The sequence below is a fragment of the Arachis stenosperma genome, chromosome 6, assembly GCF_014773155.1.
Source record: "Arachis stenosperma cultivar V10309 chromosome 6, arast.V10309.gnm1.PFL2, whole genome shotgun sequence".
In the NCBI taxonomy this organism is placed as follows: Eukaryota; Viridiplantae; Streptophyta; class Magnoliopsida; order Fabales; family Fabaceae; genus Arachis; species Arachis stenosperma.
The window spans coordinates 16,075,982-16,218,232 of NC_080382.1; the positions used below are offsets into that span (position 1 = coordinate 16,075,982).

Consider the following 142,251-nt stretch of genomic DNA (forward strand, 5'->3'; position numbering starts at 1 on the left):
TGTATTGGTATTCTACTGCTAGTTAAAATTCTTAGGAGAGTAGTGTAGACGTGGATGGGTATGTTGAAGAATCGTATCATGGTAATAAAATAATATAATGTGCCTTTCACTTTATCATTAATGATATCTGGTGCTGAAATTTGTTAGGAATGAGATCAATCACCTCCAAGAGCAATGCATCTTTTTCTACCTACGAAAGTGGCTTTTTTCTGGTTCTCCTGTTTCTTTTCGGAAGTTACTTCTGTCCCACTTCCTAATATGAGTGCCCTTTACATTTTAAATGTTCTTTTAATAATATTTTCCCCCTTTTTCGCTCACATAACATACGAGATAAAACATGAGGATTTAACCATCGTCTAATTATTGCATAGTTAATGGTTGAAGAGGGCATAGGCCGTAGGCATTGCAGCTTGTAAGAATTTTATGCCAAAAAAACATACATAGAGGATGGAATAGTAGTAGACCAAAAAGTACGATGAGACAGATGGAATAGAATATCATGCCCAAGACGAATTTATGGCTACACACACTCATCCATTATCCATCTGCTTCGCACATGCGCTGCCCCTTTCTATTGTTTTTTTTAATAACCAAATGTTTAAGAAAATGAAAAAAGAAGACACGGCAATTTTAAATTGCAATGCCTAGATATTATAGAAAACGAAAAACATAGGTAAATAATATAATAATTATACAAAAGCAAGGCAAATGTGTACATATGAACCTACATAATAAGTTCAAAAAATATATACATTATCTTTAGTATAACTGTCAACTATAGTTGTCAATATCGATTAAATAACTAAGGTCGTATCTCTAACAAAAATATAATTTTATATTCTAAAATATTAAAAATAGATCAATCAAACATATTTTTATTATTTTTAAAATTTGAAAATAATTTTTTTCATAAACCAATTGTATTTTTAAAACGTAAAAAATTTAAAAATATATTTTCACAAATCAACTGATTTTCAATTTTTTTTATTTTGTATGTTGATTTTTTGTTTGGATTTTGAAAAAAAAAAACACTTTTTCTTTTTGAAATTGCCACTAAAGCTCAAATTACCCAACCAAACCCAACCCAATCTAAATTTTTTAATTCATTCAATTTTAAAGCATATAGATCTTCTTCCTATTTTTTTTTCTGTTTTGTGCTCCAATTTACGACCGCAGGTATACTCTTCCATTTAGCCAATTAGTATGTTGAAGCCGTTGCACCTATGTTGCTCTCTCCGAACCTATATTGATATATAATTGTGACTGAGACTTTCGGTTGGGTCTCTTCTGCTGCCTGCGCTTCGAATGAAGCTCCGACGTTGAGGGTGCACAAACATGGAAGCTTCCGCTTCCTCTCCTCTGAATTTGCAATTTTGATGATGACGTATTTTTCGATTCGCAGTCTATTTTCTTTGAAATTCATTCCCTGCACCGAGCCCGCTCTCTTTTCTCTTGTAATCAACCTGCATTTTATACTTCTTCAAAATAAAGTTTGTTATATCAATTTGATTGCATGTCTTGTCTTAATTCAAATTGTTGCTGCCGTTGAAATTGCACTTCCACCGTTTTTGAATTATTGTGTTCCTAACTTTATTATTGATTTTCCTTTTCCAAGAGTTGTTGTCAACGCTGAGCTTCCATGTTGATAATACGCCGCATCTCCAGTGGTGGTTGCATACTCCAGTTCCGATGAAGGCAATCTGATGCTGCCATTTTAGCAATTGTGTGAGCAAGTTGGTTTCCTTCTCTGGGTGTCCAAGTTAGACCATAATTTAGTAATCTTTTTATTAGATCTCTCTGTAATATTGCTTCAATTTCTCCAATGGAAGTATTTGATTTTATGGTTTGGATTAGTTTTAAATTGTCTGATTCAATTAATGTTTTTTCAAAATTCAAATTATCAATAATAATAAGGGCTTGCCTAATAGCTATTATACTTGAATATGTGCTAATTTTTTCCAGAGAAGCCTAACACAAATTTTTTATTATTGTTCCTAATGACCACAGATATTGCTCTTTTTCTATCCTCCTTCCTAAAAGCAGCATCCACATTAGCCTTTAACCAGTCTTCTGGTGGAGTCCTCCATCTGATCAGGTGTGCTGTTCTATTTTTCTCACTCTTTTTTTTCACAAATTGCTGGTCTGTTGTGTTCCAAAATAGATTCTCTATCAGTTTCGCTCTTTTAATTGTCCATTCTGATTGAATATTCTGTTGCTGAAATATTTTCTGATTTCTTGTTTTCCACACCTCTCAAGCTAAAAATCCTATTCTACTTATTCTCATCTCTTGATGATTTCCTCCCTGTTTTTTTATTTTCTCTATATATTCCATCAACGAGTCTCCGAACGATTTTACTAAGTCTACTGTGGGTGTGCATTGACATTCAGTCCCAAATCAGGTGGCTCGCATCCATTCGAAGAGAAGTAAGACATGCTCTGTAGTTTCAGTTTCTGTGTTATACACTTGGCAAATAGGACTAGCTATCAATTTCTTCTTATATAAGTTAGTATTTACGGGCAGGATATCTTGGGCTGCCTTCCATAAGAACATTCTGATTTTTGGGGAGAACTTTCATATTCCAAATCTCATTCCATAGTCCCCTTTTATTAGTGCTTATTGAAGGACCATTTTTAGTTTTTTCCTACGCCTCTAATCTTGCTGCTTGATAACCAGTTTTGATTGTATACGTACCATCTTCTCTCCAAAGCCAATATAGAGTCTCATGCCTTTTTATTGTACTTATTGGTGTTCTCATTATGCTATTTGCTATCTCTTGTGAAAACATTGAGTAAATTTTGGTTTTGTCCCACTCGCCACTTTCATTGAGTAGATCCTTTACTTTCCTGTCGTCTGCTATCCCCAAATTAAGTTCTTTTTTCCTCCCCGCTATCTAATTGTCCTTCCTTATGCTAACATGAGTAGCATCTCCAATACACCACTTTTCCTGTTTTCGGTGCAGCTTCCTACCTTGTAAAATACTCTTCCATACCCACGAAGCATTTCTTGAAGCCTTTGCATCCCAAAAGTTTTCTCTCAGGAAATAGACAGCCTTTAGGATTTGCACCCATGTTGCATTCGGATCTTTTATAATTCTCCAAGCTTGCTTAGCCAAATAAGCTAGGTTTTGAATCTCAACATCTTTATATCCCATCCCCCGTCTCTTTTACTTGCTGTTATAGATTTCCAGCTCTTCCAGTGTATGCCTCGCTCTTTTCCTGATGAAGCCCACCAAAATCTCGCCACTCTTGAGTTCAGCCTTCTACAAAAGCCTTTTGGAAATCTAATCACATACATTGCATAAGACTATATTACTTACACAACTGCTTTTATTAAAGTTTCCTTCCCTGCTTGACTTAATAGATTTTCTTTCCAACCTTCAAGCTTATTTATGACATTCTCCTCGATCCATGCTAAAGCTTTATTTTGGGACCTTCCCAGTTAGCTGGCATCTCCAAATATTTTTCTGGAGTATCCCATGACGCCATACTGAGAATCTCTTCGATGTTCACTCTAGTCTGTAAAGGCACTTGATATCCAAAAGTGATTTCTGATTTGTCTATATTGATTTTCTGACCCGAAGCTTCAGTATATTCATTCAAAACTATAATGATCTTAAAAATCTCCTCCTCCTTTACTTCTGCCAAAATGACACAGTCATTTGCAAAAAGTAGATGAAAGATAGTAGGTGTTGTTCACTACAAGAAAACATGTCTTTTGCTACGCTTTTAAAGCATAGCGAAAAGCTGAAAAAGCGTAGCGATAGCTTTTCGCCACGCTTTTGGAGCTATCGGGATGTTTTTGAAAGGGTTACATCTGCAAGGGTGCTGGTTGCTCTATCGCCATGCTTTTGGTGACCTATCGCCACGCTTTATTTTTTGCCATGTTTTAAAAGATTACCACGCTTTAAAAGCGTGGCCATATGTGCCAGATATGGCTACGCTTTTAAAAGTGTGCCAATATCCATAGGTTCTTATCAAGGGTCTTGGTGAACGGGTTCAAAGCTGGTGGAACCTTCAACCTTTACTTGAGGATCCTCTTCTTCCTCTAGATTTGCACAGTCTTAGGCCACTTCACGAAATGAGTCAAATCCCTCTTTGGTGGCAATGCTCCTCTGATCCCGAACTGCTTAGGATGCTTTTCGAATAATGGGTTCGTAACCTTCTCCTGAAGAAATGCATGAGAATCAAAACAATGAATAATAAAAAGAAAAAAGAATGAAAACTTAAAGTCATAATCATGAATCTGACTGCAGAAAAACAAAAAGAGGAGAAACCTACAGGCTTTTTCGAAGTTAGAACAGGCGTTTTTCCACCTCATTTAGGAGCCTAAGAAATAGAACAGGACAAAGTACATAATGAAGAACCAAGTACACAATGAAAAAAAAGTAATAAAATGCATTTGCGATATCTCTAATTAATGTTCATATATACATCTAGACCTATCCTAGCATTTTCCTCACCCATATATATATTATATAATTTCTGTATACTTAACAAGAAAAGGGTTAAAAAAATTGAGGGCAAGAAAAGTGGGATTATTTTTTCATACCTATAGTGGGATTCTAATTTTGGTATTAAAAAAATATTTCGATTGGAATTACTATATTCCAGTATTTAGTTCATTCTTTGGACTATTTGGAAGTTTTTCCTAAAGTAGAGATAATTGCCATCTATGCTAATAAGCAGCTTAATAATGATTTTCTAAATTGAATCAAGAAATAAGAATTTTATCCTCATATTTTAGAAACGAAGAAAATTACCAGAGCCAGCGGCAGTAATAGCTTGCATATACTTCTTGTGCTGCCAGCAAAAACACTAGTCTTCGTCGTCCTGGGCTTCGTCACAATGTAGCCATCAGATGTTAGGGCTTCGTCGTCCTGGGCTAAGAGACTTACAATGAAGAAAGAAGCGGAGAGAGTGGTATGCAGCGACGGAAGGGGTTAAGGGTTTGCAACGACGGAAGGGAGCGGCGACAAAGGGAGCATCCACGGCGGGTTTGCAACGGCAAGGGAGCGCAGAGAGTCACCGCAGAAGGAGGGTTAGGGGTGCCGGAAGAGGGATTGCCGGCAGAGGCACTGCGAGCGCAGCGACGTTCTTCACGGAGTGTCGTCGGAGTGGTTCTTCGTCGGAGTGTTGTCGTCGCAGTGAGGGCGAGGCACAATGAAGAAGGGTTAGGGCGAGGCACAATGGAGTGTCGTGGTCGCCACTGGGAGCTTTTGAAGGAGGAGTTAGGGCAGGGCGCATTAGCTTTTTCTCTAAGTCCTTGATTCACGAAGAAGGAGCTTTTTTAATTCGAGCTTCTCTAAATTTTTTGGGACCTTTTGGCCACGCTTTTGAAGCGTGCCAAAAGGCTTGTAGGAAACGGCTACGCTTTTCAAACGCCACAATAATAGAACCCTGTTGTCACGTTTTAAAAGCGTGCCGGTTTTTCTCTACGACTATGCTTTTTAAGCGTGGCAAAAAAAACATGGCCAAATCTCGCATCAATTGCAACTCTCATAAAAGCGTGGCCAATGACCCTTTTCGCCATGCTTTTAAAGCATAGCAAAAAAAAGCGTAGCCAAATCTCTATTCAATCGCCACCCTCATAAAAGTGTGGCCATAGACCACTTTTGGCTACGCTTTTAAAGCGTAGCCATAGGCCTTTTTTCTTGTAGTGGTTGGTCCTGAGATCCTGCCTTCTCTTTGTGCCTCACTCATTAGGACTATTAACACCTCTGCTGCCATTATAAACAAATACGGTGATAAGGGATCGCGCTGTCGAAGTTCCCTATATGGCTTGATTTTTCTTGATAGCTCTCCATTAATTTTGAATCTATAGGTAACACATGTAACACATGCCATCATCAACTTCACCCACCTGGCTTGAAACTCGAAGGCTGTGAGAATCTTTTCTAGGAAGTCTCATTCAAGTCTATCGTAAGCCTTATTCATGTCTAGCTTAATTGCTAAATTTTGTGGAACTGTTTCTCCCTGTTCTGTTAAGGCTATAATAAGCCTCTTGTACTGTAATGATATTGTCTTGTATGAATCTACCCCCCACAAATGCACTTTGAGTTGGCGATACAACTTTTTTCATCATTTTTTTCATTCTCTATACTAGAACTTTTGCTAAGATTTTATAGACAAAATTGCAACAGCTAATGGGTCGCAGCTAGGGGTGTAAATTACCGAACCAGACCGAAAATTACCGCAGAACCGAACCGAATTTTACAACAACCGATTAGAAAACCGAAAAATCGGTTTTTTTTTGTTTTTTTCGAAGTAAACCGATCGGTTCGGTTCGGTTTTCGGTTGACTCGGCAGAAACCGAACCGAACCGGACCGAACCGAAAAATGAAGGTTCAATCGTGTGTATTTACCAAGTTACCCTTTAACCTAGGTATAAAAGGGCAACTTCACACACAACCCTAGCCTTCTTCCTCTCTTTTACGCGAATGGCGAATCCGGAGCCCTAGCCTTCTTCCTCTGTTCTTCTCTTCCACGGTTCCACACTTCCACAGTTCCACCTTCGATTCCACCATGCTCGAGAGAAGGAGACCCTGAAGGAGAACCCTAGCTTCTCTTCCTCTCTTCTTGTCTTCAGTCATCGCCGTCGCAGGGTCGCCTCGCAGGGTCGCCGTCGCTGCCTCGCTGGGTCGTCGTCGCCGAGGAGCAATCCATTCACCGAGAAGCAGTCCTGTCACCGAGCAGCAGTCCAGTCGCCAAGCAAGACTCCAGTGGCCATCGCAGTCCAAATCGAGCGCCGAGCAGCACTCCTGTCACCAAGCCATCTCCTGCAGAAAGCAACTCCACAATGTCTTCTTCGGAGGTTAGAAATTCTGAACAATTATTGTTAGAGATTCTGTTTAGTGATATTGTGCTTGATTTAACCTGAACAATTGTTTTTACAAATTCTGTTTGTAGTTATGATTTTGAGAAATTCTGTTTGTGCCTTTGTGGTTATGTTTTTTAGAAATTCTGTAGCTAGAAATTCTGTTTGTATTGGCTGCATCAAGAACTCACAGGATAATGCATCGCTTTATTTTTTTATTTTAATTTTTTTCCTGGATGAAAAATAGAGACATTCATTGAATACATTGCTTGTGAGGTAATATGAAGTTTGATGTTTAATTTTTGAAGTAGATTCTAAACCCATGTGATCTCTGCTTCACCAGCTGTCAAGCTTTAGAATTCAGTTTTAGTGGACTATGCATGAACTGGCTAAAAGTGGCAGTTGATAGTAATTTTAGGGATGAAATCATTGAGATAGGCATTAGACTAGCTTCACTCATTTCCAATTTTGATAGAAGGTCTATTATATATTTTGTTTGGGACAAACTGCATAGAATCTGTTCTATGAACTTCAATTCCAAGAAAATTCTTTGTTACTATGCAATCTGATCTTGGTATCTGTTTTTACTTTTTGTATTTGGCGATAAAGAATTTACTTTTTGCATGACTATGTGGTTGAATAAAGATAGTAGAATCCATTTCTATATTGCAAGAATATTGTGTATTCTATCAAATATATGAACAGAAAAGTAGTAACTTTGAAGCCCTTTTATATATGATTGTTGAAACACTTTGAACACAAATTAAATTGGGTGAAGTGTTACTGGTTCCTTTGGTCTTTTCAACATCCTTACATTGATTAAAATGTAAAAATATTTATGTTAATAATCAAAGAGGTTGTTTACGCTGAAGTTATTTGGCTGTTATTTGATCATTAAAGATAGGAATATAGTTCCTTATGATTTCTCTAAAACTTTCAAAGCTGGTTGTTCTACCCGACTACAGCTTATTTTATTTGTCCATAATTTTCATTGTATTTGCCTTGTTTTTTATCTATTATGGTTTTGAAAGTTGTTTTTTATCTGTCATGGTTTTGAAAGTGAAATTGCATATTATTTCATATTGCTACTTGGAATTGTTGAAAAGGATGTTAAAAATTTGTTCCTATTTCTCTTTGGTGCCATTTTATGAAACATGTTCTTGGCATGCAATCAATGCTTACAGGAATACCTGTCCCATATGATGATTGACCTCATTTACTTCCTTCACCTTTTATTCCTTAAATTTTTAAGATGCTTGTTTTGGTGGACTGTTAGAGCTGTTAATGAATTTAAATTCTGTTGATTATATGGCAGTTGGTGAGTATTAAATGATGCTTGTTTTGGTGGACTGTTTGAGCTGTTAATGATGCTTGTTTTGGTGGACTGTTAGAGCTGTTAATGAATTTAAATTCTGTTATTGAAGAGTTTGAGAAACTTGAATTAGGTATGGAAAAAAGAAATTTGTAGTTCCTTTCATGGTTTATGTTTATAATCTATAATCTATATTGTTTTTCTTTTTTTATTTTTGTAGAAATTGCACCAACCGGAGAAGATGAGGATGAGTCTGGTGTGGATTCAGATTAAGCATGGTGGTTGATTGGCTGTTTGGTTTTTATTTGTTTTAAAGTGACTGTTGTGGTTTAAAGTGTGTTTATTTTTGTTGTTTTGCTAGACATTTATAATTGCCTTTGTTTTATATTTAATTAAGTTGAATTTGTACTGGATTTGGATGTGATATACTCTTGTTATTTTGGTTTATTGAAGGTTTTAAACTTTATTTTATGATATTTTAAATTCTATTTATTAGGTATAAAAAAACCGAAAAAACCGACCGAACCAAACCGCTGTTGGTTCGGTTCGGTTCGGTTCGGTTGTCCAGAAAACAGCCAACCGAATGGTTGATATTAACGTTCAACCGATCAGGTCGGTTCGGTTTGTTTTCGGTCCAAAACCGAACCAAACCGAACCGATTACACCCCTAGTCGCAGCTGATTGAGGTTCTCTGGGTTCTTGATCTTAGGAATTAAGACCACTGTTGTCTCGCTTACTTCTTTAGGTATATACCCACTATTAAAAAATTCCTTCATTATCGCACACATGTCGTTCTTAATGATCTCCCAGTATTTCTAATGAAATAATCCGCTCAACCCATCAGGCCCGGGTGCCTTAAGACCTCCCATGCTAAAAACAACCTTTCTTAACTCCTCCTCTTTTTTTCTCTCCTTTGCTTTTTCCTCTGTAACTTCTTTTAATAGCTCATAATTTGTTTCTTTAATTACCATTCTTGGAATCTTATTGATAATTTTTTTTCAAAATCCTGCCTCTTTGTTGAATTGAAAAGACTCTAAAAATGGTTCTCAATGTATTCTATTATTTTCTATTGTCCATTCAACCATTGTACTATACTATCTTTTAATTTCTCTACACAATTACTGTCTCTTCTCTGAATAGCAATCGCATGAAAGAATGCTGTGTTTTTGTTGGACTAAATACCCATTTTGGTCCCTAAGATTCACGCGATTACCTATTTTGGTCCCTAAAATTCAAAATTACCTATACTGGTCCTTCAGATTTAAGTTTAGGCACCAATGTGGTCCCTCGACTCTTTCCGGTGATGACTAGGCAAACGGAGTGCTCAGATGACACCCTTCCTGCCACGTTAGATGATGGGTAAACGACGTTGTTTATCCTTGGCACCCAAAAAAGTCAGAAATATCGTCGTTTTGTATATAAAGGGAGAAGAAACAATGGAGACCCAAAATAAAGTATTCATCTTTTTCTCTACCTCTACTATTCTTCATTTCTAACTTGTTTGGACAACAAAGGTAAACGATGTCGTTTACTCATCATCTAGCGTGGCAGGGAGGGTGCAATCTCAGCACTTCGTTTGCCTAGTCATCGTCGGAAAGAATTGAGGGACCATATTGGTGCCTAAACTTAAATCTAGAGGACCAATATGGGTAATTTTGAATTTCAGGGACCAAAATGAGTAATCGCGTGAATCTCAAGGACTAAAATGGGGATTTAGTCGTTTTTGTTGCCCCATCTTAGCCACTTTATTCTAGTTCGCTGTCCCTAGTATTTTTTCTCTCGCTTTCATAGTTTTGCTATCTCTTCTTTTAGTTCTAAAATCCTTTTCTGTTGCTCTTCTAAAATTTCTGATGCTTATAATCTTCTAAGTTTTTTTTATTCTTTGAATTTTTCTATCTGCCCTTTTAAAAATTATCTTACTCCATGTCTTGAGTTTTTCTTTACAGTTTTTAATTTTTTTTATAATCTTACTCTAATTATCTCCATTTAATTTTTCCTATTCCAATTTTTTGTAACTACTTTCTCACAATTTTCGTGATCGACCCAATACGATTAAAACTTAAAGCTCTTGCCTGATTTGTTAACTAACACTAGTATTGGATCTTGACTAATGTTATCCATTGCAGGTCACAAGCCCAATAATTGATACACACAACATAGCCGCCGCCCCATTCTTCCCACCGGCCAATTGGGCATTGGCCAACTTGGATAAATTCCTACTCACCATTCTTATGTCACCATATCATTCTTAATCTTAAATTTTTAGACTTAAAAACTAAAATTAATAGAAACCTATTATACTATTCTGTTTCTTTTAACTCTATTTTTAGTTTTCTGTTGGGAAATTTCTATTCTTGCATGTTATGCTGATCACTAGCATGGTTCATCTTATACTTCACTTTTTGATAAAAATATTTAAAATGTCTTTTTTTAAATATGTCTTTTAATAATTAAAATTTAACATATATAATCGATTAAATTATATTATTTTTGTCAAAATTAAGTCAGACAAATTAATTTGACCGAAAAATAGTAAATCAAATTTTGAATTAGTCGAAATTAATATATTTTTTATAAATAATGACTACAATACTCTTATTATAGAAAATAACTACAATATTTTTATTATATATTTTAATTTTGAAAATCTTAAATTCTAGCTCTTTTTTTCTCTGTCATCATAAAGTTAGGATTTAGAGTTTTTAAAATTAATATATATATATATATATATATATATATATAAGAATATTTTAGTCATTTTTTATAATAAGAATATTGTAGTTATTTTTTATAAAAAATAATATTAATTTAAATCGAATTAAAATTTGATTTATTATTGGACAAATTAATTTATCTGATCTAATTTTAACAAAAATATTACAATTTAATCAATTATATATATTAAATTTTAATTATTAAAAAATATCTTAAAAAAAAGATATTTTTAACGTTTTTATTGGAATGACTCCCTTATTATAATTAGTTATTACACGTTATTTATTAACTTGCATTCAAGATCTATATATGTCGTGTGTCCACATAAAAGATACTAACTCTATGATATAATAAAAAGTTGCGTACATCTTTTGTTGGAAAACCTATTACCAATAAGAAATAAAATATATCTATCATTACCATGCTGAAATTAAATATTCATTTTTATTTTTGCCTACGAAATACCTACATTGTCTACCTAACATAATTCTTCGTAATAATCTACAGAATTGCCAAACAATTGATTGTTTCCATTCTTTTCCCCTAATCCTTCAATCCTGCAATACTAATAATTAATAGTTTTGATTTGTAATTTGTTATGGCCCGGCCCAAAATCAACACGGGCCGACCCGACCCGAGCAGTACTCGATCCGGACACGCGCTCCCCAACCGACCCGGACACGCGTCCTGTACAGCTCACACACGGCTGCAGGACAGCGTCCTTGGGAATATGGGCCTGTCCCATGAGGGGCCCACTACTGACATGTATATAAGGGGAAGATTGGCTCTTCCCCCGAGGTACGTCACATTCTCTCACCCCATTATTCTGCCCGCCTGCACATTACTGACTTGAGCGTCGGAGTGTCTTTGCAGGTGGCACCCCCCTCGTCCGTTCACCAGCCCAAGTGCTCGTTAGCTCGGCAGACCCACAATCAGTGCGACCAGGACTAAGACATCCTCATCTATCCACCTTCGCATCTTCTGTTCACCCGACCTGTTCGGAAGCAGACGAACGAACATTGGCGCCATCTGTGGGGACGTCTAAATGGAAGTTGCACTGGGTCCCGGCGACCAAGGCCGAGCTGCCGGAGCAGAGGGGGCAGCCTCCGTCGCCTCGCAAGGGGGGCGGCGAAGGTCCCCCCATCGACGCACGAGGACACGACCATTCGGGGGAACGGGCGGCGATAGCGCCATAATAATGCAAGAGCTACGCCACCGAGTCCAGAACCTGGAGCGGCAGCTTGCCGACCGGGAGCGGGATGGACGCTCTACCGATCCGAGCTATACCCCGTCTCCCGGGAGCGAGGAGGAAGACTCTTACCGAAGCCGCCTGCGGACGGAAGTGGAGAGCTCGCGGGAGGAGTCACCCATAATGAGGAGACGAAATGACACGATCATTTACTCCCGCGGCGGACCGACCCATCGAGCGACAAGAGGTCGCGAAGACGGAAGAACACGACAACCCGTGATAATGGGCGCCACCCCGTTCCGCCGATCTATCCTCGAGGTCCGGTTGCCGAAACACTTCGACAAGCCAACGGACATGAGGTACGACGGAACTCAAGACCCTCTAGAACACCTCACGGCCTTTGAGGCCAGGATGAATCTAGAGGGAGTAGGCGATGAAGTAAGATGCCGCGCCTTCCCGGTGACCCTAGCAGGACCAGCGATCAGATGGTTTAACGGCCTCCCTCAAGGCTCCATCTACAATTTCTCAGACATCAGCCGCGCATTCCTGGCTCAATTTACAACGAGAATAGAAAAGGCCAAGCATCCTATCAACCTTCTCGGGGTAACCCAAAGACAAGGAGAGCCGACCAGGAGGTACTTAGATCGGTTCAACGACGAATGCTTGGAAATCGACGGCTTAACCGACTCGGTGGCCAGTCTCTGCCTGACGAACGGCCTCCTCAACGAGAACTTCTGAAAACATCTTACCACGAAGCCGGTTTGGACGATGCATGAAATCCAAACGGTGGCCAAAGAGTACATTAACGATGAGGAAGTCAGCCGAGTCGTGGCTGCCAATAAGCGGCAGTCCGGTTACGGCCAGGCTCGTCAGTTCGGTGGCAACGAGGAGAGAGCGAAAGAGAAGGCCAGGGAGGAGGCATCAAACAAAGCACCTAGGCCGTTCCCTCGAGTCGGGAAGTTTACTAACTACACTCCACTCGCCCTCCCCATCGTGGAAGTCTATCAACAAATAGCTGAAAAGGGAATTCTTCCGAAGCCCCGACCACTCAAGGACCGCACGGGTGGAAACAAGAACCTTTATTGCGATTACCATAAGGGATATGGCCATCAAACACAGGACTGTTTCGACCTGAAGGATGCATTAGAACAAGCAATAAGAGAAGAAAAGCTGGCAGCGTTCTCCCATCTCATCAGGGAGCCGAGAAGGCGTTATCGTGATCAAGACGAGGAAGGCAAGACACGCTCGGCCAAGCGGCGACAAGAGCCCGAAGACAGAGACCACGGCCTCACTGTAATAAACGTGGTAACGGCAAAGAACACTGCACCAAAGTCCCGATCGGCACACAAGAAAGACGCCAAGGTTCTGGCGATCTCTTCTCCACCGATGCAGAGTACCAAAAAACCTCCGTCCATTTCTTTTGGCCCAGAAGACCAATGGTTTAGCGACGCCCCGGAAAACCCTCCCATGGTCATAACGGCCAGAGTGGGAACCGGCCTCGTCAAACGGATCCTCGTCGACACAGGGGCTGATTCAAACATCATGTTCCGCAACGTGTTCGACGCACTGGGGCTAAAAGACGCCGACCTGACGACTCACCAGCACGGGGTTATCGGGTTAGGCGACCACTTCATCAAACCAGACGGAGTCATTTCCCTACCAATCTCGGTGGGACAGGTGCAAGGCCGAAGGTCGGCGATGGCCGAGTTCGTAATCCTCCGAGATTCCACGGCCTACAACATCATCTTAGGAAGGAAAACAATCAATGATTTTGAAGCTATAATCAATACCAAGCTGCTGGTTATGAAGTTTGTCACCGATGATGGATCCATAGGGACCATAAGAGGAGACCTCGAGACGGCGGTCGCTTGTGACAACGCCAGCCTTTCCCTCAGAAAGAAGTCCAAAGAAGCATCCGGCGTATTCCTAGCCGACCTTGATGCCAGAGTAGAGGACAAGCCGAGGCCGGAACCAGAAGGGGACCTGGAGAAATTTAGCATCGGTGACGAAGGGGAAAAGTTCACATTCGTTAACAAGAACCTCCCACATGAGCTAAAGGAGCCTTTGATTGAAATGATAAGGGCCAACAGGGACTTGTTCGCATGGACACCAGCCGACATGCCGGGCATAGATCCACAAATCATCTCTCATCACCTAGCCGTCAAGCCAGAAGCCCGCCCAGTTGCTCAACGGAGAAGAAAAATGTCGGCGGAAAGGGCAGAGGAGGTAGCCAAGCAAACGGCCGGCCTCCTAGAAGCAGGCTTTATACGAGAAGTGGATTACACGACGTGGCTCTCAAACGTGGTGCTGGTGAAAAAGCACAATGGCAGGTGGAGAATGTGCGTGGACTACTCGGACCTTAACAAAGCATGCCCCAAAGATTGCTTCCCCCTCCCCAATATAGATGCACTCGTCGACGCTGCGGCGGGGTACCGGTATCTGAGTTTCATGGACGCCTACTCCGGTTACAATCAGATACCGATGCACCGACCAGACGAAGACAAAACGGCGTTCATAACGCCAGGAGGAACTTTCTGCTACAAGGTAATGCCGTTTGGCTTGAAAAATGCAGGGGCAACATATCAAAGGCTGATGAACAGGATATTCCACGACCTCATAGGGAAAACGGTCGAAGTTTACGTGGACGACATCCTGGCAAAAACAACGCGACCTGACGACCTCCTAAACGACCTGGCAAGTGTGTTTGCGTCCCTCCGTCAACATGGTATGAGGCTGAACCCCCTCAAGTGCGCCTTCGCCATGGAAGCCGGCAAGTTCCTGGGATTTATGATAACTCAGAGAGGGGTAGAAGCCAACCCGGAGAAATGCCAGGCAATACTTCAGATGAAGAGCCCGGGCTGTGTCAAGGACGTCCAGAGGTTGGCAGGGCGATTGACATCACTTTCCCGGTTTCTCGGGGCCTCGGCGACAAATGCCCTGCCATTCTTCAACCTCATGAAGAAAGGAATGGCGTTTGAGTGGACACCCGCGTGTGAAGAAGCCTTTCAACACTTCAAGGAAATCCTAGCGGCACCTCCCGTTCTCGGGAAGCCAAGGGACGGGGAACCACTGTACCTATACCTCGCTATAACAAGCGAAGCCCTGGCCGCAGTACTAGTGCGGGAGGACGGGAGGACCCAACAACCAGTCTACTTCATAAGCAGGGCCCTACAAGGAGCAGAGTTAAGATATAGCAAGTTGGAAAAGCTAGCCTTAGCACTCCTAACTTCCTCGAGAAGGTTAAAACAGTACTTCCAGAGTCACCAAGTGGTCGTCAGAACGGACCAAGGGATCCGACAAGTTCTCCAAAAACCCGACCTGGCGGGAAGAATGATGACTTGGTCCATCGAACTCTCTCAATATGACATACGGTACGAGCCCCGGCAAGCCATCAAGGCGCAGGCGATGGCGGATTTTTTGGTTGAAGTAACAGGAGACCCAGGCGAAGACATGGGTACACGGTGGAAGCTCCATGTGGACGGAGCCTCCAACCAGACCTTCGGAGGAGCCGGGATCATCCTAGAAAGTCCAAAGGAGGTCGTATACGAACAATCGGTCAGATTCGAGTTTCCCATCTTGAACAACCAAGCAGAATACGAAGCTCTCATAGGAGGCTTGACCCTAGCAACAGAGGTCGGCGTAAAAAGGCTGGAAGTATGCAGCGATTCCCAAGTCGTCACTTCCCAAGTAAACGGCAGCTATCAAGCCAAGGACCCCTTGTTGCAGAAGTACTTGGAAAAGGTCAAAAGCTTGAGCCAAAAGTTCGACGAGGTCACGGTCCAGCATGTACCCAGAGAAAGGAACACACGAGCAGACCTTCTATCAAAATTAGCCAGCACGAAGCCAGGGGAGGGAAACCGGTCTCTCATCCAAGGCATGACGAGGGAACCTGCAATTACACTACACATAACAACCCTAAGTTCTTCATGGCTAGACCCCATCACCAACTACCTAGAGCACGGCCAAGTCCCTGGTGACGAAAAGGATGCGGCGAAGTTAAGGAGAGAAGCGGCCAAATACGCCGTCATCCAAGGACAGCTGTTCAGAAACGGGCTCAGCCAGCCCCTACTGAAGTGCCTACACCCCGACCAAACGGACTACGTCCTCAGGGAAGTCCACGAGGGCTACTGTGGGCACCACATCGGAGGAAAAGCCCTAGCAAGGAAGTTGATCCGAGCTGGGTACTACTGGCCGTCGATGATGGCAGATTCTAAAGAGTTTGTCAAAAAGTGCATAAAGTGCCAACAGAACGCCAACTTTGCCAAGGCACCGGCAAACGAGTTGAGCTTGCTGACGACCTCCCGGCCATTTGCTCAGTGGGGAATCGACCTCTTAGGGCCCTTCCCTGTCGGCCCTGGGCAGGTCAAATATCTCATAGTGGCAATTGATTACTATACCAAATGGATAGAAGCCGAACCATTGGCTAGCATATCCTCAGCCAATTGCAGAAAATTCATGTGGAGGCAGGTGATAACACGGTTCGGGATACCAGAAGTCGTCATCTCGGACAACGGCACACAATTTGCTGACAAAAAGTTCACAGAATTTCTCAACGGCCTAGGTATAAGGCAAAGGTTCTCTTCGGTAGAACACCCTCGGACGAACGGACAAGTGGAGTCCGCCAACAAGGTTATCCTTTCAGGGCTAAAGAAGAGGTTGGACAACAAAAAGGGTGCTTGGGCCGACGAGCTGGCATCGGTCCTCTGGTCTTATCGAACAACCGAGCAATCCTCCACAAAGGAAACCCCTTTCCGACTAACGTACGGGGTGGATGCAGTAATACCCGTGGAGATCGGTGAACCAAGCCCGCGATTGCTTTTGAAAGGAGTAGAGGAAACTGTAGAAAAGGACCTGATAGATGAAGCCCGAGAGAGGGCCCATTTGACGGAAACAGCGCTAAAACAAAGAATAGCTCTGCGATACAACACCAAAGTGCTCAAGAGGGAATTCGAGCCCGACGACCTCGTCCTAAGGCGAAATGATATCGGCCCACCGACCCCCGGAGAGGGCAAGCTAGCGGCAAACTGGGAAGGTCCTTACAGAGTCAAAGAGGTGATGGGAAAAGGGGCCTTTAAGTTAGAAAGGCTCGATGGCAAGGAGGTCCCGAGAACATGGAACGCGGACAACCTTAGAAGATTCTACTCCTAGAGGACGGAGCGACCTGCCGGCTAATCTAGCTAAGTAGTTAATTTGTCATTTGAACTTCATAGTAACTTTCAAGTCTTTTATGTGGATACCGAATAAGATACACTTGTGCAAATTCTCCATTCTATTTTACCTCCGTTTTTCAGATAAATCATCTTGTCGTGACTAGCAACGACACCTAACCCGGGACTGATCACCCCGGGAGGTCATCAACTACCGTTGTAACGAGCAACTACACGAGAGCCCACGGGCCGCCGATATAAACAACTATAAACCAAAAGCGGTTACTAAAAACGATAACAATCGGACAAGTAAGAAAAACTTCATTGCGACAACACGAGCAAGCGACCAAAGAGTCATTATTCAAGCCAAAATTAAAACGGCTAAGATTAAACTGTTCGTAAGCCAAAACGGCTAAAAACAACTGTCTACAAGCCAAAACAAAACGGCTAAACAAAAACGATGAAACAAAGAGTTCATTTCTTCGGAACGTCAACAACCTGGCCATCCTTAATAATCTTAAAAACGCCAATTGCCGACGTGTCGAACTCAGGGGCAACAATTTTAATTTGAGCCTTCAGGGCTTCCTCGGTGCCCAAAATCGCGCCTTTACCCTGTTTGACGACGTCTTTGTACTTGGCCTTCCATGTTGCCAGTTCGGCCTCCACGGCCTGCTTCTCCTTCTCGATCTCGGCCGTACGCTTCTGCGCCTCGCCGACCTGTTTCTCCAGAGCCATCTCACGCTCGACCAGACGTTCAATCGTCGCGTCCGACTCTTTCTGCTTCTTCTCGGCAGCTGTTAACTTTTGTTCGGCGGAGGTAGCTTTCTGCTCAGCGGTGGTGGTTTTCTTCTCGGCGGCATCCAACTTCTCCGAAGTTTGAGTCAACTGCTCCCGGAGAGTTTCCACTTCACTTTTCAATTCATTGTTGGCCTTCCCAGCGGAGTCCAACTTCCGACGGAGAGACTCCATCCCGGATAGCTCAAACTCGGCTTTCCGGGCTATCACGGCGCCCCGCAGAAGAGTTCGGTACATCCACCTCGCCTGCCCGGCAAGGGAAGACTCATGGAAGTACTCCTCAGTGCCAGGAATGAGTTGGGTATCTATAAAGTTACTAGCATCAAAATTCCTCTCCATGACGGTGAGGACCCCCTCGGGACTAGAAGACGCCGTCCTGGGGTAGGGACGACCACCTCCACGTCATCGTCAGGAGCAGACGTCGAACCTCCTCGGCCTACCACTTCGCGAGGGGGAGAGTCATGAACCGTTTTCCCGACCTCGACCTGAGCGGCCTGAGTCGAGGTCCCGGTCCCCCCAACAACGGCCTCCTGCCCTGAAGAAGTTTTGTCCTCTGGGGGAGCTGCGGACGTCTCAGCGGCAGATTGGTCATTTTCCTCTTCATCATCACCGCCGCCGAGGAAAGTCTGAAACAAGTCGGCAAGGCCCGTCACCGACGCAGACATATCCACTGCAGGAAAACAAAGAAGGTCGGTTAGTCGCCACACAATATCAATAAAAGGAAAAAAGACAAACGGCAAAGAGAAAAGCTCCTCACAAATATAATTACGGCCGGACTCCCTGTCACCCATGAGGAGATGGGGATTTACCGGGTTCTTCCCAAAAACTGCGTTTAGCACCTCGGCAATCTGCTTATCTACTGCCGACATGCTTTTATAATTTACCTTAATAAAACTATTGGACCCTGCCCCGAAGCTCCAATAAGTCGGGATGAGCCGTACCCCCTCCAAAGACAACCAAAAGGGGTGACGACCTTTGGCAGGACGGACCTTAAAATACTTGTCCTTAAACCCATGATAGGAATCTTCAAACAAACCGAAGATCTTCCGACCCTGGGCAGCTCGGAAGGACATGAACCCTTTTCTATGTTTTCCCTCCTTGGTAGGGTTTGTAAGGGTGAAGAAAAAGAGAAAAACGTCCACGGACACCGGCAGTTCGAGATATTCACAGACCATCTCGAAACAGCGGATAGAAGCCCAACTGTTCGGATGCAACTGCGACGGTGACACGGAGATTCGGTTTAAGAGTGCCATCTGAAAGGCGGAGAACGGAATGCGGACCCCGACCTGAGTGAACATGGCTTTATAGAACCAAATCCAGTCGGCAACCTGGCGGGGTTGGAAGTTGATTTCGTACAAACGCTCGTGAGGAGCCGGGACGAAGACGTCGTAGTTGGCCTCCTCGTCAGTCCCGCCGCACAAATACCCGGCTTGTCGGAACTCGGTGAGCTCCTCTTCGCCCATTTGGTTGGGTGAATCCCTTATATCAGAGACGACCCAAGCATATTGGTCGTACGCCGCGGGGTTAACGGATGCCCGGGAGACCGTGCGAGCCATACCTACATGGGGGTACCATCCAGTTAGTCTAAGAGATCGGTTGCTCAAGCCGAACACACACACCACCCTCACGACTTCCCGACTAAGGCCAAACAAGACTAGAATGGCTAAAAGAGCGAGAAAAAACCTACCCTGGAATGGTACTTTTCCCCCTAACACGTCTACTCGCAACTAAGAGGCTACACGGTAACTTCAAAGAACCAAACAACAAGCATACAGAAATAATGCATAAAAAGGGGATGATCCAAAAGTTACCTGAATTGACGAGAGGAAGATGAAGTTGAATCTGGGAAAATGCAAGAAACACGAACGGAGGCACCACAGCAGAGCCTTGCAGTAAGGAGGAAGAAGGGAGAATAGGGAGTGCGAAAAAAGTGCATAAAATGCAGAAATATCAAAATCACTCGTTTAAAAACTGCCTCCAGAGCGCGAAACGCCTGGGGGCAAAATGGTCTTTTCAAACGGGGTTTTTACCCCATTATGAGCATTCAATGCTCGGCACAGGAAACGAAGCGAAGAAACGGTTGTTTGAACAACCAAGAGACGCGCGTTGGGGGCACATCCTTTCCACGAGCGGCCGACCAGACGAGATGCGAGACGACACGCCATTGGTAGCTCTCACGACTACCATTGGCGCGTGGGGGCACTGTTATGGCCCGGCCCAAAATCAACACGGGCCGACCCGACCCGAACAGTACCTGACCCGGACACGCGCCCCCCAACCGACCCGGACACGCGTCCTGTACAGCTCACACACGGCTGCAGGACAGCATCCTTGGGAATATGGGCCTGTCCCATGAGGGGCCCACTACTGACATGTATATAAGGGGAAGATTGGCTCTTCCCCCGAGGTACGTCACATTCTCTCACCCCATTATTCTGCCCGCCTGCACATTACTGACTTGAGCGTCGGAGTGTCTTTGCAGGTGGCACCCCCCCTCGTCCGTTCACCAGCCCAAGTGCTCGTTAGCTCGGCAGACCCACAATCAGTGCGACCAGGACTAAGACATCCTCATCTATCCACCTTCGCATCTTCTGTTCACCCGACCTGTTCGGAAGCAGACAAACGAACATAATTAAATACAATGTTACTTATATTATATATATTAGTCAACTATTCATTAGAATAATATAATTTATATAATATGAAGTACTATATATTTATGCTTTTTCATTCTGACTTGTAAATAAACTTTTAATAAAATTAAATTATTAAAAGTTTAATTATTTTATTAGTTTTTATAATTTCGTAAAATTTTAATTAAGTTTTTTACTTTTTTTTTTGCACTAATTTTTTTTAATTGGATTTTTATATTTTTTTATTTGAGTCTCTACATTAATTTTTTTCTATTTGAGTCTCTATAAAATTAAGTCAATTACTGTTAAGAGGAATCTAATTAAAAAAAATTAGTGTAAAAACTCAATTAAAAAAAAATATATAAAGACTTAATTAAAAATTTTGCGAAACTATAAGTACAGACAAAATAATTAAACCATTATTAAACTGCTAATATGTATGAAAAGCAATATGCCAATTGAAAACAAAACTTCTGGCTTTTCTACATGTTTAAAGGCTAGATGATTAATTAGCATTTACTATATATTTAGTGGTTAAACCGTTTACGATTTTGTTTTTTGGACGGAAAAGCTGTGTGTTTGAATGAACGAAAAAAGCATAATTCTTGGTAGCAAGATATATCTATATATATAAGCGATCGATTGGGGAAACATATACTAATTGTTAATTAACAAATACATCAAATTCTTATGTTTTAATTACATATACAAGAGTATTGCTCATAAGCTAATTATATTAAAGAATATACAATAACCAAATAAAGCACTTTCAAATGAGATTTAATTTTTTCAAAAATGTTATAGACAAATACTAAGAGACAATTAGAATTTATAAATAAAAATATTTTTATTATTTATAGATAAAAATATTTATTTGTAAATTAATTTTTTTATTCTAGCAATTTAATATTACACTACTTTATCTCATATTTTTAAGTATTGATAGTTAACTAATAATAAAAGAATAATAAATTTTAATAAGAAAAGTGTTAGGGGCCAACACTTTTGTTAAACTCTGGTCCACACTTAACCATAAAAAAATTAAATGATTTTACACTATTAGATGCAATCTCAGATCATTAAAAATATCATTGATAACTAATTAATGGCTAAAAACCACAAAATCTACTGACACTAGACTTTTTTTTTTTTAATAATTCTCTAATATTATTTTTCAATATTATATATACACACAAATTAAAAATTAATTATTAAATTAATTATTATATATATATAAACTCATTTTTGATGTAAATTTTATATTTTAACACCCATTCTATATGAATAACTAACTTAATAATTCATTTTTTTTGTGTATATCTAACCTTTGTTATAATTGTTTCCTGTTTTTATATCTTTTCTCACAAGTAATAAAATAAATGATGACCAAAAGCAGAAGCCAAGTGCAGGTATAAGAGTACTCTCTCTCTCTCTCTCTCTCTCTCTCTCTCTCTCATATTTCTAAGATGGAAAGCAAGCTTCGAAAGGTTGATAGTAATGAGAATGAGATATGCATAGGTGATTATTCTTCTTCCCTAGCCATGCACAAGGATTCCAAAACAATATCGAAAACAAGGACTAAGAACCCTAAGATACGCATAATTCACATGTTTCCTCCGCAGATAATCAAGACAGAAGCTCAGAATTTCCGGGAACTGGTGCAGAGGATAACCGGGAAACCACCAACAACCACTCATGAAAACTGTTGCAACATTCAGAAGAAGCCACCAACTATATCCGCATCAGAAGAAGAAGTAGTTTGTGGCGGTGGTTACTTGGGAGGCTTCTCTGATTTGGAACAAAGCTTTATTTCTGAGCTTCCAATGCTTCCCTTCGATATATAGGGTTAATTAATTACCTTCATGCATCTTCAACTTCTCATATGTTTTTCTTTTTCTTTTAAGTTTTATTGTTGCAAACATTTCAGTTAGCAATGTCATCATGTTTATGTGTGAGATTGACAAAATTATATCATGTAAAAATAGAGATATGTATAAGATAAGCAAACTTATTTGATGAATGATGACCCAATTCTTATTGTGATTTCACTGTTTGTAAACTTAGCATTTGGTTTGTCTAGTTTCTGGCAGACTAACCAAGAACGTGGAAAGACCAACATTAGATAAATAATATATGAATCTCGGGATGTGTGTGGTTCAAAGATTAAATTTTATTACCAAGTAATCTCATTCCTAGGCATTATATTCCTAGGAATGAGATTACTTGGAATATATGATTTCCATATTTGGTTGTAAAATTTAATCAATTGGAATATTATGTAATAATCCTAGGAATGACTAAATTTTTGTTTGGTTGAGTTTAAATATCTTGGTCATATTATGTAATATGTCAAAATTACCCTTAATCATTCAAATTAAAATATTAATGACTAAAAGTTTAATATTTTTTAAATTTACTAAAATACCCCTAATAACAAATATCTTAGTTAAAATTATTATTAATTCTAAATTTTTTTAAATTTACTAAAATACCCCTAATAACAAATATGTTTAGTTAAAATTATTATTGATTTTAATTTTTTTAAATTTACTAAAATACCTCTAATAACAAATATGTTTAGTTAAATTATTATTGACTCTAAATTTTTTTAAATTTACTAAAATACCCCTAATATCAAATATCTTTAGTTAAATTATTATTGATTCTAAATTTTTTTAAATTTACTAAAATATTCCTAATAACAAATATCTTTAGCTAAATTATTATCTACTCTAAATTTTATCTCTACTAATAAATTTACTATAATACCCTTAATAACAAATGTTTAATTAAAATCAATTTTATCATAATTAAATTAGTGACTATGACAATGTAAAAAGAGCAGTGTTCATCTCAAATGATCCTCAACTAACTGAATGGCGGCATCTCTATTCTCCTAGCATTGTAATTACTTCCAAAGATGCAAAATCTATGATCAATTATATACAAAGCAACAAAATTCCAAAATCCACCATCAATTGTCAACAAACATTTCTTGGAATCAAGCCATCACCAGTTGCTACACATTCTAGTTCAAGAGGAACTTTAACTAGTTTTCCATGGATCTTAAAACCTGATATAATGGCATCAGGAACTAAGGTTTTAGCTACTTATATTCCTCACAAAACAACAGCAACAATTGGCACAAATGTCTTCCTATCAAGTCACTATAATATTCAATAAAAATTCAAAAATAGCAATATTTAAAGCAATTTCTTCAAAAAAGGCAAAAGTTCCCCGGTTGAAGTTGGAACACCATGTCGATCAGACTATTGTCCCTTAGAATGCTAAGGCCAGCCTTCATTCTATCATCACCGCTCAAACCAGGAACATCTCTTAACAGTGCCATTAGCTTCATTCTGCGCTCAGCTCCTTCTTTCTCATGCTTAAAACAAGAAACCATATCAACTAAAACGGCTGTGTGTTCTTGATAAGCACCTTTCATATCTCTCATTGATTCTACTACTATGTCAATCACTTCCTCACTTTTGCTCCCTCTTTTTCTTTTATTTCTTTCTATATATGAAGCACTAGGAGCAGCAGAAGAACTAGGAGCAGCAGAAGCACCGGGAGCAACAGGAACACCAGGAGTTGGAGGCTCCTAAAAATTGAAAGCAACACCAGCAGGAACATCAGAAGATTATTCAATATTGATAGAAATGAAGAACAAGTAGCCTAACTGATTATACATGCTCTACACTTGTATATATAAGCATTATCTCTGCCTTGGCCAGCAAGACTAACAACATTAACTAACTAAATAGAACCTAATAGAATATTAACTACCCTGATTCTAATTCTGTTTGCATAATACATTCAACAATAAGTGAATTTATGTACATGAATTAGAGTCAATTGCTTATGTACCTGAGAATCAGCTTCATATTCCATTTCGGTCTCTTCCAAATTTACTTGGGTGTTTTCATTCACTTGCCGATCACTCAAGGTTGCTTCGCGCTCAGCCTCCATTGTAGCAACTGCTTGAGTTACATTTTCTGCATTGCCTCCTTGAGCCCTATCTCTACCAAATGCTATTCCCAACTCCTCAAAATGTGGAAATGGTTTATTATAGAGGCCATTAGCATTAGGATGGGACTGAAATTAAAAGAAAATAAATAAGCAATTAATATTAAAAAACTTAAGATAAATAAACTTGTATTAAGAAAGTTATTTAGAATTTACACTCTTCCATTCATTGAAAATTTGTCGCTCCACCACAATCATTTTATCTTTGTCGTTCCAACCAAATCCACTCCCAGCTGTGCCCATCATCTCAACTATTGCAAAATATTGTCTTTTTAGCAATTTCACCCTTGATTCAATGTGTGGATTAGCCTAAACATAGCAAAACAATTTAAAATTATTACTATTCAAATTAAATTCAATAAACTGAATTTTAATACAATGACACCACAATTCATCCAAGCATAACTAAATATAGTGAATGTATGGAGCAGTAATAATCATTTAGTTTTTGCATACAGAATCTGAAATAATCATAAAATAGTCTACCATGACTTAAAGTCTTAAACTTTTCTCTTTCCTTCGATTTTTTTTGACAGTTTAATCAAACTCTTCTAACCACTTACTGATAACGAGGTAGAGAATACAGTCTGGCCTGGTTGCTTGGTTCACCATTCAGATTTTCAAGAAGAAAAAAAATTACAACAAGAGAACTGGAAATATACTCTTAATTAAATAACAATGGATTTTTTATTTTATTTATTTTATCTATTTTAATCTGTTCCAAGTAAAAAATATAAAATACTGAAGCACCAACATGATTAGCTCAAATGAAATGTAATTAATTTTCATTAAATAGTTTTAAATTCAAGCCTTGTCTATGAACAAATTTTCTGTTGAAGGACTTAGTTCAATAGTTCCAGTTGAAAATGCCATTTTTTTTGTCATGGTTTTGGGCTGGACTACAACCCAACCCAGAGAACAGATCAATGAGAGCACAGTAGTAAAATATCCCAATATAGAAGCATAAATATTTTGTAAGCTATACAATTATAATACAAATATAGAATTGTAAACAAAGAAAACAAGTATTATGTAAAAAAATTGTACCTTAAGATCACATCCAGGCCAAATATTATGAATAACAAATATTATGTAAGATTCAAAGAAAGAAACATTAACAAATTCAAATCCACTAGTTTTCTCACTTGTATATCTTTAGCTTCCTTGGCTTTCTCACTGGTGTGCTCAATGAGGTTTGGATGTCTAGGAGTAGATGATAGTATATGTAGCAGATCTGTTCAGCAAAAGAGAGGAAATAAATTGAACCTATCTATGAACTAGTAGCAAATTCAAACAGCAAATTCTATATCATCATTTAATTTTAATGAAAGGTAATATCCAATAAATTGAATGCTGCAGACATGCTTTATACAAATTACAGAACTTCAATTCTAATCCAAAACAGCTTGAAGTTTGATTGTAGGATATCAGCAAAAGAGAATCAAAAGCATCATAGTTAAATAGAACACAAGTAAAAGAATGCAAAAGCATAATAGTTAAATTGAGTTGATTAAATTCAAGTTCAGCTAACAAAATTGTAATGAAACAAAATTATCTTTTTTTAGGTCTCAGTGACATAATTGCAAATATCTGGCAGAGTAAAAGAATTGCAAGCAATTTTGGTTCTTGAAAAATAATGAAAAATAGCAAACACATGACTAGGTTATGTGCTCCAAAACTCAATCACCAATTCACCATCTAACCTTCATTTTCTCCCCTTAAATTTCAAACACCACAAACTTAAAAGCACTCACTGTGGAAAACAACTTTTCAACTTGTGACCTTATGCAAACTTAAAAACGATGTTAACTACCTCAGATCAGTGTCATCATCAAATCATCATAAATTTGGTATCAAAAACATCGTAATCATCAACTTACATACCTTATTCAGAGGGTAGCCCCTGTTTCCAGCATCAATAGCAACTAATTTGCTCTTATTTAGTATCCCTTGCAACCAACAGAAGAAAGTGAGAGAGGGCAAGAGAGAGAGAGAGGGCAAGAGAGAGAGAGAGAGAGAGAGAGAGATCGAAAGTGAAAGAGAGACAGAGGGAGAGAGAGAACTGTATGCGAAGCACCGGAGAAACGGTGGCAAAGCTTCCTCGTCGACAGCGAACTCGACACCAAGCAAGAGACTGACGGAGGAGAGAGACCAAACGCAAGCACGCGACGCGGAGGATCCGGCTAGAGGCGCGGCAGCGACGACGGCAAGCATACAGTGGCGGTGAACCGACGTGAGCTGCGATGATGGAACACGAACGCAAACGAAGGATTGAAGTGAATTTTCTTCTAGAATAAGGTGAGGGATGGTCGTGCAAACTCAAATCGGCGGCGAGACGGTGCTAACGCCGGTGGAGCCTCCATGAATTTGGGGAAGAAGCTCGGCTAGGTTTTAGTTTCGATGAAATTGGGGCTCTGCTAGGGTTTGGGTTTCTGATGAAATGAGGAGTAAAAACCTGAGAAGAAGTGTTGGAGTGAAATTGATAAGGGCATTTTGGTCTTTTCACTTTATTATACACATTCCATTCCCATTGGAATGAAAGATAACCAGGGGGGAGATGGGAATGAAATGGATTGGATTTTAATTCCAAGGAATAAAACATACCCGGGAATAATTTTTTATATCTTGAACCAAACATGGGAATAAAATATTCCCATCTCAAAATTCCTGGGAATATATTTGTATTCCCTCCAACCACACACACCCTCGGAGTCAATAGAGTATTTGTACAATGTTTTTAAGATAAAATACTACTAATTTCTCAAATACAATATATTTATATTATCTATAATAACCATCCGAGTACTAAAGATAATAAACATCTGATATCCTACAGAATCGAACATCCCTAAACTCCCATTATACATATTATAGAGATACTACATTGACTCCCTCATTATATAAATGCTAATTTAATTACTTACCTTGCAAAGACTTATTTATAATGACTTTATTACATATCTATCGACAAACAAGTTTTCCTATTGGTTCATTAGTTTTTAGACGTAACACTTGACCACATAGACGTGGAATCAAATGGTTAATTAAGTCAAGCTAAAGATAATTAACTTAGACATACATTTGTTATTCTCCTAAAAAATGTAATGCAAAAAAGCTAATCTGTGTATACAATATATAATAAAGATACGAAGATGTATAATTTTTGCAAAATATTTTTTATTGTTAGAGCTAAATAATGCTAATTATTGATCCTAATTGTACTCCAACATTTATCATATATGGTATAAGAAAATTTGTTATCTTAATTACTTTTATATTATGTAATATTACATATATTTTATAGATTAATAGTATACATAACCAGCTTTTGGGTATTTAATTAGAATGGCAAGTTGTCTACAAAATTCATGAATATTGTCTCTGTTTGTTGGCTAACAATGTATAGAGTCCTAATTTGACAATTATCAGACTATAGTAATTTAGATATTTCCATTGTTGTAGTAACACATATAATAATATATTAAAACTAACGTGTTAAATTAAATAAAGCACACATGATTGAGGGGCGGCTATGAGAAACCTATCCATTTGGCTGTGTGGGAAGTAATAAGTATGTTGACTTGAAGAAGTTACCCTCATTCATTCACATACTTTATTAGCAAATTGAAGTACTAATTTAATTATTTAAGTCTATATCTTAAAGAATTTAATAACATAACTAACGATCTAGTAATTAGTTCATTAGTTCGTCTAAACAAGTATAAAGGGATATTATAAAAAAAATAGTAATAATATTAGAGTAAAGTATTATTTTTGTCCTCAACATTTGAGATAAGTCCCAAAGTTGTTTCTAATATTTTAATTATCCTATTTAAGTCCCAAACATTTCAAAATTGACTTAATATTGTCCTGCCGTTAGAGATCCGTTAACAGAATTGACGATAAGACAAAATTGAGACGATTTTAAAATGTTAGAAACTTAAATAGGACAAAACGTCAGGGACAAAAACGATATATAAAAATAAATTTTAATTTAATTTTATCTTTCAATAATATTAATTTTTTACTATACATAGTATTTGATTATTTTTTAATTACATCTAAATAAATTACACTTAATCACATTACTTTCATTTTAAATAAATTTATTTTTTTATAATTTTAAAGAATTTTGATACATTAGAGACAAAAGATATAATTTATATTTTATATATATATATATATATATATATATATATATATATATATATATATATCTACAAATTTATATACTAATCATTTTACAAACATTGATAACTAAAAATCTTTAAGAGTAAAATTATAAAAAATTAATTTATTTAAAATGAAAGTAATATGATTAAGTGTAATTTATTTAGTTGTGATTAAAAAATAATTGAATACTATGTATAGTAAAAAATTGATATTATTGAAGGATAAAATTAAAATTTATCTCTATGTATTATTTTTGTCCCCAACATTTTTGTCATATTTAAGTTCCTAACGTTTTAAAATCATCTCAATTTTATCCCGCCGTCAATTCTGTTAACGGATCCCTAACGGCAGAAGAACATTGAGTTAGTTTTGAAACGTTAGGAACTTAAATTGGATGACGTTAAGGACAACTTTGAGACTTACCCCAAACGTTATTACGTTAGAGACAAAAACGATACTTTACTCGTAATAGTACTATAACCCGTCTAAAGAAGTGTAGGGATTAGGAAGATAAACGTTAGGAATTTAAATTGGTTGACGTTAAGGACAACTTTGAGACTTAACCGTCTAAAGAAGTGTAGGGACTAGGAAGATAGCATGAAAAAAAAAATAATAATAATTACTACCATAACGATGATAACATCAAATTGGAGAAAAATAATAATAATAATTATTGCCATAATGATGATAACATCAAATTGGAGATGCGGGGGATCGAACCCCGTGCCTCTCGCATGCAAAGCGAGCGCTCTACCATTTGAGCTACATCCCCTTTGAAAGTCCAACCAGAATCAATAATAAATAACGAATGTAGCGATCGGTGTTTATATTAAGTTCCACTTCTCCCTGGTTCCTTCAGAGTAGTGCCGGCAGCTGAGTCGATTCGAATTTGAGAGTGCGCGAACTCTTTTCCCGCCATTGCCATGGGAATGGACTCTGAGAAGAACAGCCTCTGCAGATTGCAATGCTCCTATGCCTCCTTGGTTCACTTCTCTTCTCTCTTCTCTTTGTTCTCTTTTTCTTCAGTACTCGAGTTTCTCTGAGCTTAATTTGAATTTGGATTTGGGTTTAAGGATGAAGCGTTCGAAATTGGGAAGGAGACTTACAGGGGGCAGCAATACAGCCAGATATACTTCGCTCGGCTTCACTTGATGCGCACTCTCTTGTATTCCCTCGTCTCCCAATGGAAACCCCAAACCCCTGGTTCGTAACCCTTGCTTCCAATTTAGGGTTTTTGTTTGTGTGTGTGTGTGTTTTTTTTTTTTTTTATTTTTTTTATTTGGTTTAGGTCTCATTTAGTTCATGCTTTGTTTGGTGCAGTGTGCACTGTGTTGGGATTGGAACAGGGAAAAGAGTGTGTCATTGTTGGAACCCTCTATAAACACATGAAGCTCAAACCTTGCATACTTGATGAGTATTCTAAGGAGGTAGGGGGATTTTTACTTTTAACTTCTTGTCTTAGGGGAAAAAATTGTATTTTTTTATTTGATTTTTGTGTGAATTTTATACTTTCTGTGTATGCAAATTGACAATGATGTGCTTCAATGGCAATTTATATACAGAGATCTGCGGTTCCACTTGTTAGGCCTCATAACTTCATGCACGACGATGATTATCTAGTGTTGGAGGATGAAAGCGGGAGAGTTAAGCTTGGCGGGGATCTCATATCGCCTTCTGTGTTTGTAACAGGTATGTAATTATAAACAGATTATCTTAATCGGGTATGGTAGGATGGTGATTCAACTTCTGAAACACTAGCACATTCGTTGTTATGCTATTGGCTTTGTTTCATTTTTTCTATGCTTTGAGATCGAAGCTAAATTTTTGGCTACTTATGATATCCGTTTTTTTAGTAATGCGACTTGCCTGCCATACAAATTATTCTTTTTGGCAGATGATGATATTGTACTGACATCATCTGTTACAGGAATTGTGGTTGCCTTACATGGAAAGGAAACGGGGGCAGGTGATTTTTCGGTTTTGGAAGTCCTAGAAGCTGGCCTACCACCACAGATAGAATTCCCTCTTAAATCAAGTATTACTTCTCTATCTTTTACATGTACGGTGGTGCTAATCTAGTGAAGCACATGCCTAGAATATGTGTCTCTGTTTATGTGCATGTGTTTTTCTTTTTCAATTATTATTATTCTGGATCTTACCCTCATATGGTAGGCTTTAATTTTGCATTAAGACTGATGAATTGGATCTACATGGACTAGCATCCCACTCCTGTGAGAATTGCTGTTTGAGTTGCCTTTTTGTTTGTTTTTCCAGCATAGATGCTTTTCACTTATCAATCATAGTCACAACCATAGATGCCTTTCTACTTCAATTCTCTTAACATGGTCTGCTTTCTTTTGGTGCAAGATTTAACATTTGCTGCAAGTTTAAGAAACTGACTTCTCAACTTGCCTATTGCATTATTAAACCTTAACAAGTCATCTGTTGTCATAATGATAATTTGCTGCTTGCTTATGCTTCCCATTCTTGCTTTTGTTAAGATGCTGATGATCAATAACAGCCTTGCCATTCTTTACACTTACTGTGCATCTTTAGTGCTCATTTCTTCAATTTTGATTATTAACTATTTGAAATTTCATTCTATTTTGGATTCAACAGGGGAAGACAAATACATTGTTCTTGTGTCTGGATTAAATGTGGGGAGCAGTGATTCTAATCCTCTTCAGCTTCAGCTTTTCATTGATCATATTACAGGGCATTTAGGAGATGAAAAGGTTTACCTGATTCTTCTCCCAGAACTCTCATGCTGATAATCATGCAACATTCAAAGTTTTAACTTGTCAAAATGACAATTGAACAGGAGCAAAGTATTGCATCTCAAATTGTTCATGTTGTCATTGCTGGAAATTCTATTGGCATACCACGTGGACTTGTTAATGGACAGGTATTGTTGTTATAGCAGAATCGTTCCCTACTTCTGTGCATTTACCACTAGGGAAAAGAATATTACAGTTACAAACATTTGTAGTACAATTGTACAATGTTTGCTGTTTAACACTTTAATGGTTATAAAATTTATAATAATAAAGACTCATAACTCTGATATCTCAACTGTTGTTAACATTTTCATGAATCCGTTTGTTTTCTACTTTTGGTTTCCTGTGATGATGTCTTCTTCCTTTCCAAGTTCAAACATTAAACACAATATAAGTCAAAACATCTCATGCTTTATTTTCCCCCTTTATTTTTTTTTCCTGTTGGTGTTGACATATGGGTGCTGTAGACTGCTCCAGAATTTATTGAGGTATTTTCTTTAATATTTGCAGAATTTGGCTTCAAAGGATCTCTCAAGGATTGCTGAACCAATAAAGGAACTGGATATTTTATTGAATCAGGTTTCATTTTTATTATTTTGATTCTTATATCGTAGTTATTGTTATCCCAAATGAAAATTGCTTAAGTTTTACTTATGTTTGTTTAGATTGCAGCTGGTTTGCCTTTGGATATCATGCCAGGACCCAACGACCCTGCTAATTTCTCATTACCACAGCAGGTTTTCATGTTTTCTTTCAAGATAAATATGCTTTATGTTTATATAATATGTTAGGTGTTGTTTGGCTGTATTACTAAGAGTTTTACTTTCAGCCATTGCATAGATGCCTTTTTCCTGGTTCGGCAGCTTATAACACCTTTAGATCTTGTACAAATCCTCATTCTTTTGAGATTGATAATATCAGGTGAGTAGGCTATAAAATCACAAACCTATTACTGTCTTTGACTCTGAATCTACTATCTACAATACATTCAACATGATGTGGCATTTCTTTTAGGTTTCTTGGCACTTCAGGTCAGAATGTAGATGATCTTGAGAAGTATTCTGATGCAAAAGATAAACTTGAATTCATGGAAAGGACACTAAGGTGGAGGCATTTAGCACCTACAGCACCTAATACTCTAGGTATGCATAATGTGTACTTCAATGCAACTGTAATATAAACATTTATGGAAGGTTGAACCTTTGGCAATCATATTTCACATGCTATTTCTGAAGAAAACTAGAGTTAAAAATTCCAAATGAAGTTAACATTTTGATGTGTATTGCTGTCTTCCAGGATGCTATCCTTATACTGATAGTGATCCCTTCTTCATTGAGAGCTGTCCTCATGTGTACTTTGTTGGCAATCAGGATAAATATGAATCTCGTGTCATAAAGGGTATTTTTATTCTAGATCTATGGTGCAGAAATAAATGTTCTATGATTTGCTTTTACTATATCTTGCCCCTTTCTGACACTCATTAGCTTTCATGTTGATTGCAGGATCTGAAGGGCAGTTTGTGAGACTCATAAGCGTCCCGAAATTCAGTGAATCTGGCGTTGCAGTTGTGGTGAGCTCAGTTTTTACACTACTCTTAAAGATGGATTTTTCATACTTATGTTGCTTCCATAAGCACATTAATAACTTGTCTTTTGTGCTTGAGAAGACATTTGCTGTCTTGACAATGTAATAGTTAAAGTAACCTTTGACATGATGTCAAATTGATAATGAACTGGAAATGTGGTTCTTAGAAATAACATATGTTATCTTTCCACATGCTTTTCTCCCTTTTATTATTTAATGAAGCAATTTTAAAGTTCCATCATAAAAGAAGCACATGAAATGAATTTTATTTTGTTCCTCTAATATAGATACGTAAAGGTTTTATGTAAAGAATATAAAAAAAGGTTATGTTGAAATCTTCCTCATTTTTGCAGGTAAATTTGAGGGATCTTGAATGCCATGCTCTCAGTTTTGGAACTCAATTCAGCTCATAAGAATGTAGACTGAAGTTGTGGTAAGTAAATATAACTAAATTTTACAGAGTGAATTATGATTTCTCTCTTTAAAACAGGCAACTGTTCTGTAGTTGACATCTGTTTTTTGGGGATACTCTTGTCTGCATTTGAGCTGAATTGTAAATCCAGTAATCATTATTGTCGTAGTATTCTGTTCCGGCTCAAACTTGATATCCTTGAGACAAAATAGCATTGTGTCATGACCAGAAGCTGAGCTTTACTTAAAATTTGTAGTGTATTGCCAAATTCATCCTTATTCACTTCTATGCATAAGTTTTCCTGCCACTAGTATTAGTTAATAGTCTTACTTTCTAAGAGCTTCTTTGTGTTTTAAGGCTCCTAGAAATGTGCGTTTACATCTTAGGAATGATAATAAATGTTTCTTGTCTTGTATAATTCAGGTGATGGGAAATTTGTTGAATTCCTGCCTTCTGTCTGTATCTTCAAGATGGATCGAAGACCTGAAAATTAAGGCTTAAAGTTGATGAGGGCTTTCTTCCTCCATTTCTTGGGTGTATCATAATTTTTGTATATCCTAGTATAATATATTGACCTGTTTGTGTAATTTTTTTTCTAATTATCTAATTTTCTCGTTGTAACATATTCGGGCATTTTGTTTTGACAAAAAAATTCTTGAAATATTTAAATTTTGCTCTAGTCTCTAGGTTTTTTCCCAGACCATGACATATTTAAGTCCTGCCACTTGATGAATCGTTTTGCAGTAGTAGATTAGCAATAAAAGGGGGAAGGTACACGACTCAAACATCTTTCACCATGCAGAACTAGAGAAAATATTTATTATTATTGGTTTATGCTGAATTGTATAAAATATCTTGGTGGATATTTCATATTTGGAGAAACCGTTGATGCAAGCTTGTGTAATCATGCAACTTTAACTTACCAACCTTGGTTGGAAGTATAAATGTAAAAAGTTTTGTGATTGACACACCCGAAAAGGAAGGAATAAAATAAGAATCTGAAACATGTTTTCCTAGAATGAGTCCCGTGACACATGGGAGAATGAGAGCACTGAAATCGTAGAGGCGCGCAATTGCAAGTAGGGGTTTTTGTATTGTTCCGTCTCACATGGCAAGCACAGAGAAACAGCAGCAACTGTAAAATGAAGCCCTTTATTAGAATTTAGATTTAGATCTCAGCCTAAACCCCCCAACGGCTAGTTTTCACTTGCCCTCTCCTCTCTTCCATTATTCATTCACTTAATATTAATCATTGCGTTACCTGTCTTCCCTTTTTCCATTCCCACAACGGTCCATAATCCCTTCCACATAAAACCATCAACTTTTTCTTTTGATTCTACACAACACACTCCATTTTCAATTCTAATTCTGATGGACACTGCTACTGTTGATGCTGATGCTAAGGTTCAACACGTCACCAAGAAATCTTCCGATGAGCTTCTTAGGAAGTTTGCTGAGCTGGGTTCAGAGGAAACAACCCGCAAGAAACACTTGAGTCTCACCATTAGCCTCAAGAAGCCCAGGGGATTCCGGAGGGATGATCACAGTGACAGCCCTTCCGGCAGTGCTGCCGCTTTGGTTGAGAGGAGATCACTTCTGCCTCCCGGTGTCAGCCGCAGGACGGCGTTGCTCCGCCCACTCCGGGCTAGAGATATCAGGAACAGGTCACTCTTGGGAACCATTCAAAAGGTTAGTCACTCTTTGTCCTAAAATTGAAGCTTCAACAATCAACACTGACAAATTAGACTACTAACCATTCAATGTTGCAGACATGGCGCACAACTGTGCAAGGAGCTTCCAGAGTTTTCATCGAGAAGCACTATCATCGCCATAAGCGTTTGATCAATGACATTGTTTAGGCCCATCCTATGTTATATATGTATATTGATTGCACTGTTAGTTTAATTCACTTTATTCATGTTGTTTTCTTGTTACTTGTTACTTGTTCTGTTCTATTCTTTCATCTTAGCTTAATAAACTTTATCCTTTCATCCATTCCCTTCTCTGCTCCAGTTTCTTGTCTTGCCATAGAAAAAGTAGTGTATGTTGTTGTGCCTTATCAAGTTCAAGGTTAAAACATGATTAGATTTTCTAGTGTGGAATTGAAAGTGAACTTGCATGCAATGTGGTAGAAACCTCAAATCTCTAGTGTCATCATGATGCATACAAGTCCTAAACCTCCTAATAGCTCAGAACAAATGAAATTATTGAGATCAAAATGAATTATTACAACCTTTTTCATTTTCTCTAAAAGAAGAAAAGCAATGATAAACTGAATAATGGAATGCAATAATTCAGAAAAGGCCATTTCAGAAGCCAAGTTCCAACATGTGTTTAGGACTTTATGTGACTTTCCCTTCCATACACAATTATATTGATCGTGTCTCCTTGCCGTCTCTCTTTTTTTTCAACAAAAAATATAAATAATTTTAGGTTGAGACAAGAGGCTAAAATTTAAGAAAATAATTCTTATAAGAAGACAAGGGCATCAAAACAGATTAAATTTGTGAAGTATCTAGTTGTCTTTAAAAAGTAACTATTCACTACTCTTAGTTGTAGAATTGTGCACAGCAAATTAGGTTTGTTCTGCTGCCTATTTGGACTGTTATATTTTGCTTTGTCTTGAATTGTGTAACTCTTTTTCACTCCAAAAAATAAAGTTCTTTTTCTTTGGTTCAAGGTTCAACCAGAAGAAGAATTTTAAAATAAAAATAGTCACAGTAATGCATACACCAACCACTCAATTCTCAAGTTTCAAGTGCATAGATTTGGACTAAAAGGTTAAAAATAACATGCTGTAAAGTAAAAGGCATGTTAAAGCATCATAGGCCCCCAAAACAAAGTGAGCATTGATTACCTAGGTTTGGTGTCCACTTTGAAATACTCAACAAACACACTCATCCAAAAGGTCTTGTGGAAATGCAACAAACAAGGTGCCAACAAACAGTATATATAGTATCTTCTTAAATGGTACAAGTACTACAATAATTGCTCTGTACACAGTTCCTACTTCCTAGTACTCTTTTGTTCATGGTCCATGGATTTAGTGTAAAGTAAAAGATAAAGTCACGTCTCAGTCACTCTTTCTAGTGCAGGGGTTTGGAAGAATCATTTTCTTCTAAAACATATTATAACTAGAACCAGTGATTGCATCATGTGTGAGTTAAGCAGTACATCTTATGATCTCTTCCTCCCTCTTTACCAGTTCCCACTTTGCAACAAGATTTTCATTTAAGATGTTTTTTTCCCCGACATTGATTGAAAAGGATAGACATTAATTGAGAAGAGATAAGCATTGATTGAAAAGGATGGACCCTCTGAATGCAAAAATATTTGGTCGTTGCTGCTGTTGATTAGAGAAACAGCATAGTTTATGGAGGCTTAATTATTGCAGGCACTGCCATATACATTGTACACCAGCATAATTTTAAAACTCTGGTGGAAGTGGAACACACAAGTAATAATTTTGATGTGAAATTGGCATGTTATGTTGGTAGGATATGATAGAGCTAAAAAGATTGGACAAGAATTAACAATGGCCTTCTTTCCTTGCAGAGAATAATAAATCAAGCACATCACACTATGTTAATCAGAATAATTTATATAAAGAATTGTTGATTCAACCAAACCAAACAAGTAACAATACACAGCTCTTCTACACAAAATGGAGAGGGAAAATATTGAATGTTACATGTCTTACTAGCCATCATGCTCTTTATCCAACATATAAAGAAAAGGAAACTCAAAAGAAAGAAGATGATAAAAAGAAAATGGTAGAGAATAGAAAATAAAAAAGTTCCTCAACCACTTGATGATATTTCTTTAGTACAAAGTATATATATTGCAGTTCCACTGGTCCACCTCCACCTCTTGCTCTCCATGATTTAGAAACATTTTCTGTGAACGATTGATGGCCCAGATTCATCGTATTCTGCCTTTGCAATCCACATCTGCAAATGGAAAAGGAAAATTGAAATATAAAAAATATTCAGAAAGGATGACATGGAATTATGCCCCAAAAGCACAAGGAAAATATAAAACATAAAACATTCTTTATAACTCTGATTCTCTTGATCTCTAAGTATTCTGTTAGTTGTATGGTTTTCTTGAAACAAAGTCTATTGAATGATTTGCTCTATGTAACTATGGTGATGCATTATTTTTACCTGTTGGAATGTGCTAAGGGATGCCAAAATGGAGCCTCCAATCCAAACACTGTACTTCCTCTCTGGTGGTGCTACAACCTTAATTTTCATGCTACTCGGTGCCAATGCTGTAATCTCCTTGCTCATCCTGTCAGCAATGCCTGGGAACATAGTGGAACCACCACTCAAGACAATGTTACCATAGAGATCCTTCCTAATATCAACATCACACTTCATGATCGAATTATATGTGGTTTCATGGATTCCAGGAGATTCCATCCCAATCATGGATGGCTGGAAGAGAACTTCAGGGCATCGGAATCTTTCAGCTCCTATTGTGATAACCTGTCCATCTGGTAGCTCATAGCTCTTCTCAACAGCTGAGCTAGTCTTCGCAGTTTCTAGCTCTTGCTCATAATCAAGAGCAATATAAGCTAGCTTCTCCTTCATGTCTCTCACAATTTCACGCTCAGCTGATGTTGTGAAAGAGTATCCACGCTCAGTCAAGATCTTCATCAAGGCATCGGTGAGATCACGCCCTGCAAGATCCAAACGCAAGATTGCATGCGGAAGAGCATAACCTTCGTAGATAGGAACTGTGTGACTGACACCATCTCCAGAGTCCAAGACAATACCTGCATAAAACAGAACAAAACAACATCAAATCCATTTCAATGCCAACACATACCTTATTACTATTAAAGAGAAAGCTAATCCTTCAAATCACATACATCATTCAAGAAACAATCCCTTCACTCATTATAAAATAAACATAAAGTTTGAACTGTGACATCTTCAAACTACCTCCCTATAAGGCTATAACAAAAACTAAGACCACAACAATATACATACTCATGTTCATGTCCCATAAATTCTGTGCTGAATTATCAAAATAACAGATTTTAAGAAGATCTACACATGCATCATCATCATATACTGACACTAAACAGAGGAAATTCGACACTGAAGATTGATTACCGGTTGTACGGCCACTGGCATAAAGGGAGAGAACGGCCTGGATGGCAACATACATAGCAGGAGTGTTGAAGGTCTCAAACATGATTTGTGTCATCTTCTCACGATTGGCCTTTGGGTTGAGGGGTGCTTCAGTGAGCAGCACAGGGTGCTCTTCAGGAGCCACACGAAGCTCGTTGTAGAAGGTGTGATGCCAGATCTTCTCCATGTCATCCCAGTTGCTCACAATTCCATGCTCAATTGGGTATTTGAGAGTCAAGATACCTCTCTTGGATTGAGCCTCATCACCAACATATGCATCCTTTTGTCCCATCCCAACCATCACACCCGTGTGGCGCGGACGACCAACAATGCTAGGGAACACAGCTCTTGGAGCATCATCACCAGCAAAACCAGCCTACCAACACAAATCTCAGACATCTCAAGACTACATACCAGTCACCAGATTATGCTATATACCCTTAATTGCATGTTTTGAGTAATCTTGGTAACACTATCATCTTAAGTTATACTAAATATATGAAATATTACAACAACAATAACAATAAAGCCTTTTCCCAATACATGATAATCCAGATTAACAAGACAAAATGGTAAAGTTTATGATTTGAAAAAGGCTCAAGCTTGATCCATACATACCTTGACCATGCCAGTTCCATTATCACAAACAAGGGGTTGAATATCCTCAGCATCTGCCATTTTTGTTTATTGATTGCTGCAAAAAGACACCAAATTTGCAGAAAATAAGACAGTATGAAAAAGATTAACCAAATTATGTCCCTGATCATGAAAACTACTATGACACTAAGAAACCAACCAGTGCATGGATTAATAAAACATCAGAACGAGCGAACAAGAAAAATAAAATGAAATTATGTTTGTAATTGAAAGGGGGGAAAAAGTACTAAATGAACTCACCTAGGAAGAATAAAACACAAGAATTAAGGTTAAATGGGGAATGTGTGTGTTTGTGTTTGGATTGAAAACGATGAAACAAGTGTGAGAGAGAGAGAAAATAAAAAAGGCTTATGCGTGATTCTCTCACAAAGTTAAAGTGGAGTACCCGCCCTTATATATGGTTTTCAAAAAGAGGAAATGAGTCTCTGGCAAATGAAATTCGTTTGAAATGAACATCAAATTCCATGTCGCGTAATCTTGGCCGTCTGTTTCGAATATCTCATCCACGGGCCACATTTATTGTTGGAAATAGCTGGCACTTATATCCTTTTCTTAGAATGTATGTGTTTGCATGAAGTATTGAAGAGTGAATCTTATTTTTTATAACAGTTCAAATTTTTAAATATAAAATATTGCATTTAGATATTTAATTCAAGTATTCCAGCATTTTTCTCTAAATTTAAATATGAATCGTTTTATTTAAAGACTTTAAAGTCTAAATAATTTGGTCATTTTTATTTTCACTTTTATAAAAGTAAAAATAAACAAAAAAAAAATTATCTGGTTGAATATTGTATAAATATTTTTAATGAAAATATCTCTAAAAATTACAAAAATAGAAACGAAATTTTCAGTTCTCTTATGAATTTAATTTTGATTTAGCATAAATATAAAATAATTTTATACGTGCATCTAATTTCGTAACAAAATATTTTCATTTTCGTTTATGTCATGAACAGTGTGTTGATTCTCTCATGGAATTTGTAATTATTATTGGGTTAAATATTCACACATATTTACAACTGCATTTATTTTATGTTTGATATTTATTAAATTAATACATTTCATAAAATATATTTTATTCTTTTAAATTAACACTAAAACTACATTTTAGAAATAGACTAACCAAATATATTTTTATTGTTTTTTACGCTTAAAAACATATTTTAACAAATTAATCATATTTCTTAAAATATAAAAATAACTGTTTTAAGAAAAAAACAAAAGATAAAAATATTTTCACAAATTAATCTGTCCTAGTTTGCCTATATGGCTGTATATTCCATATTCCATAATTTCTTTCTTTGCTTTTTTGGTACATTGAATGTATATGAATTTAAAGCAAGTTTTCATTATTTAACATATGAGGAAACGAAAACGAATCCATGAATAACTAATTTCTTATTACATTATTGGAAGGATGAAGACAATGTCTTTAATTAGGAGTGTCTCTATATGGTCTATAGTTTTATTAAATTGAATACATATAAAAGGCATTGATATTCTCAACATTTCAAGAGATAGCACCAAACACTTTTACTAAGAAATTCAGTATAATCCAAATCAGATTATACAAATTCTTACATTAGAAAAAATTAAATGTTCATTCCTTTCTTTTCTTTTTTACATATATACCATCTTGTCACAATTTATTCATTACATTCAAGTAACACAAATATATATGGAAAAAGAAAAAGAAAAAGGAAAAGAAAAAGCAAAAGCCCCAGTACCAGCCCACAAATATAAACATAAAACATTATAGTACTATACAGTAAAGTGAGCTGGACATAATGATCATATGATGAAAAAGTTACAAATGGGCTCAAGTTTTTTTCGGAATTTATATATAAAAATAATGATTAAAGATTATTAAATAGTTTATTATATTTAAAAAAATTATTTAATATAACATACGTCTATATTGTATTTATTATTTTTATATAAAAATAATTTTACGTGACTAGTAATTTAAATAAATTTTTCATGTAATTTTTGAAATGAACTTTACAGCGGTGAATGGTGATGAACGGAGTGGGAGTAATGATACATGGGACGGTGCAAAAAGCGATAGAAGTGGGCCCAACAACTCTGTTTGCAACTGTCCATAGATCATGTCGGGTGTGTTTGCTTGTGTGATATCGCATCCACTCAACGCTTTGGTGTACCCCGTCGCTACGATTGGATCCTTCCATTGACTGATTGAATCTGATGGTTGTTACAAGTTCCCGCGGCGATAAGTGAAGACGTGCAGTGTATAACGCCAACTAGACAGACAACGTGGTATCCCGTTTCTGACAATCCTCGATCACCGTTGACAACTTTTTCTGATTTTACTTTCTACCTTTTTATTTTATTTTCGAAGGTATTTCTATTTGAGTAATAATTTAGAGAAACTACGTTTGGGAGGGAGAGGAAAGCCGAGAGACCCATTTGAGTAGATAGAAATTGGGGGCACAGAAATTAAATTAAATTTTTATATTATATTTGATATGAAATATATTAAATTAAATTATGTGTTAGTATTATATTTAAGAATTTAATTTTAATGTATTAATACCGGTGTAATTATATTTTTTTGGATGATTATTCATGCGATAAATTATTTTATATTGATAATATATTAATATATCAACCTGATAAACTCAAACCTTAAAAGATCACGGCGACCATCCAACCTATGAAAGAGTAGCCCAGCCAACCAAGGTGACACTCGCAGGGAGATGATTGCCGATCTAACGGAAGCAGGCCATTTGCAGGCCTAGACAAAGACACAAATTGAATAATCCAAGAGTTGCGCCACCAGATGTAGTTTCTAGCGAGTAGAGTCGCCACCAACAAACACTACCAGTCAGAACACACCGATAAAGTGATTTTTCAAACTAATTCCCGTAGAGAATACAGATCAAAAACCTACGCTAGACTACGATTGCAGAAGGAGTAGGAACCGTAACAGATTCTAGGAATTCGACCCCGTCGAGATGATCGCGGCCAGAGAAACTCCAAACGGCCCACCGAGAAATTTAAACGGCCCACCAAAAAGATCCAACTCATTTTCATATAATAATTAATAACTGTTAGATAATAATTTTGTCAAATTTATTAAATCATTTAATAATTTTTGACTATCAAATTCACATAAAAATAATTGCATGTAAATTTTTACTTATATCCTAAACAAAAGTTTATTTTTAGTGACTTTGTACTAAAATTGTTTGGTAGACTAGTATAATATTTATTCAAATTAATTGTTGTAATATTAATTTCTTAGAATTACTTTATTATTTATACTATGTATTGAAATTAAATTCCCTATATATTTAAAATAAGTTGATTTTACTATTATCCAAAATGATTATATAAATTTTTTTTTTTGCTAATCTAAACCAAATGCAGATCACTCTTCAAAGGCAATACTTTGAAGTTTTGCTAATTAATATCCTAAAAGCATTAGTTAATGATACTGAATAAATAAACTTTTATTAAAAGTATAAAATCAATGTTGGTTTTCAAAATTTTTATGCATTCACGCATTGAAAAATCAAAAGTTTTTATTTTATATATTGACTATTGATTATAATCTTAAGCACTTAATAAATTTTACATTGGTCAGATTAGATTGTATATAAAAAAATTAAATAAAAAAGTAGTTTTTACTTTTAAATATTACACATATTAGTATTTAATAAGATAAAACTATAACTTTATTATTTTCTAAAATACCATTTTACATTTTAAAATTTAAAAGATTGACTTGTCTTCTGATTTTATTAAAAATTAATTCTTATGTAATATTTTAGTTGAATCAGCTAACAAATAAGGGACACTTATACTAATTAAAAAGAGTAATTTTGATGTTTTTAATATATTTTAATACATTAAAAACACATTAGAAATATAAAAATTTAAAGTCTTATATATTTGATTTGTGATTTATGTCTTTTTTTATTTTATGAGAATACATAAAATAATTTTATACGTGTATTTAATTACGTAATGTCAGATAAGTAAAAATAATTACTTTTCATATTAATCGCGTAAATGGTCATCCAAAAGAATAAATGTGATTATACAACTGTATACAATATTTTACACTATCAATACATCAAAATTAAAATATGTGTTTATTATGGTCTTTTTTAATTTTAAAAACTATTTTATTAAATATAATTACAGTATTTTTGCTCAATGAAAATCATTTTTAATTTGCATGCTACAACTTTTTAAATTATTTTTAAATAGTAAAAATTTTAGAATAAATCCCTAACCCTCCCCCTAACAATGTCACAAATTCTCATTTTGTACCTCATCGATTGAAAAATAATATTGCAGTTCCTTACAATTAATTCCGTCAGGTATCATGCTCCTTCTATTAATGTCTCCGTCTAGATCTAACGAATTTTACCTACGTATATCGTTAACTCAACACATGTTAAGCAACCATTTAAAGAGACAAATCAGCTGGTGATGAGTTAGTAGAACACTACCAATTTACACATCTCAAAACGCTTTACTTCTTTTTAATTTCTTTTTCTTTCGTTGGTTGTTCATCCCATCATAATCACACCTCTTCACTCCACCCTAACTGCCACTATCTCACTTCCTCACCTCCATCATCATCTAACATTTGTCATTGTACCTCACTAATATCTTTTAATGTTACCACAAACTTATCCCCTCTTCCTCTATCATCTTCTTTCACCATATCTCTCTCACTCCACCTTCATTATGTCTAATTCTGTCTTTTATCCTTTATTCTTGTTGACGATATCACAATTTCTCAACTCTAACAAATAACAAAATCATCCGTTGCAACATTAATTTTTTTTTAAACAAACTAAAATATAAATTCAAAATTAATAAAATTTAAAAATTATCAGAACCAAAAGACGAATGGGAGAGAGAAAAGACCACAAAAACTAAGTGGAGTGAGATATAAATTTTAGAGTGTATTGTATTGTTGTAAGAATGAGTGAGACTATGAGAATAGGTCAAGGACAAAATTGAGAATTAGAGACAGAAGTAGACATGGTAAAAATAAGGTAAATGGTGACAATAAAGTAAGGGACTGAGGGTATAGTTTGAGAGAAATGAAGATGATAGAGTCGTGTTGATGGTGATAGCAATGTTTAAGATAGTAATAAAGTATATTGATAAAAGAAGAAAAAAAGAAAAAGAAAAAATAAAACAACAGCGTTTTAAATTAACGATAAATGTAGACAAGATCTGTTAGTTTTAAACAAAAATATTAACAGAAGAGCATAATATCTAATAGAATTAATAGTGAAAAATCACAATATTATTTTTCAATCACTGAAAAATAGAATAAAAATTTGTAAAATAAGAATCTCGCTAAGGAGTTAATGGAATATTTGTACAATATGTACAATGGGTTATTTATTTGGCCTAATATAAGTTAAAAAATGAACATTCAGGATAAAATACTACTAATTTCTCAAACATAATACACTCATACTATCCAGAATAACCATCTAGATACCAAGGATAATAAACATCTGATATCCTGCTGAATCGAACATCCTTATACCTCTATTATACATATTGTATAAATATTCCATTAACTCCTTATACTTCCTCGTAAAATAATTAGAAGCGGATTGAGATTTTACTCAAAATTTTAGGAACCAAATATTAGTTAAATCCTTTAAACAAATATGCTTGCATTGCCGCTTAATTATCTTATTTAAAAAAAGAATGCAAAATTTAAACCTAACACGTTTATAAAATATTGAGTATTAATTAGACATCCTGAACCCCTTCTTTTATTTAAGGGTTACTGGGTTCGTTTGCTTTTAAGATCGATTTGCACCATCACCACCACTACCACGAAAACAATGAACATCGGTGCCATGAAAGCCTCACTCTTGAGCTCTAATACCAACAATCTCCATTTCTCTCTTCGGGCTGCACTCTTTCATTCCACTTCTTTATTGGAAAGCAAACGGCGTAATTCCTTGGATTCTATTAGTTTTCCTTTTTCTTCGCTTAATCATACTCTTTCATTTGCCATTAGAATTCTAATTTACTCTCTTTTAATTTTCGCTTGTTTCTGATTCTCTATCAACTTTTGTCGACAATTTATGGAATTGTTGCAAAGCAAAATGTTTTTTTTATGATAATGATCCTGGAGTTTTAAGATTTTGCAATCTACACGGTTGATTTAAAAATGTTAAAGTGTTTGTTTGTGTTTTAAGATTAAAAAAATTGTGTGGTGTTGAATTTTGGTAGAAAAATTGGTAAGTTTGGAATAATATTTGTAAAATTTTTTAACTTTTTTTAGTGTCTTGAAAATCATTTTTACTTTTGGGACAAAATTTTCATTTACAACACAGTTAGTCTGCATGGTGAACTGAAATCTTAATTATGGTGAATCGAAATCTTAATTATGGTGAAACAATTATATAGTGCTTAGGGAACAAAACAGAATATATTCGTCTAATTATTTTTAGACTCTTTTCTGCATACCGAACCGAACACATGCATATGGTGAATCAACTCTTTAGTACTTACCGAATCGAAAAATTACTCAAATTTACTGACAGTTACTCACACTCACAGTTACTCACAGTTACATATTATCAATTCAATTTAATTCAATTCAGATATAGATCACCTCAGTCCATTCAATTCACTTCAAATAAAATTAGCAATTTCATTCCATTGAATTCGATTCAAAATTCAATAATCCAAATCTTATCAAATTGATGCGTTTCGGAAGAATTATCCAAATCGCACTCATTCAATTGATTTGAAGTTGATTCATTCATTGTTTCAATTCAGAATAGCAGATCGAAGAAGAAAACGAAAAAAGAAGATGATCGACGAAACTAATTACGTTGAATTCAATCCAGATCCATAATGCAGAGAAGAATAACGCGAATAGAGGAGAAAAACGAATTTAATTAGGTTGAAGAAGAAGAAGGAGGAGAACAGGAAGAAGAAGAAGAAGAACAAGAACAAGAAGAAGAACATGAAAAGAGAAAGGTTTACGTTGAGAAAAGTTGATCACGCAAAATAAGGATTATGTTATATACGTTATATGAGGCGCGTGTAAAATAAACGAATGTGTGGGTTGGGAGAAACCCGTGGAGTGGAAAGTACTTGGATACCATCTATGTAATTTTTATATAGATGTAGAGCCTTTTCGTAAAAATTTGAAGTCTTATATATTTGATTTGCGTTTTATTTTATGTCTTTTTTTCATTTTTAAAATTTTATGAGAATACAAGTAGCTTTACATTTATGTCTATTGAATTTAATTTTGATATACTGTCAGTGTAAAATAATTTTATACGTGTATCTAATTACGTAATATCATATAAGCAAAAATAATTACCTTTCACATTAACTACGTAAATAATCATCCAAAAAAATAAATGTTATTACATTATTGTATAAAATACTTTATAATGTCAGTGCATCAAAATTAAAGTTGGTATTTATTATGGTCTTTTTAAATTTTAAAAACTATTTTATTAAATATAATTATAGTGTTATAATTTGCTCAATGAAAATCATTTTTAGTTTGCATGCTATAACTTTTTAAACTATTTTCAAACAGTACAATTTTAGAATAAATTCTTAATCTGCCCCTAACAATTTCACAAATTTTCATCCCGCTCCTCATCGATTGAAAAATGATATTACAGCTCCTTACGATTAATTCCGTCAGGTATTATTCCCCCTCTGTTAATGTCTCCATCCAGAGTTAACGAATCTTACCTACATATATTGTTAATTCAACATGTGTTAAGCAACTATTTAAAAGGGCAAATTGCCTCATAGTGAGTTAGCAAAACAGTGTCATTTTGCACATCTCAAAACGCTTTACTTCTTCTTTTTTTTTTTAATTTTTTTTCTTCCATTATCATCTAACATTTGCCATTGCACCTCACTAATACTTTTTAATGTCACCACAAATTTATTCTCCTCCTCCTTCTCCATCATCTACATTATTTTCTTTTATCATACCTCTCACTCCACTTTTATTATCACTTTCATTATGTCTAATCCTATCTTTCACCCCTCATTCTCGTCGATGATATCACCATTTTCTAATTCTAACAACAATAAAATTATCTGTTGCAACATTAATTTTTTTTAAACAAATTAAAAAATAAATTTAAAATTAATAAAATTTAAAAAACTATTATAGACAAGAGGGATGAATGGGAGAGAGAAAAAGAAAGAGAAGAGACCGTGAAAACTAAACGGAGTGAGATATGAATCTAAGAGTATATTATATTGTTGTAGGAATGAGTGAAATTATGAGAATGTATCAAGGACAAAATTGAGGATTAAAGACAGAAATAGACATGATAAAAGTGAGGTAAATAATGACAGTAAAGTGAAAGAATATGGTTTAAAAGAGATGAAGATGATAGAGTCGCGTTGATGGTAATAACGATGTTTGAGATAGTAATAAAGTACAGTGGTAGAAGAAGAAAAAAGGAAAAAAAAAAGAAATAAAACAACAAGGTTCTGAATTAACAATATACATAGAGAAGATATGTTAATTTTAAACAAAAACATTAAATAAAGAGTATAATATTTAATAGAAATAATAGTAAAAAATTACAATATTATTTTTTAATTACTAAAAAACAGAATAAAAATTTGTAAAATAATTGGGAGCGGATTAAGATTTTACTCAAAATTTTAGGAACCAAATATTAGTTAAATCCTTTAAATAATTATGCTTGCATTGCAGGCTTGCAGCTTAATTATTTTGTTTAAAAAAAGCATGCAAAATTTAAACCTAACACGTTTTTAAAATATTGAGTGTTAATTAGACATCCCCCAACCCTTCTTTTGTTTAAGGGTTACTGGGTTCGTTTGCCCCTTTGAAAGCATCATCGTTCATTGCTTTCAAGATCGATTTGCACCATCACCACCACCACCACGAAAACAATGAACATCGGTGCCATGAAAGCCTCACTCTTGAGCTCTAACACCAACAATCTCCATTTCTCTCTTCGGGCTGCACTCTTTCATTCCACTCCCTTCTTGGAACGCAAACGGCGTAATTCCTGGGATTCTGTTAGTTTCCCTTTTTCTTCGCTTAATCATACTCTTTCATTCGCCATTAGAATTCCAATTTACTCTCTTTTAATTTTCGCTTGTTTCTGATTCTCTATCAACTTTTGTCGACAATTTATGGAATCGTTACAAAGCAAAATGTTTTTTTTATGATAATGATCCTGGAGTTTTAAGATTTTGCAATCTACACGGTTGATTTAAAAATGTTAAAGTGTTTGTTTTTGTTTTAAGATTAAGAAATTTGTGAGGTGTTGAATTTTGCTGTTTAGGCCTTTTCTATTTAGGGGGTGAAAGCATTGCTTAATTGTTATATTGCAGAAATGCAACCATTACTCGAGAAGGTTTAGGAAAATGCATGGAAAGCAAAGAATAATTCGCAGTATGAATGATTATGCAGAGTTCCTATTTCAGGTTCGTGATGCTTGTCATGCTTGCACAATTTTTCAATGCACGGATAACAAACTTATCTTGATATTCTCTTATTCATCTCTGTGTCCATTTGTATGTGCTTTTCTCATTCTTCACAACAAATTGAGACAGATGGTCAAATTTGGAACCGGATAACTCGATCATATGGTTGTCAATAAGACTCTTGATCATTTATTCATTTTAATCTTGCTGCAGTTATTCATTTCTATTTGCATTTCTTTGGACTTTGATTTTGTTGTGTTTTATGTTTGTTATTTTGACTGGATTTAATCATCCAAGGGTGCTACAACCCCTACTTGCTCACTTTGCCAACTTGTGTACTTTAGAGGAGTTTCCATCCTAGAAATAATACTTATGAAGGGTAACTGGAACAATTTATACAATACCCATCGTTTCCCTTCACATTTGTTCCATTCTAGGTTATATTTCATTATTTCTGCAATTAAATTTCTATCAGAATGAACATGATTTCTGACATTCTTAAGTTCTGGCAATACGATTAGTGACTTAAGTTTTTATGTATATATCCTTTTATCTCCTTTAACTGTTATAATGTTCAAAATGCTGTGAAATGATGAGATGGCCTCTGTTTATACACATTAATTATGGAACTCTTTGCTAAAGTTGGTACTTCAGATTTTAGGGTTATTTGGATGACCTTTCATGCTCTCAGCTCTCCTTCCCATCTTATCTTTACTAGTACCTATTATCATCCATCTACTTAGGTCTTCTCTGTATGAACTGTGTTGGTCATAGATACTGTCTAGGAGGTTCCTCTGCTTCTAATCTTCCATGATTATCATTAGTATCTCTTACGAAGTTGCATCTAAAGTGGTTATGGTTGCTTTCTTTTCTGTATGGTTAGAGATGGAAGCAAGATATTGATGATGAGGATGATCCATCTTCAAGTAGGGGGCCGTCATGGTTTAGAAAGCAATATACCGCTGGAGCCTCTGGAAAGCACAGGAATAACGGTCAAGGAAGTCATCGATACAGAAGTAAGGGCGTCTGAAATACTTATGGTGTCATAGAATATTTCATATGTATCATATAGTTGTACGCTGATTTCTTCTGTGGAAATTTTCTAATCGAATCTGGTCCGGGAAACTTACTGTCTGCACAAGTAGAATTTTGAGAGATTAAAGAGCCAGAGACCATGAATTAATTTGATTTGATGATTTGATCTATCATCATAAGCTTTCTTAAATGAGGACCGAATTTCAGCATTTCTGTTTTTACTTTTAATATAAAATATAACATTCCAGATGGGATATAAAGCATATTGTGGAGTCATTACTAAATGCAGTCAAACTTGATTTCTTTAGGAGATCCATTCTTTTGTGAAGATGATTTCGATATTGAAACCATTTTCCGCTCTACCTTTGGTGGGAATAGATACCACTACTGGTCCTTCATCAATGAGGAAAATCCTCAGTGGAGGAGGTCTGCACGCTTTTCTAATTATGAGAAATCTTGGAGCTGGAGACATCGGAGTGAAAGCGATTATGACTCTGCATCCGAGTCTGATAGTTTACATTCAGATTTAACTACAGATAGATTAGCCCTTGGATTGAGTCCTTCTGGTCCTCTGAAACTTGAAGAAGTGAAAAATGCGTAGGTTCTTAATTCTTCTTCTGTCCCTTTCCCTTCACCAAAATGCTAGGTGGCCAAAGTTACTGTTTTTTTTTTTTGTGTTTTACTTATGATATTACCATTTTTGTCGTCAGGTATCGCGTCTGTGCTCTAAAGTGGCATCCAGATCGTCATCAAGGCTCTTCCAAGGTGTTGCCAAGCTCTAACAACTGATTATATTCCCCACTCCTTCCTTGTTCTTTTCCTTACTCCAGATTTTCTATCAAATTTTATGATCTATTTTACATTCTGTATATTGGTAGGGTATAGCGGAGGAGAAATTCAAGCTCTGCAGTGCGGCTTATCAGTCTTTATGTGATAAGCTGGCCTTGGATTAAGGATGCTCCTCATGTATGTATTTCCTTTTCTAGAATTTTCCATTCTCTCTGTTCACCTCATGTAACATTTGTTTTCTCTTGATAAATTTCTTGTATTTTCAAATGTTTGGCAGAGAAGCTTAAATCCCTAGGACTTGAGTGGTCAACAGTGAGGCCTTTCTCCAAGAGAGCTGGTGTATGTTTGACCATGCTAATTTAACACAAGGAGCTTCCTTTCTTTGTATTTCTAGTTTGTTGATTAATTTTATTAGATAATAGTGGAAATAATGTGTATACTATTTCACAATTACAAATGTATCATTAATAATATTAACATTTTTTTTCTCGGATGTATTTAAGTTATATTTGTTGTACTGCATTAAGCAGCATATAATTCTCAAAATCTCCTAATGGTTACATCCCTTTGTTGATCGATATGCTTTCTTCGTTTAAGAAGGGGACATCCAATTGTGGCTTGGAGCAAAAGCGAATATTCTTATATTAACAATTTAATGTGTTCTCCTCTGTCTTTCGCTTATTAGCAGGGAATATTTTTGTGGGGAGAAAGAAAAAATAATTTAAAGAAAGTCAAATCCTACAAAATGAGGGAGGGATTATGGTTGAAAGAGAAACTTCTAATTTTTTTTTTGTTTAATTGATAACCACATTTGAATATTCAGGCTTATTTTTTTACTTTGATTGATCCGACATTAACAAATTCACTGATAGAGAACTAACTTGAGTTGGTCGAGTAATTGGTCAATTAGTTGTTAGAATTCAAATCTTGTTTTATGTATGTAATGACTCGATAGCGTGCAACTAACTATTCCTTCAACCAACCGTTGGTTAGGGGGATATGGTTATATTGTTAACCCTTCATTAAAATTAAATAATTAGAAAATTTATCCGAAATTTGGGATTGGCGTGAGTGTAGCAGATGAGAAATGAAGCATGAAGTAGTAGCAGGAGAAGAGGAACATTGAATGGTGTGGGTTCCAAAATAGAACCTTTGATCCTTTGAGAGAAGCAGAAGAATGCTGAAAGCTATTCAGATACGTGGGTGTGTTACCCTCCGTTGTTGGAGCCTCAAACAACCCCTTTCCTTCATTTCTATTTCATCTTCTTTCAATTCCAAACCCTTTTCCTCATTCTCCCCAATCCCATACCCTTCCATCGATTCTTCCACGCCCCGACCTCGCAGGCTTCGATTCACTCCCTTTCACGCTTCATCATCACCACCACCCCCACCACTACTTCATTCTGCTGTGAGTTTTCTCTCTCGCTTTTTTACCCTTTCCTAATGCTAAAGATTCTGTCAATTTAAATTTCAAAGATTGGATCTTTTGAGAGAATTGGGATGAGGGGTTGATAGGTGCAGAGCTGATTTTATAATATTCCATATTCGCAATTGTACAAGATATGTTGTTGTTGCAACTAGTCACAAGTATTAAGATCTTATGCGAGAGCATGTATCTACATAGTTCATAATTGATTTAGCTTTGTTGCATAACAACTTAGGGTGTTCGAAACATCAAGTTCTGTCAGTGGTGTGGTGGTCCAACAAAGCATGATATACCTGATGGAGAAGAAAAATTGAGAGCCATTTGTACACTTTGTGGGAAGATTGCTTATCAGAATCCAAAAATGGTACCTACCTGAATTTAGCTTATCAGCTTCCTTTTGATGTCACTTACTATAAGCTTTAGGATTTATTGTGGAGGTGATGTGATGTGTTGATGGAGGTTAAGATATATACATATAGCATGCCTTATTGCTTTAATGAATTCTCTGACTTATGTCCAGAAAAGAATTATTTAATACACACAGGCACGTATTCCATTCATTGTGTTCATAAAAAAAGCAAAACACTAATTACTTGCTTATGAATGTGACATAATTTTTGGCTGGCGAAGTAGGTAGTCGGTTGCCTCATCGATCATGATAACAAGGTCCTTCTTTGCAAGAGGAATATTCAACCATCTCATGGCCTTTGGTAGGAATGGAATTTTTGAACAGTCTATTTACATTGATTCTGATCTCATTCATATTACATGATATCCCCCAGAACCATGTATGTATGTTAAAGATGCTAATGCATTCACTGTAAGCATGAAGCTTTTTCCTTATCTCATAGGAGCTATGTTAATTCAATTCCATATTTTGGTGTCAATAAGGACGCTTCCTGCTGGTTATTTGGAAATTGGAGAATCAGCTGTGGAAGGTGCTATAAGGGAAACGAGGGAAGAAGCAAACGCTGATGTGGAAGTTATTTCTCCGTTTGCTCAATTGGATATTCCTTTAATCGGACAAGTGAGACAGAAGCTTTGATTTATCTTCTTATTTATTTATTTATGGATATTCACTTTTCTAGTTTAAGAATTTGATAATGATTATGGCATGTTTGAGGCAGACTTATATGATATTCTTAGCAAAACTGAAGACACCCCACTTTTCACCGGGTCCAGAATCATCAGAATGCCAACTATTTCCGGTTGATGAAATACCTATCGATTCTCTATCCTTTTCATCAATGGTGGTTACCTTAAGTTTGGTATGATTCACATATTTCTAGACTTGGGCTGCTTTTACTTTCATTTTTTATTCTTTTGGTCTTTGCACACTCATACTGTGCATCTCATGTTGTTTGTGGGTCGTGGCTGCAGTATGTTGAGGATGTTAAGGCTGGAAAACCTAAATTCCATTATGGCATCATCAACAAAAGGTATTTTCTTCCTAAATACACTATGTTTCCGCAGAATCTTATGCATCATATATTTGAGAGAAGAAAGAATATTATTTTAGAAAGCAGTGATTCATTTGGACAAAGTTATGTTGGCCTTCTTAAGTACATGGATCTCAACTTGTTGCGTGGATTGGGTTGTCTCATGATTAGCAAAATTGCACAAAATGAACTAGAGTTTGCACTTTGCATCGTCATATTTTTTGCAGACACGTGAAATCAGTGAGTTTTCTTTTGAAGATGATCTTGTATACTTAATTGTAGTATGTAATTACTGCTCTTTACTTGTTTGGTAGTACAAGGCTTGTGTAAACTGTTTGATGGAATATTTCTGAAATTCTTGATCATGCTGCTTGATTTCAATCCGATGGTTGTTATTAGGCCCGGTACGAGTCCTTCAGATATTCATGCCTATACATTGGATCATCATATGCACTTGTGAGAAGGTAAATTCCCTATGGCATTTCATGTAAACCCTGTATACCATCATATGCATTTTCAGACATTTTGTTACGTATTTTAATTGTTGTCAATAATTAACTCCTAAACACCCAACTAGCATTACATCATTCTTACAAATCTTTCATCATGACTCAGTGATGATACATCCACAATCTTGCTTTAATCAATCATTTTGTTTGTTGCAGTACATTCTGGATATCTGAAGATTGCAAGTTGAAAAATCTGTCTTGAGTTCAGTACGCCTGCAGTGTTCTTTGTCTCTTGCAGTGGCCCAATACTTTTGTTTTTGTTATGTCAGACAGCACAGAATTTACCCAAATTACTCTCTTAACCCCAACATTGTTATGATGAGCAGCTGTTTCAACGTAAGGAAGAAATGTTGCAGTTCATGATCACTCTTAACTTCCTCAAGGGATGTTCTCAAAATGTGTAGTTGCAATCATGCTCACCCTTAACTAGTACTTTAGAACAAAGATTGACAACTATTGTATCTCTATTGGAATTGTAAACACACATGTTCATTTAGATAAATCAAATTCTTTTCGGATTTCTCTGTACAAAGAAGCCAATTCTTGAAACTGCATTCTTTTAGCCTGCATGATGCAATAAGTAAATAATATAATTATGGCTTAATCTTTTGCTAAAGAGAATCTCTTTATAGGCTAGTAACTTAGTAAGTTAGGTATGAGAGGCTGGTATGGCAAGTTGACCTTAAACTGAAATAAACTTCCTACATCAATTGGCATCTTCAAAGGCCAAAATTGAACTCTTCTTAAAGCATACATCATAATAACTTATAAGATTGAAAACCATCAGAACCATTGGATTATATAAATCAAAGTGAAACCTCAGACGACCGTCGTGAGATAATATAAATCCAAATTCATCATTTGGTTTTCAACCAAATTAGAAACAGAAGTAATAAAACCAGAAAAGGAAAATTTAGGAGATGGACAAGGCCAATTAGATGCCAGATTAAGAAACCACAGAATAGGAAAAGAGCTACACAAGCCAATTTTTATATTAAGAGTAGAATAAACTTGCAACTCGATCCCACCGGTGTGGGGCTTTTGCGCACCTCATTGAAAATCTGAAAAATAAATAAAACATAAATAGAAAAAAGAAAATTTCTTTAGTTTACTTTGACTTGTGCTTCAATTCATCTATGATGTTCAGTTCCAGCAAAAACGAAAAAGAAAAACAATGAACTATCCCTAATCCCAATCACAGAGAAACCCGTTTTTCCAAACACGCCTCCCCCCAAAAATCGAAAGCCTCTACCTTTATTCGTCACCAGATGAAACAACCCAGCTGATTCTGAATCAGTATCTTTTCCTCCAAACTCCGAAGTTCGGATCTTTATCCGGTTTCGTTTCTGGGACCCGAAGATGGAAGCTCGAGACTCACCACGGAGCTCCATGAACGGCGATTTCGGGTTCGGTACCGGCAGCGATCGAAGGTTCGCGTTTTCGCGGCAAACTTCGTTCCAACAGCAGCAGCAGCCTCATACGCCGATTGCCGTCGATTCGGGGAGACCTTTTTTGTCCCGAACTGATTCCAGCATAGACATTCCCAACCCGGTGCACCGTTACGACAAGCTCACTGGGTCCACGGAAAGATCGTCTTTTCCTTCCTTCGTTTTTGGTGTGTTTAGGAACATTAGGTCTGGTCATAGGTACATGAAGAGACTCTTTTTGATGATCTCTTTGAATGTGGCCTACTCTACTGTTGAGTTACTCTTTGGCCTCTTCACTGGCCGTGTTGGTAAGATTCTGTGTGAGTTTTTGTGAGATTTTATGATATATGATTTTATGCAGAGCTCAATTTTGTTAAAGTTGAACCCTCGGTTCCTTTTTTTTTTTTTTCAGGTTTGGTGTCTGATGCGTTTCATTTGACTTTTGGATGTGGTCTTTTGACATTTTCTCTATTTGTTATGGCTGCATCAAGGAACAAACCTGATCGAGAATATACTTATGGGTAAATACATACCTTCATTATGTAGAGTGTGAGTATTTTCGTGTGTAAACTGTGAAGTATGTTCTTCACATTGGTAAAGAGCAAAAGGAAAAATAGAAAAACTCTTGGTAGTATCAAACATTCACTCTGTAGAATTAGTAAGGTATGTTTGAATTTGTATGACAAAGTTGTGCATTGTGAAACATTTGTGTGATGTGTTTATCTTTTCATGAACATAGTTATTCTTAATTTTATACCATGAGCTAGTTCTCATATAATGTTAGAGTTGGAGTTTTAAACTATTTTTGGACAACAAAGAGATGGATTTGTTGAAGATGGCTGTGGTTATACCGACATCTGTTGGACTTTGAAGTTTTTCATGGCCATGTGTCTAGGTGTGCCTGTAATGCATCTCATGCACTATTAAAAATTTATCCCATGTGTCTTCTTGTCTGTGCTTGCATCATGCAAGATTATGTATTTGTCCAACAGTTAATTAATGGTGGATTCACTTATAACTGGAACTTTGTCTGTGTGTACACATTATTTGAACTCTTATTTACTTTCTTGGTTAATAATTTCAAATTTCAAATACCTAATTATGAGCTTAACTAATGTGGTGCATTCATTTCAGATATAAAAGGCTAGAAGTTTTGTCTGCATTCACCAATGCCGTAAGTATTCCCCATTTCCATTACTGCTGTCTTATGCAGTTGTTTCCTTTGCATTATAGTTAATTGGTTGCCTGATGCTATCATTAATTTACAGAATGATCCTCATGTAACAAAAGTGATGACCATTTTTCAACAAGCTTTTGTCTCCTAATATAGTCTTGTTGAGTTGAACCCTCACTAATATAAGATGCTAGATAGTTTTGCATGGTAAAAGGAAATATTGTCATATGCACTAACATATTCAATTTTCATTTTCTGCTGCTTGTGTAGACAGCTGTTTCTTTTGTTTATGTCATTCTCCCTAGCAGTTGAAGCACTCCATGCATTCATACAAGATGAATCAGAGCACAAGTAAGTCACACTGCTTGCCTGTTTCTCTGTATCTGGGGACGCTTTTTTTTTTTTTTTTCCTCCCTGACGATTTTATGCTGACCATGTTTTGTTTGAAGGCATTACTTAATTGTTTCTGCGGTTACCAATTTAATTGTGAATCTCATCGGTGTGTGGTTCTTTCGGAACTATGCTCGGATTAATCTTGGTTAGTATTTCTTTGAATGTTTAACATTTTCTTGATGTAACCTTTCATCATTTTGTATGGATGTTCATGCATGGATTCCTTTTGAACCTTGAATCTTTATCTGATTCTTCTCGAATCCGTCTTCCAGCTTACAGAAATGCTGAAGATATGAATAACCATTCAGTTTGCCTACATGTTCTTGCAGATTCCATTCGCAGGTAGATATTCTTGCATGTGAAATATAGCAACACAAAATTGTTAATGTTTTTCCTTTCCTCTTTATAAATTCAAATCAAGCTTATATACTTCAATGGTTTCTCAGTGCAGGTCTGATATTGGCATCATGGTTATTGTCAATTGGGTAAGTACTGTTTCGTTTTATGTTACTACAATCCTGAGAGGATGGAATGAAAATAAGCATTAAGAGCTTGAGATTTTCCTAATCATAGTACTTGAGATCCTGTGATTTTTACTTGTTTTTGTCTCCTTCACAGGGTTCAGAATGCAGAAGTCTTGTGTTTGGGACTTGTTGCTGCTGCTGTGTTTACGATTGTTCTTCCACTCTTTAGGGCAACTGGCGGTGTCTTGCTACAAATGGCATCTCCCAGCATTCCGAAAACTGCTTTGAGCAAATGCTTGAGACAGGTTATTACTTTACTTGTGATAAATGTGCTTCGCCCAATGCTCCCATCTGACTTGGGCATATGCATATCCCACATGTTTGTACTTAAAACTTCGCAAAGTTATTGTTCTAATCAGCTATAAGGATGTTTGTGTTTTGGTGTTTGGTTGAAATTTGCTCGCTTCAGTCTTGTGTTAGCTTCTCCTTTTGACATGTTGCTTCACGAGTCAATGTTTCGCTTCTAAGAATACTTTATTTTGGTTAGATTACTGCTCAGGAAGATGTTCTGGAAGTCTCCCAGGCGCGTTTTTGGGAATTGGTGCCAGGTCATGTTGTTGGTTCATTGTCAATTCAGGTAATTCATTCGTTGTTCTCTAATGTGTTTTCTTGACAGGATAACTAACTAAATGTAGATACTGAGTTTTAGTGGATGATGGTGACAGGTGAAGAAAGGGATTGATGATCGGCCAATCCTCGAATTTGTGCATGGTCTATACCATGATTTGGGTGTGCAGGACCTCACCGTGCAGACTGATCATACTTGACACTTCTTGTTTTCTTGTCTTCAAATTTTATTTTGCTAATGGTTTATTGCAGAGGATACAACACATCAAAGTTCATTGTTTGTTTACTGGGGAAGGGATGCAAGTATGATTTTATTAGGGAATAGTTTATAGTTGATAGTTGATTTTTAGCAGTATTTTGTTCCCTGCCAAAGCTAAACAGAAATATATGGATGCAAATTTGCAAAATTTTTAGTAATGGTTAACAATGGAAAAAGTAATTGGCGGAACTCATTTAATAACACTCATTTCTAACAATGTGTACATGAAAAAATATTAATGCATAAAGAGTTGCACGAACAAGGTATTTATCATCATAAATAAAGAATTTATGTATATAGTTTAATCACACATTATACACAGAATACTATAGGATAGGAATAAAAGCTAAATCATTTGAAATTATTAGGCTCTCATTTATCAGTTACATTGGGAGTGGCAGCCAACACATTTGCTGCAAATTTATGCCTCATCGTTCTAGATAGTGTCAAGTACTGTGAACTCTTCTTAAGCTGCTCCCAGAAACATTTCCCCTCTCTGTGGAAGTAGCATTTGCATTGCTCACATTCAAGTGTCCAACCTTTGCAGCCTTCACCACAAGCTTCACATGGAGGAGGAGGGTGCTTCCCAGTTTCTTCAACCAATGCAAGAGGGTGAGAGTGTGCATCATATTGGAAAGTGCCTCCAAATTTGACACTACTACAAGACTTGTCAACTACACAAGAAGGATGAGCACCAAAATCACATTCTTCACAATAGTACAACCATTTCTTTGGAGATATTTTCTCTCTGCAAATGCCACAGTTATTGCATTCCATCAATTTACCTTGACCATTGTAGATTAGACTCAGAACATGTTTGTCACACTTGTTCCAAATCTTAGAGGGTAGATTAGCACACCCACAATCAATGGCAAAATCATCACAAACATCACATACAAGCACATATTTTGATGGAGAGTGACAACATTTGCATTCCCTTGCAATGTTTGTCTTCTCTACGGAAAGAGGATGCTTGTGGCTTTCATGCTTAACTTTGTCCTCAAGGGTGCCACAACGAACATCAAGGTCGAACTGACACTCGTCGCAGCGATACACGAAGCCATTGCTCAATGATTTGCAGCTATCACACCTATAAATGCCATCATAAGAAGGTGCCTTAGAATGAAGAGTCAAAGGATGAGGATGAAACCGGTGCTGCTTTGTTCTAGGCAAATCAGCACAGCTCTTATGAAGAAGGAAACCACAATTCTCTGAACAAGAATACAATGGTGGTGCAGTGATGGCTTGTACACACCCATCACAGAGTTTATCAGCAAATTCCAAACTCAGTTCCTCTATCAATGTTAACAAATGGTTATGTCCGAAATCAACATTGGATTCTTTGTCCTTATCAAGAGCAAGCGTTTCATCTTCATGATCCTTTTCTTCTTCAGTATCAGACTCAAAATCCTCTTCTTGTTTTGCTGGACACTTCAAATGCATTGGAAATCTGCAATCTGAACAATAATAACCTGCAAATCCTGAACTCATTGTTCCATGACATACACCACAAGTTATGTCATCCCTGAATCCGTAAACACGATTAAGCGAATAGGTGAGCTGCAAAGGATGATGATGGAAGTGTTTTATGATGGTATGAGGCAATTCAGCACAGCTGCAATGAACCCAAATCTGGCAAGCAGTGCAAAAGGAGGCCGAGCCCTCGCCAGCTTCGCCTCCACAAGCATAACAAACAAATGGCTGCAAACTATTCAAGGAAATGAAGGCATGAACATGGCCATCATCAGGGTGCCATGTAGAAGCACATGATATGTCAAGATCATAGGTGCAAAGAGAGCAATGGTAGACAAATCCATTGTTGAAGGTTCCTCTGCATGCATCACAAAAGTACCCTGCATCATAAGGTGGAGTTGAAAGGAGTGTGAGAGGGTGTTGAGGGTGCAAGGGATGCTTCAATTTGAGTGGAAGTTCTATGCATGATTTGTGAAGAATGTAGTTGCATTCTTTACAAGAATAGGAAGGACCTGAAATCTGTTCCTCACAGGCTGAGCAGGAAACTAGTTTCACCCCATCATCTTCATTCTTGTGATCCTCTTTCAATAGCAATGGGTGGACATGGCTGAAATGCTCAATCTTTTGGTCCATGTTTGTTTGACAGTTTCAATAGCAAAATGCACAAGTTTGGAATTCTTTGAACTGAGGGAGACAAGGGATATAAATAAGAGTAGTGTTTTTATTTTTGGTCATTTTCCAAATTCGATTCTTGAGTATTTGGTTACTGTTAATTAGGCATCAAGTTTACTTCACGTGAAGAAAGACATCAAAGAAGGAATTGATGTGGTATGCTTATTATTCTTTGTTTATCCAATGCAGAATAGGATTTACTTTTCTACAAAAGGAAGGGAAAGTTCTTCTCTTTTGGCAACCTTTTAAGATACTCAATTAAATAGAATATGGATTAGATATAATATCTCACATTATATATATTTTATAACTTAAGTCTTTTCCTAAAAATACGGTTATGACCAGAACTTGCACCCAATGCTAACCCATTTAATTTCTCTACTCTCTGGTCATATAAAAAAACCCGTTATTATTATTCTTCAGAATATTAATTATATATGTGATTATTTATGCAGAAAACAATCAAAACATCCATAAAATTTTCGTTTACCATCTTATTCTTCATATTAATAGTCTTTTGTGTAGCATGTTGAAATTAGTAAGCAATATGTTGTTTTCTAATGTTTAAAAAAGAAGGCCAGGTCAAATGCAAAATTCCATTGCCGTTTGGTGAATAGCAGCAAAAGATGCATGCATGGCATTTTGCCGGCTAAAATATATGTGTGGATATTTAATTTGTTTGTATAGAACTAAACTAAACACAACCCTACCTGCTTTGTTCATCACGCAAATATTCATAATTCCTTCCCTTCCAATGTTTTTTTACCTCGGTTTGGCAACTCCACTTCAGAATCTCCGAATATATACCAAGTATCAACCACGTGCCCCCCAACAAATTAAACACCAAGAATAATTTTAGGTATATATATTACCTCCATTTTATAATAATGATACTAATACAGAAGTTGTTGTGTTTGACATATCCAAAGAGCATCATGTGATGCATGATGATGAAGAGATGAGACAAATGGAAGGGTAACAGCTAGCTTCCAATTTGAACTTTGAATCATTCCACCAAAGAAAATCAACCAATATACATATAACATATAAACACACATACAATACAAGTTGAATTAACTGAGCAAGAAATGGGATCAATAATTCGCAAAGACCCAAGCGTAGTCCACTTTAGTCATCCACATCCATTGGAATTCACCACAGAATTAAACAATAATAACAATGTAACATGCTTTGGGTGCAAGCTAAGTTTTATGAATGCTGAATCCTACTACCATTGCAAACCCTGCAACTTCTCACTCCACTATGCATGCTTCAAGATGCCACTCATAACAAAGCATCCATCCCATTCCAAACACGACCTAGTCCTCATCGTCATACCATCCTCACCGGCCACCAGAGCAACCCTAAGATGCGCCGCGTGCGGCCACCACGTCACCGGATTCACCTACCACTGCGCCGAATGCAGCAGCGTATTCTTCCACGCCTTCTGCCTGGCGCTGCCGCTGTCCGTGGCCATCTCGCCGCACCCTCACAGAATGGAGCTCGAGTTCATGCCTCCCTATGACTTCTTCTGTGACTTGTGCACCAAGTCAACCTACAACATTGGTTGGCTCTACAGATGCAGGATGTGTGAGTTCGACTCCCACATCGCCTGCGCTGTTCAGAACATCGAACCGCAGTCGGTTGAGCATCCTTCTTTCACTCAGGCCAACGCTTTGATGACGCAGTTCACCGCCCACCACGGCGGCGGCATGGTGTATGAGATCATGCGTTTGGTTGCCACGCAGATCCAACAAGGAAAAGTTGTTGGCAGTCCAAGTCCATCACGAGGTCGTGATTTCAGAGCGTATTTGGAAGAAAGAACACCGTTGAGAGATAAATCCACGCCGAGTCGCCAATTCAGCGAGGCATATTTTTCGATAGATTTGAACGCGAAGAAAGACGGTGATAATCAGAAAAGTAATAAGAATAATCTAAGCGTTGTTGCAGAGAGGAGCGAAGGGGATAAGAGTGTTAAGTTGAACTCAGCAGTTTTTGAAGAACTTGGTGAAGCAAATCATAAAGTGGTGATGGTAACGAATCAAAACTCTAAGCAAAGATTATTATTGCCCACTCCTAAAACCAATAATAAACCTTCACACTCGGTATGTATATTTTAAGGACCCTTTAATTAATAATTAAACATGATGTACATATAATTAATGGTGTGTGTTTAAACTCTTTGCAGGGAAGAGATAGCGGCTCATCTGGTTGGAAGAAGTTCCTGTCATGTTGCCTTTAATAATTATTAATTAGCACAGCCATGTGGATATATATACATATATACAGTAAGGTTTTTGAAGCACATAGATATAAAATGAAAATAATTGCACACTTCACTATGTTCATAATATCTCAACGTTATTATTAATATAGCTGCTGTAAACCCTTATTGTATATCAGTAGCAATATAGTGAATTTAATTACGGCTATTAATTCTAGTGTGAACTCAAATTTAATGAACGCAAGTTTGAAAACTCTGGCTACAGAAACAAAGGACATTAAATTCTAGCGGTGATGATAAGGTTAGGTTAATGGGATTCTAATTTTGTACGAGACATTAATCCCTTTTATTTGGTCTGATAGTACTTGAAGGAGGTAGTAGTGTAGTGCCCTACACCCCTATATATAGGGGCCAAGACAAAAGACTTTATTTTGTGAAATTGGAAGCAAGTTTTAGGGCAGGTGAAAATGGATTCACATATATAATAGTCCAAATTCGGTTGGATTGATCTGATAAAAACAGTAGTGGGTGTAATAACTAATAAGAGAGAATAGTACTACTTCTACTAGTGGAGGTTGAAACGGAGAATGAATGAATCAAACAAAGTGCAAAATGACAGTGCCCACCCCACCACACCCCATTGCCTTTTCTATTGTCCACTAATTACAACACATTACTCTTCCTTTATTTTTCTGAGGACAAAACAGACAAGCACAAATTCCACTAACAAAATTACATTTTTCCTTTTAATTCCTCCAGAAATTAAAACTACTACCCTTGTATGAATTCATGTCCTATGTTAACTACTGGGTTGCCAATCTTTCATACTCTTATTTTTGTATGATTTCTTACGGAATTATGTATAGTACAAGGGTAATGTACAACAATCATCACAGAAAAAAAAGTCATAAAGAGGAGTGGAATAAAGTGTATACATAATATATAAAAAATAAAAATTAATACCAATAAAATTATATCATTCAATAAAACATTAAAATGTGTGTCAAAAAATTTATAGAGGAAGTAGACGAAATAGTACACAGGAATATATTATTTTAAATATTCATAATCATCAATAATAAATTTGTGTCCAATGTATAGGATTTTATTTTGCACCTTATTTGTTAGGCTTTTAACTTGTTAATCAATGAACACAAAAGTTTTAACTCATTATAATATAAATGATTAAACTAATTTAATATTAGTTCAAGTTTGTAGATTTTTTTATTTTTTATTTTGGGCCTTTTAAATATTTAAATAATAAAATTTATTCGCATAAGGCAAATATATTTTTTTTTCAAAATTATTGGGGAGCGAAGGCATTATTTATATCACAGATCATATTATACAAAGTTAAATTATTAAAAAAAATCCATAAATATTTGTGCATTATACATTTAATTAGATTTAATTCAATTTCTTGATTAGAAGCTTACGCGTTTCAAAATACTTTGAAGCTAAGTGAATGTTTTATGTTGTTGAAGAATGACCTTGTAGCTAGTCATTATATAAGGTAAAAACACGTCAAGAGCAGATATAATGAATTTTTTTCCATGGGTTGTTGTTAGAATTTATAAATAATATCCAACAAAAATATAAAAGATAATAATATAAAAGTTAAAAATATAAAAATTAAAAATTATAAAATTTATTTTAAAATATGTAGAAATTAATAAGTGCTTGAATAAAAATGATAGAATTTAAATAACAAAACAAAAAAGACAAAATTAAAATAAATGAAAAAAAATGGAATGTTTCAATACTTATATTGTAAAATGATACCAAGCTTAAAATTCAAGTGAATTACAAAAATAACTATAAGAAAAGAAGAAGGTTGGTGATATACTCTTAGGTCATTGAAATTTAAAGTAATGGAAGAAGAAATGAAAAGAAGTGAAAAGAGAGAATAATTGATTAAAAGAACCACCACAGAATACTGAGTACCAATTACAATATATATATAGCAAAAGGAAAAATAAATTACTAACTAATAGTGCTATAATTATGTCTAACAAACTAACCAACTTGACAGCTATACAAAAAACAAACTCTATTATGTTACATCCCCCGCAAGCTGGTATTACGTGGTTTGTGTAAATCAAGTAATCCCAGCTTGGAAAGCAAATGAGAGAATGGTCCTGGAGGAAGGGATTTAGTGAATAGATCACCCGGTTGTTCACTGGAGACAACGTGCCTAAGATTAGAAACCCCTTCTTTGAACTTTTTTCGAGCCACATGACAATCAACCTCAACATGCTTGGTTCTTTCATGAAAGACAGGATTTGAAGCAATATAGATAGCAGATTTATTATCACAGAAGATATCAACCGGAAGAGGAGGAAGAATGTTGAATTCCTTTAGTAGTTTGAGTAACCAAACGAGTTCACAAGTGCCATTAGCAAGGGCGCGATATTCTACTTCTGAGGACGACCTTGAAACTGTAGCCTGCTTCTTACTCTTCCAAGAAATAAGAGTTTGGTCAAGGAAGAAACAATAACCACTGATGGATTTTCGGGTGTCTTTACAAGCCCCCCAATCAGAATCAATGTAACCAGATAGTGTGAAAGAATTGTTGACAGAGAAAAATAAACCAGTTGCTGGTGATTGTTTTAGATACCGGATGATCCTATAGGCAGTCTTCAAGTGGGCATCAGTTGGTGAATCCATGAACTGAGATAGGCATCCAACAGAGTAGCTGAGATCTGGTCTTGTGTTAGTAAGGTACAGAAGTCTGCCCACCAATCTACGATAGATGATTGCATCAGGAAGAGGGGAGCTGGTTTTGCACCAAGCAAATCGCAGTCTGTGATCAAATCCAATGCATACTTTCTTTGATACAGTGCAATACCAGTATTGCTTCGTGCTACCTCCATCCCAATAAATAACTTAAGAATGCCAAGGTCTTTAATTTTGAACTTATCATCCAAAAACATTTTGACAGCTTGAATTTCACTCAAATCATCTCCAGCTAACACAAGATCATCAACATAAACAAGAATAGCTGTGAAAGTTGTACCTGTGGATTTGGTAAAAAGCGAGTGATCATTTTCAAATGGAGTAAACCCCAGATCAACAAGTGACAACTTGATGTTCCATTGGCGACTAGCTTGTTTCAAACCGTACAAAGATTTTGTCAACTTGCAGACTAAGTTTGGATCGGAACACTGCAGCCCCTTTGGAAGTTTCATATAAACGTCCTCATGTAGGTCTCCATGGAGAAAAGCTGTATTCACATCAAGTTGATGAAGATGCCAATTCTTTGCTGCTGCAACGGTAAGAAGAACACGCACAGTGCTCATTTTCACAACGGGACTAAAGGTGTCAACTTAAGCGGAATTAGAGCCAAACCAGGACTTTCTCCCGGATGAAGAAAATAAGGGCTAATCGGATCAGAAATTGTAGAAGAGGAACTAGATCTGCCAAGATGTGCCTGGAACTGAGAGAATTGACGCATGAAAGCGGTGAAATTCTCAAAATCTGCAGCAGAATTTGATGAAGGGCTTGGATTCGGATTAGCTAAATTATCTGCCATAGTTGGATCTTCTCGCTCTGATACCATGTAAAATGATACCAAGCTTAAAATTCAAGTGAATTACAAAAATAACTATAAGAAAAGAAGAAGGTTGGTAATGTATTCTCAGGTCATTGAAATTTAAAGTAATGGAAGAAGAATTGAAAAGAAGTGAAAAGAGAGAATAATTGATTAAAAGAACCACCACAGAGTACTGAGTACCAATTACAATATATATAGCAAAAGGAAAAATAAATTACTAACTAATAGTGCTATAATTATGTCTAACAAACTAACCAACTTGATAGCTATACAAAAAACAAACTCTATTATGTTATATATATGGACTCTTGATTTATGTTTTTGTATCTCAATGTGACTAAAGTTTGTAGAGTGAGCAGAGACGGAACAAGACTAAATTTTAAGAAGGGGCCAAAATTTAATTTCATAATATAAATGAGAATAAAATAAATATTTTAAAGGAACTAAATTAAAATTTACATATAATTTATAAAAAAAATTTGAATTTTGGATGAGCCATTGCTCCCCCTTTCTTTGTGAGAGGCTCCGCGCATCCATCCCTAAGAATGAGTGAGTGTATAAATGTACGAAAGCTTTTCTAATTTATTAAAATTAATCTTATTTATATAAAAAAAAATTAACCTAATTTATATAACTTTAGATTAAGTAAATTTGCACTTTAAATAATCTTGAATCTCAAGTAAATTTTGATTTTAAATAGTCTATAAGTAGTCTTAAGAGGATTGTTAGGGGCTTATTAGTTTTATAATTTGTAATTATTAATATCATTAGTATTTTTAATAGTGTGAGATTATATTTAATAATATAAGATTGCAAAAATAGATCCTCTCTATTTTTTTAATACTTAAGAGGATAAAGTGTGATCTCTTATCTTTAATTCTATAAGTGGGACTAAAATTAAATAGGAGAGAGAATAATGAAGGGTGGGATCAAACACTGGACACTATCCAATTTTTTTCACTAAAAAGATCTATTCTCTAAAATTGCTTACTTTTTTTTGCTAATTAAGTATCCTAACCAAATTTTAATAAAACTGCTAATCCATAAACTTTTTAGTTAGTCTTAAATCTTAAATAAATTTAAACACCAAACATAAGATAATTTGACCACTAAATCTAACTCATATAATCTTTAACTTTTAACTGTTAAATTTTGTTGGACATTGACCATTTGAGTCAAATACAGGCACATAACAAAAGATCTCTTATTAGTTATTATTATTACAGTTGTACCAAAGAACTTGTGTATGAACTATGAAGCTGCTACCATAAGTACGGCCTTACTGTCAAGTATGGCCACCTTAGCTAAGAGGTCAAGCACAATCCGACACCATGCATTTTACAACAATGGCAATAAGTGATTTTTAATTAAAAATTAACTAATCCAGTTTCAACTACAATCCAAGAGTCATTAATTTATATTCTGCCTTTTCCATCTAGTTCAGTAAGCTACACACTCTAGCTAATTTATGTTATTAGGTCCCATCTTCTATTCTTTGATGAACATTATTTGCTATTGACACGTACAATTCAAATGTGCTAATATGGTACTCTTAGCTGTTATATATAATTGCACTTAGTTACCAATTACATATGCATCCCTGGCTAGCTTCACATGCTTTCTTAATTTCTTATTATTATTGTTAGTATTCACAATTTGTTGCGTTGTATATTGATTATAAACAATAGTAATCAATGATACTGTACTTTCTGCGCGCTCCCTCATGAACCTGATGATGATCATCATCATCACAAATACAAGATATAGAGAATAGAATAGGGATGATTACAAATTCAGAGATAAGAACATAATTGCACAGCTATAGGTAGAATAGGTAGAGGGAGATTGGAATAGTAGTTTTATATCCTATAGGTTATTCCAATAATCAATATGCCCTATTGGAACCACAGATTGATGCTACTGTTTGAATAAACATGGAAATCATAATGGGGATCCATCAATTAATTCTTTTGCTTAAGGGACAGGGTCCATCCCTCCCATGGCCCATGGTCTACCTCTATTTCCATCAATTATCAAATGATTACTTATTTCCATCATTAACTTGCTACAAATTCAATTAATTAAAATTTAACACCCCATATTATTGTATATAAGGTAGAGGAAATTGAGATACCTCTAATTATACATCTGATTTCAAATTTTACAAATAGACTCAATTGATAAATTGAATTAACTTAAAACTTAATCTTTTTTTAGTTTTTTACTGTATTTCTTAGTCTGACAGGTTAAGAACTAATCCATCGCGATATTGAACTCTAGTAAAGGATTTGTCACTAGTCAATAGGTTACTGCATACACAAAACGAGATTAAAATCTCTGACACTTACTTAAACAGACTAATAAACTAATCACTAAACCAATACAACTTAATTAATTTAAAACTTAATTTAGTTCAACTCATTTCGAGTCATTAGTACTACTAGGAAGAAGCAGCATATAAAATGGATGAGTTTGGTTTGGTATGGTGTGATTGGTGGGGCGGTGTGGGCACGTGGCATTGAATACATTATCTGGCGATTGCTTTGCTGTTTGATTGGGTCCCTGGGCCCCACATTTCTCAACTGACAAGTGGCCTTCCATAACAAACTTGTTTCCTCATTGCATGTGAATCTCCATTCATCAATAAAGCTACACGCAATATGCATGACCCTCCTCTCCCGTTTTTTTTATCAATTTGGATCTCTACCAATTTCTTTTCTTCCTCTTTCTCCCCATTCCCTCTTCGTCTCAAATATGCCTCTCAACGCCAACTCTTCCAATTTTCTTTCCAATAATGACAAAAATTACTTTTATTGGCTACTTAAGTCCTTGCTATTGTAACATTCCATTTATAAACTTTTTACTAATAACTGTTGCACATTATTATTAATGCGGGTCAAGAATTTTATGAACTTTAATTTTAGCTTTGGAATATTAAGGTGACTAAAATTGACTTGTATGCATATATAGCTACTAATATATTGATATCTCGTATTCACTGATTTGTGTTTACTTAATCTACAAAGGTTGAGGCCTCTCAGAGGATATGATTCCTGTGGCTTTGTGTGGAGAATTCTTGGTATGGGGTCTCCATCTCCAACCGTCTCCATCCAAAAGAATCTCTGTCACATTTAATGCCTTCACCACCAAAAAAAAATAAAGTAAATTTTATAGTGTTTATAATTTAGGTCTAATTTTTGTTTAACTTATTTTTATAATAAATTTTAAATATTTAATTTAATAATTATTTATTTTTATATTTTTAAAATTAAATATTAATTTTTAATCTTTTATAATAAATTAGACAAATACTTTTAGAAACCGTATGATCACCATTGTAACCCAGTATTGTGGCCTTTTTACCAGCCTCTTCCTAAAAGATATATTATTACTCCACATTTGAGTGGTAATTCTTCTAAGGGTTAATTCTAGTAGCAAAATGAAAGAATATATATAGTTTCAACTTTTATGACTTATTGGACGTCACTTTATTATCACACAATAAAACCAACTATCGTATCATTTTTCAATAATAATATATTGACTTTTCGATGTAATTTTAGCCCATGGAAATATCATACGATATGTTTATTATTACCATGAAACAGGAATATATGTATATCATACACTCCGCGTTAATAAAGAGGTGTGTATAAAAAAATATATTACTTCAAGTCTTCAACAAAACAATAATATATTTACATACATATAGATACACATCAAATTAAGTGTCATGTATGTTTATACCAACAGTTTCCATGCCTGCTTCTTCTTATATTATATGGTCCTCCAAACCATGCATGCACAAGACAATAATATGCATATGCTTGGTTTAGCCCTAGAAGATTAATACTCATTTATACCTAGATTTTTTTCCCCCACACTTCCTTAGTTTGTTCCAGACTACTGTAACAGATCACATGGTATATATATAGTTTCATGCAATTTTCTATAATAATAAAAGAAATGTATATATCTAGTGTTAAAAAAGAAAAAGGTACAAATAATACACCTTACACAAATTTTTTGGATAGAAAATTTTGTAGGCTCTGCAATGACAAGGAAATTGCTACGATATTAGCGGGCATTGCCAGAGTACAAGGAGTCTATCTCAATTATTCAAGAATTGACCTGCCAAGAGATCACATCCTCAACTTTTTGGCACTGACAAGATATATTGATAATTAAAGCACGGATAATAATACTAGGTAATTAAAAGTATACTTATATTATGAATGGGGTCTACATTCCCATTCTTTTCAATAATAAGTTAAGCAAGGGAATTGAACCTTTACCTTTATTGGATCCTTATATATTGTATCATGTCAATAATTATCGTTTATATGTTATGAATAAATAACAATACATATCGACGGAATCGATTGTTTTCTTTGACAAATCCAACATTCTGAGTTATCAATTTTGTCCAGAAGTACTTGCATGAAGAAAATAATATAAAGTATATGCACGCAGCATCAACACATAAGAAAAGTATGTATATTTATAATAACAATATGGTACACTTTTGAGTCAATATGATGGCTTATTCTTTTCGTGTTGACTATAACAATTGCATTACTTTTATGTTCAAAAACAGGACTAGCTAGTAGTGGTATCTGAGAAATTGCCCAGTCATAAACCATAATCATAAAGCTAACAATTTTTCCTAAGTTTCATACATTTATATCAAAGTAAAGCTGCTCTTCTATTTCTCAAAATGCAAATGCAAGGTTCTCTATGATATGTTCAAGTAGAAATAATATCATGTACATATTTTTATTATTGCATCAAATGTATGTAAAAATTCACGTAAAATACGTTTTATAATCCATTTAATAATAGAGTAGAATGTAAAGAGTGCATGAATGTAAAGACGATCCACAATCGAAACGGTGCAATTAATTCATGGGAATCACGTCAAAATTATTCATGAATTCATCAGCAACGAAGAACTTTTGAGTTGCACCAAGTATATGTAATATAATATGATATAAAACACATAATGGTTCGACATGAAATAACAATGAAGCTAAGTGTGCGCAATGGGTGTGTTTGTTGTTTGGCCCAGTAAGCTGTTTATGGATCGAGCTTTCACCATTCCAAGCTGCTTCATCTTCCTCTTGTTGCTACTACCACCACCCATTATCGTCTTCACGCTGAGCTTATCAGAAGAAGAAGAAGATGAAGGATTATTATTATTATTACCATGATCATGAGGATGTTGTTGTTGTTGTTGTTGTTGTTGCACCACCACCTTTGTTGTTGTAGAACGGTTTCGAACACTTGTCATGCTTCTGAGTCTTCCTTTGCCCAAGTGATGCTCACAGAGGGAGTAACCAACAAGAGTTTGTTGGCAACACCTCCAACCTCTTCCATTCACACGACTGCACCGTGATCCTTCCATTACTGCACTGCCCCTCCCCTTCTTCTTCTTCTTCCCTTTCACCTTCTCCTCTTCACTCTTGCTATTACTGCACTTGTTGTTCATCTTCGTCTTCATCCTCGCTTTCGTCTTCTTACCATCACTTATTCCCATGTTGTCAAAGCTCCCTCTTCGTTTCTTGAAAGGAATCGCTTTCTCTTCCTCACACCATCTCTCATCTGCATACAATACTAGGAACAATCGGAGTCCAACCAAGTCAAAGGTATTATAATAGCACCATGGTTTTGTTTGTTACCTTGAAGGTTTAACGGTGGTGCTGGTGGCAGTGTTTGGGAAGAACCAAAGATGTTTCCTTTCCTACAATTACATCAAACTTGCTGAGACAAAAAAACAAAACCAACGTGCAATTTAATTATATTGCTCTAAATATATGCTAAATATCACTCTTTTTATTTTTTCCGTGATGGTTAAAAATCAAAGATATGGGTCTCCATGTTTTCACCTACAAGATAGAGATTTTAATTTCTGTTTCTTACCTGGAATGATTACTTTTCTTGTCCTCCGAGTCTTCACCACTGTCTTCTCTTCTTCCATCGTCATAATTATAATCATCCTCCACCTGCAGGATCAATTGATGATTGATGATAGGATCCACTCACATACATAAGGATATCTATGCCTTTTAAATTCCTCTTTTTTTTTTTTAAAAAAAATAATCTTTTTTCCAAAAGGGGATTAAAGAGAAAAATAACAATTCGAATTTGACACCAACCACTTGCCAGTGCACTTGTAAAAGCCCACATCATGAAATTTTCGGAAAAATAAATAAATAATAAATAATAAGAGGGGAAAAATAAATAAATTAGTTTTAACTAACCGAAGGGTCTTGCTTGATGTGCTGTCTGTGTGCCCCACTCTCACCGGAGGAATCATCCCAGCCGTTGATAGGCGCGACAGGTTGATCAAACGGTTGAGCACCATGATCGGAGCCACGTTGTCGGTGGTGGAGATTTGCGGTGGTGAGTTGCACCAGCCCTGGTGAGCGGTGGGGATCTGACGGAGGAGTGGGCGGAAAGTGGGGGGAAGATAAAAGCGCATGCCTTTTGCGGATCCTCATGAGGGTGCAAAAGAGCAGATAAAAGAGAGAGAAGGAAAAGAAAACACACAGAAGCTTCACAAGATTCACCGCTATATCTTCCCCAAAAAGAGGCCTAAATACCCGATCTTTCAGCTTCTGTTTTCATACAAAACATAAAAATAATAAAAGCGTGAAGTAGAAGAAGAGGAAAAGCAGGACGCGGAGGAAGAACATCCCATCTACACAAATATACAAAACACGAAGAAAAATGAAGTTTTTTTTTTTAATGAAAGGACACAGCCACACTCTCACTCTTATACTGCAGAAAGAAAGGCACTCTGACTGTGCATCATGTGGCACCCTCCTCCATATATTTTGTGTTGTTCTTCCATTCCATGGCTTTGGATTTGGGGTTGGCTTATTCTTTCTCTCTCTCTAACTTTTATTTGTTGCACCATGGAAATAGAATTAGAAAGGAGGGGAGGGGGTTTGTATGGGTGAAAGACGGCACGTGTGGAAGAGGTGTGTCAAGCATGTGAGACTGCCATTCACTGGTCCAGCCGGTACCCGGTTGTAGACAGAGAATGTAGAAAGGGACATTGTATTATATTGCTATTCTACTACACACTACCTCTCTAACTTTCTTCTTAATTCACTTTTATTTATTAAATATCTATTATAATAGTTATTATTTCTTCAAAAGAATAATGATTAGTCGTCATTAAAAATATAAGTGTTCCTTCCCACTAATTGGACCTGTACTCAGTTGCAACGTAGCATTTCTTAGAAAAAACTTGATAAAAATATTTAAAATGTCTTTTTTTTAAAAGATATTTTTAATAATTAAATTTAATATATATAATTAATTAAATTATATTATTTTTATCAAAATTAAATCAAATAAATTAATTTAATAAAAAAATTAATAAAATATATTTTAAATCGATCTAAATTAATATTTATTTTATAAAAAATAATTATAATATTTTTATTATAAAAAATTATTAAAATATTATTATTAATTATTATTATTATTATAAATTTTGATAATCTTAAATTTTAACTCTTCTCTTTTTTTTACGTTGTTATAGAGTTAGGATTTAGTGTTTTTAAAATTAATATATATATATATATAATAGAAATATTTTAGTTATTTTTTATTATAGTAGTTATTTTTTATAAAAAAAAATTAATTTAGATCGGTTCAAGATTTGGCTTAATAATTTTTCGGCCAAATCAATTTATCTGATCTAATTTTGACAAAAATAAAATAATTTAATTGATTATATGTATTAAATTTTAATTACTAAAAAATATTTTTAAAAAAATATATTTTAATCATCTTTATCAGAATAACTCCCATAAATATAATAAAGTAAAAATTCAAATACAATCCAAATAATTTATATAAAATTAATAATTAAAAATTATTAAATGATAATTTAATTAAATTAATCAAATTATTTAATAGTTTTCGGTTATTACCTTTACATAAAATTTACTCCACTGAATTTTTATCGTATAATAACGATCGCTTAGTTATAATTTCTTTGTCATGCCATAGTAGTAACTTAGCATATCTTATTACAAATTTACATCTAATCTTTATAAACTCTAGCTGAATTATATTATGCAAGTTCTTTATTATAGCATTACTCAGAAGCAATATATAACCGAAAAGAGAAAGACTGCAAGACTACTGAAGGTGCATGCATGGTATGTACCTGGAAATGTGGGAAAAGTTATTGTTATTATGGCTGGAGCTGAAAAATTAAATATATAAACTCAATCTGATTCGGTTTTTTTATCATGCTAATTAGAATAAACGAGTCAATTTGTAATTAGTCATCTAGGAAGGTTAATAATTCAGCTTTTCTTTTTCATAAAATTCAACTCATATGATTACGATATGTCAATTAAGAATTTTATTTTGTAGACCAGTAATGTGAACAAAAAATTAGTTTAAATTCACATTAAATCTTAAATTGTGTTTTTTACTCTTTGATTTATAATTAAAAATAAATTTAATAAATTTGTCTCATACAATGAGAAAATTGAAAATTTTAACTTTCTAAATTAAATTCTTAAACCAGAGAAATAATGTGTAAATTATATATATAATTATTTGGCCAATAAAAACTAACAACATGATATAGATAGTTGCTGGAAAGTTTTTATTCTTTATTTTTTTTAATATGAAAAGAAGGAAAATCAATTATAAATTTATCTTTTATCTTGTATAATTAATATTTAGTTTTTTTTATTAGTAAAATTTTGGGTCTATTTAACATAATTTTAGATCAATATATTCAATTTTAAATTTCACATTATATTTATTTTTCATTTTTTCTCCGATGTCTAAATTTTCTACATCTATCTGTCACTATAAATTTTTGGATGACTATAATTTTTTAGATTTCTAAAGAAAAATAAAAAGAAATAAACTAGGCAACTATATAGTTTGATTATGGGTAAGTTGTAATGGCTGCTGAGATATGAACATTTAATCGCATGGCTCCAGCCCTGGAAATTCGAGCATACGTCCAATTCTAACACGTCAACTTTATATGTTTGATATGCCAATTAAATAAAAATGGACCCACACTAACCAATATGCTGCGTAAACTATTCTGTCTACCTTGTTATATTAAAAATAAAATTTTATGAATTTAATTCAATTTCAAAAATAGTAGCTTTTTTATATTTATAAAAATTACAGAAATTATTTTTAATTAATGGAAGATTTGTAATACACATTTTTTATAGCCCGGGTTATATTAAGATATTTGGAGCATATAATTTTTATGATCAAATCTTCAAATATCGATATATGTAACACTTTATTTAAATAGAATAATTTTGAGAAAAAAATAAGTAAAGAAATATTAAAAGAAGAGATTAAGGGTGTTTTGTCGATTTTTTGCAAATCGATAGTAGTTCGATATCTAATAGTTTGGGAGCGAAATTTATTCATTTTTGTAGGTATTAGTTTTTTATAAGTGCATCAAAGCGTGTCGAATTAGACAGGCATCGAAATAAAGAATAAATAAAAATTTGTAAAAGGATAAAAGAAGTTAAAAACAACAAATTCGAAAAGGAAATTGGTTGAAATAAAAAATGTTGCGTTGAAATTTAAAGAAAACAGTAAAAGTGCCTTCCACTGGGTCAAAAGGCTTTTGGCATGAAAATTAAAAGTATTGGAATATAAATTGCATCCGAAAATTAAATCATTACTTGAAACATAAATTTGCTTGAAAAGTAAAGTTTATAGAAAGTTAAATTGAAAAGATAACGACATGGAAGGAACCTTACGGATAATTAACTCGAAGCAGACTCAAAATGTCTCTAGAGATGTGAGTGTGCGTGAGTAATTTTTGAATCAAAGTTTCAACCCTTATTCCCTAAAACTTTCTAATATTTATAACCTACTGTTGTAATCGATCATTAATGGCATGGTGATGTCTTGTATGCGCAGTTTTAGGTAATCGTTCCCGCTCTTTTACTAATAAACGTTACTCATAAATTCATCGCATGGTGGAAACCTTCAACTTCTCACCACAACATAACCCTCCGATTCTCCTTTCGAACTCATATTCGATTCTTCAACTGAATACTTATTCGATTTACAAAATGACTAAATTGAACCCACTACAACAAATTTAGGCTGAGGCAACCCTTCAAAAGCGATGCCTATAATAAGAAAAAGCGATGCCTTTGATCAAAGGCAACACTTTCCGACAAAACGCAACACTTTTTGGGGAGTTGGCTATACGGCCGTTACCTTTGGACTAAGGCAACGTTTTTTTGCATCAAAGGGAACCCTTTTCGTGGTAACATTTAAAAAACGTTGCCTTTTCTACTAAAAAAAGCAACTTCATATAAGGGTTGCCTTAGAGGACCCAAACACAACACAGAAAAAACTACTTTATTGCAACACTTTTTATGAGTTGTATTTTCTAATATATAAAGCAACACTTGTATAAATTTTTCTAAGTTACTTTTTCATATACCTAAAGCAACACTTGTATAAATTTTTCTGGTTATTTTTCTGTGTTGCCTTTTTAAATATCTATAGCAACACTTATCTGAATTTATTTAAGATTGTCTTTTTAAAAGGATATATAGCACACTTTAATAAAATTTAACTATTTAAACTAAATTTAATAGATAGAAAAAAAAAGATAAGCTAATAAGCTACTATATTACATATATATTAAATTAAAAAGTTGTTTCAAATTCAACTAAATAAATTTTAAATACATATACAGTTACCAATTCAAATAAAAATACACATAACTAAACAACAACAACAAATAAAACATAATTTCTCATGAACTTTGACAAAAAAAAAAGTAAATGCCCAATTTCATCAGCTTCCGTTCTCTTCGTCAATTCTTCTATAATGCCATTGTTAGGGTTGATCTCCATATTCTTGTTAGACATGTAGTCAGTCATGCCGTTGTCTCTCAAGGCCCAAGCTTTCATAATCCTCTCCATGATTGCAGTCCAACTATACTCATCAGTGACCAAACAACAAGTAACCTATTAACCTAAAGTCCTAAACATCTTCGTATCATAAAATACCAACCCTACAAAATTCTGAATCAAAATAAATGTGCAAAAGCATCATAAAACAGCAAATCCAAGATAAGAAATTCTTTATATTTTTCTACCAGCATCATAAAAATTGAACATGTATTTATTTAAAATTTTATTTATCATCAATTTAGTAATTTTATTTAAAAAACTTAACAAGCTTTTAATTTTTGACAAAAATATGAATAAAAACTGACTCGGATAAGAAAACTCAATACACAATCCCATTCAGATGACCCTTTTTAAAAAACACCATTGCCGTCAACAAATTGAACCATAAACAAATGGATAGCAACATAAAGAACATCTTATGAGCAACAAGAACAGGATCCACAGAATTCCAATAATGTTAAGAGCATCAAGGATAGTTCAATATATTACGTATGCACATGAAGATGGGAATTGCGAAAGCTATTTACGTTATAAGAAGCACTAACATTGTCTTTCTTAGTTCTTAAAATACAACACTAACATAGATACATAGCAATAACAAGTGCACAAAATTAGCATTAGCATAATAAACAAGGCAAAGAAAAGTTCTAACATTCATTCATTCATGGTTATGCTGAGTGAGGTTCCACCAACTGACCTTCCTTTACAACTTTGCGATGATCCAACTCAACTGAATCGAGATTCAGATCTGGGAAAAGGTACCAAACTTGATCAATAGCATTCTGAAACGGCACCTTCATCGATTTGTTCCATTTCTGAAGAAGAAATGTTCCACCACATCGTCATTCTAAGTATTAAGCTAATATACAAAGAAGGTATTTGTGAGAATAAATAGCATGAGACTTTGCAATACTTTTTTAAATTAAAAAATAGAAAACAGGAGACTTAATCATCCATTTAGCATTCAAATTATAAAATGGATTTTTTAAATTCAAACAATTTAATAGTAAATAACTAACAACAAACCTATGGTTAGTTGAAACCACTGAATATGCCAATTAATCACCTAGCCATGACTAAGAAACGCCTCTAAAAAGTTATCTTACAATTCAAAACACAGTTACACAAGTCCTATGTAAAATTTAAACATACCTCAAAAACATTAGAATACCTCAGAAGGTTTAGCACCACATAAAAACACTCATGGTCAAAATTTACGCAAGCCATAAGCTCCAGCGGCCAGAATTTCCAAGCTCCACTACATATTATATCAGCATCTCCCTACAAGACAACAATGATGATATATATGATATCAAATAGCACTCAAAAGAAAACTAAAGAAAAAAAAGACACCCTGAATTAAAATTTTAATAGTGTCTCAAACTACTCTTTTTGTTCCTTCTTTCTTGTTATTTTTTCTTTAAGGTGAATCCTACTGAAAAGCAGTGAAAAACTTGAAATTCAACAAAATATCAATCAAGCCAGTCTAAACAAATAGAAATTTCAGACTCAAGAATCATAATAGCATGCTTAATTACCTATGAACTAAGACAAATGCTGATAAGAAAATCCTAATTTTAATCTAAAGTAACCTAATCAGCCAAAATAAGTTTGACTAAATAAAATTATTAAGTAAAAATTAAAATCTAACTAAAAAATAATGAATTAAATCAGAGAATAGTAAAATGGATTTTTGCAAAAACCTGAAAAATTGAAGAACAGAACAAGAAGGCAGGGGTGATGAGGTTGCAGCTGAGGGGTGGTCACCGTGTTGCCTGAGCAATAGACCAGTTGAGGTGGTCGCCATGATACATCATAGCTCGCTAGCGGAACAGAGGTGGCTACGGTTTTTACATCTCCGGTTCGCAAAGAAGCGGATGCGAGAAAAGAGAAGAAGAGGGAGAAGGAGAAGAAGAGTAGGGAGAGGGGTTTCTCACCAGTGGAGGTTTGGCGCAGAACGAGGAGTGCACCGCGCCGTCGTCATCGAGAAGCACGCGTGGAGGAGAGCACCGCGCCGTCGCCGTGGAGGAGAGCACCGCGCCGTCGCCGTGGAGGAGAGCACCGCGCCGTCGTCGTGGAGGAGAGCACCGTGTGTCGAGCTGCTGTTGCCGTTAGCGTCGTCGATTATTGGAGCTGGTAGTGGAAAACAGAGAGAAAGGGTTTGTGCGTGGGTCAGTGGGTGTATTATTGGCTTCAGTGGCTTGGTAATTTAGGGCTTAGGGCTCTTTCAATTTCAAATGAAATGTTTTTTTTTTTCAAGTTATTTGATAGGGAAAATAATTGGTGGGAATATAATTAAAAGTTTCTTCTAAAATTTTTAGTTATAAATAATTTTAGGCAACTTTTTATAAATGTTATTTATTTAATTTTTTTTACAACCCTTATAAAATGTTATATTTTTATTTAAAAATGTTGTCTTAAATTTTGTATAATACAACATTTTTTAAGTGTTGTTTTAGATATAAAAGACAACTATTTTGGTGAGTTGCCAAAAATTTGGTTATCTTAGTCTTATTCAAAGGTAACTCGTCAAAAATGTTGTCTTTGCCTATCTAAGGCAACTTTTGTTAAATGTTGCTTCGAATAAGGGTTACTTTAGGCCCAAAATGTTGTAGTGACCCATGTAGAATAATTTCCAACAAATGCCTGCACATGTGTCATTTTGACCTTTATTCCCATCCTAACAACCTTTCGAAACTTCGAATCGGTATCTCTTAGTCACCCCCTTGGATTAATGTGTTTGTCTTCAAAATCGTTTCTTGGAAGATGAAACACTTAATCCAAATTCAAATTTTAATCTCCTGAATCAGTAATAATTACCATTTAACTTCCCCATTAATACTGACCCATTCGACACGTTTCCCGTGACTTGCACTTTCTCTCTCCACCACTTCGCATTCTTCGCAAAGTTACCTCCTTTCTCTTTGAACTCTCTTTGCGATAACGGCTATAGTAAAATTCCCTTTAAATTCGACACTTTCACCTTTGTCAGACTTTCTCGAACCTTTATCCTCTTGATTTCTCTTGCATCTATTTTTCTTACACAACCTCTATTCTCCAATCTTCATTCCTCTTTGCTTTGCAATGGCTGCTTCTTCATCTCATGCTGTTGCCCAAGACAAGGGTAAAGGCCCCATGGTGGCACCCACTAGCTCTACCAGTCCTCCATGTGTTGAATCAAGTCAATGATGAAGTTATTGATGATCCACAACTTCAAATCAATGATACCAGAATCCTAATACCTTTCACGGTAGGTGGAGATACTCATTGTTTCATTGGGCCTATCGAATCTCTGGAAAGGGCAAACAAGAAACTACCCTTCTTCCCTAGTGCTCAAGGGGAAGATTTGTTGATCAACCAAGCCCTCGATATCTCTTTCTTCATCAATCAAAAACCTTTAAGAATTAACCCACGAGGGACTGACTTCACATCCTAGCATCAATGCCTTGCTCCCACAAAGAGCGTTGCTTGGGGGGCTCTGGGGATTCAGGACCTTCTAAGACTTTCCCATTTCTCACCCTCAACTCTCCCTTAGATAATTGGGGCCGTAACCTGCTTCTAGAATAGGACTACCAACAATTTCCACCTTCCTTGTGGAATGATTGGTATGCCTCTTTTGGACGTAGCTGCTATTACAGGACTTCCGTTAAGTCTTCCAGACTTCACTTCTGACATGCAACCCAACCGCCAATACAATATTGCCTCACCACTTCCTATAGTGACTTTATTGCTCATCACATGGGTGCAGAGGACACTGCTGTTACGGATGATGGGCATGTAGCTTTTCTGTTTTATTGGCTAAATACAATCGTCTTCTGTTCTCGAAGTGTCCAGATGTCGAAGTTTTTCCTTCCTTTGGCTGCTCAGCTTCATGAAGAAAATAATCTTAATTTGGCCAAGCTTCTTCTAGGGCATGTTTTCAAAGAACTTGGTCAATTTGTAAATTGTCTCTGAAACAATTATTTGATCAGTACAGGTGGCTCTTTGTGGCTTCTCCAGCTATGGCTTAATGCCATTTTTGAAAAATATATGATAAAGCCTGGAGGTGGTCCTACCGATAAATAGCACATCGAAGGCTTCTGATTGGCTGATTTTAAGCCAGATTTCCCAAAAACACAATTAGATAAAGACCGATTTTGGGCTATTTTTTCTCTCTTCTACTCTTTTCATGCATTGAAACTGTGGTCCTGCATGGTTTGAGCGTTTACTATTTCCAAATGACACTGAAGAAAATGAACTTGCTAATCGAAGTTAGCCAAATTTGCTGGTTGTTCAAATAATTCCTACAGGGCTATCCCAACACAAAAAAGAAAAGTTCAAAGTGACCCTGTACGCCCCTCATTTTGCAGCCAGGCAACTTGGCTTCTCACAAGCCATCCCAACTCCACTTCCTCAAAACAATAAGCCATTTTGCCAAATCACTCTGATTTCACAACAAGAACTCGATGCTTGCCTCTCGAAGAATCAACAACAGAGAGAAAGGTTTAATTACCTCGTTTATGATCGAAGCTCATATATCAACAAGTCTTGTTTCAAATGGTGGAGTGCTTACTACTCCAGGTATAGTCGTACCTTAGAGGAAATCAAGCGTTCTGCTATTCGAACGGCCCCTGCTGCTGAAGGTTCTCCCAAAAAATATCAAAAAAGAAAAGCTGACACCACAACCTCCTCACGACAATCGCAACGAAAAAGTAGAAGGACCCCCACAAGAACTTCCAGAAGGGTAACTATTTCTACCTATACCCATGCACCTTGAACTAAAATATTTCGAAAATCACATTTACTTAATAACTCTTGATTTTGATCTTTTCATCAGTTACGATTGCAACCATCGAGTGAGAGCTCTGATGAAAGTGAGCAATCTATTTGGAACATCCTTGCTACATCCTCACAATCAGAGGATACAATCGATTCAAATCCAGGTCCTCAGCTAATTCGAAGGGCAAGACTCATTCTGGTAACATTATCATTTCTACATATATTTTATTTAAGTTAGAATAAATCTTAACTTATCACTGTGTACCTTATATATCAACCCACTACTGCTGCTCAATCAATCACTTCACCTCCAGCACCTGATCAGCCACTTCTACATTAACAACATGACCAGGGAGAAACCACATCTCATTTATCAATCCAGGTTACAGGATCTGTTGAGCCTCTCCAAGTCGCTTTTCCACCTTCCACTAGGACACAGGTGGTTGATTTAACAAAGGAACCTACTCAACACTCTCCAACACAAACTCTGATCCTTGGACTTGTCTCTCCAAACAACCAGGCTGCACTTTCTACTGAATACCAAGTGGCCCCAGATTCTGACTCTGTCTCTCAAGTTGCTGAAACTACTACTTCAGATTCTCCTTCATCCAGAGTCTTAGAAACCTTTCCTTCTCCCCAAAGGCCCTCCAATCCTCCTCAACAGGCTAAATTTCAAACTCTCCCTAATCAAGGATCTGAAAATTTGGGTGTTTCTACTGAACCTACAAGTGCTACTTTGGCCAACCTAGTTTCCATCCTAAATCAAGTCATCCAAGAAGATGAAGTACCTATTTCTATTCCTGTACTTCCTGGTCCTTCTATATCTGGTCTTTCATTTGAGTTAAATGTCAATGCTCGAGAACAACTTCTGTCACTTCTCAAGCTCTTGGATCATTCACCAACTGACTGGATTAATGATGCAGCCCTCAACAACCTTTTGTCTGATCTTTTGAACTATGCTTTTGAACTTCCAGCTCCTACTCCACATTCCTCCATAGTCTATCAATTCAAACTTCAAGAAATCGAAAACAAGGAAACTAAGATCAAAACTAAGGCAGAAGGTTATACTGCAACCCTTCAACCAATCAAAATTTCCCGTGAAGCATTCGATTAGAGAATCTCTCAAGCTATTTCTATTCAAGCTTATTATGACAAGGAAGAGATAAAACTTGAAGCGGAATTGGCCTAGATCAATGAAAAACTTGCCAAAATACGCAAGAGAAGAGCTGATATAGCCATACCTCTGACCACTGCCTAGCAAGAACAAAAACAACTTATCCAAGAAATTGTTTCTATTGAGACCAAACAAGAAGAATGTGGGAAACAACTTGACAAGGTCCAATACGAAAAATTCAAGCATGCTGAGGCACTTTCAGTTCTAGACAATTAAAGGATAAAGCTACGCTCAGACTTGGAAAAACTCATGGCGTCTCATATTTCTTCTCCTTAAATTCCAGTATTTGTAATGGTTTTCCTTTCTCTTAGACTTATGCATTTTAATTTTGATTAACCAAACAATTATATTTCCCGATTCAATATCTTTAATTTGGTATGCATTTTCCGAATATAATCCTATCACTTGGAAAGGACCTTCCCAATTATGGGACCATTTGCCAAGAAATCTCGATTTCTTTTCCATTGACAAAATAACTTTCAAAACTAACTCACCTATATTGAAGCACTTTTCTCTTATTCGACGATTATAATTTCGAGCAACACTTTCTTTTTGATGAATCATATTCTCCAGTGCCGATATTCACTCTGAGTCTAATTCATTTAACTCATCGAACATAGCATTCCAATATTCATTTAATTTCCAATGGAAGCACAGCATCATAGCCATAAACTAACTTATAAGGCGATGTACCTGTCGACCCTCTTGGTGAATTTTGATAAGCCCATAATACTTGACTCAATGTTTCATGCCAAGTTCGAGGTCTATTTCCGATTTATTTTTTAATCAAACCTATCAGAATTTTATTTGCTGCCTCAACTTGCCCATTAGACTGTGCATAATAAGTGATTGAGGTAACCATATTAATATTTTCCGAGACTGCAAAATTTTTAATTCTCTGACCAGTAAACATAGTCTCTTGATCAATGCTTAATATTTTAGGAATTCCGAATCGATAGATTATATGTCCCTCAATGAAGTTTATTATTCATTTTGACTAACTTCTATTAGGAAAACTGCTTCAACCTACTTAGTGAAGTAATAGATTGCTACCAAGATAAATTTATGCTGTTTCAATGAAGGAGGGTGAATCAATCCAATCAAATTTAAATCCCAACCTCTAAATGGCCATGGATTTATTATCGAATGTAACTCAGATGTTGGAATCTGCTATATCGAACCATGTTTTTGACATTCCTGACATGCCTTTGCATAATCGATACAGTCTTTTATCATGGATGGCCAATACACGTGGTTGCGATATAACACCCATTTCATCTTCTTTCTAGCTTGATGGGCACCACATATCCCTTTATGGACTTCACCTAAAGAAATATCTTTATCATCTTGCCTTAGACACCTCGACAAACTTCCATCGATCTCTTTCTTATACAACTCATCAGTCATTATGACAAAATTTATCGCCTGCAATTTTATCTTTCTTTCAACTGGGATGCTAGGATTCTTCAAATACTCAATAATAGGCTGTCTCCAATCATTATCTTCCTATTCATCTATACACAAAGCCTCCTTTTCATCCGCAGGTACTAAAATTTGATGGATACTAGCCAATTTTTTCAAAGTTTCTGGGCCGACTTTATATATCGAAGAAATTTGGGTCAACTCATTAGCAATCTCATTATGAATCCTTGGAATATGAACTAAAGAAACCTTTCGAAAGGAGGTTAACAACTCCCAAGCCGTTGTTAAATATTTTTGCAACTTCTCATTATTGCATTTAAACTCCTTCGATAACTGCTTTAAAACTAACTGAGAATCCCCTAGTATTTGGACTTCCAAAGGCCTTCTACTGATTAATATTTCGAGATCCAGAATTAAAACTTCATACTCTGCTACATTATTCGAGCAAGGATATTTTAACTCAAACAAGAATTCTGATAGAATCCCCTCTGGCGAGATAATAAGAACTCAAACCCCTATACCATCCTTATGCTTCGACCCATCAAAATATAACTTCCAATAATCAACTTCAATGTCGATTACATTTGCCCTCTGGTCATTCAGATTATTTGAATTATCAACAAGAAAATCTGCAATGACCTGACCTTTCACAACTTTGGCCGGGACATACTGTAAATCAAATTCTGCCAAGGCTAGCATCCATTTCCCTAAATGTTTCCGTAATATTGGGAAACTTAACATATATTTAATGAGATTAGTTTGTGCTACAACTTTTACCGACTTAGCAACCATATAGCATTTTAACTTCATACAAGCATAGTACAAAGATAAACACAATTTTTCTATTGGAGAATACCTTGTCTCGACATCAGTTAGCACTCGACTAAGGTAATAAACTACCCGTTCATGCCCATTCTCATCATCTTGGGCTAACATACACCCAATTGTGTTTATAGATGTTGCAATGTATAATTTCAAGGGATCATGTGGACGAACGTTCGCCATAATCGGAGCCTTAGATAAATAAGCCTTAATCGAATCGAATGCTAGTTGATGCTCATTTGTCCATTCGAACGGTGAGTCATTCTTTAGTTTCACTAAAGGTGCAAATACTCGAGCTCGGTCAGAAAGATTCAAAATGAACCTTCATAGGTAATTCACCTTACCTAGGAAGGATTGCACTTCTTTTTTCGATTAGGGCGCAGACAATGCTAATATTGCATCGGCTTTATTTTTATTGATTGCAATTCCTTTTTTATGAACAACAAAACCTAGGAAGTTTCCAGCTAACACACCAAAAGTACATTTTAAAGGATTCATCTTTAATCCTTTCTTCCTCATGGTAACAAATGCTTTTCTTAAGTGATCAATGTGTTGATTCACCGAAAACGATTTGACCATAACGTCATCGACATATACCTCCATAAATTTTCCAATAAACTCGTGGAATATAGCATTTATAACTCGCTGATAAGTTGCACCAACATTTTTCAACCCAAAGGGCATAACCACCCATTCATAAGTATCTAACGCCCCAGGACAACGAAAGGCAATTTTAGACACATCATCTTCCGCAATGAAGATTTGGTTATATCCTGAATAACCATCCATAAAACTTAAAAATTTGTTTCCTGCTGCAGAATCGATCAATATATTTGCAATTGGCATAAAATACTCATCCTTTGGAGTAGCATTATCAAATCTCGAAAATCGATGCATACTCTTAGCTTTCCATTTTTCTTCATTATAGGCACAATATTCGAAACTCATTCGACATACTGTGTAGTTCGAATGAACTTTGCTTTAATTAATCATTCTATTTCTTCCTTAATCTTTTGATTGATTTCTGGAGAAAAACGACGAGGGGTTTGCTTTACAGGTCGAACATTTAGTTTCAATGCTAATCGATGCTCTACAAGAGAACGATCGAGACCAGGTATCTCATGATAATCCCAAGTAAAACAATCTTTAAATTCATGTAAAAGATGGAAAAGTTCAGTTTGAAAGGATCAACAAGATCTTTACAAATATATGTGATTCAAACATCATCAAGAGTCCCTAAATTAATTTCTTCTAAGGATCTTAAGATTTAAACCCTTTGAAACGATCATCATCTTTTACTGAATATTTCTCGAAATCCAGAGGTTCTAAATCATAGATGCAATCGAAAGAGAAATCAATAGATTCATTAGAAATAGAATTTATTTGGTCATTTATTGGATTAATATCAACTTGACTTTCAACACAATGTGCCTTTGCTATTAAATCAGCAGTTCATCTTGAAACATCACTTGTCTTACATAAAGAAGAAAAACTAAAAGCATGACTAAACTCGACTGAAGGCATCGAGTTGTTACAACTACTTAAAGAACTTGCATTCCTAAATGATTCCACTTCATCAGAGGAACCACTTTTATTTCCTACAGAAAGATAATTACTTAAATAATTATGTAAAGTTACCAGATGCAATCCTGAACCTGGTCTATGATGCAATCCTTCATCAAACCTTTAAGATAAACAGTCCTAGCCAGTCAGGCTTACATTCAACTGTGAATAGCGTAGCTTCACTGTTAATCCTTCCGAAGACAAGTAACAACCTTCGCAATTGTAAGAATTTAATGCCCTATCAACATTCAAAGGCTACAGTTTTAGATTATACATCCTGAAATTGACATGCAGTTGTTCGACATAAAAATTCGAATCTGCCTTAATAATCTCGGGTTTGTCATCCTCTGTCCAAAGAATGACGTTTTGATGCATAGTAGAAGGTACAGCTCCAACACCGTGGATCCAATCTCACCCCAATAAAGCATTGTAACTTGCTTTTGATGGTACCACCACGAACACAGTATTTTGTTCGAATGATCCAACCTTCACTTCCAAAGTAACAAGCCATTTTGCTGGCGTCGAAGAACCACTAAAGTCTGTCACATCAATGTTAGTAGGGACCAGATCATCAGGATGCTTTTCTACCTTCATCAGCATCCTTTCTGGTGGGAGACTTATTGCTGCTCCACCATCAATCAAAAATTTATTTACTTTAATCCCACTCAAAGAAGTGGTGATATGGAGTGGGCGAAGATGGAATTTCTGCCTTTCAGTAGGTCTTAGAAAATAACTCGGTTCATCCTCATATCGGATGAAGGAAAAAGCTTCTTTGGCTTCCATGTTATAGTCTTTCTCTGGGTCACCTTCATATTCCCCCAGATACTCAGTTGGAATAATCGAAATCATTCCAACCATTTCATCATCCCCTTCCTCGAAGTACTCTTCAACCAAATTAACTTCCTTGCCTTTATCAATCCCCAAAGAATGAGCTATTGCCTTACCTTTCTCCATCTTTGCAGGAGATGGAATCCCCTTCGGGCATGTTTCTCCATCAGAAGGAAAGACGATTCGGGAATGAACAGAAGGCGTTGTCCCCTTGCTTATGTTTGCTTGAGACTTTTTATTTTGATTGAGATTTCTTCTTCCCCTACTACCATTTGGGTATCCTCTGGCTCGACCACGGTGATAGGGATACTGGTTTTGAGCAGGTCCTCGATGTCCCCACTGTGGGTTTCGTCGATAGAGAGCATCTCGATTTTAGAATTTCTGACAATTCTAAATCTATTGTACACCTATAGCCTGAGACTGGCTCAATGGTGCAACCACATTTTGTTGAGTGATCTTAGAACTTTGACCCTCTATACGTCGAATTGGCTGCCTCTGACGCGCTTGCTCCTCTTTATGAGCCAGTCCTTCTTCATCCTTTCTTTTTCAAAAATTGCTGCAGCTTCAGCATCAAATACAGTATTACATTGTGGACATAAAGACACGTCACGATCTTTAATCTTTTGTTGTACCAAGAAATCGAGCAAGCCATCTCCTGCTCAAGGATATACAGATCGAACTTGTGACTCGAAATCATCCAAAGCCACATCGAGGTCATAAGACATACCAACCATACTCACTCCGAAATATGGCTCAACGAAACTAGCATCTGCATCGAAGGGATCTACATCGATCTTCATTTCCTTCCTACCATCATCGAACTTTAGACATCCCTCCATTATAGCTTCCTGAATTCAGTCTCTGAAACGAACACAACTGTTAGTCGAATGACTGGTTGCTTGGTGAAATTTACAATAAGGTTTTCCTTTCAAATCTTTCACCAAAAGTAAGGTTCTACCCTCAGGCAGAATTAATTGTTTATCTTTAAGCAACACATAAAAAATTTGATTAGATTTTAAAATATCAAAACTATATTTCTTTCCACTTTTCAGTTTTGAATCATTCGACTTTTCATTACTAGGAAGCTTTTTAAGGAAAGAATAAACATATAGAATGCCCTTTTTAAGTTCGGCCAAATCAATCTCTGTTTTGAAATCAAGTTCCTCATCTGAAGACTCCATAGTCACATAAGCAACTTTCTCTTTTCGAGTAAAAGGTTTACTCTTTAGTTTTTGCTCATTCCTATGTTTCTTCTTTTCCTTTTTCATGAGTTCGACCTGACAAACCTTTTCAGCCAAATGGGCTAAGTCGGGAATATGCACATTAAGCAACTTTCGATGCATATAAAATTCTAGCCCCATAACTGTTATTTTTACCACTTCGCTCTTGGGTAATGACACATAGTATCTACTTATAGCATTTTTGAAACGTATCATATAATCATCAATGGTTTCACCATCTTTACGATTCAAAGCAACTAGATCAGTAACTGCCACGTTCAACTCACCTCGATATGAGCGTGAAAAGCAGTTTCCAAATGATTCCATGTCATTATCAAATTCGGTCTGAGATTCGAAAACCAAGTAAACGTATTCTTCGTTAACGAAGAAGGAAAAAACTTCATTTGCAAATTATCCTCATTAGCTAGATTTTCAATCTCAACCAAATATCGAGCGACATGTTCAGTGGTTGACTCTCCAACTTCCCCTGCAAATTTTATGATTATCTTTAGATTTTCACCCCTTTTGGCACTTCAGCCATTTGAACAACTTGAGGGAAAGTAGACACAAAATGAGGCCGATTCATAAAACCAACATTTAGACCAACCCGATTGAGTACTTCTTTCACAATTCTCGTGACTTGATAATGTTCACCACCTTGATTAGCACGTAATTTGGCCAGAACCTCACCAGCATCTTGACCACGGGAAACTATATGAAGATTTTCTCTATTTAAAATATTGTTTTCATTTTGAAACATATTTTCAAATCCTTCATAATTTCTCCTGGCATCATGCCTTTCACCTTCCTCATAATCCATGATTCGAACAATTCGTTCGACTTGTCTAGCAAGGTGTTCAAATTTCGATTCGTGATCAGCCATCATCGAATTTAGAATTGTGGTCATTTGTTGAGTTAACAAGTTGATTAAGTCATGATGACTTTTCTCTACATGTTGTCGGTATACTACCATAGAATTAGCAGCATTCGATGTAGAGCTCACATGATAATCATGAGAATACTCGGAATACTGTTGTGAATTTTGAGAACTATTCACTCCACTCATACTCCCGAAATGAACAGAAGGAGCAAAACCACTCACTGGTAAAGTATAACCAGGAGAGAGACCATAAAGAGGCCATCCAGTGGTTATTGGAGGTGGTGGCAAATTACCACGTGGATAAATGTTATGTCCAACATTCCCAGTTTGCACAGTAGTAACTACTATGCTTTCACTTCCAATTAGGGATGGCAACGGGTCCCATGGGGGCGGGGTCCCCGTCCCATGACGGGTAACGGGGACCCCGTATTCGTCGGGGACTTGGGTCTCTGCGGATATCTGCGAATTTTTGTAAAAATTAATAAAAATTGAAAAAAAAATTAGAGAAAATCAAAGATAAGCCTCAATTGTCATTACAAACATAATATCCATAGTCTTTAAAGACTTAAATAGCAATAACAACAAATATAAACATCCAAACATATCCATAAACAACCAAATATTACATAAAAAACCAACCATATTCATAAACAACCAAATAAAGTTTATGACATCATAAAAACATAATTCCACCATCTCAATCTTCTTTTCATCCTGTAGTGGTAGTGATGGTAGATTCCGACTTACTTGAATCTTACAACGACAAGAAAATAATTTAAAGTTAAAATAATATAATAACTCAATAAATCAATAATATTAAAATATAGTGTGTTATATATAATTTAATAGTTTACTTACGTCAACATGTCCTTCAATGTTATGAATTGTGTAGCACTCAAATCCTATGTTAGTTGTGGTGCCAAGTTCATTCCAAAGCCAATCTTGATTACACATTAGAGCCTCTAATGTGTCTGGACGCAACCTACTACGATGTGGCGTAACAAATCGACCACCCGTACTAAATGAAGATTAAGAAGCAAGGTAAAGATAGGAATCGCCAAAAAATTCCTAGCACTAGCTTGCAAAGTAGAAAACTTCTCTCCATTTGACTTCCACCAATTTAAGATATCAAAATCATGTTCAGTTTGTGGTACCGGTCTCTCTTCAAGATAATAATCCAACTCACTCTTTATATAGATAAATGCGGATTTCTCACTTACATGTGCAACAAAATCAGGTTGCCAATCTTCATGATTGAACTTTCTCCCATTTGAACTTGAAGGAATTGATGGTGGTGGTGGCATATCTAATTGAGTAGCTTGGTCTCTCTCTCTTCCCTTTGTTGCATATTCTAAAACTAAATCTTGCACTACCCTTTTTACTTGACCAATTACAACACATGCCTCTATCTCACCATATATTTTACGAAAAAATAAATTCAATAAATACATCTTGTACCTAGGATCCAAAAGAGTCCCAATAGCCATAACTGTATTAATCACACCCCAATACTTTTCAAACTTAGTTATCATACTAGTAGCCATCATTTCAATCATCTCATTTTCACAATTTTTCCACTCCATCAAAGCCAACTTAATCACACAAACCTTAGGAAAATAAAGATTTGATGTAGGATAAGTTGTTCCAGAAAATAATTCAGTCACATAAAAAATACCCTCAATCTTTGAAAAATCTCATCCGCCATATCTCAATCCTTCTCACTAGGCAAAGATTTATATTGACTCTCACGCAATGACAATCTTTCAAATACATCTCTATACATAAATGCAACATCAAGCATAAAAAATGTTGAATTCCATCTAGTTTTACAATCAAGACAAATATTTTTGTGTAGGGTGTTTTAAGTTGCGCACATATTTCCTTAAATTTTTCTTCTCTTTTAGGTGTTACAGTCCAATAATGAACACTATCCCTCATCCTTTCAATAGCATGTGAAATAAGTTGTAACCCATCATTGACAATCAAATTTAATATATGCACACAACATCGCATGTGAAATAATTTACCACCCAAGATAAAAATTTTATGTGACATTTTAGTCAAAATATTCTCAATCATAACATCATTAGTACTGCAATTATCAACAGTCAAAGTGGATACCTTCCTATCAAGATTCCAATCCATCAAACAATCCACAAGAACCTCTGAAAGTACCTCAACCGTGAGGGGAGCCGACACATATATAAACCTGTAATAATAATTTAGTACAATTATAAACAAGACAGCTTTGCAATTGTACACAAGAACATATCGCAATTATATAAACAAGACAGTTTTGCAGTTATATAAACATTCGGAAGAACCTATAATGGTAATATTATTATCTCACAAGATGGCTTTGTAATTTTCAAGAATCATCAATGTAATGACCCGTGATAGCCATATAACCTTTGTTTTGGTTGCTTGCGGTCCACATATCAGTCGTAATTGTAATTCGACTTTTATTACGCTCAAGGACATTCATTTTCTTCGATCTCTCATCATTGTAGAGCTTCAAGATGCCACTCTTTAAAGTATTGCGAGTAATCACCTTGAAGAGAGGTTGCAAAGCATTGCAAAATCGTCAAAACCCAATGTGATCCACAATAGATAGCGGATACTCGTGAAGACAAATCATAACTGATAACTCTTTTCTTGCATTTTCTTGGTCAAAGGTATATACACCAACCACAACTGTTTCTCCACTAGTTGTTGGAGTTGTCTTCATCATACATTGTTTTATATCTCTTGTGGTGCGGAACTTGCAGCTTTTGAAGTGATCACGTAAGTGCGAAGTGCCTTGTTTTGGGTCACCAAGTAGCTTCGATTTGCAATAATTATATTTAGCCTTTAATTTTTTCTTGATTTCCACAATCTTGAAGTCATTCCACACTTCGGAGGTTAACTTCCTCTTTCGAATACCAGTTGTAGAGTTTGTCGTTCCTTCATTAGTAGTTACGGTGTCTGTTGGGGGTTCTTGAGGTTGAGATTGAGGAGCCTCTTGTGTAGTTTGAATATTAATGCCTATAGTAGTTACTCAATGCATCCGAAGAAGATATTCTATAAATTATGAAATATAAATCATGAATCAAAATCACATTAATCCAACTCAGAAATATAAATCACTTCATAAATCACAATCATGGAGTCATGTCATTTTCATCATCAAAAGTTTGAGGTAAATCTTACTTCCACTATAGTATGGGCCAACTAAAGAAAAAATGCCTCTACTTAAAATGAAACTCGTAGCATATCATATTACCATGTATTTGCAGCTAAAGTTTATGATAAAGATTTCTTTTATACACAATTGCTCACTAACTTAAGAGTCTTATATACACAATTAAATACCAATACATTATCAGTAAATAACAATTAAACTGTTATGATAAATCTATTTTAGCAGCCACACGTTGGCAAGGAACCTAATTAGTACAACATTGACAGATGAATTGATGTGGTTTAGGGGGTGATTATGAACAGAGGTAAATAGAACACACAGAAAAATTAATCAAATAAGGAAACAATGAGATCAGATAAATTAATCGAACTAGAAAACACTGAAAAAACATAGAGGGACCACTTCACAAACTACATCTAGCAATTTTGTAACAACTTCACAAACATAAACATACAATTCCAATGTCAAAATACTCAAATTTACACATACTATTATGCTTCTTTCACCTCTAGGGTTTAATTTGCTCAGATCTTGAATATTAAATCAGAATTGTTAATCAGAATCAGAAATCAAAATCATATCAACCTAACTCAGAAATATAATTACACAACCAGAAATTCATAGTCGGAAATTCATTAACCTAATCAGAAATTAAAAAATTAGTTAACCTAATCAGAAATTCACAAATTCAAAACTCAGAAATTCAGAAATTCAAAACACAGAAATTCAGATTAATTAGAATCTCATTAATTCAGAACACAAAAATTCCTTACCTTAATTCAAAAATCTAAATTCAGAAAAGGGGATGGAAGAGCAGCTAACACTAGGGCTGACTTACTTGAACCTGACGGAGAAGATGACGACCCGCGATGCGAAGGAAGACCAGCGAAGACCGGTGCTGCGACTAGGAGAAGAAGACGACGTTACCGGAGCCCACGACGGTGAGCTCGACTGCCTCGACACCTTCAGTGAGCAACCGAGCCACTCAAGGGGTCTGGGGTGGGAGGCGGCGCTGAGGGACCAGAGGGTGGAAGGCGACAAGAGATGGTTGGCAGTCGGCGGTCGGCCAGGAAATAGCCAGGAGGGGGTGAGGGTTTAAGGAGGAGTGGAGAGTCTCAGTTTAATTCTTACTGTCTGTCTCTCTGAAGTAGGGGAATGTGACTGCTAGGGTTAGGACGTTAGGTTATGTTCAAATGGCTAATGGTTCACATTTTTGCATTTTCACACAAACGTGGATTTAACGGGTTCCCACCTACCCCGCCCCCGCCACTGCCCCGTTTATTATACGGGGCCCCGTCCCCCGTCTCCGCAGGTAAAAATTACCCTCCATACCTGCTCTCCGACGGGTAAATCCCCATGGGTACCCATCCCACTAGAAATTTTCGCCATGACTACTTCTAATTACACCTTCCAAACGTAAAGTCACGTCCGCTTGTTGCACATTTACTGGTATGCTATCATTGGTGGATGAACCATTATTCACATTTGACAATTCATCAGTCATGTGAATGATCTTTCCACTTCTCAATCGCATACACCACTTGATACCAAAAACTATTTGACACACTTCAATTTAAAAAACTGTCCCACCGGGCGTGTCAATTTATTTTGTCAATTTTTTGCAAATCGATAGTGGTTGAGAGCGAAACCTACTATTCTTTGCAGGTACCAGTTTTCTATAAGTGCATCAAAGCGTCTCGAATTAGACAGGCATCGAAATAAAAAGTAAATAAAAATTTGTAAAAGGATAAAAGAAGTTAAAAACAACAAATTCAAAAAGAAAATTGGTTGAAACCGAAAAGGTTGTGTTGAAATTTAAAGAAAGCAGTAAAGGTGTCTTCGACTGGGTCAAAGGACTTTTGGCATGAAAATTAAAAGTACTGGAATATAAAGTGCATTCGAAAATTAAATCATTACTTGAACATGAATTTGCTTGAAAAATAAAGTTTATAGAAAGTTAAATTGAAAAGATAATGACATGGAAGGAACCCTACAAATAATTAACTCGAAGCAGACTCAGAAAGTCTCTTGTGATGTGAGTGTGCGTGAGTAATTTCTGAATCAAAGTTCCAACTCTTATTCCCTAAAACTTTCTAATATTTATAACCTACTTCTGCAACCGATCATTAATGGCATGGTGATGTCTCGTATGCGCAGTCTCAGGTAACCGTTTTCGCTCTTTTGCTAATAAACGTTACTCATAAATTCATCACATGGTGAAAATCTTCAACTTCTTGCCACAACAGAACGGTACGATTCTCCTTTCAAACTCCTATTTGATTCCTCAACGAATACTTATTCAATTTACAAATGACTAAATCAAACCCATGTAGAATAATTTCCAACAAATGCCTGCACACGTGTCATTTTGACCTTTATTCCCATCCAAACAACCTTTTGAAATTTCGAATCGGTATCTCTTAGTTGAAAATATTTTTCGACTAACAAAGGTAATTTTTTTTAGAAAAACATTTTTATTAATAGTTTAATTAAACAATATAAGAATTAAAGATGTAATGTAAGATAATGACAAAAAAATAAATATTGAGACGTTTACTAATATCATATAAGGATGAATGGACCTTTTAAAATGGAAGAAATTTAGATAGACCGTGTTGCCAGTGTTACTAAATTTTCTAAAACTTTTGTTTTAGTTGATTAGAATGAGGAGGCTTTTTATATAAATAAACATGGGAAAAACATTAATTCCAGGAATACGCATGGCTTGAATTAATGACTAAAATACGCATGGCCAACTCAACCTCGCCGGCCAGGAAATGGAGTTCCATACCAACTCGCAAGTGGCGCCCACGAAATGGAGGGGACAGCAGCAGGGTCCATCTCAGCTGCGGCGGGCACGAAATGGGGGAGCAGCCATTTAGTGGCTGCCACCCACGAAATGGGTATTCCAAGGGGGGCGGGCACAAATTGGTGCACCTCATGTGTACCGGCCACGAATTGGTACCGTAATTTTCCTATATAAATGCTCGTGGATCAACGGCGAAAGAAACCATTATCACTCTCCTCTCACACTCCAAACTAGCCCCCAACCTCTGCACCCTCTTTCTTTCTTAAAAATTTCCAGGTAGTAATATTGGTCTGCTATTTGTATGGCTGCGGAAAACGTTTACATGATTATATATCCTAATGGAGAAATTTCTCATACAGTAGAAGGTATTACATTCGTTTGTGACGATCCATTGTGGATAATGATTCCACCACAAACATTGTTGCAAGATTTGAAGAATCTGATTCTGATGCATACCGGAATGGTTGGAAAAAAGGAAATCACGAAGCTGACCTACAGAATGCCGGTTGCAGTGGCCAACTCGTTTTCGTATCAGAAAATGCAGATAAAAGCTGATCAGCATGTGTCGATGATGTTTTCTTATCATCGCAGCATAGGAAGCATCTATTTGTTGGAGCTTTGTCTGAATCTTCAGGACATTGGTGGAAGCTCGTCCAGTTCGAATAACGTGGAGGGTATCAGAAATCGAGGAGCAGATGATTTTGGTCTAGTTCGGGATACCAGTAGGGCCCCAAGTCCAAGCTTCAATGCATTCGTTCCACGGGTACAAAATGTATCTATTTGTGAAGCACGCCCCGCCCCTTTTACACATGTTGGGGTCGATAGGGTTCTAGAGGCTGCTAATGCATATACGTCTGACGAGGATGAGATTCAAGATTTCAGTGGTGATGAGCCAGAAGTCGTTCCAGAGACTCAGCCTTTGCATGGCGATGCTGTTCCTCCAACACGAGTCAAACCTGAAGGTGGTGGTGTATCTTCCTCCACACCGGCACACTACCTATCCTTAAATCTGGGAGCAATGCATTCGACTAATGCAGAGGACAGACCGAGCAGCTACCCTTTGTCAAGGGAGATGGAGCTCGAGATTGGGTTGAAATTTTTTAACCACAAAACAGCGATGCTAGCAGTAAAAAACTACAACATCTGTAGGAGTGCAAAATATAAGGTTGCAGAGTCAGACCAAAGTAGGTATGTCTGTCGATGCAAGCATTTCGGGGATCAATGTCGTTGGATGGTACGGGTTGCAAAGACAAGGTCCTGTAGATTTTGGAAAATCTGAAAGTACGAAGGGCCTCACAGTTGCTTGGCAAGTACAATGTCTCAAGACCACGCTCAACTCGATAGCAACGTCATCTACCAGCACATATTTCCCATGGTGCATGCTGATGTGACGATTTGTGTAAAGGTGTTGCAAGGATCAGTTGAGTCAGCGTACGGTTACAAGGTGTCTTACAAGAAGATTTGGCACGCGAAGTAGAAGGCAATCGCAAAGATCTATGGTGATTGGGACGAATCGTATGACCAGCTGCGTAGATACCTCAATGCTCTGCAAGCTTTCGTCCGAGGTTTTACATCTATTTTATTATGGAAAGGTATTTGATCTTTAATGTCCGTTAAGTCATTTACATGTTTTACTAAGTAATTATTTTCGCACCAGGGACAATTGTTGACCTCCAAACCCGGCCGTACTATGTCGGGAACACACTAGACCGTGGTTGTGTCATGTTTCACCAGGTTTTCTGGTCATTCCCTTCCTATATTGAAGCTTTCAGGCACTGTAAATCGCTGGTCTCAATGGACGGAACACACCTGTATGGTAAGTACGCAGGCACCCTTCTCATGGGCATTGCACAGGAGGGGAATAATAACATTCTACCCGTCGCTTTCGCACTTGTCGAAAGAGAGAACACAGATTCATGGTACTTCTTTCTAACTAATTTGAGGAGGCATGTCGCAACTCGGCCGGGAGTTCTGCTTATATCTGACAGGCATGCGGCAATAAAGGCCGCATTGGAACGTGACAAGTATGGCTGGGAACACAATGTGTACTGTGTACGACATATTGCCTCCAACTTCGCAACCAGTTTCAAGAGTAAGGAAGCCAAGAGACACCTTGTTAATGTTGCATATTCGAAGATGCAAGAGCAGTCGTAGTACTACCTGGAGCTAATCAGTAGCGAGGATCCGGTAACATCTCCGCAGATGATGGAGTGGATCCGAGGGCTAGAGCCACCCAGCTGTGTCACCAAGAGAAGCAGATCTCATCCCCGCATAGGCAGGCTGTGTGTAGGTGTCAGAGCGAGGCAGGGCGAGTGCAAGGTCTGTGGGTGTGTGTGGGGATGACTGCTGAGGAATAAAATGCTCCAACCCGTCGAATAATGAAGAGAAATTTGTCCACCCAACTTTGTCCATAGAATCAATCAAGTCCTGCGTACCTCCTTGGGATGAACCGCCAACCTCGTAGCTACTCTGATATAGCATAAACTACTGAATGGAAGAAGGATGGGGGGTGCTGCAGGTCCAACAGGTTACGGGTAGTAGTAGTCCCCTGCAACTGGAGGAGCCTCTCAGGGAATATGGTGTCCGATGTCTGGCTGAAAAATGGGTCGGTCTTATTCTGGCAACTGTTGCTCATCCTCCCTATGGTCACCATGACCCTCAACTCTGGCTCTGCGGGAGTGGTGGCGCCGATGGTCTCGGGAAACGGGAGGCAAATTAACCACAGGGCCTCTTCCATACTCTCTGCCGGCGCATCTGCGGGGACAACGTCACCCTGCGGGTCATGCAATGCATCCGGGGCGGACGAAAACCTCCTGGTTCTCTCAGAGTATCACCTATAGTAATCATGGCTGGGACGCAATGTATCTGCACGATCAATCCGCAGCCGCCAGCCGGTATGCATCCGTGCGACAGTTGTCCCATACCTCAAACCATTCGGATAGTCGAACCGGCCACCAACCGTCGTCATTACGGGCTGAGTGTCGATGGAACGTATCAATATTAAGCGGCGGGTTCGGAGGTCCTTGCTTTCCCCCAAACTGTCGCAACACACGGTCAACATTTAGGATCTCAATCCACCTGAAAAATATTAGAGGCACAACAGCGCTATAGAAATCTCCATGTGGGTGGTCGACGAATTTTGCGGGAACTCTAGATAGAATTCGGGGGTCCATATACGGTTGCCAAACAAACTGAAAAGAAAAAGGAACGCCGTCACTACAGTCACATAGGCTGGTATTGAATACATATTAATAACAAGGGGCACCTACCTCGTCGACTTGCAGATTATCCAAGCGCAGACGGTGCCTAAGTAGGCGCTGCTTAGCATAGTCATTTTTTCCTTTTTTTCCTGCCCACCTGTTGGACAACAACAAACTTAATAAAAAAAGACATTTCCAACATGAAAGGATACTTGATAAAAGTCCCTAACTGTGAAGACTAAAAAATATACCTCGTGGCTAAAGGAAAACTGAACAGTGTTGTGACATCTGGGGCCCAGAACGGTAATCTATAGTATATCCACGACATGAGTGACGAATGAATTTTTGCCGGTATAGAAATTATCAAGTGATCAATCGTAGTATAGTCTAAACCGACGCAAAATCCATCATCAAACAAATCTACAATCTATAATCGAGAGTATTAGTCCCGAGTCGTTCTTCCCTAGGAATGCTACAAGGATGCATGTATTGGTTAAGTGGTCTTTTTGTGGTTTGAAGAGTGTGGCATAAAAGTGTGAATAAAAGAAAACAACAATCAATCAATATTAAAAGCCTTGGCCAAGGTTGAACATTGGAAGTCCCATCACTATAGCTTCATTCAATTGTGATAACAAAGGAGTGTTGCTTTACTTAGTTAACCCCTAATCATAGAGGAAAGTCAAGTAAAAGTAATTAACTCAAGTCACAAGTCCTAGTCTTACCCTAGGGAAGTCTAGCTTTAGTGCACTCTAAGTCAATTAGCAATCCTCAATTCTTAATCAACAATTGACATCCATTATTCAAGTGTCTCCAATGACTCAACCACTAGGCCAAGTGAGGGAATGCTACTCCATATCTAAAGTTGGCATTTTCTCAAACACTTAGAGCAAGAATGAAAGACATAATAAAATTGAGAAGAGATTTAGAATCAAAGTAATTCAACACAAGAGATTAACAAGAATCAACAATGAACAACAATGAAAATGAGATCTTCAATGAATCAATAGAATCCAAAACAACAAAGTTAAACATAAGATCTACAAGAATTGAACAATTACAAACACTAATTGAGATTGGAGAAGATGATCCATAACATGAACAAAGTAAATTGAGTGTTGTAATAGATCTCACCAAGGAATGGTTGAGAATTGAGAAAATGAAGATGAATCCTAGAGAGAAGTTGGAGTTTCTCTCTCTACAAATGTAACTAACTAAAAAAATCTATCTAATGATCTAGAATTAGTCTATGAATGTGAATGTGTGAATGTCCTTCAATCCTTGGCTCTTATATGCATTTTGGCACCAAAGTTGGTTGCTAAAACCTTCCAAAATTGCCAGGCACGTGTTGCAATAAAAGAATCACGTGCGGGCTACGACGCGTGCGCGTCCCTGGCTAATTCTGCGATGTGCGCGCGAGCGCCTTGTGCGCGTACGCGTGCTTGGCCGAGATCAATTCTTTGGCTTTTTGTGCTTCTCTCCACTTGCATGTTTTCTTCCTTGCTTCCTTTGATCCATGCCTAGCCTATTTCAACCTGAGATTACTAGCAAACACATCAAGGCATCTTATGGAATCAAAGAGAAACTAGAATTCATCAAAATAAGGCTTAAAAAGCATGTTTTTACACTTAAGCACAAATATGAGAGAGATGACAAAATCATGCTAATTCCTAGGCTAAATGTGACAAAAGGTTATCAAAATACTCTAAATTCAATACAAGACAAACCCTCAAATTGGGGTTTGTCAACCTCCCCACACTTAAGCCTTAGCATGTCCTCATGCTAAAATAAGAGGGAACTAAAGGGTTATGACATTTATTTGAATGCAACTAAACTATGTGAATCCTATCTAAATGCAACTATCTAAACAAATGGAAATGCTTAGTTCAAACAAATCAATTCCCAAGAAAGCATGTGTAAGCACAAGAGCTAGGCAATAGGAATTAAGTCCAAACCACAATTGTATTGAATTATCAAAAAGAGTTCAAACTTGCAAGAATATAGATAATATGGGTGAATACATGTGATTGAACTTTTGAACCCTCACCGGATGTGTATCCGCTCTATTCACTCAAGTGTTTAAGGGTCAATCCGCTCAATTCTCTTCTAATCATGTTTTTCTAAATTTGATTTTCTTCTAACAATCAACACTTATTTAATGCATGCATACATTCATCATGAGGTCTTTCCTTTAGGTTGTAATGGGGTTAGGGTCAAGGTAGGATCATTTATGGTTAAGTGGACTAGGATTTGAGTCTTTGATTAGCATAGACTTTCCCACCTAACCTATATAATGACCTATACAATTAAGTACTAATCTAACTACCCATTCTTCACTTTTTTCACACACTCATGCATTTTCTTTTTACTTCACTACACTTATGCATTGATTCTTATTGAGCTTCACTTTGGGGCATTTTGTCCCCTTTATTGCTTTTCTTTTTCTTTCTTTTTTTTTTCTACATACATTTTTCCTTTCTTTTCTCTTTTTTTTTTTTCACTTTTATTTCTCCTTTTTTTTTCATTTTTTTCTTTTTTCTTTCAAATTATATACAAGAACATCAATGCATAAGGTCTATACATTTAATCAATACATGAGTATGTTCCCAATTCCTTAAACATAAAAGTGTACTACCCTTTTTATCCCATCCAATGTTCCCAAGCCTCACCAACTTTGAATAATAGACACTCTCACTAGCCTAGGCCAATCAAAGATCCAAACAAGGGCTTTTCATTGGTTTTCCGCCTTGGGCTTGTAATGTGATAAATTGAGAATAAGTTGGCTAAGCATAGGCTCAAAATTGGCTAACAATGGAGAGTAAAAGGTTGGCTATTTGGGTAAGTGGCTAATGAAATAATGGCCTCAATCATATAAATGCATAAATACAAGAAATAAATGGATATATAGAATCAAGCAAATCAAGGATCATAATCATAGAAAGAGAACATTTTCACACAAGAATGGAAAATAGGTGGTTATAAAATGTAACCACATCAATAGGCTCAAGTCTCACAGGCTTGTGTTCTCAATTCAATACATGCTTCACAAGGTATGAAATTCAAGCAAGTTTTACCAAAAATTTTCTTTCAATCAATTGGGTTAATGCCCTCTATTCAAACTCCTTGGAAAATTTCACTGTTTGACTAAGCATTGTTGTGATTGAAAAAATCCAAAAATTTTTCTTAGTTCACCCTTTCCTTTTTCACTTAAAACCAATTTCTTATGCAAAAAGGGTGACTAAATATTTGCAATCCAAAGTACGATTTCTAATCACAACTACAAGCTAAAAGTAAAGATAAACAAAAATGTATAAAGAAAAATCCAACTAAAGGTATGAAATCTATCATCTAAAACATCTAAGGATATCCATAAGCATCAAAGTATCTAAAATCCAAAATAAATCCAAAATAAGCAGTAAAAGTATCAAGCAGTAAAAGTATCTAAAATAAACTCAAAATACAACAAATATACACAAAAGGTGTGCAAAGTGAGATAGCTAGAAAAGTGGCTAAAATGTTCACCGGTATCTAATGATGCCACCGGCTACCTCCCCACACTTAAGATCAAGCATCGTCCTCGATGCTAATCCTGAGGATCCGGGGTAGGTACACCGGTAGGCTCTGGTTGTGGCGGTGGTAGCCGTGGTGGTTGCCGGTGCTGCTGCCGCGGGGAGGTGGGGTGGATGAGTGAGAAAGAGAGAGAGAGAGAGAAAAAAGAGAAGAGGGTTTGGGTGGTGATGAGAGGGAAGGAGAAGGGGGTGTGGGTGTTGAGGGGAGGTAGCCGTCCGGTGGTGGCTGCCGGCGGAGCAGAGGTGGCGGAGGGGATAGAAGAAGAAGATGGAAATGGGGGATGGGGTTTCTGCGCGACTGCGCAGTGCGCGTCGCGCATTAGGTCATCATCATTTTAAATTGACGCGCGCGCGCAACTTGCGCGTCCGCGCACATTAAGGGACCTACGCGTGCGCGCACAATGCGCCCACGCGTGGACGATCAAAATAGGCAAGGTACGCGCACGCGTGCGAGGAGTTGGGCTGGAGGCTTAAGGTTGGCCCATATGAGGCCTAACTCTCTGGTCAATGGCCTGGGGGTTGCACTACCAGGCCTGCGCGTACGCGGTATGTGCGCGTCCGCGTAGAATTGGCAGTTTGCCATTGGGCGCGCAAGCGCGATACGTGCGCTCGCGTCCTTTTCTTCTCTTGGCTTATGGACGCGCACGCGGCATGTACGCGTCCGCGCGAGTTGAGTTGGGCCAGGGGCTTATTGTTTGCCCAGAGCCGGCTCAACTCTCTGGGTGTTGGCCCAGAAGTTGCAGCAGCCGATTGACGCGTACGCGGCATGTGTGCGTACGCGCGCGTTCCTTATAGTTGTATGGACGCGCACGCACGTAGTGCGCGTCAGCGCGGAGTGAGTTGGGCTTGAGGCACAATGCTGGCCTATGAGAGGCCCAACTCTCTGGAATATAGGTGATGATGCATCCGCTCATGGACGTGTGCGCGTACATGGTGCGCGCGCGTCTACCCCCCTCTTCTTTTTTTTTTTTTTTTGAATTGCCTAAAAGCTCTAATTGCCCAAAGACTCCCCATGGTGCCTGCAACTCCTTATTTAGTCAAAATCACACACTTTCTAAAATGCAAGTTGGTTTTGAGATTTATTCTATTTCTACTAAGCACAACATACATGTTAATATTCTAGCAACTAGTGTACACAAACAAGCTAATTATGAAGTGAAAAACTACCTACAATGGTAACTCAAATCTCTTATTAAACAAAATTAGAAGGGAGTGGAAAGAGTTTACCATGGTGGGGTGTCTCCCACCTAGCACTTTTAGTTAAAGTCCTTAAGTTGGACATTTTGATGAAGTCCTTGCTATGGTGGCTTATGCTTGAACTCTTCTTCGAATCCCCACCAATGTTTGCTCTTCCAATAGCCTCCGGGATCCCAATTTAAACGTACAAGGCCTTCAAGGGGGCCTAAGCAAGTAACAAGGCCCCTAAGTTGATAGTGATCTATGTATGTTCCGGGGTCCCATACTTTATTTGTCAACCCCTTTTCTTCTTGATCTTCATGCTTCCAATAGGGTAACAATCTTATTGAATTCTCCTTGTAACTCATACTCATCATCTTAATCCCATCGAGTTTGGCTTCACTCGGCTTTTGAAACTCAAAGTTTGATCTTTCGTCCTTTATGCGCCTTGTTTCCCATTGTCCACCAACATCGAATCCGTTCTTACTCTCTAGCCCACAAAGGGTTCTAAGTTGACCGTCCGTTTCTAACAACGCATATTGATATGGGCCAAGAAAATTAAAGGATGAGATGATTACCCACTCAATTTGTGATTGGGACGGCGACTTAGCAAGGAAGATATCCAATGGTCTTGACATTGTAGGTTCCACTTCCTTTGGCTCCTCCATGATGATTTCCATCTTTTGGTAACTCTTTTTAAATTCTTCTTGTTTGCTAACTTCCTTCAAACCTTTATCATTGATCAAGTTATGTGTTGGAGGTTGCGCACCCTCCTCAACATTGGCTTCACATTCGAAGGGGGAAGCTTCAACAAGATCACCATTGTCACTTGATGTAGAGTTATTTTCGTTGATGGAACTTCCTTCTTGTTCAACCTCCTCTAGGTCTTCTTCTACTTCTTTATCTTCAACAATCTTCATTTCCTCCGCTCGTTGCAATTCCTTGTACCCAACTTGAGGCTCTAAAGTCTCTCTCATACCTCCCTCTTTGGTTGCTTTCTCACAATCATCCGTGAACTCATTTCGCTTGTGATATGAATCCCAAGAATCTATCTTTTGACGGATGGTTGCTTGAAGTCGATCCATTTCTTCCTTGAAACGATCCCTTAATTCTTGTTCCGCTTTACTAACATAAGTAGGATCATATTGCTCTTGGATTAATGGACATTGATATGCTTCCATGGAGGTTTGTGGCGGAGAGGAGAAATCATAATGTGGTTGGAAAGAAGATTCATCAAAGCTTTGAGGTGGGAAGTCATTTTGGTTATTGGTAGAGGGTGAAATTATACGGGACGTAAATTCTTGGAGGGTAGAGGTGAAACTAGTGAAGGCGGTTTGGAGCTCTTCTTGCTCTTGAAGAACGATACCAAGTGCATCATCCATGGGGACTTGGGTTTGAGGGTAAAAATGTTGGAGTGGTGGTGATTCAAGGGTTGCTTGTTCATAATCGTCACAAGGGTATGCATAGGGGGAATATAGATTTGGATCATATGTAGGCAATTGGTGGAAATAGGATGTGGGTTGAGAATATGGTGTATAGAATGGTGGTGGTTGAGAGGTATACCCATGATAAGAGTCATCATATCCATAGGAATGATATGCATTATAGGAAGGATTACCATCATAGTAACTTGAAGGAGAAGGTTGCCATGATGATTGCTCATATGGATATGGCTCCCCTCCTAAGAATTCATCTCTCCCATAATGTGAGCCATCATTCAAGTTTTCATCGCCTACAAAATAGTCATAGTCATATCCAAAACCACAAGGATGAGAATTCATAGTGGCAAATAGAAACAAAACCAATAGAGATCTTAAAACTAACAAAAACTAACAAACAAACAAGAGACAAACATATTCACAATATTCACATATTTACATTAACCAAAAACATGGCACTCATGCGCATTCCCCGGCAACGGCGCCATTTTGACGAATGAATTTTTGCCGGTATAGAAATTATCAAGTGATCAATCGTAGTATAGTCTAAACCGACGCAAAATCCATCATCAAACAAATCTACAATCTATAATCGAGAGTATTAGTCCCGAGTCGTTCTTCCCTAGGAATGCTACAAGGATGCATGTATTGGTTAAGTGGTCTTTTTGTGGTTTGAAGAGTGTGGCATAAAAGTGTGAATAAAAGAAAACAACAATCAATCAATATTAAAAGCCTTGGCCAAGGTTGAACATTGGAAGTCCCATCACTATAGCTTCATTCAATTGTGATAACAAAGGAGTGTTGCTTTACTTAGTTAACCCCTAATCATAGAGGAAAGTCAAGTAAAAGTAATTAACTCAAGTCACAAGTCCTAGTCTTACCCTAGGAAAGTCTAGCTTTAGTGCACTCTAAGTCAATTAGCAATCCTCAATTCTTAATCAACAATTGACATCCATTATTCAAGTGTCTCCAATGACTCAACCACTAGGCCAAGTGAGGGAATGCTACTCCATATCTAAAGTTGGCATTTTCTCAAACACTTGGAGAGCAAGAATGAAAGACATAATAAAATTGAGAAGAGATTTAGAATCAAAGTAATTCAACACAAGAGATTAACAAGAATCAACAATGAACAACAATGAAAATGAGATCTTCAATGAATCAATAGAATCCAAAACAACAAAGTTAAACCTAAGATCTACAAGAATTGAACAATTACAAACACTAATTGAGATTGGAGAAGATGATCCATAACATGAACAAAGTAAATTGAGTGTTGTAATAGATCTCACCAAGGAATGGTTGAGAATTGAGAAAATGAAGATGAATCCTAGAGAGAAGTTGGAGTTTCTCTCTCTACAAATGTAACTAACTAAAAAAATCTATCTAATGATCTAGAATTAGTCTATGAATGTGAATGTGTGAATGTCCTTCAATCCTTGGCTCTTATATGCATTTTGGCGCCAAAGTTGGTTGCTAAAACCTTCCAAAATCGCCAGGCACGTGTTGCAATAAAAGAATCACGTGCGGGCTACGACGCGTGCGCGCACGGTACGCGTGCGCGTCCCTGGCTAATTCTGCGATGTGCGCGCGAGCGCCTGGTGCGCGTACGCGTGCTTGGCCGAGATCAATTCTTTGGCTTTTTGTGCTTCTCTCCACTTGCATGCTTTCTTCCTTGCTTCCTTTGATCCATGCCTAGCCTATTTCAACCTGAGATTACTAGCAAACACATCAAGGCATCTTATGGAATCAAAGAGAAACTAGAATTCATCAAAATAAGGCTTAAAAAGCATGTTTTTACACTTAAGCACAAATATGGGAGAGATGACAAAATCATGCTAATTCCTAGGCTAAATGTGACAAAAGGTTATTAAAATACTCTAAATTCAATACAAGACAAACCCTCAAATTGGGGTTTGTCAATGAGCAAGGTATGACACCCGGCCATACCCTCAACACTGTAATCTGTTGCGAGGCACATAGAACGATATAACCAACAGAGGACGGCACTACCCCAACTGTAGGTACCTATGGCATCAAAGTCAGCCAATAAAGGCAGATATCGAACATGGTCTATGTTGTTGGCCTTGTGCGGGAGAAGCACGCCTCCCAACAAGTAAAGTATGTAAGAACGTGCATACTGCATGAGACTATTATCATCTAAATCAAGCGGCATCTGCTGAAGACGAGTTCTGAGCCACTTCAACTTGATGTTGTACTTCGTTGTCCCTACGTAGCCGGGGGAAACCTCACCTAGAAGTTCATGACACCATTCCCAAATATCTCTCTGATGAAACTTACTCCATGACCTCAACGTGCCACTAACAGGCTGACCATCAACAGGTAAACCTAGCTGCATGGCTACATCCTCTAGAGTTATGGTACACTCACCCCAAGGGAGATGAAACGTATGCGTCTCTGGACGCCACCGTTCCACAAAGGCACTAATAAGTGGATTGTCGTACTCGAAGCGCTTGATCAAAGAGGCATGATAAAATCCGGTACGTCTCAAATAAGGGTCAAGCATCTCCCGCCTAATTTCCATGGTTGGATCCCCAAGCTCTAACATGAAAACATCAACGAGCGTGCCATGAGGAGTAAAAACACGTGTGGGCTACAACATAAGAAGCCAAAAAAGACAACACTTAGAAATAGTTTAAAAAAAAGGTTAATAACAAATAAATATTACTAACAATCCCTAACAATAGCAATCGGATTAATGGCGTAAACAAATCTTATGGAATAAATTTGCCGCTATATGATGTTCGTCCAGCCGGTTCAAGTTCTCCTCCACGTTCACCCCACTCATATTAAGTTAATTTTTTTATTATAAAACTCACTACCAAAAGCTCACCTCCTCTCAGGTTTCATTTACCATGCTAACCATTTTTTTCTACCCCACTTTCAAAATTAACCGTGCATGAAAGCTCTCCTCACCCTCCTTTTATACCACTCTTGGCTCCCTTTCCAACTGTCCCAACACAGCCAATGCATGTGAGCTTGCTGCTGCTGCCGTTTTGACCACCCAACTCGTGGGCACCAGGAACGAGCCTCCCATCAATTCGTGGCCACCGCTTGCTAATTGGCCCAATTCGTGGGCGGTGGGCTTGAGTTTGCCCATTTCGTGGGTGCCGTCAATGATGTGGGCTTGAGTTCCTTTCTGCCAGCCACAAAGTGAAAAAGCCTGCTGCTCTACCCTCCATTTCGTGGGCGCCACTTGCGAGTTGGTATGGAACTCCATTTCGTGGCCGGCGAGGTTGAGTTGGCCATGCATATTTCAGTCATTAATTCAAGCCATACGTATTCTTGAAATTAATGTTTTTTCCATGTTTATTTATATAAAAAAGCCAGAATGAAGAACTATAAGAGGACTACAAAGACTGGAGCAACTAAAAAAATTTTCTCACAAGATCTAAGAACATATGAAGAGAGCAGTTTTTTTATAGTCTCGTATTTTTCAACTTATTAGTGACTCTATTTTGGAGAGACACAGTACACATTGTTGTTCTATGTTGATATAACATGTTCAGCTTATTATCTTTCTCTTCCCTCAAAATTAGTCATTAAATAGGATTGTTGTTAAAAATTATTTTTGTGTCTTTTTTTATCTTATTTTAAATTGTTTTAGTCAAGATAGTAAAAGAAGATAAATTATTTTCCACAGATTAAAGTAATAATTATAACATTATTCTGAGATTTTTTTTTCGATTGTTGTCCATACAAAAAAATATTCATAATATATAATATTAGTGAAAGACATTTAATTTAGTTAATTTTTATCTATATGGATTTTTCTATAGCTCAAATCTAACTAATCGATTTCTATCAATTTAGTTTTTATTTAGGCGAATGGAAAATAGAAAGAAGGAGAAGAAAATGAAAAAAAAAATATTAATTATCTTTTGTTTGTTTGAATAGAAATCTTAAAAAAAAATCTATAATAACCTAAAAGGTATAAGGCCCACTTAAAAAGTTTTCTCTCCACCATTGAAGAGAGAACCAATTTAAATTGAAAAGTGATAAGAAGAAAAATACTGTTTTGAGTGTTCTTTTTAATTGTTGTCTATAAAAAATAAATGTTCATAGCATGTAAGATTAGTGAAGAGATATCTAATTTAATTAATTTTTAACTATATAATTTTTTCTACAACTCAAATCCAACTAATCGATTCTATCGTTTTAGTGTTTATGTATATAAAAAAAAGATGAATTTAACTATTTAAAATGTTCTTTTGAGTTTTATTCTTTTAGTCCAACAGACATATAAAGAATGTTATTTCTTTATTTTAGTCATACTTTGAGCCATCATAATCATTCATACAAAACCAAGTTATACTTTTAATGTATAATCAAGTAATCAACCTCTAAGAAGATAATCCGCGACATAATGACCACTAATATCTCACTTTTTTTGTTGGTTAATATTTTGGACTGTCGGTTTTGTTGGACTTTATGTTCTTTTTTCATTTGTACAGTTCTCTTGTTGGAATAAATTGAATTGGGCTAATGCCCAAGAATATAGTGGGCATTGGCCCATGTTGTTTTCACTTGCTAGGCTTACACAACTCGAGTCTGATTGAAGCAAAACAACTTTTGCACAAAAAACTAAACAAAATTGAAAAAAAATAATAAAAAAGAACACTAATCTAATGAAACATGGGCCACTACAACTCTTCTATTAGCATCAAATTGGAGAGAAATAAAAGTTTTTTTTTTTGGTTTTTGCATATTTCACTACTTGTTAAGCTATACTCACATGAAAATATTTTAATGTGAAAATGATAGTAAAAAAGTTAAGGAAAAGTTAAAATGTAAATATGCGTATTAATTATATTAACACTCAAACATGTCAAATAATATTCTTATGTAGGTTTTCATGTGAGTAATTAAAAATATCAAATGCTACGTGCAAAAATCAAATATATATGTATTAATCAATAATCAAATAAATTATTGTGTTGTTCAAATTCATTGTTAATATGTATTTTATATTTTAATAACTAATAGTTGAATTTTAGTCTACACGTAATATAATTGTAAAAATAAATGAAATAAATAAACGGTAAGATTATGTAATTAACCACATTCAAGTTATGAATTAATTTAACGTTTACAAGCATAAAAAGAGTTAACAAATGTGAAGATTAATGATCGTTGGCCAAACTTACAAATTTAATTCAAATGAATACATGCATATATATGGACCCATGAATGGCACGTTCTCCGTTGATTGCGGAGATGATTTTAAGAATTACACTAAAGTGACTTAGATGCGATACCTTAAAATCTATTCAATATCACTGTGACTTAGATATACTACCTACAACAAACAAAGACAGAAATATATACACGTTATTAGTGTGTAGGAGTAGGAGTGTTTCTTTTTTCTTAATATTGGTTGGATATCTAATTACAGAAAAAAGGCGAAATAATAAGACAATATAGAACGAACCCAAAATGGGTATGAAAGCATATAGTAGTGATTATATTGGTTAATGGTATATTTGCTGTGTGACTTAATTTCTAAGTATTTTCGTTGAGTGTCATTATGTTATTTGTAAGAAGTAAGAACAGATTTGTTACTTGCACCGACATATATGAAACTTCATTCAATGGTTGGAGCCAGCAACTTTAATTTATATAGTCCATCGCTCTTTCATTGGACATTATATTGATTCACAATTAAGGCTAGTTAAATTTTTATGACATTTTTCTATTCTTGTTTTCTAGTGCACATAACAAATGTTTTTATTTTTTTTAGGGGGGTTTAGCTTGTTGGAAATTAATCTTGTGGCGAGAGTGAAAAGTGATGTTGTCTTATAATTTACGCCTGTAATTAATTAAGTGGTGATTACGTATCATTCAGGTGATGATAAGTAAAACTTTAAAGTTTGAAAACATTTGGACATTGCAGCCTAAAGCTAAGGTACACGTTCTAACTGCTATAAAAGCAAAACAACTCTTCAATTCTATAAAGAAAATGAATTACCATTATTGTTGTAAATAGTTAACAAATCTAGTTCATAACATAACACGGGTTGATAGTTAATGTCAAATTATATTCAATACTACTTAAAAATATCCTCTGGGACAATCAATTAACTTGTTCTAGCAGAATGAAGCTATATTATCTCCTTTTCAGTTCATTTAATCATACCATTTGAACTGAGTCCATTGAATCATTTTCCTGAGTTTGATGGCATTGAATTAATAAATTGTTCTATCTATATAAGGATCGGATAGGGGACCTAATATAAGATAAAGTTTGCATTGCCAAATTCTTTTGAAGAGCAGATATAGTTGACACTTGACAAGGTAGTTAAGTGGCAATCATTATGGTTTGAATTTTGCTTTCCATGTCCCGTTTTGTACCTAATGAGTACAACAATTTCAATATACTATGTATCTATATTGCTAGCTAGCGTGCACTTCTAAGTAAGAACCAGTTAAAACTTTAGCTTTAAGCAAATAAATTGTACATAACACACACAGTAATTAATTAATTAAGTGCATGTAAATTAAAGCTTCTTTTCTCTTAGTATATATATCATACCAATCAATGATGAATACAAAATGTCGAACGAGTGAAAGAAGATAGATAAAGAAAAAAGCAGAGCCATGTTTTGTTCCATAATTTTGTCAGTGCTAATAACAACACTTGTTCATGAATCAAATGGTCAATTGAGTTCAAGCTTCTACAGCAGCACATGTCCCAACGTGTCTTCCATTGTGAGGAGTGTGGTTCAGCAAGCTTTGCAATCTGATCCTCGCATTGGCGCAAGCCTAACTCGCCTTCATTTCCATGATTGCTTTGTTAATGTACCATTACCACACATATAATATAAGCTTATATTATAATATATAAATTAAAGTTATTAATGTTATTTGTGTTATTAGGGGTGTGATGCATCAGTTTTGTTGGACCAAGGTGGCAACATAACACTGAGCGAGAAGGGTGCAGTTCCAAACAATAATTCAGCTCGTGGGTTTGATGTAGTTGATAAAATCAAGAGTGCTGTTGAAAATTCATGCCCTGGTGTTGTGTCTTGTGCTGACATTCTTGCTCTTGCGGCTGAAGCTTCTGTCTCTCTGGTAATTATTTAGGTTAAATAATTTAATACATGTAATAATAATTAGATGTTTAAGAAAGAATTGAATTGAATTTGCAGGGAGGAGGTCCTTCATGGAACGTTGTTCTTGGGAGAAGGGATGGTGTAATTGCAAACCAATCAGGAGCGAATAATTCGATTCCAACTCCATTTGAAAGCTTAGCGAACATCACAGCAAAATTTGCTGCTGTTGGACTCAATATAACTGATCTCGTTGCATTATCCGGTATGAACTCTTATTAGCTTCAACTCATATTAACTTTAGGTAAAGTTAATAGCTGAGAGTTGTTAAATGATTTGACAAGTTTGACTAAATTATCATCTAACAACTTTTAACTATCAATTTTAAATGAAGTTAACTGCACCTGATCCTTCATACAGGTGCACACACATTCGGGCGAGCACAATGTAGATTTTTCAACCAGAGACTGTTCAACTGGAGCGGCACAGGGAGCCCTGATCCCACTCTGAGCCCGTCGTATGTGGCGAGCCTTCAGCAGAGCTGTCCGCAGAATGGAAGCAGTGGGACCACACTCAACAACCTGGACCCTTCATCTCCGGACACCTTCGACAACAACTACTTCTCCAACCTCATCAACAACCGTGGCCTCCTCCAGACGGATCAGGAGCTCTTCTCCTCCAACAACAGCGTCGCCATCTCGCTTGTGAACAGCTTCGCCGGCAACCAGACCGCCTTCTTCGAAGCCTTTGCCGAGTCCATGATCAACATGGCCAACATTAGCCCTTTGACTGCACCCCAGGGTCAAATCAGGTCCAATTGTAGGAAACTCAATTAGCAAACTACTCGTATAAGTATGTAATGAGATGCTGTGGTTTTTCGTTATCTTTGATTTGTTTGGACATGCATGTAAGGAAGAAAACAAGGCTCACAAATTTGTGTAATCAATTATAATAATACTATTAACTTTGATTATTATTATTTAGCACTCATAATTTGTTATAACATATTTTCTAGCTCTTTCTGTCCATGTAAATGTGCCTATATAATACGCAAACCAAACAAAACCTAAAGTACTGAGAGATATACAATTGGACCATGAATATATGCAACATTTTTGACCCTCCAATGACTAGAGTTTCATGAAATGCTCTGGAAGTTAATTAAGCACATTTTATAATGTACTTTTAAGGTAATTGCTGTATAAGTTTTCGTTTTAAACTTTTCAACAAATATTTTTTTTAATTTCTCTAAAGGTAACGAAGAAACTCAGTACTCTATCAATCCAAATTAATTATTTATTGTTTTGCTATTAATTTCTTAATAAAATCATTATTTATATCTCTTATTATTAAAATGAACAGGGTATAAATTTTCTGTGGGTCAGAAGCAATGGTTTATTTAATTTGTTAATCCGAGGAACACAACATTATGCATGTATCATGGTTGATAAATGTTTAGCTTCGTGGGTTGTCTTGGCATGAGATAAGATGAGATTAAGGGCCGTGATTACATTAAGAGAGAAGGGGAGGTACTAAGTACTAACGTGGAATAATGAATATGCTGTAACACCAACCGATGCCGTTGGAATACAAGCCACTTGTGCCTAACATTTCATCACAACCGTTCATCTCCATCACCCGCCACACAATCCATCTACACCTTCCAATTCATTGACTTTAGTAAAATTGTTTCCCCTTAATCCCTCGCTTTATCTCTCTCTCTCTCTCGCTTCCTCTCTCTCTTTCTGTTTCTTTTCCTTCTTTCTTTCTCTGCGTTTCATCGTCAAAACCCTCTCTCTCTCTCTCTGATTCTCTTCTCGTCTTGCTTTGTTCTTATTCTTCTTCTTCTCATTCAGATCGTACCTACACCGAAGACAATGGTCGAACCCACTCGCACCTAAGTCCAGCTCAGACCGCACTTTGCTACCTTCACGCGCCGCCCTCCCACGCGCCACTCCACCCACCCTCCCAAGCAACCTTAACCAACTTCAGCACCGAGGTGTTTCTTTCTCCCATCGTCTTATTCTCTCTATCTATATTTCTGTCTTTAACCATTGTAAATCCTTCGCTTTCCTTTGCTTTTTTATTCCGAGTTTTCCCCCTTTTATTTTGTGAGCCCTGTATAATATTGAAACCCTTATTGTTGTTGCTTCAACTTAGCTACCTTTCCCTTCCCTTCCCTTTCTCATGAATCGCTTCAATTTAAGTTCAATTTGGGTAATTCGCCATGATTTCTTCTTCCAATTGCGGTCAACCTAGTTCGTTGGATCTGGCCTCGTCCATATTTGCGATAAAGTTAGGGTTTTCTCCCCCAATTTTGTCCCAAATATTGACGGATTTTCGTTTCTGAATGTCCAATTTTGTCACCACAAGTGTGTCTTGTTGAAATTACCTCCCTTCAAACCTGGGTTTCTTTGATTAAAACCCTTCAAAGGGGAGAAAACCCCTTTTTACTGGTTTCTCGTTTGCCCGTAGCCTTAGTTGTTTGGAATTTGTAATAAAGTAAGCTTCTTTCTAGCTTGCACTGTGATGGCGGAAGAGACTTCGGATGCTATGAACCTTGATTTGAATCTGGGTCCAGGCCCTGACCCAACCATATCAACTGATGGTCTGAACTTGGATGATTGGATTGAGGAGCCTCTTCAGAGAATCAGTGAAGCTGTGAGGCTCAGGGGGAGGCAACGGTGGAGGTGGCGGCATATCCCTATACCTCCTCCCGAAGTTCCGCTTCACCTTCCCCCGGAAGCCCCTAGGCAATTTCATATCCCCCCTGAAGCAAGGAACATCTCAATGGAATTGAACCAGTTTTTGGTTAATTCTGGTCAAGGGGGTGCATTGCAGGCTGGTGAAGGCAGTGTGGCAGCTGAGGAAAGGACGGAGGTGGCACCAAAAGCTTGTGAGAACAACAATGGTGTTATGGATGATGCGGCTTTGGAGAAGAAGGATGATGATGAGAAAAGTGGTGGCACTGATGGGGACTTCTTTGATTGTAATATCTGTTTAGACCTGGCCAGGGATCCTGTTGTGACTTGCTGTGGTCATTTGTTCTGTTGGCCGTGCCTGTATCGATGGCTGCATCTGCACTCGGATGCCAAGGAGTGTCCGGTTTGTAAAGGAGAGGTGACTTTCAAGAATGTTACACCAATATATGGTCGTGGAAATAGTGTCCGCACTGCTGAGGACGATCCCACCCTGAAAGTCCCTCTGAGGCCCCCAGCCAGGCGTGTCGAGAGTCTGAGACAAACCATTCAGAGAACTGCATTTGCACTCCCTGTGGAAGAGATGATTCGTCGTCTTGGAAGCAGGATTGATCTCACTAGGGATTTACTTCACCCGCATGAACCAGACAATGCCCGTGAAACAGCAGAAAGAACTAGTTCATTGCTAAGTAGGTTTTTGACATCTCGAGGTATAAGGAGAGAGCAAAACATTGGGGCTCCTGCAGATGACGTAGTGGGTTTGTCGCATAATAATGTTAATGTTAATGTTAATGTTAATAGTCATGAGGCTGGGGATAATCGCAGGGCCCAATCCCTTCTACTTAGAAGAACACAGTCACATAGGGCAACACTTTCTACCCTTTCATCAGCACTGAATTCTGCTGAAAGGCTAGTTGAGGCATATTTCCGTAGCCATCCATTAGGTAGAAACCAAGAGCAGCCTCCTCCAGTTGATGATAGAGATTCCTTTTCAAGCATCGGTGCCGTCATCAATTCAGAGAGTCAGGTGGACACTGCTGTAGAAATTGATTCCATGGTATCCTTGTCAACATCCTCTTCTAGGAGGAGAAATGATGCTTCAAGAGTGTCTGATGTGGATAGTGGAGACTCTCGCGCTCCAAGGCGCAGACGTTTGAACTGATAGAAGTTTTAGAGCAAGTTATTACTTTTTTTATCATGTAACACATATGATAATAATTTTCCAACACCTATGTAAGTGCTCCTTGCTTTGGTATGGCCATACATTTATGAAGTATTCACCTTTTACAAGTCGTGTGGCAGATGTAGAAATGATTTTCAAAGCTTTGGCCCTGTCACTTGCTATGTTTGAATGTCCTTAATCAATCTAGCCATAGTAGATTCTTGTCACTTAGAAATTAAATTTTGCCATAGAATAATCATGCTCCCTTAGCCTTTGTAAGTTATAACCCTTCAATCATGCCCTATAATGATGGGAGCTTATGTTTTTTTTTTTCTAAGTGTACTTGATCAGATAAAAGATTTTTCTTAGTTATACGACATTGATTTCCAAGTATCAGGCTTTGCTGCTATGTCTATTCAGAATCTACGTTTAGCTTCACCAGTGATGAATTTTGTGTGGGTAAATCATTAGATATAATGCTTACTTTTATTCAAAGTGGATTTAGAAGTTCAAACCTTGTTTCGAGGTGTCTAAGCGCCATGCTATATTCTTATTGCTCTTGACACTCTTTTTCTTTGTGGCACTAAAAATTCAACTTACTTGCATTTAACTTTGAAAAACTTTGATTCCCTTTATTTTCAGAGTACTGTCTATCTAAAAATCTTAGTAGTGTAGCTTTTCTTGTACAGTGTGTTAGTCGAGTTGTTCACTGTTTTTTATGATATGTGGGTTTATTTACTTGTGTTCATCTTATACAGAACTATCTCATGGGGAAATGGTCAACGGCAATTTAAAGCTTCTGTCCTTGTTGCCTTGTCAATAATGCAGGTTGTGCTAAAAGCAAAGTTGTTGTAGACAATTAATTTATACAGTGAAAAATTGTGGATATACTAGACCAGGCTAGTAGCTATTATTGTATGGCCGTAGAATGTTAACGCTTTGTTTCATAATTATCCCTTGAAACCCATGGTAGATTTTCTTGTCTCGAGATACATTGTTTAGATGGGGTTGTAGGCTTGTAGCCATGGTTTTGTTAAGTCTCATTGAGGGTTCTCTGATTTTATGTATGAAGCGTAGTATGCATATTCCTTCTAATAAGATATTCCTAGGTTCATATGAATTCCAGTTTAATGGTTCTGATTAGTGAGGACAAGGTACAACTCAGTAGTCACGAGTTTAATCGAAGTTTGTCACCATATGATCTGGAGTGTTTGACTTTTTGTTTTTTTAATTAATTGTTGAAACAAAGTGGTTTCAAATGTCTATTATTTAGATAGACACCACCGATTGCAGCCACAATCTATCGGTATGTTAAGACAGGCCTTATCTCCACACTATATTTTATGTCCAGAAACCTTTTCCTTTCTTTTTATCCTTTTTTCCCTTCTTTACTTTTAGTTTGATAAATTTGTCCTTTTAGTCGTCTTTTCTTATAATTGTTTATTCTTTTAAAAATAATTGAGAGTCTATGTCAATATAATTTCAATGTTTCTCTTCTCACATCCAACATCACTTTCTCAATATATATAGGAAAAGTATGAGGAGTCAATGAAATATTTATACAATGTGTACAATGGAGGTTTATGGAGTATTAGAGATATCATTAGTGTTACATTTTCTAATCAACTGAAGCTTTTGGGATGAGTGGTATCATAATATGGTATTAAAGCGCTAGATCCGAAAGGTTAAGAGTCCCTTGTACGTTATTCTAGATAATATAGGAGATGTTCATTTTATAACTCAATAGCCCATTGTACACATTGTACAAATAGTCCATTGTCTTCCTAGCGGGATCCATATATATATATATATATATATAGTAAGTATCATTTTTTCAATGCCAAGGAACCATAGGTCAAATGATATATAGTTTCTCTATTTTCACCTAGAAGTATTGAGTTCGAGTCTTACTTCTAATTTTGAAAAAAAAAAATCACTTTCTCAATATTATCAAGGAGTAGAACTCATAAGGAAATGGGAATTGGACCTAGTTGACACCCTAAACCCCGTGAACCACAGTCCAGAGTCCATCCACCTATATGGGCCTGGGCCTGTGTCCGTTAACACCCATATAGGCTTGGATATCCATATATGGGTAGGATTGGTTCAATTGCATGAAGCCCATTTTCACTTACTTTGCCCATATATGTGTGTTTGATGACTCCTGAACTTTATCAAGCATAAGCCCACAATTTGGCTAACATAATTACCAAAGTCTACAAAAATTTAAAAGCCCAGGTTTTGTAGGGAAAAAAAAGACTGTATAAAATGCTAGTGAATGAAATTATGCAGTGATTAATATAAATTGCATCGCTAGATTAACTGAATGATGAAAACGAGTCTCTAGGGTCCAACATTTTGTTTTAAACTTTTCAACTACTATATAATTAGGATAAAGTATATATTTTTTTTCTAAATCTTTGCAATTTTTCAAAAATAACTTTAGTTTTGTTCAATTTTGTTCTTAATATTTTTATTTTATTCAATTTTGCCTCAAACATTTTATATAGAATTAATGTCTAGGAATAATTTTGACACATAAAAAATGTTAAGAACAAAATTGAATGCAACTAAACATTAAAAATATTTTAAAAGAAATTACAATCATTGAAAACAAAAAATATACATTATCCATATACTTATTTATTAATTGAAATAAAACTCATTCAAATATATGATGTGATAAAAGAAAGAGTTACATACTTTTAGAATATTACACAAGAACATTCACAAATTACTCATTGTATTTATCACGTATTTACATAATGTATGGTTGTGGGAATGTTGATTTTGTGGGACTTAGTTGAATTGGGAAAGAGAGGCAAGTGGCAATGGGTCCTTTACTCTACTCATGAGAAGAAACCTTAAGAGTTGAGGGTAGGGTACATGTATCTATTTACATTAATTACAACACTCTAGCTTCCCATTTTTAACTGTGTAAACCTCATCATCTAGACCGGTCAAAAAGATTTGTAAATTAAAAAAATATGGAGCCCACTCTATGAGGCATACATTGCTATTGCTTTTCCTGTTACTATACGAATTTGCTTCTCTCATTTAATTAAATCACTATTTTCTTCTGATTGTTATAATTTGACTGTGACAATTCCCACATAACACTTCCAAAAAAATGTAGAACACCTAGGTCTCGCTTTGTTTGACCCACTAGCCCAATATTTGCATTATGCAATGCAGGACCATTCAAGTCATCATCATCTTTTCAAATTAATTACAATAATATAGTTCTTATTTAATGATAATCTCATAATTCACACGTCACATCCTTAATGGTTAAGGACTTTAATTTAGGTTATATCAATAGGAATTTAATCTTGCATGGATTTATTTATAAGGTGAAAATATATATATATTGTGATGCAAAGAAGTATGGAAGTGTGAGTGAAGAAGAAGGGAAGAGTGGAAACAAAATGATTGAACACACGGGTGAGTGTGTCCGAAGACATCTCATTTGGTTTTCTAATTGTCTCTGGTCAACAACTCATCCCTCATCACTCTCATCATTAACATCATCCTTCTTTTTATGCCTTCTTCTATCATCAAATAAAGTCAATTTATTCCCCCCCTCTCCCATCATTTATTTCTTGGATACACTTTCACATTATTGTCTATCATTATTATCTTATAATAATCATCATTGCTATTATTATAATTATACAATAATCATCATCATGCCCCAACTTAATTCCCCATATTGATAACGACTATATATACTATATTATTTTATTTTATTTCATTTTACATATATATGAATTCCGTTAATCGTTACCCTTTTAAAAAGTTTATATATATTCACTTTTTAAAAATATAATAAAAAATATATTTTTTTTATAATACTCAATATATTGATTTAAAACAAAAAAAAACTCCTTAGTCATCATTGTTGGATGAAAACCTATTATAAGTAGATAGACCGAAAGCTATAATTATTAGTAATTAAGGAGTGGTTTTGTTTTTTAGTTAATATTCAGAACTATATCTATAACATAAGGAACTATCAATGATCTCCAACGTAACATTAGAATTCTAAGATTAACACTAATCAAGCCCCTTAAATTGATGAATTGATGGTGAGTAAAATTGAGAAATTATGAATAAACTGATGAAATAAAGATCATAAATGTGGATTGGTAGAAGAGAATTAGGAATAAATATCAATATGTTATTGAGTATCAAAATTGTGAAACTAGATAAAAGAGAGAAAATCAAACTTTGATATTCATTTCACTTATTAATTACTTGTTATAATTAATCCTATATTTATACTTGTTCTCTAGTAAAACTTAATTTTATCAACTAATTTTACTACACCAAAATTTTTAACTTGTTCTTGTCTGATTGTAGCCGAACTATAAATCGTTCCCGAGTAGTAGGAGGCCGAGCTTATCTTCGAGTTGCAATGTTCCACTACCAGCCAACGGAGCCAAAGGAACAAGGGGGGAAAGTACCTGCAAAAGTACTCCGACGCTCAAGTCAGTTCAGGAGAATTATTCTTAGGAATTGTTTAGTCAAGAAAGGTCTACCTTTACCGATTCTTCTTGATTGCTTTTTATAACCGAGATACTGTAGCAGTCATATTCCTTGACTTGCCGTTTAAGGGGTAACTGATGTAACCGATCATAAGGCCATTTATTGCCATAAACTCGGCGCAAGTAATTCGTCGGTTACGAGACGTTTGCCGAGCTATAACTCGTAACTGATGTATAACGGTCGTATCACAGCCCCCAAGCTTGGCCTGGATGTAGATAAGGCAGGTTGAGCTTTGAAATTTGATTTTGACCGAGTTATAGCTCGGCGTAAGGAGCCCCCAGGTCAACTTGACGTATCGAGTGGGGTGTATTTATTACGGTATAGCAAAAGTTACTGGAACAGTTAATGATGATACCTGTCTCTTCAATGCAGGTGCAAGTTCCAAAGTGGGATTTATGCCGTTGAAAGTGGGTTTAAATGAAGGGTCAAGATTTTAACTTGGAATTGAAAACGTTTTCTTAAATGAGTGGCTTGGAAAGTGACGCTTAGGTACTTTCGTGTGAGGGCTCAAAGGCTTTAGTCCTTTTGTCTTCTGAAGGTGGTTTAAAGAATGAGCAAAAGAGGTTAGAAGTTCTACCCTCTCATTTCTCTTCATTTCTGCTTTTCCTTCGTCTGATAGATAAAATGAGTGATTCGAAAGTGAAGTTGCTGCCTAGGGTAGAAGACGATGGATCATATGGGTGGGTCAGTGAGGATGTGAAAATAAGGGCCTCTTTGTTCTTCGATGAAGAAAGTGTTAAAGGAATATCTTTAGAAAAAATAACGAGGCCCGGTTTTCACATCGAATTGATTCCGTGTAGCCGTATGGATCGGGTTTATCATCGAGAAAAAGATTTTGAAAGTTTTTATTTGTATAGCTGTATTCTTGAGGAGTTGTTTGTGAAATTGCCGTTTACAAAGTTTGAATGTAATATATTGAAGCAGATGAACTGTGCTCCATCTCAGGTTCATCCTAACGGATGGGCTTTTATAAAGTGTTTTGAAGTATTAATGGAGTTCCTAGGGATTGAACCTGAGGTAGAGCTTTTCTTCTCACTTTTTCAAGCAAAAGGTGTTTGGAAAGGCCTCTGGGTAAACTTGAACAGTACACCTGGATTTTCTGTCTTTAAATTGTACAAATCTTTTTTCAAAGACTTTAAAGAAATATTTTTCAAAGTGAGATCGGTAGAAAAGGAATTTCCGTTCTATTTGGATGAACATCTCGGCGAACAGTTTCCTCTTTACTGGTGTTGTCATCCTAATCATATATTGGGCCCCGAACTGATTTCGCCGCGGAATGAATGTATTATAAGTTTTTTAATGGAGATGGTTGATCGGGGTGGGTTGATATCTGTATCAAACTTGTTGCCTTGGGAGGAAAATAGGGCTTCGGTAGTTGAATATTTGGGTAAGGGTTTGTTGACTATCTGTTCTATGTTAAACTCTAATTGCTAAGAGTTTTGTTTTGTTGTTTTTAGGTGGGAGATATCCTGAGGTTTCTGCATCGAGTATGAGAGCTCATTTTAAGTTAAAAAACTTTGAAGGGTCTTCCTCTAACCTGGAAAAAGTGGAAGGGGAGGTTGAGGTGAATCAACCGATTCCGAAGAAAAAAGGGATTGTGTTCAAGAAGAGAAAGTCCGAAAACTTGGAGGAGGGGAAGAAAATGATTGAGCTCGACGAATTGGCGAATTTTATTGTTAAGCAAGAAAAGCTTCACTCGTTTGAGGAAGAGGGTGATGGTTCGTCACTGTGGGACAGGAATTTTCCTTTTAATGTGGTGGCAGACGAGGTTGTGCGGTCTGCTTCTGACGTTACTCGTATTGATGAAGTAGGAGATCTTGGTATAGACCAATTTATGCAGGTCGGTTGTGGCTGTTGTGTTATGCACATTTTTTTTTTGGAGAAATTAATTGGGTTTGCAATAATGCAGGTTTTGGGCTTTCGGTTGGCCAGCATTGGTCGGAGTCAGGAAAAGAGACATAGGAAAATGTTACAATGTGCGTCTGAGAGCACGGAGTTAAAGGGTCAGCTTGAAATGAAAGAAACTATGCTTGCCGAGCTTGAGAAGGAGTTATCTGCTGTGAAAGAGAAATTGAAGGTCGAAAAGGAAGAGCATCAGAGTGTTACTGAGGCATTAGAGAAGAAGAAGGGTGAATTGAGTACTGTGAGTGAAAAAATTGTGGAGGTTACAATGAAGTTGAAGGAGATGGAATCGAGTCGGAAAACTGATGTCCTAGATGCTTTTGCAGAAGGTTTTGAACGTGCGGTAATCCAGGCTAAGTTTTTGTTTCCTGGAAACGATTTTACTGCCATGGATCCGAGTAAAGTAGTTCGGAATAGTGAATTAGTTGACGATGAAGATGAAGCTGAAGAGGGTGACGATAATTTGGCTGACTAAGATATTAGGCTGTATTTTGGGCTATCTTTCTTTGTTCGTTTAAAATTGGAATGACGTTATTCCTGTAAAAACTGTTTCTTTTGAATGGTTTATGTATGGTCGTTTTAATGACTATGATTTTGATGCTGTTTGTTTTGTGATTTGATATATCTGTTGGATTAGGATATGGTTAATCCTAATTTTTATGTGTTCCCGTCTTAGGGTCTGATTAATTTGACGTGCTGATTGAGGTTTTATCAGCGGCTGTTTGCGCATGAGTTATCAATGCGACTTTAGGTTCGGCTGATGATATATATATGTATATATTGTCAGATCGTGGTGAGAGACAATGGATATGAAGTGTGTAAAATTATGTATAGATATGTATAAGAAAACAAATTTTATTTAGTGCAGTACCTTTACAATTGAGATAGGTAAGCTAGCCTCGTTAAAACCTTCTTGAGCAAAACCATCTATGGGAAAAATCTCAAGTTAGGAAAAAGAGTACTAGCGTGCTGCACTTTGCTAGCTGTAGTATTTTTTCAAGGAACTAACATTCCAAGTGCTAGGTAGTTTTGTTCCATCTAATTCTTCCAGATGGTATGCACCTTTGCCGATCACTTGATGTATTCTGTACGGTCCGTCCCATGTTGCAGCGAGCTTGCCATGGGAAGGTGGTTTACGTGCCGCTTCAGTTTTCCTCAACACCAAATCGCCTTGATGAAATGATCTCGGTCTGACGCTCTTGTGATGGCGTTGAGCTATTCGTTGTTGTAATGCTTTCTGCCGAATTGTTGCCATGGCTCTCACTTCTTCAATCAAGTCAAGCTCGGCTCGTCGGGCATCATCATGAGTTTCATGTTGGGTTCTTAGGGAGTTTTGTGATATCTCGACTGGAATCATTGCATCCGAACCATATACCAAACGGAATGGTGTTTCGTTAGTTGTTGAATGTACCGAGGTATTGTATCCCCATAAGATCTCTGGAATAAGCTCGGCCCATAAGCCCTTAGCGTCGTCGAGCTTTTTCCGTAGAGCTTGCAGGAGGACTTTGTTGACAGCTTCTGCCAATCCATTGGATTGAGGGTGTTCAACCGATGAAAAATGTTGTTTGACTTTCAAATTCTGTCTGGGTGCAGTGGGAAAAGGTCCGAGGATATCTATTCCCCATTTGTTAAATGGCCAGCTTACCGTTGACTGATGCAATTCCTCGGCTGGTATATTTAGTGTAAGGGCGTGCTTCTGACAGTGATCACAATTTCGGACTTTCTTCTGACTATCTTCCCAGATGGTCGGCCAATAAAAACCAGCACGGAGAATCTTGCGTGCTAGGCTCCTTGCTCCTGAATGTGTTCCATAAATGCCCTCGTGAACCTCGGCCAAGGCTATTTCGGCTTCTGACCTGTCTAAGCATTTCAATAATGGTCGAGAGTAACCTCGCCGATACAATTTGCCATTCAGTAATGTAAAGAAAGATGCTTGTCGTTTGAACTTTTTAATGTCTTTCACTTCCAGTGGAAATTCTCCACCTTGAAGATATTGGATATATGGTTTTTGCCAGGTATCCTCGGATTGAGGTTTGCCGATCATATTTATGCTCGGCACCTGCAAAACTGACTGCAAAAGCGAAGCATTATGTGACTGACTGGTAGCTAACTTAGATAATATATCTGCCCTGTGATTCTGGTCTCTTTCTATGTGTGTAATGTCAAACTTGGAGAAATGGTTTATTAGTTGCTTGACGATTTCAAGATATTTTGACAAAATTGGGTCTTTTGTTTGAAAACATTGGTTTACTTGTTGAACGACTAACAGAGAATCACAGTAAACATGTAAATTGAGGACTTGTAATTCAATGGCTAACCTGAGCCCTGCGATAAGGGCTTCATATTCGGCCTGATTGTTGCTAGCTTTAAAGGAAAACCGAAGAGAATGTTCAATGATAACACCTTTGGGGTTCTCCAAGAGTATCCCTGCACCGGATCCCTGTGGGTTCGATGCTCCATCGACAAATAACACCCAATTTTCGGTATCTTCATTTGGGCCTGGCCCTGTAAATTCGGCAAAAAAATCGGCTAAATGCTGTGACTTCACCGATGATCGGGGTTGATACTGAATATCGAACTCTGAGAGTTCAATTGACCACTTAATCAGTCTCCCTGCAAGCTCGGGCCTGGCGAGTATTTGTCGCAGTGGTTGAGAGGTTTTGATTTTGATCGTGTGACTCTGAAAATAAGGACGAAGTCTCCTTGCTGAGAAGACGAGGGCATAAGCCAACTTTTCTAACTTCAGGTAGCGAAGCTCGGCATTCTGAAGTGATTTGCTTACAAAGTAAACTGGCTGTTGTGCTTTATCGTTTTCTGCAAAAAGAATGGCACTAACTGCTGTATCAGTGATAGATAAATATAAATATAGTGTCTCGCCAACCTTAGGTTTATGCAAGACCGGTGGTTTAGAAAGGAATTGCTTCAGCTCTTGAAATGCGAATTCGCAATCTTCGTTCCAGTGGAAGGCAGTGTTTTTCCGTAAACATTGGAAAAAACTTGCCGATTTAGCCACTAGACATGGCAGGAATCTGGAGAGTGCTGCTAGTCGACCTGTCAGTTGCTGCACCTCTTTGATAGTGGTGGGACTGTGCATGTCAAGGATCGCCTGACATTTTTCCGGATTTGCTTCTATTCCTCGACTAGTTAGAATAAAACCGAGGAATTTTCCGCCCTGGACACCAAAGGCACACTTTTCTGGATTGAGTCTCATGTTATAAGATCGGATTTGGCCGAAAATCTCGGCGAGGTCCTTTATGTGGGACTCGCCGATCTTGGTTTTTGCCACCATGTCATCGACATATACCTCGATGTTTCTCCCTATCTGTTGGTCAAAGACCTTATTCATCAACCGTTGGTATGTTGCCCCTGCATTCTTTAAACCAAAAGGCATGACGTTATAGCAATAATTACCATATTCAGTGATAAAAGCTGTTTTTTCTTGATCTGATGGATGCATAAAGATCTGGTTATAACCAGAATATGCATCCATGAAACTTAAGGTACCATAACCACAAGAATTATCTACTAAAGAATCAATTGAAGGTAAAGGATATGCGTCCTTTGGGCATGCTTTGTTTAAATTAGTGAAATCAACGCACATGCGCCATTTACCGTTATGTTTTTTTACCATTACGATGTTGGATAGCCAAGTGGTGAATCTGATTTCTCGTATGAAGTTTGCCTCAATGAGCTTTTTAGCTTCGGCCATGGATGCCAGTCTCTTTTCTGTGCCGAGGTTTCTCTTCTTTTGAGCTATTGGCCGGGAAGCCGGATTAATGGCGAGCTTATGCGTAATGATAGACGGATCTATTCCAGGCATGTCTCCTGACGTCCAGGCAAACAAGTCGGCGTTTTGTCTCAAGAAATTAATGAGCTTGTTTTTCCCTTCATCCTCCATAGATGTGCCGATAAAAGTGAATTTGGTGGGATCATCAGTCAAAGTAAGCTTTGTTAGCTCTTCATTGGGTAAAGGGCGATCTTGAAGGTCGGCTCGGAGATCCAACTCGGTTAGCATTGGCTGCTCAGCTCCAATAGAGTTGATGCGTTTGTCGCTGTTCCGCCTTATAGGCTTTAGACTCGTGTTATAACAGTACCGAGCTTCCTGCAAGTCGCCATGAACTGTAGCCACCGTATCGTCCTGCGTAGCAAACTTGACACAAAGATGAACAGTAGATACAATTGCAGCAAATCTGTTTAAAAAAGGTCGGCCTAAAATGAGATTATATGGGCTAAAGCTGTCCACCACAAGGTACTGAATATCCTGTGTTCGACATAATGGCTGTTCGTCTAGTGTGGTTTGTAACCATACTGAACCCATCACCGGGACTCGCTCTCCTGAAAAGCCAATCAGGTCGCCTACATAAGGTTGCAAAATGTTAGTACTTAATTTCATTTTTTCAAATGTGGTAAAGAATAAAACGTCGGCGCTGCTGCCTGGATCCAGCAGCACCTTCCGAACTATCAAATCGCCGAGCTGAATGGAGATGACGACAGGGTCGTCTAAGTTTGCATCCCGAGCACAAAAATCGGTTGGGTAGAACGTCATTTCGGGAACCTTCTGCGCTGGCGGAGTATTGTTGGTTGTTTTGCCAAGGGCGAGCATTGCTCTATATGAGCGCTTTCTAGCGGAGCTTGTATGCCCTCCTCCTGCGTAGCCTCCTGAAATGCAATTAATTACTCCTCTGGGTTGAGAGGGGACCTTTCCTTTGTCTTTTGATGAGGCTCCTGCGGAGGATGGCTCTGCTGTAGAAGTGGATTTATTCTGCATATGGCCTGCAATGAATTTATCGAGATGCCCTTGTCTCGCCAAACGCTCGAGAAGATCTTTTGCAATCACACATTCATCGGTTGTGTGACCGAACTTTTGATGAAATGTGCAATACTTGGACTTGTCAGCGTTTTTTGGCTCTGGGTAACTCCCGGCTTTCCGAGGAGGTTTTATCAATTTGGAATTTAGTATTTCCTTGATGATGTCATCCCTCTTTGCATTGAACTGGGTGTATGATTCATAACGTGGTGTTGGTTTGAAGGTCTTCCTACTTTCTCGGGGTTTGTCGTCCTCCTTGGTGGATGCCGACTTTTCCGACTTCCGAGCTTGTCGAAGCTCCTCAATATCTATCTGACCCTTGGCCTTCTCTCGAAATTCGGCCAGAGTCTTTGGTTTGGCCACCGCGATGGCCTCTTGGAATTTTCCCGGACGGAGGCCGCTTTTGATGGCATGTAAATGGACTTCAGGGTGGAGATCGGGGATCCTCATTGCTATCTTTGTAAAGCGGGTGATATAGTCCTTTAAGCTTTCTTGAGGGCCTTGTTTGACAGTTGTCAAGTAGTCGGAGTCATGTAGGTATATCGCAGATGCTGCGAAGTGATCCTCAAATTGTTTTGCCAGCTCCTGGAAACGGGAAATTGAATCTGCAGGCAAAGAGCAAAACCAGTCAAGTGCAGGACCGTCTAAAAAAGAGGGAAAACAACGACACAAAATTGGGTCAGATGCACCGTTAACAATCATAATTGATCGGAACTTCTTTATGTGTTGCTTTGGATCTCCCAATCCGTCATAAGGGGTTAGCGTGGTCGGTAAAGTGAATTGTCTAGGTAGTTGGAAATTCATGATATCTGCGGTGAACGGTCCTGTGGAATTATCAAGCTCGTCTTCCTCTGTGTCGTCTTTTTTTTCGTTGTCCCGAGGACCTCCGCCTTCGTCGTCCTGAGGCGTTTCCGAGACGTGCGTGCGGCGTTCGTCATCGTTATTCCGTTCATTATGATCGTGTCCGTGTTCTAGGCGAGCGTTGATTAGTTGCTCCATTTGCTGTTGCATGCGTTGATTCTCGTTTCTTATACGCTCATTTGCTTCAGCCATTTGCTGGTTTGCCTGTTGAAGCTCGGTTACCATACGGAGGAGCTCAGATGGCGTGGGGGGAGGTGCATCGGCCATTATTAATCGTCGGGATGTTTGGGACCTGAGAGGGGGATTTCAAATTTCGGCCCCACGGTGGGCGCCAAATGTTCTTGCCTGATTGTAGCCGAACTATAAATCGTTCCCGAGCAGTAGGAGGCCGAGCTTATCTTCGAGTTGCAATGTTCCACCACCAGCCAGCGGAGCCAAAGGAACAAGGGGGGGAAATACCTGCAAAAGTACTCCGACGCTCAAGTCAGTTCAGGAGAATTATTCTTAGGAATTGTTTAGTCAAGAAAGGTCTACCTTTACCGATTCTTCTTAATTGCTTTTTATAACCGAGATACTGTAGCAGTCATATTCCTTGACTTGCCGTTTAAGGGGTAACTGATGTAACCGATCATAAGGCCATTTATTACCATAAACTCGGCGCAAGTAATTCGTCGGTTACGAGACGTTTGCCGAGCTATAACTCGTAACTGATGTATAACGGTCGTATCATAACTTATATCTAGTTATCTAGGCACACATACACAGAGAGTTATTAGGTTTCAAAACAGTAGTGACACCCTTGGTAAGTTTGAAGAGTTGATAGATTGAAACTTGAATAACATAACCTACTACATATACTATATGCAATTTAAAGGGTGGCACCACATTATTGAAAGATGCTAAATTTTTGGAATAGTGCTGGCCACACCAATAATATTTGTTTGGGAAATTTCAACAAAGGGACACAAGAACAATCGATTAATATCAACCACCCCTTTGTCCTTATACTCAACGATGCAATCATTATTAGCTATCAACTACAGTTAATTTCCTTTAGGAGATTCCAATGTACTGTTCGCAAAACTTATGAAGATATTGTGCAAGCTGTACTATATATATATATATATATCCTTTTAACCATGTATTATTGAGCAGGATTTAGTACAAATTTGTCATTATTAAGAATTTTATTATTAACCAATGCTGCAAAAGGCTTCATTCGAATTTCATGCTCAAGTGAAAAGTTTCAGATTTCAAATTTTGGGATATATATATATAATTTTTTAAATATTATTTGACATATGTTCCTCTATTTATCAACTTGAATTTTTTGAATAAGTAATTTCAAAACTTTTACCAAAAAAAGGTCTTAGATTTTGTTCGATCTTTGTTGATAAAATTGTGAAAGAATAAGAAAAGAATAGATGAAGAAAATTTATTGATTATTGATAGAATGAATTAAATTGAAGTGTAGTGTAAACTATGAGGAAACTAAATATATATAGAGCATTGTCCTATGAAAAATAAAAGCAAATAAAGATACGGTTCTGCTATGTTACCAACAGCATATCTGCCAACTTCTACCAACTCTTATTTATAATTGTGTTTCATGAAAGTGTGTTCGTGGATGTGTCTAATAAAAATGTCATTTTTATAAATGTGTTTAATAGAAGTGTCTTTATAGATATATTTTCTGGATGTGTCTCTTTATATATGTATTTAAAATATATTAATTATTAGACACATCTACGAATACACTTCTATAAAACACAAATATAAATAAGAGTTGGCAGAAGTTGGCAGATAATATGTTGGTACCCTATACTTTTCCATAAAGATAAGATAAGAGCAACTAAAAATAAAATAATAAAGACTCAAATTAGAACTGAATTTATGTATTTTATTGGGTTAAATTTATGAGTTACGAGACTAAAGTGAAAGAGTAGTTTAATATTTGTTAATAATAAAAAATAGTTTAAGACACAAAAAAAAAAGATCTATGCAAAATTTAAATTTTAAGTTAAAAAATTTTGCATGAGAAAACATGTATTAGATATATATTTGTTCGTGCATCTTTATTGATCAACTTAACTTTTTGAGATACATGATTTTATGGCACACGTTAAAATCACCATAGCATGCTTATGCAAAAGGAGACTATTTTAATAAAGACACTAAAAATAATTTTTTTAAAATGCTTATATGTGTTATATTAGTATTGGACATCTTTATTAAATTGATTAATAATTTATTTTTTAATAAATCATAATAAAATCGGTTTATTATAATAACAATAATAAATCTAAGTGTCTGCATTATAATTATTAGACCCGATTTAATCCGATCGAATTATACAATCTAAATCGAATATCTTTAAATTTTGTTATAAAAAGATAATATATTCCTGACTTTTTGTTTTGCAGACATTTAAATTCCTAAAAATTTAAAAATATAATTAAATCTCTAAAAAAATTGGATTTATTGTTATTGTTATAAAAAAATCAGTTTTATTCTAATTTGGTAAGAAATTAAAAAATAACCAGTTCAATAATAATGCGACACGTAAGCGTCTTTACAAAAAGACGTTTTACACGTCTTTATGGGAGCATTTGCTATGCAAAATTCTTTTTTTTTTTTACTTTTAAAATACTATATTAGGACTAAAATATTTTTTGGAAAATACTAAAAAAATCTTAAATTTTAAATATGGCCTTAATAGGAATAGTGTCAAATATCATTTAAGTGAAGCATAGAGAGTTTTTTTTAATATATATTTTTTTAACCAATGATAACATTAACATTAACCCTCATGCTTAGATGAGAGTGGGAAAACAATCATTTTAGTAACAGTCAAACAACAAAGAATATGATGAATTTGACTATATCATTCTATCCCATTTTCTCTTTTTAATCACGACTTATTATTATTACTTCAAAATCTCAATCACAATGTTGAAGTGCCTTATAATTTGTCTGTGATTGAAGGAGTGTGTAATAATGGGCCACCAATAACTAATTATATATCGTAATGCAATAATAATACTTTTATAATAAGCTCTATGAATCCAAAAACCAAAACTAAAGATTTCAAAAAGGGATTAAAGTGGAATAATCTCCATGATTATCATAAAAATAAAAATTGTGATTCCAAGTGCAAATATTTTAGGGTGAGTTGTCCCATACTTTGCCAGCATCGCACAGCATCCCAGGTTGACGAAGATGAAGATGAAGATTATGATTGTGATTGTGATGATTATATCATTGTGATGATTAATAATGAAATAGTACTATAGTATAAAAAAGGAGCATGAGAAATGTCCCATAATGATGTCTGACGAGGGGAACAAAGACCCTTCTATGTGCAAGATTGCATGCCGACTTGTCCCTTGTAAATTATTATAATATTGCATTTCTTGGTAATCACACATTTCTTTAATTAACGTAATCTAATTAACTAATAAGCATGTGTTTAGGTAGCATGAAATCATGCAAGTAAGGCCGAACCATGCCCTCATCATTATCTATCAATATTCTTTTGCTTACTTACTTTTCGACAAATATCTGTCTTAGCGGCTTCTTCAGATTGAATTGGCAACTTAGATTTTTCTAACGATCTTGTTAATGGTAATTGTTAAAAGAGTCAAAAGTTATAAATTTCAGAATTTTTAATATATACAATAAGTCATTGAGATGATATATGTAAGTATGTTAAAGACATAATCACTTATGTTATTTCATTTTATAAGTTTAAGTTTTTAAAAAAAATAATATCACAACATAGTATCAGAATTTTATGTTCTAAATATCTAAAATTTGATTTTTGGTAAACTAAAAAAAATAGCATAAAACTAATAAAAAAATTATGTAAAAAATTAAACAAATTCAAAAAAGTTTTTTATTACTTGAGAGAATATATTAGAGATATATCAATATTTAAAAAATTGAAAAATAAAACTTGTATCGTGAAATAATTAGGCTGCAGTTAAATTATATTTAAAAAAATAGAATAAGAAATAAAAAGACAGAGATGCATATATTTTGTTTTTAATTTTAAGAAGTACAAAAAATAAATAAATATGAGAAAAATTAAAGAATATATTTTTATTCTATTTTTATAACTAAACAAATTTGTTATTTTTATTTATAAATTAAATTTAATTTTGATATACTAACATTGAAAAATATTTTATACAATTATCTAATTGTATTTGTTTTTTCAGATAATCATTCATTCTACCAATGTAAAAGATAAATATCTTTATTAATAAGATATTATATAATTAAATACACGTATAAATTTATTTTACAATAATAATATATATCAAAATTAAATTCTTATATATTTTTTCCTTATAAATAATAGCCATGAGTTCTCGTTCACCAAGTCGCTGGTATTAGAATGAGGAAAGCTAGCTAATATCATTATTTTTGAAATAAATATCCAAATTAATTTTTAAAAAATTTTAAATTTGATATTATGATCTCTAGTAAATTTTTATTCTCAATATGTTCTTGAGAATTAGTTCCATCGAACAAAATAACTAATTTGATGTATCTATTATTATTATATTAATAAAAAATAACTAACTTTTAAACTTAATATTTTAAAAAATATATTAAAATATACAACTTAAAAAATATAACAGTTGTATATATTAATTGTTCATATAGTATTCGCGATTAAAAAATAGGATAATATTATGGAGTATTATAATTTTAATAAAAAATAAAAATAATTTTTTATAACATAAAAGAAAACCGAAGAAATTAAACTAGGAGGAGTCCTACTCTTACAAGAAATGTGGCATAAAAATATTCCCCTATATCCCTAACAAAAAAGAATATGTTGGGTTTGCAATCAATCTTTCTGCAGCAGTTGTTTTGATCATCTACATGATTGTCATTCTATCATACATGATTACCACTTGTCCCCCCCATCACCCTCTCTGCCACTTTTGGAAAAATATTTCTATGCTTTACCAAACGTATTTAATACCTATCCTAAAATTATTTATAAACACATTTTCATCTTTAAAAATTGGAAAAATTGCAGAAGAAGAACTACTCTCGACAAATAAATTGTTTTTTTAATCACATTTTTAATATACATCTAATAAATAAATAAATGCGTAATACATTTTATTATAAAAGAATTAGATCTTCAAAAAATTATGATAAAACAAATTATTTCTTTTTCAAAAATTATCAAGAATAAAAATTTATTATAAAATAAAATGTTCAGTCAGAAGAACATTTTTTAAAATAATTTAAATATTTACTCAAAATGATAGAAGACACGAGAGAATATTGGGTTACGTACAAACAAAGTGATAATAGAAAACTTGGCAAATGGCAAATATAGAATAAACTCTTTGAAGTTGTATTGCGAGTTTCAAAATTCTTATGATTAATTAAAGAGGTGAAATTTCTGTTAATTATAAGAAAAAAAAAAGAAAAGAAAAGAAATGAGTGATCACATGGTAGTAATGGTAGTAGTACATTAGAAATAAATCAAATAATAATAATAATAATAATAATGAGAAGGTAGATAGATAGATAGATAGATATAGATCCAAAGACAATATACGATCCAACGTACAAATGATTGCTGTTGTGTAGATTGTCTCCTTTGGACTCTGCACTCCGTCCCTATCATCACTGCCCCTCACACCTCACCTTATAGTATATTTTTCAATTAAATGTATATATATGGTACGGTACTACATTTATACATATTTCCTATTGTAAATAATAATAATGATAATAATGGAGTAGTGATGTATAATCAAAACATTCATGAATGCAACATGATCGATCTGCTTCTCATCATCGTATGAATTCACACACACACTGCAGGTGCAGATGTAATGAGTAATGATGGTAAGCTGTGCGGTGCAGTGGAGTGCAGTGCAGTACAGTGCAGTGAAGTGTGCTCTTCCATAAGCAGCACAAGCAGACAGCACAAGCACCTTCCTTCCTTACTTGGGTAACTCTTCTCAATTCAACAATTAAATTAAATTAAAAAAGAAAAAGGGTTGCATTGAATTGAATACAAGAGTGGAAAGGGGCAACACCATATTCCTCACTCTGAACCAACCTCATCATTACTCACTCACGTGATTTCCCTATCCCTACCTATCCTATGCTCTTCTATTAAATTACCACTGCTAACCAATAAATGCCTCTTTTTTATTTCTATTTCATTCCTTTCCCCCCACTTCCCTATTTACCATCATATACCATACCTATTCACTAGTGGATGCTACTATCAAGATTTTTTAATTTTTTTTATTAAAAATAAATAGAAAAATTATAATATTTAAATTACAATTTATTAATATGAAGATTTTTTAATTAATTTTATGTGTAAATACTTTTTTTATTATTAGATAATAAATTATAAAGTTTGATTTTAATATTATAAAAATATTATTTTTTTAAATATGACTAAATAAATAAATACACTTTTAACATAAAAATTTTTATAAAAAATATTATTAGTATCTTTATTTGAGTAGGTATTTATACAGATAATTTCATAATGTGTTTAGTTTAGTTTTTATAAATTGAAGTTGAATTTAATTTGATTATATTAAAATTTAGTTTGTTTTAATGTAATTTATGTTTGCATATTTTAATTTAAAATTAATCATAATTAATAAAATATTATTTGAATAATAATTACCAAAATCACTTTTAGGTATAAAATGACCAAAAAATAAAAATTAGATTAAATTTTAATATTATTTTTAAAAAATTCAGTTTACATTTGATTTTTATACATTGGTCAGAATAAAAAAGTTTACATAAATAACAAATTTGTATTGTCGCATAAAAAAAACTAATTTTTAAATTTATTATTAAAAAATTATCTAAATACATAAATCTATTATATAATTATATATTTTATATTATTGGTATATTAAAATTAAAATAAAAATTAACATAAATTTGTGAAATAACTTATATCATAACAAACATATATATTTTAACTATAAAAACTGAAAAGATAGGATTGGCATTTAAAAGGTTCCGATTTACAGAAAACCTTGAGTTAAATCGTACAGTTTTTTTAACCATAAATTTTTTAATGATGAAGCATATCTGCTGTACTATCTTTGTTGCCAGTATTAGTATTAATATTACATTGACATTTAAATTTGAAGTGAGAATTATAATGGGCACAAGTACAAGACTGGAAAAAGCGTCAACGTTAATAGCCTGTAAGAAAGCAAAGTTCTTCATGTATATACAAGGAGATGGAGCTAAAATTGGTTGGACCATCAATGAACAGTGACAAATCCGCATGCATCTTTATCCTCAAAAAAATAAGACAAACAAATTTGTCAAAACACCTTCCATCATCCAGGTTCCTATTTATTATTTTTTATCTGCTTTCTCTTCTGAAAAAAAATACAAATTTCCTATTTGTTTATTCAATGATCCATTAAGTAACTGATAAAATTGTGAAAGAATAAGAAAAAAAAGAATGCGAATTTTTATTGATTGTTGATTAATTGAATTATATTGTAAATTATGAAAATAAAACTAAATATATATAAAGCATTAGTTTAAGAAAGATAAAATTAAATAAAGATAAGATAAGAACAACTAAAGATAAGATAAATATAAGATAAGATAAGATAAGATAATAAAAACTAAAATTGTAATTGAATTTATGTATTATATTAGAGTGAATCTGTGAATTACGACACTTTTTTATTGTTGTCATAGAGTAAGATAGAAGAGTAGTTTAATAATAACAATAACTATGATTTGGTCATGAATTATCTTATTGAAAAGTGAAAACATTTTAAATATTTCACTATATTAGATATTTTAGTAATTTTACTATTAATCTCAATCATTTATATTTTTGTAATTAAAATTAATGACTAAATAATTAAAAGAGACCACAATTTGGGGTTAGGATTTTATTTGTAGGAAAAGAGGGCACATAATAAGTTGTTTTTGTGCTTGGATTATTGAAATGGTATGCTTTGTTAATTATTTAATTTTCAGTTCAAATACAACATGGTAAAACTTCACCTCTTTTAAAATAAAGTTGTTTAGTTGTGTATAATTATTAAATTTTATTGAAAATATAAAGAATCTATTAAAAAACCAAACGTATCCATAAAATACTTTTTGGCTTTGATTTTGGTGCATGAGATATTTTTTGTCTTTCAAATAACATAAGTAGTTTTTTATTTTTCAAAAGAAATAAAAAAGCATAGAAATTAATTGTTAATTAGACAATTTTAAAAATTTTTTATTGTAAATGTTAGTGTTGCAAGTGTGAGGAGTGTTGAAGTTAGTCTCATATAAAAAAAATAAGAAAGAGTAAGGAATTTATAAAATGAGAAACTCATTAACTTGACACCTTAAGGAAGAGTGTTTTCTCATCTTATGTTATCTCACTTGATTCCTTTCTAAAATTTTTTCATAGTTGAAAGCTTTTCACGGTTGATTCAACAGTAAAGTTATTTTATAATTTTTAATTTTGGAGAATTTAATATTTAGGATTAGAATTTAGAATTTAAAATTTAAAATAAAAAAATAGTTGATGTTCGAAAAAATTTACTCCTTAGTCGAAGTCTTTGAAATTATATTTTCGAAAAAATAGTTACTTTATCATCTCTATCCAGATGTGATTCAGTATACTGATAAAACTATAAAAGAATTAGCTAATATTAGGGCTTTTGAATTATGAATATTCTTTTATTGAAAAAGAAGCAAATATCAAATTTAACAAATGAAAACATTACTATTGCATCAGCTGGATTCTGGAAAGCGAAATACCTAAAAGTTTCGCTGTGTTAAAAAGAATAAATAAATAAATTCAAAGAAAGAAAATCAAATGCGTCCACACGTGTAATATTTGTCAACTACTCTTTCTTCCTTACTTGCAGGGTTTTTCACCCCCCACAAGTGTAATCAAATATATAATTCTAAATTTCTAATTTCTAATGTCACTACTTTCATGATTTCTTCCTACACAATAACTCACAAATAAATTTAAATATAATTTTGGATCGTTAGATATAAATCACGCGATTTGATCTTAAATAAATAATTATAGTCAAATCAAGTAAAATTGATCTAGTAGTTAGGCTCCGTTTAAAAAATTTCAAAAGTTATTTTTTTAAACTTTTAAAAAAATTAAAAAATTTCAAAAGTTATTTTTTAAACTTTTAAAAAAATAATAATATTAATATTTGGTATAATTTTTAAAATTAAATTATAATTTTTTAAAAAATTATTTAAATATTTATAAAGAAGTCAACAAAAATGATTTTTTTCATCATAAATTTTTTTATTTCATTTCTTTTAAAATAAATACTTTTAAAAACTAAAAACTAAATACAAAATAACTTATTTATAAGTTACTTTTAATAAAAATATTTATTATTTAACTTATTTTTTAAAAAAGAATTTAATTAAATTGTTTATCCAAATTAAATCTTAATTTACCAGTTTATTTGAGTAAATGATGTCGAAATTCAAATTCTACTTTGTGTGTATAATAATTAGTTAATCAATAATAACATATTGTTAAATTGAGTTTATATTTACAATAAATTGATCATCGATCTACTAAATAAGAAAATACAACAGAAAAGAAAAAATAAATAATTATAGTGATAGTCCGCATAGGAAGCAGCATTGTTTGTTAATTATCCAGTTGCTATAGATGCTGAAACCGCTATGAATACTCCTCATAACCCCACCCCACCTGATCAGGAAAGAACGTGACCACCGATTATCACTTGATTGTTAATCAAATTAAATTATTACTTCAATATGGTATATATTAATTGTTATTGGATATGACAGCATAATAATCATCGGCATGCATGCATATAAACATTATTAAACTTTTATGTGAATTACTTATTGAATGGGTTAATTCAACTTCAAAAATTAATTCATGGATAATGATGCTTCATATTTATAAATTATCTAGAGATATTATGTGTTTAATTAATTTGAGTTAGTTTAGTAATTTATTATTACATGCATTAATCTTGTATATTGTGAAGGTAAATATTTAATAATACGAAGAAGATAAAGTCTTTCCCCAATTCAAAGTAAGAATTCCTCAGCACGACTACTTCCTATTCAAAATTGGGAAAGAAGAAGAATTCTAATATACTTAGAAAATGAGAATGAAAAAAAATATATGTTCACACTCCAAGTAGCTATATTAGTATTTTTTTTTTCATCACGTAATAGCAACATACAACACATGTTGCGTATTTATATATGACTAACTACAAAAATATCCATTAAAAGGTTATTAATCAAATTATCAAACCCTTCTCTTCATGAACCGTGATATATATAGATATTGAAAGCAATTAAATTACGCACGAAGACTGAGTTACTAAGAAGAATGAATTTACATAGTGGGAATTCGGATTAAGAAAAATATTTAAACCCAATAAATATCAGAAAATAAAAAAAATTATTGTTTTTGACCAGCAGTTAATTATTAAATTTAAATATATAAATTAAAAATATGTTGTTAAATAATTAAAATAAAAAATTAAATTAATAATTAAAAATATTGACAACAAATAGTAAATTTTATTTTTTTCATTTAAATCATTTATTATTAAAGTTATGCTATGTGTACACTAAAATCAGCTACCAAAATCAGTTATTAATATAAAATATATGTTAGAATATAAATATTTATTAAAAATAAATTAAATCACATATGTATTTATACATAAATAAATTAATAACTAATTTTAATAGTTGATTTTAGTATCCAACTAGTATTTTTGTTATTATTTACAACTAGCGATGAGGTAGTTGAGTTACACTTTCATTGTATATGTAAATTATTAACGCAAGTCACATCATTGTATGTATGTAAAGTATTGACGCAAGTGAAAACACAATAATTTTCGAATCTAGTAAGAGTTTTCTTTTCCCTTAATATAATCAAATCAAATAAGATTAAGTTCACATTCGTCGGATAAACACTAACTGAATTCTTTGGTAGTTTACTTTGATAAATAGTACATATCTTTTATTTTTTTTTTTTAAATTCACAAAATAATTTGAATTAATCTTCTTTGTTACAACTTTTGCTCAAATGATTAAAGATACTCCAACAATGAAGTAAACATGCCGCAAATCACTACAGTACAATCAACAATATAACCACTTGATTCATTTAAATAGATCTTCTACTCTTAATTAATGTGAAGTGAATTAATTAGATATTCTTTATATCTAAATATAATTTTGATTGGATGAAAATGAAATACAATGATGAGGGGAGTATTTTTGGAATCTAAATAAAAAAAAAGTCCCTCATTCTCTTATACATTTGGGATTTAAAGTTATCTGTGATCTATTTAAAAAAAAAGTATAATATATTTTTTTTGGGGAAAGGTAAGTATTTTTGGCACCAAAATTTTAACTTTTATATTACAAAAGTACAATTTATTAAAAATGATCTTTTTTTAGAAAAAAATTGTAACAATAAAATACATGGGTATAAGATAAATTTAGACGGAAAAAAAAGATAGTTGAAAGTCTTTATGAAGGAGATAAATTGCATTTACTTTTTCATTATAATTGGTATTTTCTGATGTGGGAAATTATTTCCAAAAAGTGAAATGCAGAGAGTGTACCGCAAGCATTATTGGGATGGAAATAAAGTTGTTCATAGTTCATGTGATGATCATTCTTGACTGGGCGAATCCCATGCATGATTGTCAAGAAAAAATAAACTAAAAAATGTTATTTTTATATTAAAATCAGTTATTAATATATTTATTTTTAATATATATTTTATATTGATAAATAATGACTATTTTTTTTTTTAATTTCTCATGATATTTTTGATTCGATAAGTTAAAGACTAATTTATTATGGTATTAAATTTTTTTTAAGAGTTTGTATAAGACGAATTCAAACTTCCTAACATTTATTTAAATAAATTAATAAACTAACTACTAATTTAATTAAATAATAATTAATTTTAATAACTAATTTTATTATATACTTATCCTAATTAAAAAAATTAAAGTGCCACCGAGGAATGTATGTATGTGGGAACTGGGAAGAGAGAGAGAGAAAGAGAGTGTGTTTTGAATTGAATTCATGGGTTGGGTTCACGGTTGGGGGTGTGTGGCTTTTCCTACATTCCATTAACAATTATTACATGATGGTCACTTTATGGCATGGTTCGTTTTCTGCATTAGCGGGTCCCACCCAATAATTCACGCATCCCCCCCTCTCTCTCTTCTCTCTCTGCAGCTTATCATTAAAGCCTGCATGACTTCAATTATTGCAATGATCCCAAAAGCATGACATATCTGACCTCTTTCACTTCCTCTCTGTCCCTTATTTTCTTTTTTCTTCTTCTTATTTTTCTAAAGCTATATCCTCCATGCCACGCGACTGGGACCACATTCCCATCACCCGACCCGACCCGAATCACATTCCTATTATGTGGGCTCCTACTCATTGGATACCCCATACCCATTATTTAGCTATTCATCCATGCATGTTATGTATATCCATCTATCTTAGCTTCATTTTTTTTTTTTTTTTTTTTTTTTTTTTTTTTTTTTTTTTTTAATGGGAGCTCCTAATTAATGCCTCAAAAGAACCTTTGTTTCTTTGTTTGCATCTTATATCATTTATTTTGCACCCCTTAAAAACCTTCTCAAAGCAGCCCTCAAAGTAGTAGTAATAATAGAAGCTTTCCTGGGAATAGTAAAAGTTGGTCGCTTTGTCCCCCTAATACAACATTTTAATATGCTCAAATTTAAATCTCGTGCTAATCATCATCCCACCCATCTTTATTCCCCCATTATTTTTCTTTGTTCACATCACGCTTGCTCCAAAAAGATATTGTACTAACATAAGATCAAGAGTATAACACTTCATCTTTTATCGTATTCATGACTTATGTTATATATTATTTTAAAAATATATATGCACATAAACTAAAATTTAATCAGAATATATTTTATAGATATCACTAATTTAGTAATTATTTTTAGTGTATATATATATATATATATATATATATATATATATATATATATATATATATATATAACGATTGATATTATTTATTGTCAAATTAAAACTTAATAAGATTTATAGTATATATTTGAATTAACATTTATAAACAAATGTTGGTAAGACTATATTTTTGTAAAATTAATTTTGATTAAAATTGAATGTAGTTTGTGTTGAATATTTTTTGTCAAACACGATTGTGAAAAAATAAATATTATTTAGATAATATTATTTAAAATTATATTAAAATAAAAATTATTAAAAAAAGTAAAATTAAAAACTAAGTATTATCTAGATGTTATTATCTAAAATTACCTTAAAATAAAAAATTACTAAAAAGAAAGTGAAAATTCAATACTAACATATATATCATCACTTCTCAATATAAAAAATAATAATAAATTATTAACAACTTATCATTGTTTGATTGTAGTTTTTAAAAATAACAAATAAAAAATTATTATTTCTACAAAAAAATACGTTCGAAACAAAATTCAATCCACAATTAAATTTTTTAAATAGGTTTTATTTATCATATGCTTTAAAGATACATATTAAAATTACAAAATAAAACAGTTTTTATTAAAAATATAAAAAATTTAAATTTTTAATATATTTATTTTATATTTATTAAATAAAAATATTTAAATTTTTTTATTAATGATAAACTTAATATACACTCTTAGAACACATCTTAACTAAACCCTTTCAGTTTTTAGATAACCTTAACCTGCTTAAGAAACTGATTCATAACAAATCAAAGAAAGATACTTTGTTTAAAAGAATTGATTATAGATAATAAAGTATGGATATAGGTTTGAAGAATAGGTAGGTGGTGTGGGAACAAGAAAGGGT

General features: G+C 35.5%; 16 protein-coding genes and 2 non-coding genes across 22 annotated transcripts in view; 12 read left to right on the top strand and 6 right to left on the bottom strand.

The window, feature by feature from the left end:
• Positions 1-121, top strand: part of LOC130932377 (omega-6 fatty acid desaturase, endoplasmic reticulum isozyme 2) — a 5,525-nt gene extending 5,404 nt beyond the window's left edge. Inside the window, exon 2 of the mRNA XM_057861695.1 lies at positions 1-121. This exon is cut by the window's left edge and continues 1,516 nt beyond it. The gene's annotated coding sequence lies outside the window, so the exon portion shown is untranslated.
• An 11,765-nt stretch (positions 122-11,886) lies between these two features.
• Positions 11,887-14,473, top strand: LOC130933748 (uncharacterized). Its single transcript, XM_057863364.1, has 3 exons — positions 11,887-12,633; positions 12,787-14,340; positions 14,435-14,473. Exons 1-3 carry the CDS (start codon positions 11,887-11,889, stop codon positions 14,471-14,473), a joined length of 2,340 nt encoding a protein of 779 aa, XP_057719347.1.
• Positions 14,474-15,435: 962 nt separating this feature from the next.
• LOC130933749 (uncharacterized) lies at positions 15,436-17,178 on the top strand. Its single transcript, XM_057863365.1, has 3 exons — positions 15,436-15,758; positions 15,867-16,392; positions 16,498-17,178. The coding sequence occupies exons 1-3, from the start codon at positions 15,436-15,438 to the stop codon at positions 17,176-17,178; spliced, it is 1,530 nt and encodes a 509-aa protein (XP_057719348.1).
• Positions 17,179-22,071: 4,893 nt separating this feature from the next.
• Positions 22,072-22,449, top strand: LOC130933750 (VQ motif-containing protein 25-like). The gene has a single exon (XM_057863367.1). It carries the CDS (start codon positions 22,072-22,074, stop codon positions 22,447-22,449), a length of 378 nt encoding a protein of 125 aa, XP_057719350.1.
• A 1,373-nt stretch (positions 22,450-23,822) lies between these two features.
• On the bottom strand, positions 23,823-25,243 carry LOC130933751 (uncharacterized). Its single transcript, XM_057863368.1, has 5 exons — positions 25,195-25,243; positions 25,088-25,092; positions 24,788-24,940; positions 24,473-24,700; positions 23,823-24,206 (listed from the first exon to the last, which is right to left on the bottom strand). The coding sequence occupies exons 1-5, from the start codon at positions 25,241-25,243 to the stop codon at positions 23,823-23,825; spliced, it is 819 nt and encodes a 272-aa protein (XP_057719351.1).
• Positions 25,244-29,503: 4,260 nt separating this feature from the next.
• On the bottom strand, positions 29,504-29,576 carry TRNAA-UGC (transfer RNA alanine (anticodon UGC)). The gene has a single exon. It is a non-coding gene; the product is annotated as a tRNA-Ala (tRNA).
• A 94-nt stretch (positions 29,577-29,670) lies between these two features.
• LOC130935739 (DNA polymerase delta small subunit) lies at positions 29,671-34,383 on the top strand. Its single transcript, XM_057865622.1, has 15 exons — positions 29,671-29,787; positions 29,878-30,007; positions 30,125-30,231; positions 30,367-30,493; positions 30,732-30,839; positions 31,424-31,539; positions 31,626-31,709; positions 32,092-32,160; positions 32,247-32,318; positions 32,411-32,502; positions 32,596-32,723; positions 32,878-32,979; positions 33,084-33,151; positions 33,519-33,598; positions 34,001-34,383. Exons 1-14 carry the CDS (start codon positions 29,728-29,730, stop codon positions 33,576-33,578), a joined length of 1,323 nt encoding a protein of 440 aa, XP_057721605.1. The 5' UTR covers positions 29,671-29,727; the 3' UTR covers positions 33,579-33,598; positions 34,001-34,383.
• Positions 34,384-34,576: 193 nt separating this feature from the next.
• On the top strand, positions 34,577-35,607 carry LOC130936425 (uncharacterized). The gene is made up of 2 exons (XM_057866490.1): positions 34,577-35,266; positions 35,347-35,607. Exons 1-2 carry the CDS (start codon positions 34,949-34,951, stop codon positions 35,434-35,436), a joined length of 408 nt encoding a protein of 135 aa, XP_057722473.1. The 5' UTR covers positions 34,577-34,948; the 3' UTR covers positions 35,437-35,607.
• Positions 35,608-37,158: 1,551 nt separating this feature from the next.
• Positions 37,159-39,830, bottom strand: LOC130933404 (actin-3). The gene is made up of 5 exons (XM_057863011.1): positions 39,616-39,830; positions 39,337-39,412; positions 38,701-39,094; positions 37,744-38,357; positions 37,159-37,527 (listed from the first exon to the last, which is right to left on the bottom strand). The coding sequence occupies exons 2-5, from the start codon at positions 39,394-39,396 to the stop codon at positions 37,462-37,464; spliced, it is 1,134 nt and encodes a 377-aa protein (XP_057718994.1). The 5' UTR covers positions 39,397-39,412; positions 39,616-39,830; the 3' UTR covers positions 37,159-37,461.
• Positions 39,831-48,175: 8,345 nt separating this feature from the next.
• On the top strand, positions 48,176-51,173 carry LOC130935805 (uncharacterized). Its single transcript, XM_057865708.1, has 7 exons — positions 48,176-48,432; positions 48,751-48,843; positions 49,727-49,859; positions 50,187-50,475; positions 50,589-50,643; positions 50,757-50,844; positions 50,945-51,173. Exons 1-6 carry the CDS (start codon positions 48,304-48,306, stop codon positions 50,829-50,831), a joined length of 774 nt encoding a protein of 257 aa, XP_057721691.1. The 5' UTR covers positions 48,176-48,303; the 3' UTR covers positions 50,832-50,844; positions 50,945-51,173.
• Positions 51,174-51,639: 466 nt separating this feature from the next.
• On the top strand, positions 51,640-54,697 carry LOC130935804 (nudix hydrolase 23, chloroplastic). 4 transcript variants are annotated; one of them, XR_009067968.1, is made up of 8 exons: positions 51,640-52,075; positions 52,329-52,457; positions 52,727-52,803; positions 52,985-53,120; positions 53,221-53,361; positions 53,474-53,772; positions 53,932-53,996; positions 54,198-54,697. XR_009067968.1 is itself a non-coding variant. In XM_057865706.1 (8 exons), exons 1-7 carry the CDS (start codon positions 51,845-51,847, stop codon positions 53,990-53,992), a joined length of 834 nt encoding a protein of 277 aa, XP_057721689.1. In that variant the 5' UTR covers positions 51,644-51,844; the 3' UTR covers positions 53,993-53,996; positions 54,198-54,634. The 4 variants fall into 4 exon arrangements, 2 of the variants coding, with proteins under 2 accessions (XP_057721690.1, XP_057721689.1); XR_009067969.1 differs by having other exon boundaries at positions 51,641-52,075; positions 53,474-53,532; positions 53,847-53,996; positions 54,198-54,695; XM_057865706.1 differs by having other exon boundaries at positions 51,644-52,075; positions 53,474-53,532; positions 54,198-54,634.
• Positions 54,698-54,819: 122 nt separating this feature from the next.
• Positions 54,820-54,909, bottom strand: LOC130938676 (small nucleolar RNA Z161/Z228). The gene has a single exon (XR_009069833.1). It is a non-coding gene; the product is annotated as a small nucleolar RNA Z161/Z228 (small nucleolar RNA).
• A 183-nt stretch (positions 54,910-55,092) lies between these two features.
• On the top strand, positions 55,093-58,565 carry LOC130935803 (metal tolerance protein C2). The gene is made up of 10 exons (XM_057865705.1): positions 55,093-55,776; positions 55,881-55,989; positions 56,603-56,642; positions 56,917-56,993; positions 57,092-57,180; positions 57,308-57,377; positions 57,482-57,520; positions 57,654-57,804; positions 58,047-58,136; positions 58,225-58,565. Exons 1-10 carry the CDS (start codon positions 55,401-55,403, stop codon positions 58,324-58,326), a joined length of 1,143 nt encoding a protein of 380 aa, XP_057721688.1. The 5' UTR covers positions 55,093-55,400; the 3' UTR covers positions 58,327-58,565.
• A 78-nt stretch (positions 58,566-58,643) lies between these two features.
• On the bottom strand, positions 58,644-60,601 carry LOC130935802 (uncharacterized). The gene has a single exon (XM_057865704.1). It carries the CDS (start codon positions 60,489-60,491, stop codon positions 58,758-58,760), a length of 1,734 nt encoding a protein of 577 aa, XP_057721687.1. The 5' UTR covers positions 60,492-60,601; the 3' UTR covers positions 58,644-58,757.
• Positions 60,602-61,622: 1,021 nt separating this feature from the next.
• Positions 61,623-62,885, top strand: LOC130936691 (uncharacterized). The gene is made up of 2 exons (XM_057866822.1): positions 61,623-62,635; positions 62,719-62,885. The coding sequence occupies exons 1-2, from the start codon at positions 61,742-61,744 to the stop codon at positions 62,770-62,772; spliced, it is 948 nt and encodes a 315-aa protein (XP_057722805.1). The 5' UTR covers positions 61,623-61,741; the 3' UTR covers positions 62,773-62,885.
• Positions 62,886-71,167: 8,282 nt separating this feature from the next.
• Positions 71,168-73,237, bottom strand: LOC130935886 (uncharacterized). The gene is made up of 5 exons (XM_057865797.1): positions 73,081-73,237; positions 72,568-72,924; positions 72,227-72,309; positions 71,986-72,047; positions 71,168-71,908 (listed from the first exon to the last, which is right to left on the bottom strand). Exons 2-5 carry the CDS (start codon positions 72,805-72,807, stop codon positions 71,337-71,339), a joined length of 957 nt encoding a protein of 318 aa, XP_057721780.1. The 5' UTR covers positions 72,808-72,924; positions 73,081-73,237; the 3' UTR covers positions 71,168-71,336.
• Positions 73,238-111,882: 38,645 nt separating this feature from the next.
• On the top strand, positions 111,883-113,335 carry LOC130935545 (peroxidase A2-like). The gene is made up of 4 exons (XM_057865337.1): positions 111,883-112,113; positions 112,192-112,386; positions 112,464-112,629; positions 112,785-113,335. The coding sequence occupies exons 1-4, from the start codon at positions 111,913-111,915 to the stop codon at positions 113,198-113,200; spliced, it is 978 nt and encodes a 325-aa protein (XP_057721320.1). The 5' UTR covers positions 111,883-111,912; the 3' UTR covers positions 113,201-113,335.
• A 773-nt stretch (positions 113,336-114,108) lies between these two features.
• Positions 114,109-117,429, top strand: LOC130935148 (uncharacterized). Of its 2 annotated transcripts, none has more exons than XM_057864728.1 (2): positions 114,109-114,363; positions 114,883-116,511. In XM_057864728.1, the coding sequence occupies exon 2, from the start codon at positions 114,894-114,896 to the stop codon at positions 116,223-116,225; it is 1,332 nt and encodes a 443-aa protein (XP_057720711.1). In that variant the 5' UTR covers positions 114,109-114,363; positions 114,883-114,893; the 3' UTR covers positions 116,226-116,511. The 2 variants fall into 2 exon arrangements, 1 of the variants encoding a protein (XP_057720711.1); XR_009067827.1 differs by lacking the exon at positions 114,109-114,363 and adding an exon at positions 116,984-117,429 and having other exon boundaries at positions 114,370-116,296.
• Positions 117,430-142,251: the final 24,822 nt, after the last annotated feature.

Bases quoted from the DNA above. Each gene is read 5' to 3' on its own strand.
- LOC130935803 (XM_057865705.1), top strand. From the start codon at position 55,401: ATGGAAGCTCGAGACTCACCACGGAGCTCCATGAACGGCGATTTCGGG. The intron at 56,643-56,916 runs GTAAGTATTCCC...TTGTGTAGACAG, and splicing joins TGTCTGCATTCACCAATGCC to CTGTTTCTTTTGTTTATGTC. The intron at 57,181-57,307 runs GTTAGTATTTCT...TCCGTCTTCCAG, and splicing joins CTATGCTCGGATTAATCTTG to CTTACAGAAATGCTGAAGAT.
- LOC130933751 (XM_057863368.1), bottom strand. From the start codon at position 25,243: ATGGTGAACCAAGCAACCAGGCCAGACTGTATTCTCTACCTCGTTATC. The intron at 24,701-24,787 runs GTAAATTCTAAA...TTTTAATTTCAG, and splicing joins TTTTCAATGAATGGAAGAGT to TCCCATCCTAATGCTAATGG. The intron at 24,207-24,472 runs GTACATAAGCAA...TTCAATTTTTAG, and splicing joins AATATGAAGCTGATTCTCAG to GAGCCTCCAACTCCTGGTGT.
- LOC130936425 (XM_057866490.1), top strand. From the start codon at position 34,949: ATGGACACTGCTACTGTTGATGCTGATGCTAAGGTTCAACACGTCACC. The intron at 35,267-35,346 runs GTTAGTCACTCT...TCAATGTTGCAG, and splicing joins TCTTGGGAACCATTCAAAAG to ACATGGCGCACAACTGTGCA.
- LOC130935802 (XM_057865704.1), bottom strand. From the start codon at position 60,491: ATGGACCAAAAGATTGAGCATTTCAGCCATGTCCACCCATTGCTATTG.
- LOC130935545 (XM_057865337.1), top strand. From the start codon at position 111,913: ATGTTTTGTTCCATAATTTTGTCAGTGCTAATAACAACACTTGTTCAT. The intron at 112,114-112,191 runs GTACCATTACCA...TTGTGTTATTAG, and splicing joins TCCATGATTGCTTTGTTAAT to GGGTGTGATGCATCAGTTTT. The intron at 112,630-112,784 runs GTATGAACTCTT...TCCTTCATACAG, and splicing joins TGATCTCGTTGCATTATCCG to GTGCACACACATTCGGGCGA.
- LOC130935886 (XM_057865797.1), bottom strand. From the start codon at position 72,807: ATGAGGATCCGCAAAAGGCATGCGCTTTTATCTTCCCCCCACTTTCCG. The intron at 72,310-72,567 runs GTTAGTTAAAAC...TTGATCCTGCAG, and splicing joins ACATCAAGCAAGACCCTTCG to GTGGAGGATGATTATAATTA. The intron at 72,048-72,226 runs GTAAGAAACAGA...ATGTAATTGTAG, and splicing joins AAGAAAAGTAATCATTCCAG to GAAAGGAAACATCTTTGGTT.
- LOC130935804 (XM_057865706.1), top strand. From the start codon at position 51,845: ATGCTGAAAGCTATTCAGATACGTGGGTGTGTTACCCTCCGTTGTTGG. The intron at 52,804-52,984 runs GTAGGAATGGAA...GGTGTCAATAAG, and splicing joins CAACCATCTCATGGCCTTTG to GACGCTTCCTGCTGGTTATT. The intron at 53,533-53,931 runs GTATTTTCTTCC...GGTTGTTATTAG, and splicing joins TATGGCATCATCAACAAAAG to GCCCGGTACGAGTCCTTCAG.
- LOC130935148 (XM_057864728.1), top strand. From the start codon at position 114,894: ATGGCGGAAGAGACTTCGGATGCTATGAACCTTGATTTGAATCTGGGT.
- LOC130933749 (XM_057863365.1), top strand. From the start codon at position 15,436: ATGGCGGATTTTTTGGTTGAAGTAACAGGAGACCCAGGCGAAGACATG. The intron at 15,759-15,866 runs GTACTTGGAAAA...AAAATTAGCCAG, and splicing joins AAGGACCCCTTGTTGCAGAA to CACGAAGCCAGGGGAGGGAA. The intron at 16,393-16,497 runs GTCAAATATCTC...ATGTGGAGGCAG, and splicing joins TCCCTGTCGGCCCTGGGCAG to GTGATAACACGGTTCGGGAT.
- LOC130933750 (XM_057863367.1), top strand. From the start codon at position 22,072: ATGGAAAGCAAGCTTCGAAAGGTTGATAGTAATGAGAATGAGATATGC.
- LOC130935805 (XM_057865708.1), top strand. From the start codon at position 48,304: ATGAACATCGGTGCCATGAAAGCCTCACTCTTGAGCTCTAACACCAAC. The intron at 48,433-48,750 runs GTTAGTTTCCCT...GTTATATTGCAG, and splicing joins GGCGTAATTCCTGGGATTCT to AAATGCAACCATTACTCGAG. The intron at 49,860-50,186 runs GTAAGGGCGTCT...TGATTTCTTTAG, and splicing joins AGGAAGTCATCGATACAGAA to GAGATCCATTCTTTTGTGAA.
- LOC130933404 (XM_057863011.1), bottom strand. From the start codon at position 39,396: ATGGCAGATGCTGAGGATATTCAACCCCTTGTTTGTGATAATGGAACT. The intron at 38,358-38,700 runs GTAATCAATCTT...TGTTTTATGCAG, and splicing joins TGCCAGTGGCCGTACAACCG to GTATTGTCTTGGACTCTGGA. The intron at 37,528-37,743 runs GTAAAAATAATG...TTCCATTTGCAG, and splicing joins CCCTTAGCACATTCCAACAG to ATGTGGATTGCAAAGGCAGA.
- LOC130935739 (XM_057865622.1), top strand. From the start codon at position 29,728: ATGGGAATGGACTCTGAGAAGAACAGCCTCTGCAGATTGCAATGCTCC. The intron at 30,232-30,366 runs GTAGGGGGATTT...ATTTATATACAG, and splicing joins TTGATGAGTATTCTAAGGAG to AGATCTGCGGTTCCACTTGT. The intron at 30,840-31,423 runs GTATTACTTCTC...TGGATTCAACAG, and splicing joins AGAATTCCCTCTTAAATCAA to GGGAAGACAAATACATTGTT.
- LOC130933748 (XM_057863364.1), top strand. From the start codon at position 11,887: ATGGAAGTTGCACTGGGTCCCGGCGACCAAGGCCGAGCTGCCGGAGCA. The intron at 12,634-12,786 runs GTAACCCAAAGA...CTTACCACGAAG, and splicing joins ATCCTATCAACCTTCTCGGG to CCGGTTTGGACGATGCATGA. The intron at 14,341-14,434 runs GTGAAAAAGCAC...TCCCCAATATAG, and splicing joins GGCTCTCAAACGTGGTGCTG to ATGCACTCGTCGACGCTGCG.
- LOC130936691 (XM_057866822.1), top strand. From the start codon at position 61,742: ATGAATGCTGAATCCTACTACCATTGCAAACCCTGCAACTTCTCACTC. The intron at 62,636-62,718 runs GTATGTATATTT...AACTCTTTGCAG, and splicing joins ATAATAAACCTTCACACTCG to GGAAGAGATAGCGGCTCATC.